This window comes from Alnus glutinosa, chromosome 8, assembly GCF_958979055.1.
Source record: "Alnus glutinosa chromosome 8, dhAlnGlut1.1, whole genome shotgun sequence".
Lineage (NCBI taxonomy): Eukaryota > Viridiplantae > Streptophyta > Magnoliopsida > Fagales > Betulaceae > Alnus > Alnus glutinosa.
In genome coordinates this window covers 7,216,836-7,333,656 of record NC_084893.1, presented here as the reverse complement: position 1 = coordinate 7,333,656, position 116,821 = coordinate 7,216,836, and the positions used below count along the sequence as shown (strand labels likewise).

At 36.2% G+C, this 116,821-nt stretch overlaps 10 protein-coding genes, 1 non-coding gene and 2 pseudogenes across 12 annotated transcripts in view; 4 read left to right on the top strand and 9 right to left on the bottom strand.

Annotated features, from left to right (window-relative positions):
- Positions 1-3,555: 3,555 nt before the first annotated feature.
- Positions 3,556-7,605, bottom strand: LOC133874701 (autophagy-related protein 16). The gene is made up of 5 exons (XM_062312580.1): positions 7,451-7,605; positions 6,973-7,099; positions 6,513-6,694; positions 6,186-6,381; positions 3,556-4,734 (listed from the first exon to the last, which is right to left on the bottom strand). Coding segments are annotated over exons 1-5 (1,530 nt in total). The 5' UTR covers positions 7,453-7,605; the 3' UTR covers positions 3,556-3,711.
- Positions 7,606-9,919: 2,314 nt separating this feature from the next.
- On the bottom strand, positions 9,920-15,027 carry LOC133875463 (uncharacterized). The gene is made up of 5 exons (XM_062313608.1): positions 14,527-15,027; positions 12,513-12,549; positions 12,171-12,407; positions 12,015-12,062; positions 9,920-10,634 (listed from the first exon to the last, which is right to left on the bottom strand). The coding sequence occupies exons 1-5, from the start codon at positions 14,826-14,828 to the stop codon at positions 10,143-10,145; spliced, it is 1,116 nt and encodes a 371-aa protein (XP_062169592.1). The 5' UTR covers positions 14,829-15,027; the 3' UTR covers positions 9,920-10,142.
- Positions 15,028-36,588: 21,561 nt separating this feature from the next.
- LOC133875999 (phenylacetaldehyde oxime monooxygenase CYP71AN24-like) lies at positions 36,589-39,068 on the top strand. Its single transcript, XM_062314295.1, has 2 exons — positions 36,589-37,521; positions 38,382-39,068. Exons 1-2 carry the CDS (start codon positions 36,634-36,636, stop codon positions 38,991-38,993), a joined length of 1,500 nt encoding a protein of 499 aa, XP_062170279.1. The 5' UTR covers positions 36,589-36,633; the 3' UTR covers positions 38,994-39,068.
- A 6,646-nt stretch (positions 39,069-45,714) lies between these two features.
- On the bottom strand, positions 45,715-46,477 carry LOC133875595 (uncharacterized). Its single transcript, XM_062313770.1, has one exon. It carries the CDS (start codon positions 46,375-46,377, stop codon positions 45,943-45,945), a length of 435 nt encoding a protein of 144 aa, XP_062169754.1. The 5' UTR covers positions 46,378-46,477; the 3' UTR covers positions 45,715-45,942.
- A 35-nt stretch (positions 46,478-46,512) lies between these two features.
- TRNAT-UGU (transfer RNA threonine (anticodon UGU)) lies at positions 46,513-46,584 on the bottom strand. The gene has a single exon. It is a non-coding gene; the product is annotated as a tRNA-Thr (tRNA).
- A 5,270-nt stretch (positions 46,585-51,854) lies between these two features.
- LOC133875708 (protein MHF2 homolog) lies at positions 51,855-53,843 on the top strand. The gene is made up of 6 exons (XM_062313915.1): positions 51,855-52,028; positions 52,145-52,193; positions 52,282-52,322; positions 53,050-53,089; positions 53,243-53,296; positions 53,407-53,843. Exons 1-6 carry the CDS (start codon positions 52,002-52,004, stop codon positions 53,508-53,510), a joined length of 315 nt encoding a protein of 104 aa, XP_062169899.1. The 5' UTR covers positions 51,855-52,001; the 3' UTR covers positions 53,511-53,843.
- A 7,516-nt stretch (positions 53,844-61,359) lies between these two features.
- Positions 61,360-63,500, bottom strand: LOC133874822 (leucine-rich repeat receptor-like serine/threonine/tyrosine-protein kinase SOBIR1). The gene has a single exon (XM_062312683.1). It carries the CDS (start codon positions 63,444-63,446, stop codon positions 61,572-61,574), a length of 1,875 nt encoding a protein of 624 aa, XP_062168667.1. The 5' UTR covers positions 63,447-63,500; the 3' UTR covers positions 61,360-61,571.
- Positions 63,501-76,973: 13,473 nt separating this feature from the next.
- LOC133875417 (protein SIEVE ELEMENT OCCLUSION B-like) lies at positions 76,974-82,750 on the bottom strand. Its single transcript, XM_062313549.1, has 7 exons — positions 82,468-82,750; positions 82,181-82,291; positions 80,604-81,052; positions 80,392-80,501; positions 78,844-78,977; positions 78,284-78,766; positions 76,974-77,761 (listed from the first exon to the last, which is right to left on the bottom strand). The coding sequence occupies exons 1-7, from the start codon at positions 82,690-82,692 to the stop codon at positions 77,141-77,143; spliced, it is 2,133 nt and encodes a 710-aa protein (XP_062169533.1). The 5' UTR covers positions 82,693-82,750; the 3' UTR covers positions 76,974-77,140.
- A 5,883-nt stretch (positions 82,751-88,633) lies between these two features.
- Positions 88,634-90,339, top strand: LOC133876067 (protein-L-isoaspartate O-methyltransferase-like; annotated as a pseudogene).
- A 5,009-nt stretch (positions 90,340-95,348) lies between these two features.
- Positions 95,349-98,271, top strand: LOC133875418 (protein-L-isoaspartate O-methyltransferase 1-like). 2 transcript variants are annotated; one of them, XM_062313551.1, is made up of 4 exons: positions 95,349-95,586; positions 96,746-97,016; positions 97,594-97,758; positions 97,864-98,271. In XM_062313551.1, exons 1-4 carry the CDS (start codon positions 95,365-95,367, stop codon positions 98,112-98,114), a joined length of 909 nt encoding a protein of 302 aa, XP_062169535.1. In that variant the 5' UTR covers positions 95,349-95,364; the 3' UTR covers positions 98,115-98,271. The 2 variants fall into 2 exon arrangements, with proteins under 2 accessions (XP_062169535.1, XP_062169534.1); XM_062313550.1 differs by having other exon boundaries at positions 95,350-95,586; positions 96,734-97,016.
- Positions 98,272-105,345: 7,074 nt separating this feature from the next.
- Positions 105,346-109,918, bottom strand: LOC133875399 (28 kDa ribonucleoprotein, chloroplastic-like). The gene is made up of 4 exons (XM_062313524.1): positions 109,251-109,918; positions 109,047-109,148; positions 105,960-106,241; positions 105,346-105,585 (listed from the first exon to the last, which is right to left on the bottom strand). Exons 1-4 carry the CDS (start codon positions 109,821-109,823, stop codon positions 105,523-105,525), a joined length of 1,020 nt encoding a protein of 339 aa, XP_062169508.1. The 5' UTR covers positions 109,824-109,918; the 3' UTR covers positions 105,346-105,522.
- Positions 109,919-111,106: 1,188 nt separating this feature from the next.
- Positions 111,107-115,995, bottom strand: LOC133876065 (probable galactinol--sucrose galactosyltransferase 2; annotated as a pseudogene).
- A 631-nt stretch (positions 115,996-116,626) lies between these two features.
- The window catches only part of LOC133875791 (probable galactinol--sucrose galactosyltransferase 2), a 4,526-nt gene continuing 4,331 nt past the window's right edge, over positions 116,627-116,821 (bottom strand). Inside the window, exon 14 of the mRNA XM_062314029.1 lies at positions 116,627-116,821. This exon is cut by the window's right edge and continues 259 nt beyond it. Coding sequence (XP_062170013.1) covers positions 116,799-116,821 — 23 coding nt within the window. The 3' untranslated portion in view covers positions 116,627-116,798.

The following is a 116,821-nucleotide window of genomic DNA, read 5'->3' as shown; positions in this document are numbered from 1 at the left end:
TCATATTTTTCTTATGAATAGACTATTATGTAACACAATTAATTCGAAGTCAACATAATTAAAATTTAGCCTATTGTTTCTCTTACATAATTAATTTATTTTATTCTCATCATTTTAACTGAACTGATGATAAAGGCCCTTAAAGTTCACACGAAAAGCAGTACCATAAGCAAATGGAATTACGTATATAATTCCTTTCCATTGCATCACATACATTAAGTCCTGCCCGAATGCCATCATTGGTGCACCTTTTGCATATCTGACGTGCTCCAAGAAAAAAAAGAAAAGATACTCCAAATTAATTGCATTACTCTTGTTTTTAACCTTTGAATTGAGAGTGGACGAAGGCTAGCTACCTAAGTAATGAAATATACCACAGTTTTATCTCACATTTATCCTATTTTGTTGATGTTGTCACTTCTAATCAACCTCTGCAATTTTTTTTTAGTAAGAGTTAATTGGCAGTATCACATCAACAAAGTGGAATAAGTGCAATTTCTAGCATTTTTAAAGTTAAAAATGAAGTAAAAATGGATTTTTTTTTTTTTTTTTAAAAAAAAAATAAAATAAAATTCTATTTACATGAATTATGTGTGACATATCAGAAAGTGAGAATTTTGTCGCATAGTAAATCATTTGCCTAATCCAATGTCTTTATTCGGCCGAAAGCCCCAAATTAATGGCAAGAATCTCAAATTCTACAAGGCCATCAAATGTTCTCTCCATTGGCGAAAGCAACCCATAGAGATAAGACCAGCTCGTAACGGCCAGCCCTAAGGTCCATTTGACTTGAGAGTTAAAGGCATTTGCTTGCAGGACACACTAGCGTGATGTGTTGGGCACCATTCAGTTTTTGGTATGTTATCCACCCAAAGACTCCAACATGAAATTAAAGCATGCTATTATTGCTACTCCATGTTTCGTTTTTGGTGTGTTTAGTGTTACCATGAACATGAAGTGGGTGCCGTGCCAATAAGTGCCATATCTGCCTTCATCTTCATTACCCCCTATTAATCTGTCTTTTATGTACGTGAGAATCACATACTCTGTTAATTCTATTAAAAGTGCATGCGAGAATTACGTACTTTGAAGAAATTTATTAGTCTGAGTTAAAAGGAATTTCTTCCGACTCAGTTTGGAAGAAACTTTGTCCAAAACATAATGTAGTTGCTTATTGAATAAAAACATAGATTATGTGGAGGAATGACAGTGTCTTAAGAAAAGAAAGCTAAAAAAAATGTAAACACTTGTGAGATGAGGAACAACAGCTTTACAAGATAACCAAGTAAGCAGCTTAAGCAATAGAATCCTTTTGTTTGGCTTACTGTAGTAACTCTTCTCTGACCCTCTTGATCTCAATTTTCCTATACAGTCTTTCTTTCTGTGAAAATGACAGAAGCGACGTGCCAATTTATAAAAATTAGAAAAAACATAAAAGAAATAAATAAATAAATTTGAAGTACATTTCCATAGCACACTAATTATTTTGGGCCATGCATATACAGGCAGCAGAGGTTGAATACAATACCAATGACTTCAAAATTCTGGTAATTAGGACTAAACTTCATTCACAGCAGGGTTGCAGTTCAATCATGAATGTTTATACAAGTAAATTGAAGTTCAATCATGAATGCATATAAAAATTTTATTTTTTGCCTCATCAGTTTTCATTTTTTTTTTTTTATAGGAGGTACTTGTGTTATAGGAAAAGACGGAAATAGTACCTTTGTCCATTTTTTTTTATCTAAAACTAACAATTTTCCATTTCAGAGACACGTGATACCATTAAAATTGCAACACGTGGCCCCCATTTTTTTTTTTTTTTGATAATTTTTAAAAATAAAAAATTTGTAGGGGTGGCTTAACCACCCCCAATGCCAATTTTGGGGGTGGCTAGGCTAATTTTGGGGAAGGCCGAACCACCCTCGCGGCCCATGAGGGTGGTCGAGCTACTCCCAAGCCAAATGGATGTGGTTTCGGCCACCCTCATTTTGGCTCTTGGGGGTGACCGAACCACCTCTAGAATTTTTTTTTTTTTTAAAAAAAAAAAAATATGGGGGTCACATGTTGCAATTATAATGGTGCCACATGTCCATGACGTGAAAATCCGTCAATTTTGGATGGAAAAATAGATGGAGGTACCATTTCCGCCTTTTCCCATAATATAGGTACCACTTATGAAAAAATAAAAATTGAGGGGGCAAAAAATAAAGTAGTTATTACCAAGAATAAAATAGAGTGGAATGAAACGGTTATTCCTAATTGTTAATTTGGTAACAATTCATATACTTTAATGGGAATCCAATCAAAATTACAAAAAAAACCCATATTAATTTTTTTTTTTTAAATAAAACTCAAATAAAAATAATAATAATAATTTGAAAACTAGTGGGCGGCCACCCACCAAAGAGCCGGGTGTGGCCTGTGCCACCCCAAATGCTCTCGGGGTGGTCGCACCACCCCCGGTGCCATATGTGGCTGGCTGACCACCGCAATAGGTGGTCGACCAGCCATTGTAAAGGGGGGTTAGGGTTTTCTTTTTCTTTTTTTGAAAAAAAAAAATTGACAGAAAATAAAAAACAATTGTCATTTTTTTTTGGAAAATGTAATCTATTCCCATTGGAATAGCTAATTCTCTCAATTTTTAGAAGAATGGATATTCATCTTCGTAAGAGAATAGTTGTTCCCATTATTTCAAGGAATAGACCCTTACCAAACAAATGAATAACTATTCTTATGGAATAGTCATTCAATTCCAGATGTTTATTCCGCGAACCAAACGAGACTATTCTTATGGAATAATCATTCATTTGTTTAGTAGTGGTCTGTTCCTTGGAATAGTTATTCCAATGGAAATAACTATTTCCTTACGAAGAGGAATACCTATTCCTCTAAAAACATGAGAGGAATAGGAATAGACTACATTTTCTGAAGAAAAAAAAAAACTACTCATTATTTTCTATTGTTTCTCATTTTTTTTATTTAAAAAAAAAAAAAAAAAAAAAAAAAAAAAAAAAAAACCTAGTTTTACGGTGGGGTGGTCGGCCACCCACTGGTTTTCAATAAAAAATAATGTGAAGGTTTTTTTTGTAATTTTGATTCAATTCTAATTAAAGCATGTGTTGTCACCAAACTAAGGAATAAGAATACTTATTCCATTTCTCTCTTTTATTCCTGATAATAACTATTATCTTTCCTAATAGAATACTCATTCCGCAAACCAAACGAGACCGTATTATTTTCATAATTTTTTTTTTAATTCTTTTTCCATTTTGTTCCTTGCAAATGGTTTATTTTCAAATATAAAGGCAGGAATTACGAGGCATATATATATATATATATATATATATATATATAATTTCTTTCTTTTCCTTCTCCATTCTGTTCTTTCTTTCTTTTTTTCTTTCATATGTTAAGGGGCGGGGCAGGCAAGCCACAACCTCAGGCTACTCGTTAGAGGGAAGGTTAGAGGGGGCTGATAATATAGTGATTTATTATTGCCCACCTTAACAACATTAACTGATTATAGAATTTATAGGCATTGAAACCCTGAAAAGCTCAAACATCAATTGACACGCTTTTATTCTCAGTTTGGCACTATTCACAACAATCCCACAACTAGTGCAGCTTTTGTACAGTATGCGTATATGTATCTTATGAACATAAAGAGAAAAGAACGTGGGCTGATTTTTCTTATTGACACCATATCCATCATGTCCAGGTACAAATAATCCCATTCTTGTCCGCCGAGGCTAGAGGTTTTCCAAGCCCGCTCCACGAACAACACAGCACAGGAGAGGTGTGTTCCCCAAGAGTGCCCACTATATCAGCTTTAGATATGGACCAAATATACACAGATCCATCAGCGGATCCAGCAGCAACATAGTTGTCATCCGGACTGATACAGGATCGGCTCCAATTCGATGCCACTCTGTTTCCAGTCGCTCTGAATGTGCCACAAACTTCTAGAGATCGCATATCAAACAAATTATGCAAGTTGTCTCTCCCACTAGTCAATACCACATTTCCATTTCGTGACAAAGAGATGGATGTAACAGCAAGTGAATGTGCAGCTACTTCACTAAGTAGTTTTCCTGTATGAATATCCCATAATCGAAGATTTCCATCAACGTGGCCAGAACAAATGGTTTGTCCATCCATGCTGAAGGAAAGAGCATTGCAGTTGCTATAAAAAATGATTGTGTTGATGCAGTAACCCTTATTCAAGTCCCAAACTTTTATGGTACGATCATAAGCTGCGCTCACAACATAACGACTTGAAATTTTGCTTACATCTACGGCACAAACTTTATCTGTGTGGCCAGTAAGAGTATGACGAATGCGGCTGGAGTTGACGTCCCATACATACAAGTTGTTCGAGCTGCTAGCTGCAATGACAGATCTATTATCATGGGTAATAGTAAGATCAAGAACAGAGCCAAGGCAACCATACAGAGTATGACTTAGTGATCCACTGTTTGTATCCCATATCTTGATCGACCTGTCCTGTCCCCCACTAATCAGTTTGCCAGAATTGTACTCAAACAGTATGGACGCACAGCCACCTTCATGGGCATGGATCCTGTGCTTGCATACAGATGGAACGGATGACTCCAAAAAGAATTCAGCACCATCTTCAGTTCGGCGGACCACGCCGTCCACCTGCTGCCGAGCAAGATTTTCTAAACCACTAGCCTTGAGCCGATCAACCATTTCTTCATAAATTGCATTTGCCTAAATAGATCAAAGAAAAGTCAAGTGAGGCAAATCAGTCAGTGCTACAAAGGGTGGAAAATAAATAAACCTCAACTCCTTTACGATTAAGGGAAAAAACTCAAAACAATCGCGTAGATAATCCATGTCCTCACATCATATCAAATCCAAATCTAGCTTAGTATTGTTTTAAAGAATGGTTTTCAACATTTTTCATATGGTACCATAGCTCTTGAATTGTTGTATCAAATTAAAGCATGATAAATCATCTTAAATGACAAAACTACTCGTTCCATTTCCTCTGCAAATCACAAAATATTTTTCTCTACTAAAATATAAGATATAAATGCTATAATTTATATTAACAAATGAAAGGGCAAACCCCATGCATATAATATATATGTATATATATATACACAAGGCGGAGGAACAAATAAATAAGCAAGAGCAGAAAAATGCTTGCCACAAAACATTGGCAGAACAAACCGAAGGACCAGCCAAAAAAAGAAGAAGACAATTTTCCCTATCCTAAAACTGAAATACAAGAATACAACATTTTCTCCAACTCTCATTCAACTCTCTTGCACACAGTTTTTTCTCCAATTCTTTGTGTGTGTGTGTGTGTGAGGGTGATGTTATATTTTGTCAATAGTTCAGACCCCACAAAACATACCTACCAAACACATGAAATGAATATGGTGATAATACATCTTCATCTTACTGTTTCCTAGGCACAAGTAGAGCCATAAATCACACAAATAGGTCTAAATGAATTAAATAAACATTTCTATTAATAGGAGGCTTGATATAATTTCTAGGCGTGCTTGCTTACACACACAAATATCTTTTCTTAATATTTTCAAGCAAAAAAAATCCTTTTGACGGCAATTCCTTTAGATCCTAGTCAATCTTCCTTTAAGTGTGATTCTTAATAACTAAGAAGAGTTTTCTTCTGCTGTCAAAGCTAAAAGGAATAATAAAAAAACAATTTTTTCCACTAGACCGGATTGGAGGAATTCCTCCAATCTAATCTATTAAACTGACATGTGTCCAAAATGCATGTGAATCACATGTTCCATTAAAAATACATCAAAAATCACATGCATTTTAAACATATGCCCGTTTAATAGATTGAGTTTGAGGAAATTAGAGGAAAATTTTTTCCTTAATGAAACTCCTTTAACTAAAATAAATGAGGACAGCACAATTATAACAGTACTAACTAAAATAAATCAGAACAATACAATCTTAACAGCATTACTTGCATCACCAGTAGCCACAGCTAGACCAGTTTTTAAAACATTAGCCGCCTGGGGGTCAAGACACCATTTCTCCTTTTCTTTTTGTTCTTCTTAAAGTATAACACCACGCGTCCAGTTCCAGTTCACAACCTAAAGCAAACACTATGTATCACCATAAAACTACTCCTGATTCCATGCTTTGATTGCAACTATGAGAATAGTATAAAGTACCTCATTGAGCTGTTCAGCATCCTGCATCTTCTGCAGCATCCAGCGATCAACTAACATCTTATTTTCGGCCTCAGCATTCTTAGCTTTAATTATCATCTCTTCTAGTTGTGCTCTAAGTTCCTGGTTCTCACTCAGAACCAATTCTAAAGCTTTAATCTTTTCTTCTAAGTCCACCTTCAGTTGAGAGCATTCATCCCTGCAGTATGCACCTAAGTTGAAGTCATTCATTCACCCAACAAACTGAAAATCGAGTATCAATCTAATGGTTTATTTATCTTTCTGTTTTGGGGAAGTGTCTAGTTGGCTAAAACATGAGTCACAAATAACCTTGTTTGAGTCAACTCTGTCTGCAGATTCGAGATTGCATCTTCTTTCTCTTGAGCTAAAGCTTTTGAAACTCTGGATTCAGCTACTTCCACCACGAGTTGCTCAGACAAGCGTGATTGAGCTTTGTAACATTGCTGAAGTTCCAACTCCAGATTTTCTGCTTTCTCTTTCCATTCTGATCCCTTAATGGACACACACAAGAAATCTCAATCACAATATTCATAATCATCAAACGGAACATCATAAGGGGCACAAAAATTAAGACTCTGCATCTAAATGGAATTCAACTTTACATCTCATAACATTATTTAGCAAGTCATATATATTACTATTTTCAATTCAATTTCCAATTTAACAAACACTTCGAAGTGTGTTTTCAAGTAACTTGCAAGTTCACAAGCAGAAGAAAATCAAAACCCTGAAAATCATAACTTTTGAAAGGCACATAGCGAGAGAAGACCTGAGAGAGGATGGGCCTCGAAAGAGCGATGAAAGCCGGACCATGAGCCCCTTCTTCGAGCAAATGGCGCTTACGCAGAGCCTTCAAAGCGTGCTTTATCGCTTCCCTTGCTATCTCGTCCTGTGACCTGCAAAGATTTCAGCACCATTTTTCATCAAAATGCAAAAAATAATAACAATAAAAATAAAAACGAAACTCCATTTGTTTGGTTGCTGAAAAAATGTAGGAAAACAAAATTTCACTTCTTTCCAAAACAAAATCACCACTCAACTGTTCATAAAAAAAAAAAAAAAAAACAAAATCACCACTCAACTCAACTCAGAGTAAAAAATTGATTCATTTTGGGGTTGGGATATAACCAAACTAGCTGAGTTTTTTTTTCCTTGTATTTTCTCGGCAACCAAACGGAATATAAAAACAAGAAGCAAATAAAACGTTTCGTTTTCGGAGAATAATTAAAACATACACATACACTTACATATTGATGGAATTGGATTATATCCGAGTATTAGGGTTTGTGGAGGAGGAGATGGAGAGCAATTGTATTCTTCACCGGGGGATTAAGGGAAAAGATTTGACGTACAGGGGGGTACTTCAGGAATATCAAATTTTTGGATAGCAAAAAAGGGAAAAGAAAAAAAGATAAACGACGATCGTTGTCCTCGCATGAAACGACTACGCGGCCTACGCCTTTTCGACATGGTCGACAACTCGACATGACGACATGCAACAGACATCTCAAATATTTTTTTTTTTAAGTAAATCTAAGATAAAAGATGTTGGAATTTTACTATTATTTTTAACTAAAAAATTTTAAATTTTGATTACTGCAATAATATTTATTATTTTTAAAATATCTTTAACTTTTTAAAAATATCATATTTTAATTCACAAAATATAAACCTCGAACACTTGAGAGACCCCCCACCGAAGTAAAACACCTATAGAAATAGGAGATAAATTGTAGAATTAAGGTTCAAACTTAAAACTTTAGCTCAAATATCATATTAAATTATTACTTATACAAAAAAATTTAACCTGATAAAAAATGATGAATTAATTTATATTATTACACTTACCAACTCAACTAGCATCATAGGACGACTTAAATTCTATTTATATAACAAAATGGTTTGAGTTTCTTTATCTTTATAATAAAATTTATTTGATATTTAAGCTTCATTTGTTTCGACGTAAAATATTTTTAATAAAAAAATAAACCAAATAATGAGAACCGAAATCATTTGTCATTTGTGACAACAAAGGTTCTAAAAAGTTCAAAATATAAACCATTTGGCGTACTCTATTTACAAAGTTGATAGAACATGTCATATGTGACATGTACCCACTCTTGGACATTGGCTTCTATAAATTGTATTAAGAATATTATATCATTCTCTATGTTTATTGTCTTTTCTATTATGGTTTATTCTATACCTTATGTAGTTTAAGATTTCTTACTCGCTACTCATTGTTTTTCTATAAATAAAGACATATGTAATATTGTTACATATATTACTTCAATACAATGTAGTCTACTATATACTTTCGCTTTTTCTCTTCCGCTCTCTCTTTCATATATTTTCCTAATATATTTAGCATGGTATCAAAACCACTTTCTTGTGGCCTTTAATAAATGTCTTTGACGTTTCTAGGCGTCCTTCTTGTGCTCTTCAACTGTCTTATAATTTCAGTCATCCACATGCCGCCTCATGCCTTTAAAATTGCTGCTAGTCTCTTCCACACCTTCATCCCCACTCCATCTGGAAAAATAATATCAGAATCAAGTCTGCAAGGTGCATATCTACCGATCTATGGAAGCCCTATTGCCCCCAGCCATCGCACATGCCACCACGCACAACCGACAGTATCTCCACGAGCACCACGTGTTGCCACCGAAACTCCTTTCGGCCAAACAAGCACCAAAACTGGTGTCTCAGGCCCAGATCGGTGGATTTGTGTATTTTGAGACTCTTCTAGCCATGCAAGCACTACCACGTGCCTCCAAGACATCTGCTAGAATTCCTATGCTCATCCACACGCTCCACACGGAGGGAAGATCTTGTCACTTGTTGGACTTGCCAGCAGCACCTCCCATGCACCAATACGCACCTCTTACTTCCTCAGCGCGTCCTTCATGCACGATTCTGCGCATCAAATTCACGCGTTCCAACCTGGTGCAAAACCGGTTTCTAACCGGGTCACCGATTTTAAGCCCAGTTGTCCTCCTTCGGCCCATCTGTCCAAGTCGATCGTCAACTCGGATTCAAACCAATCAACCCGCTCTAGTGGGTTAGACCTGAGTAATTTATTTTCGAGCCAGATGGACCCATGAAACGGTCCACGAGTTTTGGGCCAAATTCCCCCATTAAACTGGCTCAATTCAACTTGGTCAACCAGGTTCATAGACTCCAGTCCATACATAGGCCCAGGGCTATCACAGCCCAGATGTTCCTTCAGATCAGGCACTACCACCAAAAGCCATAGCTAACCTCCTTTGCCTCCGCCAGCCGCCAATCTCTGACCACTGTCTGCCACCGCCGCTAGGATTTCTAGTAGCCTATTCTGGCCATCTCCAGTGACTTTCTTGGCAACAAAAAAATATTTTTTCCTTTCTTTTTTCCAAGCTCAAGCTTATACCTTAAATTTGAGAAGAGATGTTAAGAATATATATTATTCTCTAAATTTATTGTCTTTCTTATTAGGATCTATTCCTTACCTTATGTAATTTAAAATTTCTTGCTCACTACTCATTGTATCTCTATAAATAAAGACGTATGTAATATTGTTACATATACTACTTCAATACAATGTAATTCATTATATATTTCTGCTCTCCTTTCATATATTTCTCCGATATATTTAACAGATGCAAGCATGCTATAACTTGAAGATGCTATTGCTTTCTAAACATGTTAACTACAATCCTCGATTTCTTTCAACAATGAAAAATAAAAGAGGTTAGAGTTCTTCCATTGACAAGTGACAACCAAGGTAACGATCCCAATATATCAAACTCCACAATCCATGACACACTTACTGGTACTTGAAGATACAAATTTTGAAACCATAATTGAAACGCAAAATAATTTTCCTATCCTTCCCTTGTTGCAGTTTTTCTCATCTTCCCCAATAACAGATTTAGTGCACAAATTTCACCAAGAATAGGACTACCCAGCTCGGATCCGATCCAACCAGTCGACGCTCTTTCGTGCTCTTTCTAGTTGGTTGTCAATGTTTCTCCGAGATTTCTCATGGTAATCCACACTCTTCCGTGACCTTTCCACTTGGTCGAATGGGATTCTTAACTTTTCTAACTTGTCAATGTTATGAAACTTGTAGTCATGAATTTTCAGTTTTTCAGGCCTGTCGGTGCTTTTCCTGGGTTTTTCTCTCCAGTCACTACTCTTCCTAGGAGCCTCGAAACAGTCAGTACCTTGTCTGGACTGTTCAATTCGGTCAATGCTGCTCCTTGGACCATTCCTAAATGAACGTGACTTTTCAACTGTCGATATGAATTTCTTTAGATGCCTAATGTATTCAGGATAAAGCTCCAAATTACAGTGGTTTCCTCCTTTGAGCCATAAAGGTTCATACTTCTCCTGACACAGTTGCCAAAGCTGCTTGCCATGAGAACAGTCAACAACCTCGTCAGCAGTTCCCTGGAGAACAATAAGGGCAAGACACCGAATCAGATAATTTGATACTTAATTCAGAGATTGTGCAAAGTATGACTGGGAAAAACAGAGAGAAACAGGGAAGTCCAGAAAATGATAATGCTTAAAGTTGAATGAGCATTTATAAATGGCAATAGCATGTAAAAATCAAAGTTCCAAGCCCACCCACAAGAAGAACTTGTCATTAAGATAATATCCACAGCGACAGCAGACTTTTCTTTTTTATTTTCCAAAAAAAAATGTTATTTGTTTATCATTTGTCATGATAGTGAAATGCCATAAAATTTTGCAAGTCATGCTGACTGTAGACTCCACAGTAGAAATTAAGTAAAGATTTTTCATTATTCTAAGTTCTACTCTCTACAGATTTCCTTTTCCATTTCGCTTTGTTTCATTTTGATTTTCTTCATTATTAGATGGACCAAGACAAAAGTTGCCAAAAAGCAGATGCGAGATATCCATAGCAGTGCCACAAAAACAAAAACAAAAACTCTACTCGATCTTTAACTTTTGTTGAAAGATTTCTCCTAGAGTTATTATTGTATTTTATATGCCAATGTTGGCAAAGAACTCAATTTTTTAGTCATACATATCTACCAGGCCACTTCTTTCATCCATTTATTACTTGATCAATAACATGATCTCAAAAACCACTTCTTTCTGAACATTTAGCTCCATCCAAAACCATATCCTCATTAATTGATAAACCATCATATCATCTTCCATTTGCATATACCCTAAACCCATGATTCTAGCCTTCCTCTTTCCCTAAGAGGCCTCCTATTTAATAAAAATTTAACCTCTTTGCTAGGATACAAATAAATCTGTGTTGCACATCATCAAACCGTAGTAGAGTACTTTACTTATTTATTGTCATAATTGCTGCCTCCTCTTCCTCTTTTTTAGGCTACCGTTCCGGTTGAAGTCGTTCTACAACTATAAACTTTTAGTCTGTCTCTTCTCACAGAAAGCAGAATGCAGATATTAAGATTAAAGACTCCACAACATCCTATACTATAAATTTTCACTCCCGTGTACTAGAGCTAGTTGATGTCATCAGCAACCATGAACATCACATTTAAAAAGGTGTAGGACCATAACCAAATTCATCATTCTGAAGGTAACAACTTGCATCATTAAAATCTTGTGACCATAGGAAGATGGCAGAAGGGAATAAAAGGAACTCTGTTTCTGAGAGACGTAGTGGATTTTATTTTTTTATTTCTATGTAAGTCCAACTGTCCCCAAGAATGAGTTTGCATGGATTGTTTTAATCGCATGATACTGCATTAATGTAGTCAACTACAAGAAGCATGTCACAAAAAACTGATAACAGTAACACTGTAATAATCGCGTAAAACTTACATGAATTACCAGCACAGGACTTTTTACCAATGGAATTTTGTCAATGTTCTGCACAAAATCAAAGTAAAATAATATTCAGAGACAGAACATGCTATATATATTATTTAGATGTAACAGTTAAGGACAGAGATATAGATCAATAAAGAAGAATTCGACCTTATAGATGTCAAACCAATATGAGCGCTTCACAGGATACATGACCCTTAACCCTGATAGTATGGGACTATGCAGGACAACAGCTCTTAGTCTAGGCAAACGGGCAGAGAGATCCAAGGTGGGGCCACTTCCGACAGATTGGCCATAAAGGATTATGTCTTCCTGCTTAGCACCATAGTTCTCTTCAAGACACTTGTATACTGCTTCAATGTCTGCATAAGTATTCTGCTCACTTGGCTGCAAAAAGATTCACATATGAGCTTCAGAGTGCTAATGTGTACCATTTTCAAAACATAGAACTAGAAGGAAATTCGTATTGCCTCTTTCTTTCACTGTGGTTACCTTTCCTGATGACTGCCCATAGCCAGAGTAGTCATACCTGCATAATTTCATAAGATGAATGAGAGTATGTCCAATATCTGAAGCTTAAGTGGAAAGTCAATTGCCTCCTATCTAGACAAATTCTATTTAAGACAGCCATCATATAATAAAAATGGACACTGTAACTATGACTTAATGCTACCAAGGTATAACTTCTGATTTTAGGCCTTAGAACATATAGTCAAACATTATGAAAATCAAATAGTTGACCCATGTTGTCTTTGTAACTATTGATCATCTTCTCATCCATTGTGAGTATACCACTAAGATCTGACACTTAGTTCTTAAGAGCTTCGGGGTCTCTTGGGTCATGCCTAGTAACATCCTTCAGCTTCTCCATTGCCGGAAATTTCTAGGGCAGGGACATCCCAAAGAGGCTATATGAAAAGTTATTTCCGCTCTTTTAATGTGAAGCATTTGGAGAGAAATAAATCGTCGACTCTTTGACGATAGCGAGACCAATGTTTTCCTTAAATCCTCATTTTTTAGATCTCTTTTATATTGGGTTATTGGATACGTTCCCAATTTTCGCTCAGGGAATCTGGTAGATCTTATTTGTTTTCTAGATTGTAGTAGCAGCTAAGGCCTCAGCTCTCTTGTATATTCTTCGTGTACAAGGGATTTGGCTTTTTTTTTTTTTTTTTTCAATAAAATCATTATTATTCATAAAAAATAAATAAATAAATAAAATCAAATTGAAAATCAAATATACTACTAATAATAATTTTAAACGAAACTAGAAGGCATTTCTCTATAATCATGGTGAGTGGTGATCTTTCAGGCTAGTTTTTGCTACTTTGAAAATACCTTGCCTTTGTGTAATACAGTTTTCTTTACCGCACAAAACCAACAGATATTCTTTTCTTCTGCATCCAAATGAATCCTACTCAACTAGGAGACAAAAAGGAAAGTAATTCTGTATTAGAATTAGAACCTAAATCTGCAATCACTGTAACAAATTAATTAATTAAACGGGGTGGTGGGTGAAAGGTCGTGGGTCTAATCAGCAGAGTGCATAAGCTAAATGACCAAGCAAAATACTAATACTACTACTACTACTACTACTAATAATAATAATAATCAAATAAGAAAACTTGAAGAAGTTGGCCCCCATTTGGCATTATATCACCGGGAATAAATTATACCGGTCTCAACCATGCATGGGTGCATTCACCAACCTCTTTAAATTCATTTATGAACTTCCTTTTTGCTCATTAAACCCTGGACCAGAAGTAATCCATAAAAGAAACACGAAAGCTAAAATTGCGACTTTCTCTTAATGGCAGACTTACTGTAAGTGTAAGGTGTCCCAACTTTCCAACTTTATTCGTTGGATCAATTCATTAAGCTTAAAAATCTAAGCAGGTTAATAGAAATTCAAAAGATTTTTCGGTTCCGCTACTAATCTCCATTTCCCAATAGCGCCAAGAACAAAAAACAACCTACGAATAACATCAGACGCCAATCTTATGAACAAATTAAACGTACTCAGAGAACAACGAAAAAGCAAAATCTGTTCCTTTTCCCCCCTTTTGGATCAAGATTCGGACACAAGACCTAACCCAATCCCAGCCCACCCCGACATGGAAACACCTTCAACATCCCATTCTACTTCAATTCCTTACTCCTTTTGATCTATCACCGAGCTTTCAAACCCCGCGCAACTCAAACTCAATATTGAAAAAACAGATGTCACTTCCTTTCACCCAGTAAACAACTCTGCTTAATTAAAACCACTCGAAATCTACACCATCCCACACTCCCCATAAGCCACTCTCACTATCTCCCATTCCTTTTCCAGGAAAAGAAACTCGAATCCCACAGAACCACGAAATGGGTATACTTAATTCATCTTAATTTCATCAACTCGCCCTCCATAAACACAGAACACCAATCCCACAAGCAATTTACATGCGTGAAAAAATAAAAAATAAAACTTCCAAATTGGACAAAAGGGTAGAGAGAACATTCGCACCCCATGAGATTGAGCCGCAAATGGACGCTGAGTTCGACGAAAAGCTCGTACATTTGGCCAATATCGGCCGCGTTTCCATGAGAGTAGAGGATGGTGGAGGTGGCCATGGGGTACCGGACGTACACGGCCACGATCTCGGTGCCGCGGCGCGTGGGCAGCCTCAGGACCTCGACGTTCTCGCGGTGAGGAAAGGGGTCCAGGAGCAAGAGCCCGGTGGCATCGTCCGTAATCAGCTTGTAGGACGGTGGGTTCGGTGGAAAGAATGCAAATTTGGCAGCCATGGACGAAGTCACCCCACCCATTATCTCGCGTTGAGTCTGAGGCTTTGGAAAGAGACTCAGTGGCAAACTGACATTCCTTCAAATTTGTTTAGCTTCTTGTGCTTGGTGCTAAGCTCAGTAGCTAGCTCAGTGAAAGAGAGGGTGAGAGACGGAGAGTCGCAGAGATGTGTGTGAGAAACACAGAGATTTGGGCATGGGGGGTCAATAATTCCTATCCATTAGTTTTTTCCTTTAGGGGAGGCAATGATATTGTCACCACTAGTCTTGTGCAGTTCCACAGCCCATGCTCCACGTGTTATGTTAATGCCCATTTGTTTTTTTTTTTTTTTTTAATAAATATATTTAAGCTCCATGAAATCTCAATCGTTTTCAATTTAACCACACTAAATGATATATCTGACATTTTAATATATCAAATTATTATTTTGTGTCAAAAAAGTCTCTCTATTAGCATCGTCCCTTACGTCGGATGGAAAAAGTGGTCACCTGCCTGACACATGACCTATTTGACCATAAATTTTCTAAAATAACCTCACTTTAATCAATAAAATACCATTTTGGCTCTTAAAAAAACTCAACTGAAAAAAGAAAAAAGAAATCTGAACATAGGGGTGGCTGGTGATGGCCAGAGGCGGATGAGATTTTTTTTTTTTTTTTTTAAAAAAATAATAATAAAAATAGAGATTTTTATTGATTTTTATTTTAGTTTTTTCTATTTTTATATATATATAAAAAAAAATGGTCTTTTAGAAAGTTCCTCATAAAAAAAAGTCACTTGCAAGACATGTTGCCATTTTTTCATCCAACGTAACAGACGGCATTGATGGATGAGCTTTGGATGAGCTTTTCTACACATTGTAATTTGATGAATTCAAACGTAACACATGTCAATTCGTAAGGCTAATTTGAAAATGAGTATTAGTTAAGAGGACTTAAATATATTTACTATTTTTTTATTTTTTATTGAGGTTTGTTTAATTTCCTCTCCCTTTACTTGCATATCTATCTACTTTATTGGTGGCAATTCTTGTTCGTGTGTCGGGTTTGAGTCGTGTTAAGATACGAGTATAAAATTATATAGGTCGTGATTTTGGAGGCCAAATGCCATTCTTTTTTTTTTTTTAACAAAATTGCAACAACAACAACAAAAAAAATCCCATTTGGCTTTGAGAAAACCGGCAATTTCAAAATATGGAAAGATTCACGCTTTCAAATTGCAGACATGGGTACGTTTGTAAGGATGCACAATTTTACCAAATGTTGAACTTCGTTTTTAAAATTCATGTTTTTATTAACTTTGTTTTGAAATCATTATTTTTTTTCTTCAAACCACAAGTTTTGAAACTGCTAAATCAAATAAACACTATACTTGAACTTAACTAAAGATTTATGCTTGATTATTATTATTTTTAGATTTTTTTAATTCCTTGTAACTTGTCAACATATGAACATAATTAAGCTCAAGGAAAATGCTTAATTGGTTACTATAACTTTTACTGTATTTTTCTTACAAACTCACATGTAGTAGTATCTTAATGTTTAAAAAATTAAACAACAAAATTTAATTGGTAAATTTAATTGTTTAATGGCACATAACACTTACCATGTTAATTTGCAAGGGACTTATAAGGAATTTTAAATTAGTTATAGGATAATTTAAATTCTTAAAAGGAATTTGGACTTCACAATGTAAGTATTGATTTTGATTAATTATTCTATTCCTTTATTTAATTATAACAATGATAACATAATAGTCTTTATATAGATAAACTATTACAACGTTCTCAAGAAAAATTAGAGCTAAGTCATCAATCAAACGACGGTTATAGAAATACTTTTACAGAAATACATATGTAATATTTTGTACTTAATATAATTAGAATTGACTTCTTCTACTTAACGTGAAAACAATGACTAACAATAAAATAAAGAAAATAACAATAAAATTCAATTCAAGCAACCAGATAAGCTCACCTCACCTCAGCTTTTTTTTTTTTTTTTCTCCTTTTTCAAAGGCCCACATTCCACACATCTTGGTCTAAACTACAGGTCATTTTCACACAGTAGCTAGGCTTCGCCCTAATTAAACTATAGGTCGTTTAGTCCCTCCTTCAAGAAGTAGGAAATGGTGCTTTAATTTCATTCCATCATTCACAATTAATGTCCAAAACCACCTCTTCCATTGATGATCCCAATCATTATGTATACCTCCACCAATCCGATCATCGATGCAGAATGGTGTTAGTGTCCCAAATTCTCATCGAAGAAAATCACTAGAATCATTAGAATTTTAAATATTCTGTTATAATGCCCATTTAGCTTTTACATTGTTAAGTAAAGTGTAAGTAATAACGCAGTCTATAATGCCTGAGTTTCAATAAGTGCAATGGTTAAATGTTAGGAGAAACTTCATTTATACCTTTCACAGTATAAGCGATTTTGTAATCATGATCTCTAAGTTCAAAAATTTACAATGTCGGTATGTCATGATTTATTTCCTTTTAATTTTACCTTTTTTTTTTTTTTTTTTTTTAAAGAGAAAAAAAAAAAAAAAAAAAAAAAAAACAAAATTCTGGTGACCCATGACTGGCCGTGGGTGAGTCCAATGCATTTTTTTAAATTTTCACTTTTTTTTTTTAATAAAAAAGGGGTCATTTTAACCAAAAAAAAAAAAAAATTGTGAAATTAAAAGGGACTAAAACATAGGATACCAAAATTGTAATTTTTTAAATTTCAAAATTAAGATTGCAAAGCCACTTATAGTACTTAAGAATGTGTAAATGAATTTCTCCTAAATATTATTATTGTACCATAGTAATGCCCGTATAAGTTCATATGTGAAAATGCTATATTTTGGTTATAATGCTCAAGTAGCATATAATATTTAAATATGAGTAATTACGCTATAAAATATAGTGTTAGTATTGTGATAACCACGATGTGGCTATACTATTATCTTGAGTTGTGGTAAGATAGGTTTTAGAGTTTCATTTATAAAACTATGTAAAAATGGCATGCATGCGATTTAGTTGCACAAGTAAATACGTTGTTGTGCTGCCCAAATCTTCTTCTTTTCCCTTTTTTTATATAAAAAAAAAAGAAAAAAAAGAAAAAAAAAGAATATGGAAATGAAGAGTTTTTGGAGAAACTATGGTTTCTCTAGAATTTAGTAAAGGTAGTTCGTATTTTTAATATTTTATGTCATTACGTGCATGGGTGTTCATAAACATTACAAGGAACTGAGGAGGGATTTTGAGTGTTTCTAGGATGTGTTCATGGCCTCATGGGAGTTTTGGAGAAGGACCGTCCGAACGGGCTGTGTTCATAATGTCTTGTTTGGGGTTCCGTCCGGACGAGCTATTGGTAAAATAATAGAAACAAAATTTAAATGGGAAAATAAGTTTAAAGAGTAATATAAGAGAAAAATATATATATATATATATATATATATATAGAGAGAGAGAGAGAGAGAGAGAGAGAGAGAGAGAGAGAGAGAGAGAGAGAGAGAGAGAGACTAATGTTTAGATATAATATCAATGTAGAGTGAGTACAAAGTCAAAGGACTCATTTCAAAATTTTAAGCTCTCGTTGTAAGTATAAACTTATTGGCCTAGTTCATTTAAAGAGTTTTACAAAAGTTTGATGTATATATGATTTCATTTAGCCATGTTATTTTTCCTAGAAATATGATTATGGTTTGGATGATTTTGATGTGTTTAAAAAAAAAAAAGAAGAAGAAGAAGAAGATGTTTTAGGAAAATGTCTATGAAGAGTCAAGGTTTGGAAGGAAAAAACAAATTTGCAAAAATTTCATTTTATTGCATGTGAAAAGGATAATGTGTAAAATGAACAAAGGATGATAAAGTATGTGAAATGTTTGCATGCAGGTACCCAGTGGTTAAGTGAGGTTATACACTTGGCACCTTAAAGTCAAGCGGGATAAATTTGTAGCAACGCAGCAGTTAAGTAGGAGTATTTATTTAGCAAACTCCAGCGATCAAGTGGAAGTATTGATTCACTTGTCAATATGAAAAGAAAAGTATAAGCATGTGAAAAGATAAAAGTATGTAATAATAATGTAACACCTTAGTCTCATATTGAGAAGATGAGTAGTTCATATAGAGAGCGAGTGTTACGTGTCTAATAACTCAAACATGTAACACTGTCGAGCCATATCATACCATTGTCGAGCCCTCCCAAACCACCACCAAGGTCCAAGATAGACTCAGACCACCACCGAGACATTCATGTACCACCCTCAAACCACCACAAAGTAATTATTTTATATTCATATTTTTTGTCTTATTAAAAAAAAAATTAGGGTTATTTTTGTCTTTTTATTGGTCTTATGAGGGACATTTGACATTTTTTGATAGTTTGAGGGGAGAATTAGGGGTGTACAACCGGTTGCGGTAGCGGCTATTTGCTCATAACCATTACCATAACTGGGGTCCCCGGTTATTCATATTTTAGCAGCCTACCGATTGCAGTTTTTACCAATTACCGGTTATTTTAAACCGGTTTTATTTTATTGTTGAAATATTATTATTTTTTTTTAAAAAAAAAAAAAAATCAATATTTGGCAGGGTAACATAAGTAAAAATCCAATATTTGGTTGAATAAGTTTGTGAAGCATTTCAATATTTCAAGGACCAAAAAACCACCATGAGCAATTGATCTTCACCAACAGTTATCCGATAAATATCATTTCTTTTTCCCCTTTTTATACAAGAAATTAAGCACAATTTCCCTGGGAATCTTTCTCTAACAAAAACAGAACGTGTATAATAAAACCATCGGCAACAATTAACCAATCAACGTAAACAATTAGAATACAAAACAGGAAAATAACAAAAACAATTAAGTACAATTCCCTGAGAATCTTTCTCTAACAAAAACAGAACGTGAAGTAACCAATCAAAATCACCGCTAATACTCGGATCCAAGTATCAATAACCCATTACCTAACAACGTAAACAGCTACATACAAAACACCAACACATGGAAAACAAAGTACCGCTTCGACGCAGAATACTTTGACAATTCAACGACTTGGCATGGGCACTGGGCTTATGCGTGGATAGATTAATGGTTATTGTCAGTTATTAGTGGTTACCAGTTATTTTTCAGTTAATAACCTCATCGCTTGTACACCCCTAGGAAATATTGACACAATTAGTACTTTGGGGGAGACATTGACAATTGAATTGTGACGACCCTTTTTTTTTATTTTTTATTTTATACATTTCATAAACATTAATCTCTTAGAATGCAAATAGATCCTCACAGTGGCACGACGATGTGTCATGAAGCAAACATATGGTACATACCTCATAATATGTACATGGTAAATCAGAGTACAACATCTAACTACTATGCAGTAGAAAACATAAACCTAATAACGGAAATCACATCTTAAACATCTATCATAAATTAATAACAAGAAGAGCAATTTAACATCTATGTGTTTAAGTCTTTCCTCAATATAAATACATAACCGAAATGGCTTTATACAATAACAAGTGACACAGGTGTCACAAGCCATCAACAAAACTTATAAAATAGAGGACACCCATGGTCCAGCAATTACGACCGTCGTAGCGAGCTTCGGTCATAATATCCCACGTGCACATCTATAGCACCATCACTACAACTAGAGTACCTGCAGTCAGAGGAACATCATCTATACGATTATGGGAGTTTGCTACATCCGTATAGGTGAAAGTGAGTTCACCATCTCAGTACATAATACTGAGACCCCAGTGATATTAAACTAACTGAATTTTCGCAATGAACCAACTTTTTCTTTTTAGTCTCGCGTACACTATAACAGCTACCAATTTATAAACCTTTGTTTTGAAAACCCCCATAGCTAATATAGCAAACACCGACTATTATAAAACATTTAAAACATACTATGTAGTCGGACCTATACGTAGAAGTTTCATTGCCTTGGAAGCAACTACGTATGCACCTATCTACAATAATACTTTTATGTTGGTAGCTCAAATGCACAGAGATCTAACGTTATTAACTGTGATATCACCGTGCCTCAGAGCATTATAACTTCATGTCAAGGCACATAGATGTCCATGCGGTTACTAGAGTAACACTCTGATATCCAGTCACTTCTTATTGATGTACCATGACAATCCATACCTACTCCCAAGTCACACTGATATCACAACCAATAACGTCACATCCAAGTACACCAAGCTTAAAACATGCCATCTCGCTCTTTAGTACGAGTTTATTATCATTTCCCGAATATGGTTAATACTGAATCCTAGGGCATTACAACTTCATGTCAAGGCACATAGTTGTCCATGCGGTTACTGGAGTAAAACTCTTATATTCAAGAACTTCTTACTGATGTGCCAGGACAATCCTTCTACCTACTCCCAGAATACTGTATTACTCATACCGAACAATGATAATACTCTTGTACCTCCAAGCTCAATGTTCTAAAATCATGCAACTAGACGATAGAAGTATACATAAGTTCTTTGCCAATAAAACTTAGGCATACAAATACGTCTAGCATAAAAACTACAATATTTTATATCTTGAAAACATTACACAATTTAAACAATGATATGCATGCTCATGATTGTCCTTTCATTTCCTTGTGAGGCTTACCCTCCCTTTCATTTTTATGCTCATGCTTTATACTTTACAATTCATACTCTATACTCATATTCTTTACAAATCATGTTTTTTTCAAATACGATAAACCAATCAACATGTAATTTTTATCATTCAAACTCTATACTCTTATTATTTACAAATCATGCTTTCTTCAAATACGATAAACTAATCAACATGTAATTTTATTATTCTACTTTGCATAATTTAAATCTCAACTACAACTCATATTCAAAACACTTTAAACCAATTCAACACATTTCATCCATACATCATTTCATAACATCATTGATATTATTTGAACATAATTGAAACTACTTAAATCAACCAAAACAGATATACTCAACATATAATTGGTTTGAATTTATGAAACACATATACTTTGCAATTCTAATAAACATAAAAATAATAGTTTCTCAGTGAGTAAAATATCACATGGCTGCATTGAGCTCACGACTCCAACTCTACATTGAAGAACCCATTGAAGTCTCCAATTATGACACGGCCCTGCAAATATTTATAACGTTAGACTATGTTATGGAACTCTGTACTCTATGAGTCGTAGACTACCCGCATGCTCACACGTCTCATTACCCGCTTCTAAGTCTAGTTAAGTATCCTAAACTATTATTGAGTTATCATTTAGGTTTATGTTCATATGATCTTTGTTTATTAATACAAAGATGTATTTACTATTTTAATTGGTTTATATATTATTGTTGTATCATGTAATTATTGTTGACCCTTTTATAGCTTGTCATTTACTAGCTAAGTTCACAATATATATTTAACTAGTGTATATGTATATGTGTGTATGTGTGTATATATATACACACATATACATATATGACACTTAAACCTAATCCGATGGTACACATAAATACTATATGCACATGGATAGATTAATTAGATACTAGGTCATCCAATTACTAATTGACTTTAGAGTCTATTTAGGTATTTCCATAATATCACTATTTTATATTTGTTGTCAATATATATATAGTAGAGTTTATTTTAGCCTTTTACTATTCGCACACTTGCTACTCATCTTAAACCTTTACTTCGTTACCTTGTCTCCAATCACCCAAATTGTACAAGACTAAGACCTTCGCATCCACTACCATAACCTAATACAATCTCATAACATTCCATTTTCTAATTCAATCGCATTAGCCATTTACACCAAATGATTTAAATACATTTGCTTCTCACTCTACAATTCCTATATAACAACCCCAATCTACACATAAACAATATTCATCAATTCATCACCATCATACTCATCAATTTTCATCCCATAATCTCATAACAATAATCATCCTCAAATAACACTTAGAAACCATTAAACCATTAACATTCCATATTCAACACTTAAAGGAACACAACTAAAAAAAAAAAATCAACTCTAATTTCGGATTTTTTAACAAGAATCCAATCCATAATCTCAACCAACATCATCAACCAAATTATGCTACTCAAAGCTACAACCCACCAAGAAAACAACCAAACACTAACACTTTCCAAAATCATCAATTTTACATGCATATATTCAATCATTTCCAAAAGAGAATTCAATAACCATGGACTTCTCTACAAACATCATTCCACCAACACCCTTAACACCATAGAGAACCATTCTATCAATAGGCATCCCAAATCAGCCCCCATTCGGTTGAGCTAAGGAAATACCCATAAACAATATTACGAATTAAGATAAGAGGATCATACCCAAAAATTAACTCCAATCAATTATCCATACAAGTAAAATAAGGAATCCAACATTTAATCACAGCCTTCAATCTTCCAAAGTAGGGAAGAAAATCGAGCATCGAAAACCCAAAAACCCACTCGACCAACATGGCAATTTAGAAATCAAAGAGACCAACTCCAACAAGCATTCCCATCAAGGATCAAACTTCATCAAAGAATCACAATTTAACTTAAAATCAAACCCAAGAAATGCCTTAATAATATCAAATTTCAGCTACCGAAAATCAACCCAACTAAAACTCCAAAAATCCACACAACTAAAACATGGGAAATAACTCAAGCTTCAAAATTCCACACCGATTTAGCCAAGAACAGTAAATCACAACACCCATTTGGCCAACACAATGACTCATCACTAATCTCATTTATCGACCACGATTCTTACTCAAAATCAACTCATAATAGAGCATGAATCATAGATTAAAACTACAAAACATCAACTAAATCCTCTAAAAACCTAAACCCAAAGAGGTTTGTACCATTTGGTTCACAAACCAAATTCAAAGGAACCCAAAGGTGAGTTGAACACCCATTCGGTTTACCCATTGAGGAAGCCTACCCAAAATTTCAACAATCAACTCTAGAACCTTAAACACCACCAAAACCGAAACCCACAAAAGAATACCCATAGTTTCCAACTCAAAGAAACCCATTTGGAAATCAAACCGAAAGCTAGAGGAAGAGGATTTTACTTGATTTCGTGGTTTCTCTCTCGATCTGGAACATCACGGGTTTTTGCAAAAAGAGGTTGTCATGGTTCTCTCCCAAATTTTCATAATATATGAGGATAAATGGAATGGGTAGCTAATAGTTTTACTTAGAATGAGTTATTCATCTCATGGGTAATAAAGTTTTCTAGTGGGTATCAAAGAAGAAAACATTTTAGAACAAAAAAAATAACCCTTACACGTTAGTTGTAGCAAATTACCAAGTTCTCTAAAATACCACAAAACAAACCCAAAGATTTCACTATACCCAAATGAAATCAACGATTTCCGACAGAAATTAATATCCAAAACATTCTATTTTCTGAGGAAATTCTCCACAACATAACCCAAAATAATTTTCACAGTATCCATTCGGCTATCACTCCAAAGTCCCAAAATTTTCTTAAAAATCATAACGCCCACTCTATTTTTCTCTACCGAAAACTTTTTTAAAAAAATCAAACCCAAAAATTTATTCAAAAGAATCCAACAATATCCAAGGCCATTACCCTACAGAAAATCCAACCGAAACTTTTCACAAACCCAAAACTTGAATTTTTTTTTTTCCCAATAGGTTTTGCATTCTTTCGGCCATCACTCCAAACACCAACTATTCTATCATCAAAATAACCCATAAATTTCTACATAAAATCAATCTACTAAAGTTCACAGAAATCAACACTCACACAGCTACAATGGAAGACACAAGAAATCAACCCATCATTAAAATTTAAGCTTCAAACAACAACAGCTCATTTGATTTCATTCAGAAAATTCTCAGAACCACAATACCCCGAATCACCCAAATACAATCACAAAAGCTATTACACTCATAAAGAAAACAGAGAAGAAGGGATACCTGCTGGGTTGAGATTTCAAAAGTGAGCTGAGTATTTTCTAAGGATTTGAATTTCTTCCGATACCTTGAAGCATGGCAAGAAGGGTGATTAAATAGGGGAAGAAGGAAGCTATAGTGGCTTAAAGGGCGATGCATGAGTTCAATGTGAAATTGTTTGGATTGAAATGTGGCGAGAGGAGTCAGATGGCTTCAGCAAAGTGTCAATGGTTTTTCAGCCTTGTAAACAAAAAAAATGGAAAAGTGGCAAGGCCTTCTCTGCAACGTGTAAGGGAGTCTGCGAGAAAGATATGAGGTTTTTTTTATAAAAAAAAACGACGTCGTCCAATTGATCCCTTATATATATAAAGATCCCAAAGCAATAAATACCTACTCTTTTATTTATTTAATTATATATGTTTATCATGTAAAAATTATTCTCTTGGGTCAAAAAATATTGTTAAATTTTTTGGGGCGTCATACTCCATCTCTACATGGATCTTTCGCTGCAACATCCCTTTCAAAATCTCTCGGGCTAATCTCACACGGCCATGTGTGTGTGTGAGTGAAGAAGAAATGAGGAAGAGAGGAAATGGGAAGGAGTGCGGGTTGTGCGTGAAAGGGAGAAGCAAAAATGAAGCTACTGCCGTCGGGTGGAACCAAGAGGAAGAAGAAAAGAGAAGGAGAAGAGAGAACGTGTGGCAGGGAGGAAGAAAAGAAAGAAAAGAGAGAGAGAGAGAGAGAGAGAGAGAGAGGATTCGGATAGGGGAAAAGAAAGAGAGAAGAGGGGAAAAAGAGATTGGGTGCCATGTGTCATCATGGGGTTGGTTGAGAGAGGATAATGCAATCTTCAATTAACCAATCCGGTAGTGACATGTGGCAAGTTAAGATTTCATTTTATTAAAACCTCTCAACAATAAAAATTATAGTAGGACCCCATCTTATTTTAGTTCTATCTTTTAACAATTAAAATTTAACCCCACATTTATTCAAACCACACTTTTATTAACGTAATTATTTATTTATTCAACTAAGACCCACTATAATAATTATTACCTAACATATAATTATAAATCTCATTCATTTAATGAACACCATTTATTAATTGATAAATCTCCTATTTAATTTCTTAGGCCTCGTTTGGTTTGCGGAATGACTATTCCATTAGGAAACGGAATAGCTATTCCTAGGAATATAAGTTGATGGAATGGAATGATTATTCTTAATCTTAGTTTGGTAACAACTAATATACATTAATTGGAATACAATCAAAATTACTAAAAAAACCCCACATTATATAAATTTTAAAAATAATAAAAAATAAAAACAAAAACTTAAATTATAAAATAAAATTAAAAAAAATTGAAAACTATAGGGTGGCCGACCACCACAATTGGTGGTCGGCCACCCACAAAATATACAGGGGGTGGCCGCGGTCACCCTCGAAGTGGTCGCCCAGGGTGACTCTGGGGGTGGCCTATGCCACCCCCAAATCGCCCCGGGGGTGGTCGCACCACCCCTGGAGCCATTTGTGGCTAGCTGACCACCCATTGGGGTGGTCGGCCAGCCACTGTTAAGGGGGTGGGGTTTCGATTTTTCACCCTTTTATTTTATTTTTTTTGAGAAAAAAAAAAAAAAAAGAAATTGAAAGAGAATAAAAAATAATTAATTGTGTTTTTTTGGAAAATCTAGTCTATTCCCATTGGAATAGCTATTCCTCTCATTTTTTAGAGGAATAGGTATTCCTCTTCGTAAGGGAATGGGTATTCCAATGGGAATAGGTATTCCAAGGAATAGACTCATACCAAACATAAGAATGACTATTCCATAGGAATAGTCATTCCATTCCTAGGGTCTATTCTGCAAACCATTTATTAATTGATAAATCTCCTATTTAATTTCTTAGTCTTTACATGAATGGTAGTTTGAGGGGATATGTGTAGTTTTCCCTTTAAATAACTTCCCCTTATTTTGATATTAGTAGTACTAATTAAGATTTGTCAGCAATGATAAATATTTGTGTTACTGCATGTTAAGGATAAAATCCCATGAAGCAAAACTTGTATGGTCCACCGATATCGCAAAAGTAGATGCAAACTTCATCCCTCCCAATCAAACTCTACGTTTTTGGTTGTGCAAAGTTGGAGTTTACGTAACAATAGAATGGTTTTTTTTTGTTTTTTTTTTTTAAAAAAAAAAAATTGATAATTTTGTGATATAATTTTTTTTTTTGTTTTTGTTTTGTTTTTTTTAACAGGATAATCATCTCAAATTTCATAACTCAAAAGGACAAAAATTGATCCTAACAGATAGGATCTAGGGACGTAAAACGTTCCCTAAGAACAATGTTACTAACACTCAAAGGAGTCTCTTCCAACCAGCATAGATCAACATTATTATTAGAGACCTCATTTGCGAAAATATGGGTTGCAGAGTTGCAATCATGTGGAATATAAGCAAAACTCACCGACCTGAAGCAGCCCATCTCTAGATGAATATTCTCTATAAAATGGCTAACCCATGAAACATATGGAGGCTCTGAATTAATGTCTTTAACCACTTGAGCTGTATTGCTTTCAAAAATAACATTAAGGAAGCCAACTTCTTTGTTGAACTGCATTGCAAATAAAGCTGCCATAACTTCAGCAGTTTTGGGGTCTACATTCACCTGCTTCGACACACTTCTAGCCCCCAGGCAAAACCTGTTACTGCCCCTAGCAATCATTCCCAGCCCAATCCATCCTTTTTTCATGTTCAGGGAGGCATCCCAATTTACTTTAATAGTTCCACTAGGAGGAGGAATCCAAGTGGTGTGTTTGTTTCCTCTATTCGTGCCCCATATATGTTGAGTATCAAGTTCCTTCCCATTACACTGTTCAAACTCAATCAAAGAGTTGGCCCCTTCTTTGAACACTATAACAGGGTGGACAAAATACCATAAAAAACCAATGCATTCCTGCAAAGCCATATCCTTCAGGCAATCACTGCCATTAGATCAAATTCTTCCCTACTCATTCTTCCCATGCAATACTCAAACAACATCCTGAAAGTTGTGCCCTCATAACAGCATTTTTGAAAACAGGAATGGTGACCTCCCCAAACGTCCCTTGCAGTTAGGAAGGATCAAAGAGCATGGAGGATAGTCTATTCCTTTATGGTACAGCAAGGGCAGTTTTTTGCATCTACTACCCTTTTACTAAAAAAGGTTAACCCTGGTTGAAAGTAAGTTATTACACACCTTCCAAATAAAAAGCTTCACAGAGTTGAGAACTTCCAATGCCCAAGTTGCTTTCCATACATCCCACCCCTTTTTCCACTTGACATTGTCCCCCTTCTTGGTCATGTATCTCTATCCCCAAGTGATACACACTTCTTACTATGAAATCTCCATGTAAAGTGCGCCTCCAAATCAACCGATCTCGTGGCAACATCGGACTAAGAGGAATGTTGTGATGACCTTGGCTTCTTCCTCCGAAAAAAAATTGTATTTATTAAATCAACATTTCAGCCCTGCAACTCAGCATCAATTAGGTCAACTACTAAAGCAGTATCATCATTTATTCTAGGAGGGGTTTGGACCGCATATGTGGTTGGTGTGGGAAACCATCTTTCACCCCACACCCTAATTGTTTTGCCATCACCCACTCTCTATAATAACCCATGACTCAACAGTGCTCTTGCGTTGAAAATGCTCCTCCATGAGAATGAAGGCCTATACCCCAAGAATGCCTCCAGAAAAGAAGCCTTTGGGAAATACTTTGCTTTTTGTATTTGTGCTGTCAAAGAAGAAGGTTCCTGCAATATTCTCAATCCTTGCTTTGCTAGCATGCCTTTGTTAAAAATAATTAAGTCCCCCAATAGGTTTTGCTCTTCCTATTTTTCCCCAACTCATCCAATGAATTTTGGAGGTTTGTGACATGTGGTTTTATAAAAAATTCTGCATCATTTGATTCAACTCTCTTCAGAGAGAAAGAGGAAGCTGAAACACCCCCATGCAATAGGTTGGAATGGCCTGAACCACCGTCTTCAAAAAAACCTCCTTCCCCGCTTGGGATAAAAATTTCACCTTCGAATTTCCAAGCCTTTGTGCAACTTTTTCTATAATGTTATTGAAATTCAAAGTTTTGGATTTTCCCACAAACGATGGCAGCCCCAAGTATTTGTCAATGCAATGAGCCTCTGTCAAATTTGAGAGCGAAAGAATCTCATGTTTTCTCTCTTGGCTTGTATTTCGGCTGAAGAAGATAGATGTCTTGTTGAAGTCTTCTGCCTCCAACCCACCTTATAAATACCCAAAATTCTTATTAATCTTCTTCACTCCACAAAATTGGACTTACTAAACAACATGCTATCATCGGCAAAAAAAAAAAAGAGGGTGGCTTAACCAAGGGCCCTTAGGAGAAGTAGGGACCTCGTTATGACTCCCTTTTGTTCCGCCTTGTTGAGGAGTGCACTAAGGGTCTTGACACATATAAGAAAGAGGTAGGGGGAGATAGGATCCCTTGCCTAATTCTCTTGAAGGCCGAATATGCCCCACAGGATTGCCATTTGCCACCACCGAATAGGTCACTACCCGGATGCATGTCATCACCAGGTTCACTCATTTTTCATAAAAGCCTAACCGAACCCATAACTGCCTCCAAGAACAACCATTCTACTCGATCATAAGCCTTGCTCATGTCGAGTTTAATACCCATGTAGCCAACCTTGCTCCACATCCTTGTCTGCATAGTGTTCATTGTTTCATAGGCATGAAGGATATTATTTGTAATCAACCGACTTGGGATGAAAGCACTCTATGTAGGAGAAATAATATCGGGCAATACTACCTTCAATCTATTAGCCAGAACTTTAGATATCACCTTATAAATAACATTACATAAGCTAATAGGACGGAATTCTATAACAGTGCCATGTGACAGTTTTAGGTAAAAGGGCTATATGAGTAGCATTGATCCTAGCATCCATATCACCAGTGTTAAGGAAATGTAGGATAGTGGAACATACCTTAAGGTGCACTGTAGCCCAATTATATTGGTAAAACCATGCTGAAAAATCGTCAGGCCCTAGGGCCTTGAGAGGGGGCATCTGGTTTAAAGCCGATGAGATCTCTTCCATAGTAAAAATAGCCGCCAGTTTCTAGTTCATAGACCCAGTCACCTTGTTGTTAAGAGCCTCAATGCAAGCTTCCACCTCCAAGTTTTCTCCAAAAGTGAATAATTCTTGGAAATGAGACACAAAGGCTGCTTCAATCTCTTCTTTGGAACTACACAACCAGCCCTCCTTATCCTTGATAGCCAAAATCCTACCTCGGCTATGTTTTTATTTAGCACATGCATGGAAGAACTTTGAGTTGCGATCCCCGAACCTCAGCCAATTTTCTTTGGCTCGTTGCTTCCACTTCAGCTCCTGCTGCTGCAGCAGGGTATGCAATTCTTCTTTGAGTGGGCCTTTTGACACAGGGAACTCCACATGCTCTTGCTCCCGAAGATGATGAAGCTCCTATTCTATTTTTTTGAATCTTCTCCTCCACTATGCTAGCTTGCTTTCTCACCCAGTGTTACAGGGATCTTCTACAACCAGTCAGTTTCAGGGATCTTCTACAACCAATCAGTTTGCTTTGGATATTAATCCACGGATAAGTGATTTTCTGTTTAACCCGCCATACTTGTTTAATTACTTCCTGATGTTCCTTATATTTCGTCCAACTAGCTTCATATTTGAAAAATCTACTCTTGTTCCACCTAACATCTCTGGTATGAGAAAAATTCACCAAAATAGGATGGTGATTCAAGCTACTCCTAGCCAACACATTGACATCCACCACATCAAACATCAGAGTCCAACTCACATTCGCCACTGCCCTGTCTAGCCTTTCCTGTGTATAAGCACTACCACTTCTCCCATTGCACCAAGTGAACTTAGGCCCAGAGAAGCCTAAATCAGCTAAGTGGCTATCCTCCAGGGCCAGTTTGAAAATGTACATTTAGTTAGGAGGCCGAACTGATGAACTAGATTTTTCCGAGGCGGAAGTGATTTCATTGAAATCCCCTACGCATAGCCACGGTTCAAGGGCCATTCAAGATAAGTACCAGAGTAGAGCCCACGAATTCGGTCTCTTGGCCACTTCTAGGTGGCCATAAAAAACAGTAAATTTCCATTCCTTTCCCGTACTTCCAGACTGAATTACAGCATTGATATGCCGCATGTTGTAGTTTTCTATGCAAACTTGAATATCCAAATTCCACAACAAAGCTAATCCACCACTACGGCCATGGCAATCAACCACAAACAAACCATCAAACCTCAGTTTAGATTTTACTGCTTCCATCTTACTAATACTATGTAACAGCTTGGTTGGGGGGGGGGGGGGGGGGGGGGCTAGGGTCCCCCTAGCCCCTATATAGGTCCACCCCTAACCCCCAAGCCCCCGACAGTTCCAACTCAGGGCAATCATTGAGTTGGGTGGAGCTATACCACAGCCACCGTCGGTTTAGAGATGATTCGAGAATGTAAATCCACAGATTTCCTACCTTTCTTAGGTTGAGAGTCATCGTCCTCCTCAGCTCTCTTCTCCACCTTTCGTTTACCATCAAACTCGCCCTTCTTACCATTAGATTGTGGAGAGACTGCTCCTTGCCAAGCTATCTTCTTTCAGGTGGATGCCGAACCAAGAGATGCCTTGGATTGTACTTTATGAATTCTTGTCTGATGCTTACCTTCTAGAGACTTCATCCACACCTACTTGTTGGAGCAACTAAGGTTGACTTCTGGAGACTTCCTCTCGAGACTGAGGTTGTCTGTATTAGAGTTGGAGACAACCGGACATTGCTCATTACTTCTAAGCACGACACATGGGTGGGGTATGTGTTATCTCTAGGATCTCTTTCCGCCATGAGGTCACTAGAGGCTTATTCCAGACATTCGTAAATCATCTGGCCTAAGGCTGAATCCCAATGGCCCAAATATTGTTTTTACTTTTCAGTCGTAGGCCCACCCATTTCCTTATTTAAAACTCCAGCTACCCCTCCTTCCAGCAAATTCTTTCCTTTTGAAGACGCCCATTCTTTCCTTATTGGTCCTTCCTCAAAATCGCGAGATACATGCCCTTCATTCATAAGCGTGTCATTCGCAGCAATTTTCACCTGTGATCTTTGTTCACCTTCCATACCAGGAACCACTTGCAACAAGCTCGGGTTTCTTATGGGAGACACCCCGCCGCCTTCTGACCACTACCCTGCTGCTAGAGGACTCATCATTGGAGGGGTGTCAAGGCAGGTATCAATCGCTTTTCTGATTTTGTGATCCACCTGATTCTCCTTCAAATCGATTTCTGCCGAATTGAGGCTCGCCTCCTATGCCCCTTTTAGGGGGAAACTAGGGCTACCAAAACGGGTACCCGACACGACCCGTTTACGACCCGTTTAGCCTAGACCCAAACACGACACGAACACGGTAATTTCACGGGTCACTCGGCACGACCCGTGAAACCCGTTTAACATAATGGGTTGAATCGGGTCAACACGACCCGTTTTTTTTTTTTTTTTTTTTTTTTTTTTTTTTTTTCCGTTTAAAATTTTTTAAAAAAAAAAAAAAAATAAAAAAATAAAAAAACTGCAAACATATATTACGGAAAAAGAAAAAAAATATCACCCTACTTAAAGTCTTAAACTTAGCCTCTTCCAAAGTCAATACAACAATCGAATGCAGTCAGAATAAAAATAAGCTATAAGTTTGTCATTGAAAGTTAAAGAACCATGTCATCCAATTACTCAGAAAAACAGCAGGCAGAGTATTGTCAAGATTTAAGTGAAAATCATCAAGCTCGAATATTTGACTAAGAATTAGGTTATTAGCTGAATAAAAAAAAAATAGCAAAAAATAATAATTTTCTTTGATTTTTACCAAGAAATTCAAGATTATATACCATGCATGATCAACTGAATTTCAGCTGTGTTGTATATATGGTTGAATTTATCTTTAGTAAAATGGCGTAAAATATTATTATACACTCATTATTAGCACCATACAGAGACCTAATTCATTGCCAAAATCATAAATGCTTCTGAATTTTCTGGGAAAAAAAAAAAGAAAAAAGAAAAACCCAATGTATGAGAAGTAAACTTTTTTCCCATGGGAATGAAAAGCAAGTAAATTCTAAAGCAGAGAGATTAAACCATCAACAAACCTGGTAGAGAATTGCAGCGTCTTGGTTCACTCATTTGCTCCCTTGCTTAGAGCAAAGAGAGCTAAGGCCCAAGACCAAGATTTCCATTGGAAAAATTACTTCCTTCTAAGAACATCACTTTTTCACGGCGAGTCTCCTGCGACGCAACTGATGCCTAGATTCCCATTGCAGATGAAAAATATTTGCTCTGTTTTCTTTCCACTTATGGCAAAATTAACATGTAGATTGCTGAAAAAGAAGAGGCGGCGTTGAAGGAGACCAAAGAGAGAGAGCGTCTCTACATCGAGTGGGTCTAGCGAGAGGAAGAAGAAGAGGGGGTGGCGGCCGTGGTGGCGCGGCGTTGAAGAAGAAGAAAGTGGAAGAAGAGGGGGCGGGGCGGCGTGGTGTGAAGGAGAAAGAGAAGAAAACCGAAGAAGTGAAGAAGTTAGGGCAACCTAATCAGACTAATCCCATTTCCTTTTTCTTTTTCTTTTTTTTAATAAAATATATATATATATATATATATATATAATTAAAAAGAAAAGGAAAAAAAGAAAAGAAAAAGGTAATCGTGTCTGGTGGGTCACCCGTGACTCGACCCGCCAAATTGAGATAAACGGGTCTACCCGTTTAAGATAGACCCAAACCCGCTAATTTCGTGTCGTGTTCGTGTCGTGTCAAAATTGCCGGCCCTAGGGGAAACTGAACGTGAAGCCACAGTCTATACTGTTGCACCTCTCATCTCCTGCCTTTGGGCAATTTCTGAGTCTAGTACAACCCATGCGACCATTTTTGGTAACTTTTCATATTTGAAAGCCACCCAAGTAGAGCTATCCTGGATATGGAGCATTCTCCCCCTGGCCAGAGGTTTGGACAAATCTATCACGATCTTCAACCTCAGATATTCTCCCCAACCGGTCTCCTCCTCATGCACATCTACCTCCTCCACAAACCCTACCAAAGAGTCAATCTTATGGCCAATAGCCTTTCCATGCAAGCAAGAGGTAAATTATACGTTCTTATCCAAAAAGATGCTTGTGCAAAGTTGGAGTTTACGCAACAATAGTATGATTTTATTTTATTTTTTTTAAAAAAAAATTGATAATTTTGTGCTATGAGTTATATATACGTGCGCGCGCTCGCGCAATTAATAAAATGATTATCTCAAGACAATAATTTTTAAAACAAGTTGTTAGGTTTAAGTTGTTGGGAAAAATGTTGAGAAAGAAATATAAACAAGCCAACCTAGACCAATCCTAATTAATTTGATTTAATGCGGGTGAATTGTACTCTAGCGTGAGGGGCTATCATTTTTGGTCACCGATAAGCAACCTTAATCATTTAAGTTTTGGCTTGACTTGACTTGTCCGTAGTCCCATAGGGTGGTTGCTAGTGGCAGCGGGAATTTATCATTTACTGTTGAAATATATGGACCTTGGCAACTTAGATAAGTACATACACCTAACCATGAATGGTGGCCTATCAAATAAAGGTTTAGTTTGGTATGAGGATGAATATTTTATTAAGAAAATAAATATTTATTATTAGGAATAGAAAAAAATGGAATAAAATAGCTATTTTTATTCATTTATTTGGTTATAACATTGAAATAGAATTTGAATTGTAATCAAATTTATTAAAACACTCAATAATACAATTCTAAATTATAATTTTCTCGGTATGGTCATGTTTTGCTTATTGAAACAAGAGAAGTGATACAAATACATCTCATACACATCTTATTTTCAAATCCATCATTGAATTCTCACATGAATTTAAAATTTAGTTATAGGGAGACGTGTAGGAGATATATATGTGTTATTTGTTTTGAAACAAAATTTTATTTATCGAACATGGCCTCCCACTTCTTTTATTCTTCATTTTTTGAAAAAGAAGGAACAACTCAAAGCCCCACTCAAATGCCCACTTCGAACCTCCTTCACCGGCCATTCTCTGATTCTCTCACTGACGACAATCTCAGTCCTTCCGTTCACCCGGCCACCTCGTAATCTTATCGATCATTCCCTTTCTTCTTCTTCTCTCTCCTTTTGAACTTGGTTTACAATTAGGACCCAAACACACGGGCACGATCCGACTAGATCCGGATCTCCTCATGCCTCGAAAACCCGTCTTCCTAGGGTTTCTTTTGAGCCTCCATCTATATTTCTTAAATGCAAAATTAATTTGAATAAATTTAAAAGCAAGGATGGCTTGTGTGAGTGGTACTTGTAGCCTGTAGGAGACGAAAAATATCTGCAAGGTATAAAATATCTAGAACTAGCTAGTTGGTATAAAATTATAGTTTGAGCCTTTGATGCCCCCACCCAAATTATAACGTGCTTGTTTGAGACCATGTTTTTTTAGCAGAGTTTAAAAACAAAATTATTAATAAATAACTCAACAAATAAAATTGTTTTCACATTTATATTATATCACAATTAAAAAAAAAAAAAAATGTCTTCTAGAAAGTTTTTCCGCATTTGTATCATATCACAGTCAAAAGAAAAAACATCTTCTAAAAAGTTTTACCAGATGAACAACGTAACTCTGCGTTTGATATTCGTGATTTTTGTTTGAATGCCTAGCGTTGACATTTATTTGAACTTTTTCTGAGCATTTTTTATTTCCTAATTTTTTTTATGGGACATAGTTTTCATTCAAATTGGGTTGGAGGAACTAGTTTATAAAAATGCGGACAAAATTTTTCTCCAAATTGGATTGTATAAAAATGTAATGTGTCCCTTTTATATATGAGAAGCACATGCTTTCTAAATAGGAATGGTAAAGTTGAAAGAAATTGTTTCTTCAAATTTGTCCTTATTATTTAAAAAGCATGTGCTTCTTACGTGCAAAATAGACACATGACATCTTTATAAATTGGGTTGGACAAGTTCCCAATGGATAGCTCAATCGGCTGGGGACCACGCTTCATGAAGCGGAGGTTACTAGTTCGAATCTCACATCCCCCTCTTGTGTGGACATGTCCAAAAAAAAAAAAAAAAAAAGAGGGTAAAAATACCATTTGTCCATTTGCATGTGAAAACACACTTTTTTCAATTGCAAAGACAAAGTTGGAAGAGCAAATTAAATGCATTTTTAATAAAATTTATTCCAAATTTGTTCTTGCAATTGAAAAAATCATGTGTTTTTCACATGAAATGGACACATGACATTTTTATAGACTTGGTTAGAGGAAGTTCTTCTAACCTAGTTCGGAGGAAATCTTTGTATATAATTTTTTTTTTGGGCAGTTTTTTTTTTTTTTTTATGCACTTGTGAGGTATAATCGTCTCTCCGATATTGGTTTTGTTCACTATATATTGGTTTTATTCCCTAATCTCTCTCTCCCATATTGGATATGCCTCCCCTCCTAATCACTTCCTACATATTGGTTTTATTTCCTAATTACCGGTAAGTTTTATAGAGGAATAATTAAGTATTTTTACTTTCTAGGGAGGGTAGGGGAGGGGAGAGGACACACAATGGATGGTCCAAGCATTTGTTACTCTTTATGAAATTGGTGTACAAAGTTGAAAGAATTAATTATGAGTAATTAGGCTGTACATTGCTACATGCCATATATATAGATGGTAATCGAGAGACCAATTAAGTAATCAACAACCCCATATATATATATATGTTCTTCATGAGCAGGCTTGTTAGTTAATTTCATGCGTAGAAGTAGCTGCAGCAAGAGCAAAAATGTCTCTGCACCCAATATTGCTCGTTTTCCTTCTTTTCCTCTCTTTCGCCCTTATATTGCGTAAGCGCGCTAGAGGTGGCAATCTCCGTTTACCTCCATCCCCACCAAAGCTACCGATAATTGGCAACCTGCATCAGATAGGGACACTCCCCCACCGTTCTTTCCAAGCACTCTCCAAAAAGTATGGTCCCATAATGCTCTTACATTTGGGCAGTGTTCCAAGTCTTGTGGTTTCTTCACCAGAAATAGTGAAAGAAATGCTCAAGACCCATGATATCATCTTCTCAAATCGCGCAAGACCAATGTCTGTAGACATCATCCTCAACGGACAAGAAGACTTGGCATTTTCACCATACGGTGAGTACTGGAGACAGCTGAGGAAGCTTTGCGTTCAAGAGCTTCTTAGCCTTCACAGAGTGCAGTCGCTTCAGTTCCAGAGGGACGAAGAAGTTGACAGGTTGGTGAAGAAGATACGCCGTTCAAGTCTACAAGGGGAAACGGTTAATTTAAGTGAGTTGCTGCTTGATGTCACAAACGACATGGTGTGCAGAGCTGTTATTGGAGAAAGGTGCGAAGGAGAAGATGGTAAGAGCAAATGGGGGGAGATGTCGAGGAAGATACTGTTGGCATTTCCAGCTTTTAGTTTTAGAGACTATTTTCCCAATCTTGGATGGATGGATAACCTTACAGGCTTCACGGGGACACTGACTAGGACTTCCAAAGAGGTAGATGCGTTTTTTGAACAGGTGATTGAGAAGCGCAGAGTGTTGTTAACAGATGGTAGCCTCTCTAGTAAGAGAAATTTTATAGATATTCTCCTCCACCTTAAAGAAACTGGCCTCCATGGCTTTGATCTCAGTTACGGCAGGATCAAAGCAATCCTACTGGTCTCTCTCTCTCTCTCCCTCTCTCTCTCTCTCTCCCTCTACTTAACACATACATATTTAAACGCATGCGTGCACAGTAGGGTGTACTTACGGATGCGGATTCAATTATTTACAATATTTTCAACCGCATCCGTAAAATGCAGATATCACTTTTACACACGTTTTTTTTGCATCCATATCCGCACCATGTTTTTACTACTGCACCTGTGCAATTATTAAATGTACTTATTATCCACTATTCGCATATTAGGTAATGAGCTTATTTTAGTCTTTTAGGCCTTCTTTTGGTTTATATTAAGGCCTATTTTAAATGATTTTGAAAATAATTCAGGTCTGTTTTTAGTGTTTTAGGCTTCTTTTTTTTTTTTTTTTTTTTTTTTTTTTTTTTTTTTTAACCATAATCTTTTGAAAATATATTAATTTCACATTACTTTTGTCTTTTTTCTCAAGTGTTATGCGAGAAAGCAACATATATATCTAACCAAATTAATGTAAACATAATCTATATAATTCAAAACGTTATTTTGGTATTAAACATCAAAACAATTATATATATATATATATATATATACATATATAAGGTATGCGGATAGTGACTTTTGTTAACCGCATCTGCATGTGCGAATATATCTAACCAAACTAATGTAAACATAATCTATACTTAATCCAAAACAACGTCATTTTGGTAAATATATATATATATATATATATAAGGTATATGGATAGTAGCTTTTGTTAATCACATTTACATGTGCGGATAATGGATGCGGACAAATAGTATTTGGCCGCATGTACACCCTTAATGCACAGGGTACACAAAATATTCGGTAAATGAAGCAATCTTTTTGTATCTATCTCAGGACATGTTTGTGGGATCAACGGATACTTCTGTAACAACAATGGATTGGGTAATGACAGAGCTCATGAAAAACCCAAAAGTCATGAAGAAAGTGCAAAAAGAGGTGAGACAAGTGGTGGGAAAGAAATCAAAGGTAGATGTGAATGACGTGAATAAAATGGGCTACTTAAAATGTGTGATTAAGGAGACGCTTAGACTACATGCTCCTGTGCCTCTCTTGATTCCCCGAGAAACATCTGCAACTGCTACACTAGGAGGCTATGATATTCCTCACAAAGCAAGGGTATACATCAACGTATGGGGCATTCAAAGGGACCCCAAAGTTTGGCCAAATGCGGAGGATTTTATCCCGGAGAGATTCGAGAATGACAACGCAGTAGATTCTCTAGACCAAGACTTCCATTTTTTTCCGTTCGGCGGTGGGAGAAGGATCTGCGCCGGCATGTCATTTGCACAAGCAACAATTGAATATGTGACGGCCAATCTCTTGTACTGGTTCAATTGGGAGTTGCCTACCGGAGTAACTGGGAAGGACTTGGACATGAGCGAGGCCTTTGGGCTAACTATTCTCAAGGAAGCTCCTCTCTGTCTTTTGCCAATTGAATATATATAGCAGTCGAATAAACGCCGCCTTGTGCCCGGTGAGGGATAGAAGTACTCATAAATAAAAAATAAATATTTCATTTTATTCTCTTTTATTCATCTCCGTATAGGAGATGTGTAAATTCATCATTGAAATAGTAAAACCTACATGTAGGCCAGTTTCACAGATTCAATGATAGATTTGCAAGAAATGTAAAAAAAGGTGATACCAAATTACATTTCTAAATTATATTATATATATATATATATATGGCTTATAGTATTACTCTTTTTTTCTTTTTTGTAATGGGTGTGATTTTCCGTAGAGGATTTTGAACCCCCATGTACTTCTTGAACATATGCATGTGATGCATTTCTCTTTCTTTTATTTTTTTTCGCACCTTCAATTGGCATATGCAATGAGTTTTATTTTTGGAGAAATAAATATATATAAATAAGATATTATAAGAACTAATTACTTCTGCTAACTTTAAGAGTAATATTTCGTACGCACACTTTATATACAAAGTCCTACGTGTCACTTTGTTTTGAAAAAATAAAAAAATTAAAACAAAATGCCACATAGAGCACTCCCATCAGACTCCCTAAAATGGTTCCCTTCCCTATATTTAGGGAAAATTTTATAAGAAAAAAAAAAAAAAAAAAAAAAAAAAAAAAAAAAACCTCCAACAAACACCCTAAATTTACATGATCTTCTTGAGAATCTACAGTAACCATGTAAATATACATGGTTACTGTAGATTCTCAACCTAATATTTTAATAAATAAGAAAACCATCTTTCTCTCCTCTCTCCTTCCACCTTCCTCGTGCTCCATCATCTCCACCCCGCCAAAGCTCAAACTCGATCAAAATAAAAAATTTCTTCAAACCCGGTAAAGCCCCAAGCCTCATGATCACCAGAAATTTCATAGTTCAAAATTCCACCGAAATTTCACAGTTTGAAATGTCCAAAATTCCACCAGAAATTTCCTCTTGTTTTACTAGAAGTTCGCACCTCAAGCCACCAAAATCGCGCCCTCAACTTCAACGGCGTCGACCCAAATTCACGCATCGGAGATCAGACCTTCCTCTCACTGCGTTTCTTTCTGATTTGATCTCTCTCCCTCAAGCTCTCTCTCTCTCTCTCTCTCTCAATCTCTCTCCCGAGTTCTCTCACTCTACTTGTTTTGAGTCATAGAGAAGAGAGGAAGGAAAGATCGAGAAGATGAAGAAAGGGAAAAGAAAAGATGAGAAGAGGAAAAGAAGAGGGGTGGTGGTGGGTTTTGAGAGAGATAGGACGGAGATAACAAGAGAGGAGGGAAGAAAAAAATGAATAAAAAAATAAAAGTAGGAAAAAGAAAAAAATAATAATAAAATAAGAGCAAAAACTAGTACTTAATTGATATAGGAAAAATTAAGGGAATCTATTGTGGGGTGTTTTTTTTATAGGGAAGCAAAAAATAGTTTTGTTCCCTAAATATAGGAAAAATAGTTGGGAAACTGATGGTAGTGCTCTAAGACTTTGTATACAAAGTGTATGTAAGAAACATTACTCTAACTTTAAACTTCATTACTCGAGTACAAATTATTAAAATGTTTCTCTTTCTTCTTTTTTTTTTTTAAATAAATAACTAATAATAATTGCGCTTCAACACTCGAGCCCATATATAAAAAACGGGTATCAACCGTCAATTATAGCTTTTAATAACCGTTAAATGCTGTTTATAAAATAACTACTAACTGCCTAAGCAGAATAGTTGCAATTGTTTAAATCTAAACCGCCTTAGGCAGTTGCGGTTAACGGTTAGAGCCAATAACTTCTAACCGTAACCACTTGTACAGGCCTAAAAAAAACATAATGGAGTTCAAAAAAACACCCATTTTACTTTTAAATTTTTATTTTATTGCATCTAACAATGTAGATGATTCTACGTTATTTAAAACTTTAAATGGCGTGATAAAATATACATTCTTAGATCCGTAAAATCTAATATAGACCATACTCGAATTGACAGACCCAATTTTGATGCAATCTGAACAACAAAACCACTCTTGAGCACACAAATGCAAATTTCCTCCTCTAGACCCACGGACGATTAAGGTCCAAGCTATTTTATCCTTATGCTTAGGTCACACTCGACATGTTTCTTAGGTCCAAGCTGTTCATCTAGGCTAAAAGGTTATCATAAATTTTATCTCATTGTCACATCTGCCTTTAGATCAACCATTGTTAAAAAAAGAAAAGAAAATAAAAAATATAAAGGTTGTAGAATTTAGAGTTACTCTTTATATAGTTAGCAAAGTACTGAAAGATTCACTTACATAAGCGAGCTAGGTTAATCAACAAAGGCAACTAAAAAATATGTGCGGATAGTGGATGCGGACAGTTAGTATTTGGCCACATGTACACCCTTAATGCACAGGGTACACAAAATATTTGCTAAATGAAGCTATCTTTTTGAATCTATCTCAGGACATGTTTGTGGGATCAACGTATACTTCTGTAACAGCAATGGATTGGGTAATGACAGAGATCATGAAAAACCCAAAAGTCATGAAGAAAGTGCAAAAAGTGGTGAGACAAGTGGTGGGAAAGAAATCAAAGGTAGATGTGAATGACGTGAATAAAATGGGCTACTTAAAATGTGTGATTAAGGAGACGCTTAGACTACATGCTCCTATGCCTCTCTTGATTCCCCGAGAAACATCTGCAACTGCTACACTAGGAGGCTATGATATTCCTCACAAAGCAAGGCAACTAAAATACATTATAGTTACCTGTCACTAAATTTAAGGTGAAAACTAAAGATAGTGACTATGAATCCGAAAGCCCAGTGGTTCCATTTCCATGACAATTTTTAGCTGTTGATTATTTTTTTTTTCCCACATGCCTTTTCTTACCAACCACACAAAAAGATTTCAACGTTTCCTTATTTCCCTCTCTCTCTTTCTTTTCTTCCCCAAGTAGAAGAAGACGGGAAAAAAAATAAAAGAAAATAAAAGAAAAGGTGTTCACAAAGTGTGTATATAATTATTTTTCCTAGAATTTCAACTCTTTTTCTCTGTTTTCTAAACAACCAAAAAGAATATTTTTGAACAACAAAGATGTGATAAGTGAAAATAACAGTGAAAAATAGAGCTAGATCAGAACGCCAAAAAAAAAAAAACAACAAAAACAAAAACAAGAATATCCAAAATTGAAAACCATAAAAATATAGAGGCTCAGGTTTTGGCTAGTCTGAGACAAGGAAAAGAGGAGGAATTGCCATGGCTGCGACGAAGCGCTGGAGGTACAAGTGGAAAAAGGACAAACAATCACTTTTTCACCTAGAGCCACTGAGTCGAGTCGCCATGCCAAGAAACGTACCGTCCTTTTCTCTCAGTCTGATTTCACAAACTAAAAGCATCATCGCCGGCTCATTACATTAGGTTTTGAAGAATAAGATGATGATGATGATGATGAAGATGAAGAAGAAGAAGAAGAAGAGTGATGGATAGAATCATGGCTCCGCAGGGCATTCAGAGAAATGAGGGGTCTCTTTCTCTGAGAGCAGAGCCTCATTCCTAACCCAATTTACTCTTAAATGTAGTAAATGTCCCATTACTCAAAAGAGAGATAGAGGCTCAGATTTGCCTTTTCTCAGACAAAAGAGAAAGGGCACTCGCCATGGCTGCAACAAGGAACCGCCTGTGAAAAAGGGCTTAGCAGTCATTGTTTACACAGGAGGCTCAGAGTCGCCCCGCCAAGAAACGGTGCCGTCTCCCAGCATCTGGTTTACATGCTGAAAACATCATCACCGCCTCGTGGCCATTCCATCTAACCTAAGAACTATTCCTACGACCCTCCTGATATTTTACTACTGAGTTTAGTTAAAGCCAACCAATACAATAACAGAAGAAACTTGCATGGTATAAAAACCAGAGACAGGAAGGAAATCAAAGTTCAACTTCTCTCTCAGCTGACCCGAGACTAACCATAGTCAAAGCAAGTTCTCTCTCCTACTAAGCTTCCACATAGTCCATATAAGCTGGCCCAGCTGGGAGTGGCTCACCTCCCATTAGAACGCCTCCCATATCCTCTCATTATAACATGGATGTAAATAAAACATGTGTCTAAAATCACATCAAATTATGTTTTGCTGCATCCCTCCCGCAAAATAAAGCCAAACTAACAACTGTGTATCGTCTCAATGATTTTAGGAGTACAACTGCCATACCCATTGCCTCTGACCCCCCAAAAAAAAAACTTTCTCTTCCTTTTTTAATTCAACATTTGCTATTTGACTTTTTTGCAATCAAAAACTTGGGTCTCCTCAGTCCTCTGTCACTGAAGACAGAATTTTCTTTTCAACATTATCAAATCCCATGAAAACTGGGGTAGTCTCTCAGCAAGCAACAGGCAATGAAGTCTCAGAACTCTCTGGATGCCGTGGGTGGGGCCACCGCTGGCTCTGACATACAAATGGTGGACATCAACTAGCCCAGTAGAACTCCAAGATGCTATCTTGTTAATGTCGTTAGTTTGGCTTTATTTAGTGGAGAAGATGTGGCAAAGAAATGATCATCACATCTAGTCTTGGACAAGTGCTCTATATCCCCATATATAACCAGAGGATATGGGAGGCTTTCTAATGGGAGGTGAGCCGTTCCCATATAAGGTGAGTAGAAAACACAAAAGAACTTCTTGTGCATTTGTAAATGTAATCCAGACTAGATTCAGAAGCAGTCCTTTGTGATGCATCAATGAAGCATAGAAACCAGAAATGCAAAAGGTCTACAGTGAACTCAAAGGTGGCGGTACATACTTCTGCTATAAACATACATTTCAAATTTGGTTTCACCAACCTTTATGAAACGAGCAAGTTATTTCATACCAACAAATGAATTTTTATTTATTTATTTTTTTTTTATAAGTAATAAGCCAATCTCATTAAAAAGCGTGAAAACAAATTAAAAAACTACACAATGTAAATGTGATTTTGGAAGCAAAAATAGCATGGTTACTAAAGAACAAAGCTAAAGAAGAGAAGGAAGAGAGAAGCTCACAATATGGGAGTTTCATATACAAGGAAACCAAATTGACTCCGTTCAGACACGAATTTCAAAAGGTCAAGTATTCCCTTTACCCTGCCAAACCCTTTCTTGGAATGCATGAAAAACACGACTGCAAAAAAATCATTCCAGTTCCACCCATGTTAAAGAAAAGTTATGACTGATAGCATTCCAGTCTGAAAACCATGCATGCTGAAATTAAGGCAATGCAATATAACAATACTTTGTCGAACAGTCTTAAAATGCCGAAGAACTCTGCACATGAGATCGCCAAAAGTAATTCTTATAAAGGTTCTAAGACAGGTACTCCCCCCCACCCCCCCCCCCCCCCCCCCCCCAAAAAAAAAAAAAAACAACAACAACACAGACATTCTATCACAGGTAACAGATATGGAAACAACAAGATCTAGTGGAATAGTCTGGCTCAAGACACAATTGCCAACAAGCTAAATATTGATATATGATGAGATTTAAAATAATAATAATTTGAACAAGCCCAAACTAAAGCACAAATCTTTGAGGCAAGAAAATAGCCTGGGAAGTCACAAAAATTTTAAACTAACAAACAAAATTCAAAGTCCATGACACACCCCAAGTAAAAAGTTGTCACAAGCACGCAATCAACCTCATTATAGATTAATTTTGTAACTACATTTCCCTTTTAAGTGGCAAAACATAAAGCCAAACCATATATAACTTACCCATTTGGGTGCATGTAACCAGAACTGTCTATCACCTCTTATCTAAAACTGCACATTCAAGACTTTCAAGCTAGCATTTTCTTCCATTGCTACCTCAAGTCGCTTCCATTTAGATGTTCCACCCATCCATACAACTCTTCCCATCAGAATTATATCAATACTCCTCAGTGAAGTAAGTAGTCTTGGTTGCAAATGGCAAACACATCTCAACTAATTCTTTCTCATTGTGCCCGAGACTGGTGCAACATCTACTATATCACAAATGCATATATATATATATATATATATATATATATATATATATATATATATATATATATATATATATATATATATTCTAAAACTAAGAATACCTTTCTCGTCCTGTCAATTGTCCTCACAACACCCTTATTTAGTTATGTGCATTAGATTGACAAGTTGTTCAGCAATGTGCACACATATATTCTCTTACAGGAAACATGGCTGCCAACAATTTGTAGGAGATATTAGAGAACCATATAATAACAAATATTAAGTAGGACAAAATATGCAAAAGAGGGAATTCTAATTCAGTTTTTTCGTTATTGGCTCAAGAAAAAAAAAAAAAAAAAAAAAAAAAAAAGGTGATCTTTCCAAAAAAGAGTTTGTATTGTGTTCAGCCGTTGCTCATTGGTCATTTGAGCTATTATAATTTAAAAATCATATGAAATAGTAGCTCTTAAAAATCTGCTAAGCTAAATGACATGCATTGATGCTGACATACAGTCATACACAATACAAACAGTACTTTAAACGGCCAGTCTCAAGCTGGGTTGAAGGACAAGGTTTGTGGCACATAGATGACCAACCTATAGCAGGTCACACCCTGTGAACATTACATGTAACAAGGAATTACCTGCATACAAATTTACGCTGCCCATTAGTAAAAAGGCTCAAAATCATATTCAAACTCAAACCGATGCGTTGTTTGAGGTAGACTACAATTTTATCAGCAATGATAATTATTTGAATTCGTAGACTTCCATACGAATATACCAAAAACATTAAATTAAACAAAGAAAGTGAAAAAGCAAGCAACTTTTGGATGGCAACACAAAAATGTTAGCTCCCAATTCTAAATTCAGTGATTCCCAAATGAAAAAAAAAAAAAACCCAAAAGAAAAATAAAGAATTATTAACAACTCCATTCCAAATCTCTACAGAGAGTGCACAATATATCTCAAAAATCCATCCTCATTCCTCACCGATCAGGCCCTAGCCTTGCGACGAAGGCGCTTCCTGAGCTTCTTGTACTTATGCTTGTTCATCTTCTTCTTCCTCTTCTTCTTCACACTGTCAGCCCAAATCCTCCTCGCATCACCATCATCCGGTTCGACCTCCTGGGCCTCGAGCACCCCAAAACGCTCAAACCCAGTTGAGGAAACGAGGTTTAAGCAATACCCGAATGGGAAACTGGGGAAGAATCGTATTGTTTGAACGGCTTCCACCTTTGCTTCGCTATTGGGACCCAAAAGAGGAACTGGGTCGTTCGCATATTCTTCTGGTTGTTTCGTTGTGGCGAGATGGGTTTGGTGGGGGATAAATGAGGGTGTGGGTTTTGGAAATAGTGGAGTGTTGAGGGTTGTGATGATGGTTCTTATAGAAGAAGTGTTTTTAGTCAGTTTGTGTACCAGGCTCGCCATTTTTGGGCGCTGAGGATGCAAAATGCGATTCTGGCCTCTGGGACTCTCGTTTGGAATTCGAACAAGAACAAGCTAAACGCTATGACAGTTACAACGGCGTCGTTTCAGTTGGAGAAAAACAAAGAAAAAATTAACTGCCCCCATGCAGGATCGAACTACAGACCTTCAGTTTACAAGACTGACGCTCTACCACTGAGCTATAGGGGCCGACTTGTGATGCTATTATATATTTATATATATATATACAAAACATATACATATAAATATAATATTATTTCAGATATACTAATTGCTTTAGGTATAATACACCTAATTGCCCTTGTTGGTTAACTGAATTCTCTGTTTGCTAACTTTTCTTGGAAAATAATCTCTATTTTGTTCTAGAAGATGGGCCGAAGATTTGTTGATTTGTTGCAAATTTTAAAAACTTTTAACTATGTTTAGTTAACTTAAGCTAAATTTGATGTGAGAAGAGTGATTTATAATTTGCCTTTTTGTATTCCTCTCAATATATATTCTGAATATAATTGTATAATTGAGTGAAAGAACAATGACTTGGAAGGTGTTGAATGAAGAGGAGAATGATCTATTAAAAATAAGGGTTAAATACCTTATTGGTACTTGAGTTTTATGTGTTTTTACATTTAGTACCTCAGTTTTGTTTTGTATCATAGGTGGTACATGAATTAAAGGTAAAAACCTATTTGGTACCTCTATTAGATTTTCTGTCCAAATTTTAACGACTCACCACGTGTCAACCGCACTACATAAAAAAAAAAAAATTAAAATCTTAAAAAAATGATTTAAAAATAATAAAATTAAAAAAAAAAAAAAAAGAGGGGCGGCTAAGCCACCCCCCTGGTAGGAAAAAAAAAATTATGGGTTTTGGCCCAAACCACCCCCAAAGGCAAACCCTCAATTTTCTTTTGAAGGATTTTGGCCCTTGGGGTGGCCGAACCACCCCCTAGGGTCACGAGAGTGGTTCGGCCACCCCCAAGGGCAAACCCTCAATTTTTTTTTGATGGGTTTTGGCCCTTGGGGGTGGCCGAACCACCTCCTAGCGAGGGGGTGACTTAGCCACCCCTCCTCTTCTTTTTTTTCTTTTTTTTTTTTAACTTTTTTCAATTTTTTTTAAAATTTTATTATTTTTAATCATTTTTTTAAGATTTTAATTTTTAATTTTTAATTTTTAAGGTTGACAAGTGGCGAATCGTTAAAATTTGGACGGAAAATGTAACAGAAGTACCAAATAGGTTTTTACCCCTAATTCAGGTACTACTAGGGCTGGCAATTTTGACACGACCCGATAATCCGACACGAACACGACACGAAATTAGCGGGTTTGGATTTATCTTAAACGGGTTTGGGTCTTAAACGGGTCGACCCGTTTATGACACGTTTATCTTGGCTTGGCGGGTCGTGTCGCGGGTCACCCGCGGGTGACCCGCCAGACACGATTAGGTTTTTAAATTTTATTTTATTTTATTTTATTTTATTTTATTTAAGAGAGTCAAAATTCCAAGTCAATACTTAAAATCTTGTATTATTAATATTTTAGTAAACGACTAATAATTCTCCGAGCTTGACTTGATATATATTTATAGTAAAAATTTAGCATCTCTAAATCTACTCAATATTTTATCTTATTCCTCTAAATAAAAAGTGTATGAATTATATGCTAAAGAAGAATAAAGCTTCATATTAATACAATGATTAAGCATCTAGATACTTAGATACAATGGTAATGTATGATTTACGATTCTAAGTATCTAACAATTATTAGTCTTACTTATATACAATAATTAGGTATATAGATTACATACGTAAGTATGAATTCACATTAATCATATGATATAATTACAATTCCGACACATAATCATATTATTCATATAAAATGATAATGTGGTTCATATAATCAAAAAAAATAAATCATAATTAATATAAGACCATATGATTATATAATAATTATAATTGTTAATGTTATTGAACTTAATATATGTTAGTTAATATTTATATTGACTATTGTTATATTTTTCATCATTATATACTTAAGAATCGTTAGATCACATTTTAAGATTTAAGATCAAATGATAATACATTTTTGTTTGAGATCATATAATAATACTTAGATAATATAAAACAATTATTAAATCTATATTAAGTATGTAAGTATCTAAATTATTAATTGTTGTATCATAATTCATAAATATATAATTAGAAAATAAGCTATAAGTTTGAGTTCACACAATCACATTAATATAAGTATGTGTCACATAATCACAAATTAAGCTATGGACATTAAACAATTAAGTATGTGCTCAAAGTCCTAAACTATTAGTTGCATTATCTCTTTATGACTTTAAGTCTTGAATTTTTAAAATTTCAAGACAAAACTATAAGGGAACAAAAATATCCTTTAATGAAACAATTTAAGATTAATTTTCAAAATTCAAACTTTGCATTAAATTCCACCTAAATTTCTATAAGTTTCCTATAATTATTATTAAGCATATAATTATGTAAACAAAGTTTTTCTCTCTCTCTCTCTCTTTTTTTTTTTCAAAAAAAAAAAAGAGTTTCAACCGGTTTTTTATTTTTTATTTTGTTAGCTTTAGCTTTGAAACGGTTCGTTTTAGGAGTCATGAGTGTTTTTTTTTTGTTTTAATTAAATTATATATCTATTAATTCAATGTTATAGATTTTTTTTTTTTTTTTTTTAAATTTTTTCTACGCATTATTGGAAAGTTCTCAACTGTGTGATTATTTTCTATTCAATCGCAGTTGTTTAATTTTTATGGTGGGTTATAGTTGTAACGCACAGTTCAGACAAGAATTTTTATGGTGTTTCTCACACACAAGTCATTCATCTGATCCAAATTTATTATATTGAGTGCTAGTAATGGTACTATAACTTTAACTATAAGTTTTTAATAAATTGATGCAGTAGTCATCATAGCATTTACTACTTCAACCACTAAAAAATTATATAAAAAATGTTTGAGTTACTATAAATTTTAATACAAAGTCATTTACAAATGAATATGACAATTTGTAATTAGTAAAATAATTAAGAATGTATGATTAACAAATTAATGGCTATAATTATTTCAAACTATATAAGAAAATAAATCAGTATCTAATATTGTGTATAACAAATGGCAAGAAATTTCAATAGAAAATTTTGATATCAGACTAATAAGTCAAATATCTAAAATATATTATTCTAACATTATTCTAACTGTGCTTATTTAGTTTAGTAGTCTTGTTGAGTTGGTTAATTAATCGTGCTAAAGCATGAAGAGAAATTGACCCATTTTAGTTAATTATAATTTATAGCGGCAGAATCAGAGAATCTATTCAAATAGAATTGCCTTGGTTTAGTTATATAACTTATATCCCAATTAGTTATTTTTTTCCTAGTTTTGAAAATGCATCGGTTACAGTGTTACAACTTACACCCTATCAGTGGCTCAGTGCTATCACGCGTGGTTTACTGAATTCGCCCCCGGTTTTGCTTCTTTTTTTTGTGTCTTTTGAGAACTCGGCAGAGGCACAGTCCCAATGCACGCACGTCGCACGACGTCTGCTGCTCCAAAAATAACGTTTCATTCCTTAATTTTCTAGGCCGTGCGATCTTCTGTTGGTGAATCTGAACCGTTGATTTCGAGATTAATTGCATACAGCTGTAACCAACTATCCGGTTTGTCCTACCCCGAGAAAACATACGGTGTAACTGGTGCTTAAATTAATTGTGTACTCACTCTCACTAAATTTGATCCAACTTTAATTTCTATATATCATGAAATTGATTATATAATTAACGGTTATGATCATAAGTAGCTCTGATTTCAGCTGTATATTGGCGTAGAGAATTATTCTCAGCCATCAACCACAACTCTTAGCAGTTAGCAGTCACTTCCCCTCATTTACGCAAACACGAAACCACTCATCAGCCATGCGCCCCAAACATTCAGAGACTCACAACCTATCAATAATTCAATATCTTCTCCAACTCTGAACTCTCCAATCCACTCCAGAAAAACAATTTTCCTCTCCCCTTGTGCTTCTAAATCTAATATTCCATTTAGACAAACACCCTATGAATTTCTCCTTACTCATAACTCCTTGGCCCTTGCGTAGCTATTAAGTTCTCCATTGCCGAAGGCCACCATGGATTCATTATAGAAGTGAGTGCCGGTGACGAAGATAAAAGTCATTGGAGCATATCTACCTCCACTCGCTGCCCATCAAGGAGTGCCACATCGTGCACCAGATCAGCAGATCGTGATTTCACGGGTCGTGTCGGGTGACCCGTGAAATAAACGTGTTCGTGTCGTATCTGGAGCCCCGACCCGTTAACATAAACGAGTCGTGTTTGGGTCTAGTTTAAACGGGTCACGGGTCTTAACGGGTCGTAAACGGGTCGTGTCGGGTACCCGTTTTGCCGGCCCTAGGTACTACCTATGATACAAAACAAAACTGAGGTACTAAATTTAAAAACACGTAAAACTTAGGTACTAATAGAGTATTTAACCCTAAAAATAAAAAAGAAAGAGGAGAATACTCACTGTATGGGACTATCACTATGGTACATTAGGAATATGCTCACCCAAAAATACATTTTATGTTGTTTTCATTCTTTTGAAAAAAAATCGAGTCGTTCGGATCGTGTCAACCTAGCATGACCCGTTAGCTTAATGGGTCAATTGTGTCATGTCGTGTGATTCGGCTTAGAAACGTGTCGTGTTTGAGTTTCATGCGCTAACCTATTTAACTAATCGTGTCGGGTTCAGGTTGGTATAAACGAGTTGGTGGGTTAAACCAAACCCGACACACTAACCCTTGCCAACCCTTAAACAATTACTAAGAAGTGATATGCACACTTTGAAGAACATCTTCTTAACTACTTCAATAATAAGACCAAACTTTTCCTGATGTTAAAATAAATAAAATTTTGTCATATTATAATTAGGATTGTAAATAAGCAAGTTCATTCGACAATTTATTCGTATAAATTTAACTTGAATTTTGTTCATGAAAGTAGAAATCCACTCAATTATTAAATGAAACATATCTGAATAAGTTTAACTTGACTCGATAAACGCTCGCGAGCCTTGGCCTTTACTCGTATAAAGTTTGGGTCTACTCGTTAACTCGACTAGTGATTGGGCTAGCTTGTATAAAGTTTGGCTCGACTTGTTAGCCCGACTCGATTAACTTTTGAGAATTTAGTTCGTATAAAGTTTGGCTTGATTCAATTAATATTTGTAAATATAACTCGTGAAAAGTTAGAATAGTTATCTCATTCATATATTAATGTATATAAACAAATATATATTTATATATTAATAAAAATTGGTCATATAAATTTAAGTATGTATATTAGTAATTATGTAATAGATGTTATAGGGGTAGTTTAATATTTTATGTTGTATGATTGAATGGGACATGGTAGATTACTTAGATTAGATGTTTCATCAACTTTTTTTTACCTTAAGTTCGCGCGCGGATTGGAACGAAAGACGAAAGCGTAAAAGCCTAGAGCCTAGAGCCCAGAGGTCGAGTCCCAGTGACATTTTTCAATAATATCTTCCTCTCGTCTTTGTAGCTCGTTCTAGCTTCTAATGGAGGACGAGACCACCTTCGATCATGTACAAACCCTAATTGTTCCACCTATTATTTCATTTCCATATTTGAATTTCAGTACAAATTTGTGTATCTGAGTCGACTCTTTTCGTCTGGTTAATAAATTTTGGTGTACGCTCAGGATCTGATTCATGCCATTTTCAAGCTCGTGTGGACCAGAAGAGCCCTCGGTTTCCGACTCTCTCTCTCCCATTTCTCCCTTCTCCATTTTTTTTTTCTCTCTTTGAATCTTATTCGGCTCTTCGTGTCCATTTGCAGAGCGACAAAGAAATGAAGGCGCCGATGCTTTGGATTTCCAGGTATATTATTCCTTCTCAGTTTCTCACAATGTTTTTTAGTCTTTCAACTTGATTTCGAATTCCAATTATTTCTATGGCAATTAAGATTCGCAGCTGAAAATTGCATTTTCTCTCTCAATGTTCAATGTCTTTTTATGCAAATTTTCCGGTTAAGAATTGTGTCATTATCTGGGAGATTCACTTTGGGGAGTCTTGTAATGGGACTATGATATAACATAATGGAATACGATTCAACTCACGAAGCTTGAGCTAACGGGTTTGAATCCAATTATATTATATTACCCATTAACCACGTATACTTATACATGTTTCCAATTTGAGACTTGATCTTTGTTTCACGCACTTGTATATATTCAACAGTCACTTTCATTCGAATCTCATTTACGGCTACGGTTATTTTTTTTTTCTAAAAAAAAAGTATTTGGAAATTATGTATTGAGAGGAAAAAGAAGAGGAAAATATGTGTTAAAGACAAACCAATCGGTTGCGAGAATGAGTCAGGTTGACACTTGTGTCAAAAATGGTAGGTAAAAGTTTAATTCTAATTAGAAGTTATTTTGGTGCCTTAGAGAGAAATAATGTTAAATATAAAGCTCTACTATCTTCTCTAATTGAAGCACCTAATAGTTAATCTAAAGTACATTATTTAGCTTATCAGCTAAGTTCTTGCACCTTAAGCTCTTGATTTGCTGCTGAATTTTGAAGTTGTGTCTGTTTCGTTGGTCAGGTAGGAGCTGGAACATCCAAGAAGAATCGGCCGACTTATGGTATCTTACATCATTAATTACTTCATTCTATTTGTGGTTTTTTGCACTTTTAATGGATACAGCTTGTTGTTCATTGTGCATTAAGGTATAGGTTTAATTGTTACTGACATCATTTAAATTCTAGTTCTTTTCTCTTCAACTTTCTTCGTGCAGCCAATGCAAATGCACTAAAGCTGAGTTGTGAACTTCTCCGTGTCTTTATCACAGGTGTATCAAACTGAAATGAGAACTTAATGCTTAGTTAAGACTATGGATGTGGTTTAGTTTGAATTTCTATGTTCCAATATTTTCTCACAAAATCCTTCACCTTGATGCAGAGGCCGTGCAGCGTGCTGCTACAATTGCTGAAGCTGAGGGTGTTAGTAAAATTGAAGCAACTCATTTGGAGAGGATTCTCCCCCAGTTACTTCTGGATTTTTAATGTATTCCAGGGTATATAGCGGCTTCTGTCATTTTCACTTAAATGTTGGGCTCATACTTGAGCAAGGGTTCCTAGCGGTGTCCTGGCTGGCTGTGACTCATAGGTCCAGACAACGGCTATTGATTCCTATACATCCATATGGGTTTTATTCTGTTCGCTGCTTTCTAACCTCTTCAGATATTGCTGACTATAACCAGTGACTTTGTAAAAGACAATTCAATTTGAGACTGAAATGTAATACTTGAATACTAAATAAAGCACCTGATGCACTCCGTTTGTCGCATGGAAATAGATGGAGAACTGGCTTAATATCAAATCTAATTTTTTAGAGTATCATTATATTCAATTTGATATACTTTGTAGTCTACATTGATTCATCATCCACCAAACAAATTATGGTATGTGCACCTTCAATATTTTCATCCAGGAGTCATGATTGTTCCCCACTGTTCATGAGTTTGAGTTATAGTAGATTATTCCTTGACTACTGGTACAGATATATGTATCGCCATCAGTGGTATTAGCAACACTGCACCATACTTTGTGGAGTTAAAATGGTCCTCTGAGTTGGCATTACTTTGTCAGGTAAAAGACCGGCAGTTTTGTCTACTATCCGACAGGTTAATGCAGTTTGGATGCCCAGCTAAAAGAAAAAAAGAAAAAATGAAATGCTGGCCAGATTGGACTAACGCTGGTCAAGTTGAGCCTGGTTTTGAGCAATATATATCTGTACAGTACATATTTTATGATTAATATATCTGTACAGTAAATATAGGTTGTAAGATTCTTTTTGGGTGGTTTCTTTGAGATAATATCGCTTCCTTGAAGATAGCTTCCCTTGAGTTTGATTGTGCTCTTGTACAGAGTTAGTTTGATAGTACAAACAAAACTTTCCTATTCAATATAGCACTCGGTTTGGTATGTCTTGAGTTATGCCTAGAAGAGTTATCAATTTATTTGCCTGTTGGTAGAAGGATGGGAGGCCAAAGAGTGCTGCGGTTTGGAAGATAATGCCAATTTGCATTCTTTGGTGTGTTTGGAAGGAGAGAAATATTAGGTGTTTCGAAGACATGGAGAATTCCTTGGAAGATATTGTTGCTTCGTTCCTTCATATGCTGTATCTTTGAATGGTGGCCTTTTTGTCACCTTTGTCGATTAGCTATTCTGATTTTCTTGTTCGTTTTTCTTTGCCTTCTTAGGCGTTTCTTTCTGTATACTTCCAGGGTACTTAGGGGCGCCTTACGCTTTCAATAAAACTTTATTTACTTATCAAAAAAAAAAAATATAGCACTCAGTCCACATGAATGAAGAGAGGAAGTGTCTGAAATTACTTGAGGATATGAATTGAAATCTGGAAGCTGAGTATTAGCGCAAACAACTCTTCAACTGAGGACTCTTCTAAAGATGTAGAGTTAGTTTGTGATTCTAAAGATATAGAGTTAGATAAGAGTTAGATCTCTTCTATCTAGAGTTAGTTTGTGATAGAGTTAGAGATAGATATAAGTTAGATCTCTTCTATCTTATCAGAAGAGTGATGTGTTTAAATTATACTACTCGAGTCTCTAGAGTACACGGCTGTGTGGTTCAGTCCTAGTTGATGTATACTTGTATTCTCTCAGATTGTTCTATATATATTCAAGCTACTGCACTACAGAAAGGTAGGCAGCATTATACAAAATATTCTTAAATTGTATATGGTATCAGAGCCAATTTAAAGACCCGCGTCTGTGGCTACTCCAGTAAATTCCGGTTCTGAGGATAGTACCCAAACTTCCCCCCCGGTTTCCAACTCCACTGTCTCTCCCGCACCACCGGCTATTCAGAATGTTCATCATCATGTATCTCAGAAGTCAGTCAGGACAACTACCTCCTCTGGCAGTTTCTGATGGTCCCCTTTCTTGAGGGACAAAACCTCTATGGTTATGTCGATGGGACAAATCCCCGACCTCCCCAGCTCGTGGCCGACCCAACGTCTGGTCTGCTGGTTGCCAACCCCGGCTATCAAGCCTGGTATCATCAAGATCGGATGATCTTTAGTGCGATTATCTCCACGCTATCCGTCGAAGCTCTGCCGCACGTCATCGGTCTCTCCACTTCACGTGAAGTTTGGCTCACCTTGGAGACTCTTTTCTCCGCTCAATCACAATCAAGAATTATGCAGATCAAACTGCAATTGGCGACCCTCAAGAAAGGCGACAAACCCATCTCAGCCTACTTCCAAAAGGTGCAAGGTTTATCTCACCTTCTCGCGGCAATTGGCAAGCCCATTGAGGCTTCCGAATTGTCACTCACATCCTTGCTGGGCTCGGTGTCGAGTACAATCCTCTAGTCACATCTGTGACCACAAGGCAAGATTCCATATCCTTAAATGATTTATATGGTTATCTCTTATCCTTTGAGCTGTGTTTAGACCTCCATAAGTCTGCTGTGGATGTCAATATATCAACTGCCAATACTGCACAACGCCAGACTACTCCATCTCAAAGGAACACCCGTGGCAACCGCAACAATTTTTCACGCTGCAGAGGCCGAGGCCGTGGCCGTGGCCGAGGACCTCCTCAACAATTCTCCTCACAGCGTCCCACTTGCCAAGTTTGTCAAAAACAGGGTCATACCGCTACTTCATGCTGGTACTGCTTTGATCAAGACTACACGGCTGATTCTGCTCCTCTGAATGCCAATTTGGCATCTACTAATTCTGCTTCAGACTCTCAATGGTACCCTGATACTGGTGCAAATGTTCACCTCACCAATGACCTCTCCAACCTCAATTTACAGGCCGACAACTACACTGGACCTGATCAAATTCGAGTGGGCAATGGTCAAGGTTTGAAAATTTTACATTCTGGTCATGGCATTTTACCTACACCTTGAACTGCTTTCAAATTACTTTCTCTATTTCATGTTCCTCAAATACAAAAGAATTTGATTTCTGTCAATCAATTCACTCGTGATAACCAGGTTTTTATTGAGTTTTATCCGTCTTATTTCTGTGTTAAGGACCTTCTATCTCGCAACTCCTCCTCCAAGGCCCGAGTAAGTCCGGACTTTATCCATGGCCCACCTATCAAGCTTCCTCCAAGTCTCCTGTTGCTTTCATTGGTGAAAAAGTTTCTTTGGACCAGTGGCATCTTCGATTGGGCCATCCCGCGTCTCCTATCACTAGTCAAGTTATCAAGTCAAATAAATTGCCCGTGACCTCCTCCAAGCTCTCTTCCATCTGCTCTCCATGTCAGCAGGGAAAAAGCCATCGTCTTCATTTTAGTAGCACTCCTTCTATTTCCAGCATTCCTTTACAATTGTTATTTCTTGATGTATGGGGCCCAGCTCCACAAACCTCTGTAAATAACAATCGTTTTTATTTAAGTATTGTCGATGATTTCAGTAAATACACATGGTTATATCCTCTTGAATCAAAATCTGCTATTTATCCTACTTTTCTTCGGTTCAAACAACTTGTTGAAACCTATTTTGGTACTAAAATTATCTTGGTCCAAAGTGACAATGGTGGTGAATTCAAACCTCTTCAAACTTCTCTAAATTCTATGGGAGTTTCCTACCGTCTCAGCTGCCCCTACACCCATCATCAAATGGGCTCTGTGGAACGCAAATATCGACACATTGTTGAGACTAGACTCTCCCTCCTCGCCACTGCAGCTGTTCCTTTTTCCCTATGGGACTCGACCTTTGAAACTGCCACCTATCTCATTAACAGGCTTCCATCCAAAGTCACACATCACAAATCTCCCTATGAATGCCTGTTCAACATATCACCCGATTATAAATTTCTCAAAATATTTGGATGTGAATGTTGGCCCTTCCTTCGTCCTTATAATTCCAACAAACTTGCCTTTCGATCCACCTCATGTGTCTTCATTGGTTATAGTAAAAATCACCTAGGGTACAAATGTCTTCATATTCCCTCTGGTAAAGTCTATATTGCTCGCCATGTTGTGTTCAATGAAATTAATTTTCCCTTCAAAATTTCCACTCCTATCATCTCCTTCTCAACTCCACCTGAGCCTCCAATTGTGTCTGTTCCTTTAATTCCTCCATCACCTCTTCCCGCTTCACATCATCATAATGAAGCTCCTCACAATCATTCCTTAGAGTTGTCTCCAAATATCTCAAATTCCCCAAATATTGACAATATCCAAGCTCTAATACCCTTAAACTCTCCCATTGATTCCGAGCCATCACATCCTCCCCGTGTTCATGCCATGACCACAAGATCTCAAAATAATATTTTCAAACCTTCGATCCTTACGGATGGTCGAATCAAGTATCCCACTCCTAAGGCTCTCACGGCCTCCCTAGCACTACATGAAGTTGAACCTACTTGCTTCACTCAAGCAAGTAAACATGCAGAATGGCGTACCGCAATGAATGAGGAATTTGATGCTCTACTTAAGAATGGAACTTGGTCTCTTGTCTCCCCTTCCCCAAACATGAATATAGTTGGCTGCAAATGGGTGTTCAAAATTAAAAGAAAGGCAAATGGGACAATTGAAAGGTACAAGGCACGTCTCGTGGCAAAGGGTTTTCATCAACAACCTGGAATTGATTTTGCTGAAACATATAGCCCTGTAGTTAAACCTATAACTATTAGAACTGTATTGGCACTTGCTGTCTCTGCAGGTTGGGCAATACATCAAGTTGATGTTAGCAATGCGTTTCTACATGGTCTTCTTCAAGAAACTGTTTATATGGCTCAGCCACGCGGTTTTCAGCATCCATTTTATCCCACGGTAGTTTGCAAGCTGCACAAGGCCTTATATGGCTTAAAACAAGCCCCACGTGCATGGTTTTCGCGCCTCAGTGCTAAACTTCTTGAACTCAAATTCCAAAGCTCCAAGGCTGACTCTTCATTGTTCACTTACAAAGCAACTGGTATTATCATTTTTGTGCTTATCTATGTAGACGATATCATCATCATCAGTTCCAACACAGCAGCTATTTCTCAACTTATAAGTGCTCTACACTCCTCCTTTGCTCTCAAAGACCTTGGACCTCTACATTACTTCTTGGGAGTTGAAGCTACTTGGCATAATGATGGTTTACATCTTTCTCAACAGCGCTACATTCATGATATTCTCACTAAGACAAATATGCTTCTTATCAAGTCTGTCTCTACTCCAATGTCCGCCTCTACAACTCTTAGTCGATTTGATGGTTCGACAATTACGGATACTACTCTATACCGCAGCACAGTCGGCTCTCTTCAGTATTTATCTCTTACTCGACCTGATATTGCTTTTGCGGTCAACAAAGTCTCACAGTTCATGCAAGATCCAAGGGATTCTCACTGGTCTGCAGTCATATGCATCCTGCGCTATTCGGAGTCTACAATTGATCATACCTTTTGCATTCACAAGCATTCTTCACGGCAGCTCACAGCCTACTCGGACTCTGACTGGGCTGGCTGTCCGGATGATCGACGTTCCACTTCTGGTTATTGTGTTCTTCTCGGCAAAAAATCCTCTCATGGAGTTCAAAGAAGCAACCAATGGTATCTCGCTCAAGCACTGAATCCGAATATAAAGCCCTTGCTAATACTTCAGCCGAGATAACATGGATTCATACTCTTCTTGGTGATCTTGGTGTACAATCTTCCCGACCACTAGTTTTGTATTGTGATAACATTGGAGCTACATATCTCACATCAAATCCTATCTATCATGCTCGCACTAAGCATATAGAAATTGACTATCATTTTGTACGGGACATGGTTGCCTCCCAAGCTCTTAATGTTCAGTTTATCTCCGGCAAAGACCAGCTTGCCGATATTCTCACAAAGCCTTTGGTTGCAGCCCTCCTCATTCTCAAGACCAACCTCAACGTTCGGTTGCCTACAACGTTGAGTTTGAGGGGGCGTATTAGCACAAACAACTCTTCAACTGAGGACTCTTCTAAAGATGTAGAGTTAGTTTGTGATTCTAAAGATATAGAGTTAGATAAGAGTTAGATCTCTTCTATCTAGAGTTAGTTTGTGATAGAGTTAGAGATAGATATAAGTTAGATCTCTTCTATCTTATCAGAAGAGTGATGTGTTTAAATTATACTACTTTATTCTCTAGAGTACACGGCTGTGTGGTACAGTCCTAGTTGATGTATACTTGTATTCTCTCAGATTGTTCTATACATATTCAAGCTACTGCACTACAGAAAGGTAGGCAGCATTATACAAAATATTCTTAAATTGTATACTGAGACATCAGAGATGTTGAGAATATTATATAGCATCTATTAATTCTAGAAGACTCTTGCAGTTCATGCTCACTTGCATAGAAATTGAGATCAACAGTTTTCTAAACCTTTTGGAGGTTTGCCTTAGTGAAATTCACCAATGTCTTGCGCCTTATTATCTCTTCTCATGAGCAACGTGCCTTGTATGATCATTTTTTATTGTCATCAAGATTGAATATACTGTATTATATTTCACTTCAATACCTATGTTTCTTTTATTCACTCTCTCTCCATGCAATAACCTACATACGCAAAACAATCTCTCAAATCAACTTTCCAGCTGGAGCTATTTGTTCTTTGCTAACTAAAAGTATATTGAAGAATCCCTTTCAATTAAATTGGTTCTCATCAATATCAATCAACCAAATAGGGTAGGGACTGTGCTATTTGTAGCATTCAATTGTCTGCCTAAACTCATTTCTAATGTATTAGTAACAAACGTGATGACTTGTCTTTCCTTTCTGTACTTGAGTATTTGACTAGTATTCCAGTGAAAGAGGTAATAGAAGTGGCCTGCTATGAACATACTGAATTATTGGTTTCTCATTCATCTTGATAAAGCTAGTAGCTCATCATATTGTTTTTTATGATCCTCCATTACAAATGAATTTGCAGTGCTAGATATTTCATATTTGTAAATGACCCTCAAAGCTTTGTAATTTGGCAATTAAGATATCATTCATGGGCCTAGAATGATTGTACCTGTAATACTTAGAAATAGAGTTATCGTAATAATCGATGCAGAAGTCAGAATTCAACAGGTCTGACGTTACTCAAGGAATCTGAATGAGGGGTAAGTTTACTTGGTCTATGTTTTTTTTTTTTTTCCAAGTCTGCAGGACCGAAAACGTTTATTTTCTAAACTGAATCATTAGGTCTTTTTCTATTCGGTTAAACAAGTGAACCTTCAGATAAATTCTATCATCTGCTTGCCTGATAAAAAAAAGAGGATCTTTTTTGTTTTGTTCACACAATGTTGGTGGATGACTAACTGAAGTGTTGACTTATGTTTTGTTCTGGTATCTCTGGTAATATGTGCCTAAATATATGTAGATTACTAAATACTGTCATGAGGAGTAGAAGCTAGGCCTTCCTTTACTGGTATTCATACTGCTTAGAATACTCCCTCCATGATTGAGAATGTTGGAAAGTGGAACCAGACTCTGAAATAAAAGGTTAAAGACTGAAAAGCAGGCAGTAATGTGAAACGTTATTGGTTGTTTCAAAGATAGCACTTTATTTGTTTCATTGAAAAAAAAAAAAAAAAGGCAGAGCACTTACATGGTACTTTCATTTTCTGCACATGTTTTGATTGCTTCTGGAAGGAATATTTTAGCTTTCCCTAAATGCCTTTTGCAAGAAGATCTTTTGTTGGTACCACCTTTGAGTGAACTTAGGGTTGGGAAAAACATAATTATCCTAAGACATGTGCATAATATTGGTATAAGACATGTTAAATGATTTTTTGTGGGAGTTTATGTTTGTAGCGGGCCTGCTGTTTATAACTTTTCCCGTTCGCATAAACAAGTGGAAGAATTGGAAGCTAAGATTTTTGAGAAAAAAAAAAATGTAAATATGATCCTTTAGTTTATGAGCATTAGACTTACCCAAGTGCAGGACATGGTATTCATAAAAAATTTGAAATTAATCATGTGAATCAACACGCTGCCATAAGGCGCATAAGCACATAACATAGAACGGTTTCCTTAATAATAACACATAATAGACATGTAATTGATCTACTAAAACAAATATTGCTGGTCACAAGCGTGATTATTTCGCTTCATTCTCTAACATATCCTTAATGCTGCCTAGCTAGTGCCTGATTTGAGTCAGCATACACCTAACGTCCTTGCTGTTAGGCCTTTGCTTTGGGTCATCCAAGGTACAGAAGCAAGCGATCTTCAAAACCAAGAGCATTTGCTCCTCAAACCCATTTCCCAAAAGCTTTGGATCAAGCGCTTGTCTAGGATTCTCCGATGTTAGGACATTCCTCATCCATTTCACCAAGCTCATCTCGGTGGTCTCCTGGAAAAAGTTATCAGATGGGAGCTTTCCCATCACCAGAACCCCCAGCAACACCCCAAAGCTGTAGATGTCACACTTGTCTGTGAACTTCAGTGTTTGGTGGTACTCCGGTGCTATATAACCCACAGTTCCGGCGAGGTTGGAAGTGGAGATATGCGTATTAGCATCAGGCATGGCTTTTGCAAGCCCAAAATCCGCAATTCGAGCTTCCATGTCATCGTCCAGAAGTACATTCCCAGGCTTGAGATCTCTGTGAATTATCCGCGGGGAGTGGTTCATGTGAAGATATTCAAGCCCTGCAGCCACTCCTATTGCAACCTTGAGCCGAGCAAACCAATCGAAATCTCTAGTGCTGCCGTCTGGGGCCGGATTCAACATGTCTTGTAAACTACCATTCTTCATGAATTCATACACAAGGTAATGGCAGTCAGGCCGACTCATATGGGCTAACAGAGGAAGAAGATTCCGGTGCCTAATTTGACCCACTGTATTAATCTCCGAACGAATTTGACGCATTTTCTTGGTTAGAAGCTTACTGTCTTCGTCAGTCAATTCTGCCGCATCCTTTGGAGGTTGAGTTATCTTCTTTATGGCAATCATTTTGCCATTGCTTCCAGGCAATTCAGCCTTGTAAACCTCACCACACCCACCTTTTCCTATGATTTGAAACGAAGCCAGTCCATCCTCTTTCTCCAAGAAAGCCAAGTCCTCTGCTTTTTTGATCAAAGGACTAAAGATTGAAGGGCCCGGTTCCCTCCCTCCACCTTTTACAACCGCCCAGATCAGTTTAAACAGCAAGGAAAAGATGAGCCCAGATATGGATCCTGCCAGTGCTCCAGCCAGGAATCCGAGAATCCACCCAGCTAGCTTCCTCTTGCTATTTTTTTTATGTTTGTGAGGTGGTTGCCCTGGAGAAGGAGCTGGAGCAGTAGATGGTGCTGTATTGTTGCTTCTTCCAGTTCCATTTGAATTCTCAGCTAAAATGTAACGTTTTGGGACATCGGATGCTGAGTTTGCCAGCCTGTCCATCAATGGGGCTGAACCTTCAAGAAATTGATTTCCAGAGAAGTTGAAGAATCTGAGATTACGGAAAGAACGAATGGATGGCGGAATTTTCCCAGTGAAGAGATTGTCTGCAAGAGAGAGATTTTCCAAGTTGGGAAAATACTTCAAGAAACCCAAGTCCCCGGAAAATCTATTGGAAGCAAGATCAAGGACTCGAAGGCGTATAAGTGAGGATAACTCGCTTGGGATTTCCCCTGAAAACTGGTTGCTTTGGAGGTTGAGAATTTCCAGTTTCCGGCAGTCAACGATTTGGGATGGTACTTGGTCAACGAGTTGGTTGTTAGGAACAGAGAGCTCTTTGAGCTCAGAGAGCCGTCCGATCGCCGGTGACAGGAACCCAGTGAGCCTTTGGGATTTAAAGACGAGTCTAGTTACTCTGAGCTCATAGGTGTTGTTGTTTGAGAGTCTCCTCTCACAGAATACGCCGGGGGTGATGCAAGGTTTGGTAGAGAGGTAAGGTTGGTGACCGTCGAGGCCCAAGTGTTTTTGGATGATGGAGAGGGCTTTGAGATCAGAAGGGTTGAGAATTAATCTCGCCTGAGTGAGGAGGAATAGGGAGAAGAAAGTGAGGAGGGAGAGGTGGGGAGAGGTCGCCATTTCCGTCAAGGTGTGTCGGTCGGTGTCTTGAGGAGTTCAATGGCTCAGGTTGGGTGGTGGTTTTGTTTACTTTATAGCGAAGTAGGCGGCCCCGCTTGTGGAATTTTTGGGACGGGGAGGCCCATTGGAAGGAGAAATTTCGGAGTAATCTCCATAATCCATATCACCATCCTGTCTCTACTTAATCTTTAAAATCGACGTTCGTTTTAAAATTACTATTAAATTTATGATGGGTTATTATTAAATTTTAATTTAATAATAATTTTAAAAATTACATTAATTTTAAGAAAACAAAATGAGGACAAAAATAATAAGTAGCATTACTTTTAATTTCGGACTTCTATGGTAAAATTTTGTAAAGAATTTTGGGTTTTGAGTTTGCAAAGTGTTTCAAAAAAGGTTAAAGTTAAAAGAATTAATTTGGTAAATTTTTGAAAGACTTTTGTAAAGATTACAAAAATTTAAAATATTTTTATAAAATAAAAAACAAACAAATAAATAAAATAATTTAAAATGTTATTAATTGCCCGGCCTCCAGAACTAACTAGCGGCCACCACACAAGACCGAAGAGGTTTATTTATCTACTTTTAGAAAGTTTTGAGTTTTGAGAAGAGTTTTGTAATTTGTTTTAAAAATTATGTTAGTGGTGGCGCCACAAATGAAAATTTGTTTGGTAAACTAGTTTTGAGAAACGTTTTTCGGTGTTTAAGAAGTGAACAGAGTTTTGTAAATATTTACCAAATGGCACTTTACTTTTTAGCTGCTTGGCGATATTGCCCCTTTACACTAATGCTCCGTTTGTTTCGACGTAAAATGGTTTCCGTCGTAAAATGGTTTCAGGGAAGTCATTTTTCAGGAAACCATTTTCCGTCGAAAGCATTTTCCGGTGTTTGGCGCGTACGGAAAATCGCAAATATTTTTTTATATTTTTATTCAATCATATTAAGTTATAAAAATCAATTTTTATTTACAACATAAAAATATTAATGTAAAATAATATAAAAATCATCGATGACGAGATTTCGTCACTGACCGACTAGATTCTGACTATTTTCACCTGATTCCGGCTAATATAACTAGAATTCGAGATATAGGCCGGAATCCGGACAGTTTCGTCGAAATATGGGATAGCCGGATTCCGGCCATCTGGCCGGATTTGGCCAGAGAGGTCGGATCCCGGCAGGCTGGCCGGATCTGGCTGGATCCGTAAAGGCCGGAATCCGGACAGTTTCGTCGAATTATGGGATAGCCGGATTCCGGCCATCTGGCCGGATCTGGCCAGATCCGTCCGGCCAGCTGGCCGTTCTGGCCAGAGCCGGCCGGGAACCGGCCTCCCTGGCCAGGGCCGGCCGGGATCCGGCCGGGAACCGGCCTCCCTGGCCAGGGCCGGCCGGAATCCGGCTCTCTGGCCAGATCCGGCCAGATGGCCGGATTCCGGTCAGATTGGTCGCCGGAATCTGGCTGACCGGATTCCGGCGAAGGTGGCCGGATTCCGTCGCCAGATTCCGGCGACATTAACGGATGTTGGATTCCGATACCGGCAATATTTCGATGGTGGTCGGCTGCTTGAACGTGAAGGTCGACTGTGCCGTTTAAAATAGATCGACTGCGTTTGGCGTCTTCGGAAAATGATTTACGCTTTTAAAAAGCGTAAATCATTTTCCGAAATTTACTAAGCATTTTTGGTCAAACAGAAATCATTTTCCGGTTGACAATTATTTTTGCCCCTACCAAACACCGGAAAATGCCGAAATCATTTTTCAGAAATCATTTTACGCCGAAACAAACGGAGCATAATTTGCAAATTGATTTCAATCCAATTCTCCATGTTAAAAAAATTAAAATAAAATAGAGAAAACTTTACTGAACATTTTGAACTTTCATCACTTTAATAATTTTCCTTAAAAAAAAAAATTTTAAAAACTCTTAATTTAATGCAATGAACTTTCAAAAATTTGTAATCTCATCATTTCGTTAGAAGTTTGTAAACGTAATTTAAGTTTGTAGGAGTTAAGTGAAAAATTTCCAATAAAATAAAAAATGTGTAGGAAGAGGGAAGAAAACTTGACTATTCTAGTAATACTAACCATTGAATGAGTAGTTTAATTTTGATAGTTTAGGTGTGAGATTGACACAATTGATAATTTGAAAAAATATTCACAATAATGTGATAGTTTACCGGGGATATTTATATTTTTTCAAAAAAGAAAAAAAGAAAAAAAAAAAAAAAAAGGGGGGGGGGATTTTTGGCACGACCCCTTCAACACGCACAAGGTTAAAAAATAAAATAAATAAATAAAAAACGCGTAGTCAAACCCGTTAAGAGGACGCGTTATTTAGTGCATATTGAACCTTCTGAAATGTCTTTGAGTCAACACCCGAGTCAAGTCTACAAAAACTGTACAAGTCTTTGAGCGATTTTGGACCGTTGGATCATTTGATTCATATCATAATTGAATGGCTTGATATTGACATAAAGTGAGAGGCCCCATCCAACTAATTGATTGCCTGCTGCTATTTTCTAAATGTCAGATACCACACTGAAATAACAATTGCAATGGAAATTCCGACTTTTTCAAATAATTAAGATTAATTTTAAATGTTATATTTATGTCTCTTTAATAATCACATAATTTTTAAAATTATTATTAAATTTATGATTAATTATTATTAAATTTTGATCAAATAATAATTTTAAAATAATCACCTAATTATTAAAAGGATAAAAAAAAAAAAAAAAAACATAGATATAACATCTTGATTTACTTAATAATTGATTCATTGAATATTCCATTTTTAGATGGATTCCGCTTGTTTGGAATCAGGCGAAGGCGTCCTTCATCCTTGACTCCACTATCAAAGAACATCCCCTGAAACCAGCACCAAATCTGTCGGAGTTGGAAAAAAGCTAAAAAAAAAAAAAAAAGAAGAAGATAGGAATGGGCCTACTGGGTGAATAAAAAAAAAAAAAAAGTGTTTGAAATAACGTGTCAGGGTAATGATAAGAAGTGCCTTCAAATATATATATATAAAATAGAAAAGAAAAGATAAAAAACGCACAGGTGATCAAGCTATTTTCTTTGGCGAAATGAGGGTTGCCGGCCACTCTTAATGTTTTTTTTTTTTTTTTTAATATATATTTTATGCATAGTTTTTAATTCTGTTAATCAAGTTTTGGGTATTTTTATTGTAAATGGCACGTGTCATACTGTGATTGTTGTTTAGACGATAAATTTACGGATTCTTTTAAATTTTCAAACGGCTAGGACTCATTTGTTTTTTTTATTTATTTTTTGATAAATGCAAATCAGTTCATGTGATTGGCTTAAATTTTCAAATCGTTCATTACGGTATAAAAAATAATTCTTAGGTCATCGAAGTATGCCAAAATAATAATTTAATTCCTGCAGTCAAATTTCGTCAAAACACTTAACGAATTCTGTTCAGCACCAATATAATAATGACATGTGTCGCTCTTAGTAAAAAAAAAAAATTATATATTAAAAATACAAATATATAAAACTTAAAAATTATTTTTTTAAAAAAAGGAAATTATTAAAACGTGTCACGCTATAATCTCAACCCTCAATTATATATAATAACACATTGTTAATTTGTTCCTTTAAACAATACTATATAATATTCCTTATTTTATAGGTACATATTATAATATTTTAGTTATATTTCTAGCTTAATATATATTCACCAAGACTTTAAAGCGTTGCCTTTCCATTTAAACTCGGTCCCACTCCCAGCATGATTTGGACGGATTTTCTCCGTCCATGTTGCCGTCTAAAGGAAGGAGAGTATACAAGCTACAGATAATTAAGTTCGTGGAAATGTGAGACGGCAAGCTTTCAACGACACGGACTGTGGTGATCTGACTAATGACTTCCTAAGTGGAGCGTGAAGGACTGGGCAAAACCACGTTTATTTATTGGCTGCACCCTTTCTAACGTCACACCAACCCATCCGTTTACTTTGACTTACAAAAAATTGTTTAAAAAAATCGGTAAAAGTAGTTTTTATTTTATTTTATTTTATTGTTTTGGGTTTTTAATTGTTTGTTTGATGTTTTTGTTTTGAAAAAAAAAAATAAAAGAGAGAAGAAAAAAGTGTTCTCAAACAAAAGGGGAAGGAAAAATTTGAGAACAATATATCATTTTGCTCAAAACTATGGAGTATTTAACGTAATAGATATAAGGAAAAAATATATATAAAAAAAAGCCTTCAACTAACGGTCGATTTTAAAATAGTTTTGTAAATTTTTAAATGTGCTAAAGTGACCCATTAAATTATGACCATTTGGAATGGGGATTTCTTGAGGCGGTAATGAGAAAGATGGGATTTGCAGCCGATTGGATCCACCTTACGATGATGACATGTGTCCAGGTGGTTTTTTACTCGATCCTTACTATTGGCTAACCTCATGGCAATATAACTCCTACACGTGGCATTAAACAAGGTGATCCACTCTCACCTTACTTTTTCATCCTTTGTGCAGAGGCTGTGAGCTCCATGCTACATCAAGTTAAGTGAGATGGAGGACTTACAGGTGTTCCTACATCTAGGGGAAGTACTTCTATAAACCATATTCTTTTTGTAGATGACATTCTCCTTTTTTGTTGAGCTAACATCCAAGAGTGGGAACATGTTCAAAACTTATTGAGTTGCTATGAGGTGGCTTCGGGGCAAATGATCAACCGAGAGAAGACTTCTGTGTTCTTTAGCCGTGATACCAAGATGAAAGTCCGAACCCAAATTCTAAACATAGCCGAGGTATCTTCCACCCAACAATATGAAAAATACTTGGGTCTCCTCGCTATTATGGGACGATCCAAAATCAGCACCTTCAATAGTATGGAAGGGAGAATCTGAAGTCACATTAATGGGTGGACGGAGAAGTTTCTTTCTCTTGCAGGTAAATAAATTCTCCAAAAGGCGGTCCCACATATATTATGAGTGTCTTCCAACTTCCTAAGGCACTCAATAGGGATATCAACTCAATTATATCAAAGTTTTGGTGGGGACACCAAGAAAATATGGATAAAATTGCATGGATGAGTTGGCACAGGATGGGGAAGTCGAAAGACCAGGGTTGACTAGGATACCGTGACCTAGAATGTATCAATTTAACACTCTTGGCAAAGCAAGGATGGCGTTTGGTGCAACAACAAGACTCCTTGGCAACAAGGGTTCTCTGTGAAATATACTACCCTGGAGGTGAAAAATACTACCATGGGGAAGCGCCCTTGATGCAGTAACTCTATGAGATCACACAATTGAATAGCACAAACTCCCTAACTTTTAACACACAAGTAGAACTTTGAAAAGTCTCATCTCAAGAAGAAAGTGGCCGCTGGGCAATTTTATTCAATAATCAATGTTTAACCTGCTTACAAAATAACCTTATTTAGGAGCCACCAAAGGATTAACAACTCCTTTTGCTCTACATAATTCCTAGGGCCAAGCTCATTATTGAACAAAACATAATATGACTAACATAACAAAATAAAGAACTTTACGTGTTTCTCATTGAAAAAGGCAATGGGGTGGCCCTGCTGACTAAGAACACCCCCAATACCGGAATGAGAGGCATCACAAGCCACTTCGAAGGGGAGAGTGAAGTCGGTCATACGTAGAACGGGAGCTTGATAGCGGACCATTGGGCTGCATGGGTTGAAGTGGGTTGATTTGTTTTAATTTCAGATTACTTGGGTAACACGTAAAGTACTTTATTTTGTTATGTTAGTCATATTATGTTTTGTTCAATAATGGGCTTGGCCCTAGGAATTACGTAGAGCAAAATGAGTTGTTAATCCTTTGGTGGCTCTTATATAAGGTTATTTTGTAAGCAGGTTAAACATTGATTATTGAATAAAATTGCCCAGCGGCCACTTTCTTCTTGAGATGAGACTTCTCAAAGTTCTACTTGTGTGTTTGTGTGTTAAAAGTTAGAGTTTATGCTATTCAATTGTGTGATCTCATAGAGTTGCTGCATCAGCCCTTGTAACGACCCACCCCCAATGACACAATATTGTCCGCTTTTGGCTCCCCAAACCAGACTTTTCAGGAGGTCACCCATCCTGGGATTGCTCTCGCAGAAGCACGCTTAACTGCGGAGTTCTGATAGGTTCATGACCATCACGGCTTTAAAACGCGTTGTGTCATAAATTGTGCATTTATACATATAAGCACATCCTCATTTCCAGGCGATGTGGGACGTCACAGCTCTTCTTATGCTTGGTGCATCATATGGAATACTAAGGGGCTATTAAAAGAGGGGTTGATATGCAAGGTGGGTAATGGGGAACATATCAGAATCTGGGAGGATAAATGGGTACCATCAACAATCATCCCATTAAGCCAGTCCTCTAATTATTTCATGTGCAGGGAAGCTAGATTAAATGAATTAATTGATTCAGGTATGAAAACTGGTGGAATATACCTCTAGTGGATAGCATTTTCCTAGATAATGTGGCAGCACAGATTTGTGGTATGACCATTTGCCCCTGACAGCAAGTTGACACACTCGTATGGGCAAGTACACAAACTGGGAACTTCTCAGTTCGAAGTGCATATTACCTTGAAATGGAGAGACGGGAGCGCAACCAAGGAAGTCGTTCAAGAAACCTGGAGTCCAACTCTACATGGAAATGCATATGGCAGTTAAGAGTACCATGCAATGTCAAACTGTTTCTATGGAAGGGATATAATGAAATCTTACCTAAAAAAAAAGCTTTTCAAGCGCAAAGTGGTGGATGACCTGTTATGCCCATTGTGCGGGAGGAAGAATGAAACCAATGGCCATGTATTATGGAGTTGTGAAGCATTGACAGCGGTTTGGGCGGAATGTACTCGAGGAATCCAGAAGTGCGTGATCGAAAGAGGGGGAATTCCTTCATATTTTTGAGCAACTTTTCGCTCGGCTAGAGACCCAGGATCTTAAACTCCTAGCGGTGGTGGCACAGAAGTTGTGGATGGGACGAAACCGAATTGTATTTGGTGGAACAATCTTGCCTCCAACCTCCCAGGTAGAAAGCGCCAAAGAAGTGATTAGAGAATTCCAAATGGTTCAAGATCAATAAAACCCCTCTCGCCGAGGCCAAGCAACCCAACCCTCCAATTGGAACAAACCACCCCATGGGTGGACAAAAATGAACTGGGATGTGGCAATCAACCGAAATAACAAATACATGGAGGTGGGTATCATCGTGAGAAATCATATCAGTTAGGTGCTAGCTTCCATGTGTTCTTATAAGCCACACCTCACCAACCCAGCTATGGCCGAAGCATATGCAGCACGAGAAAGGGTAAAACTCTGCTGAGATAAGGGTTTCCACACGCTCATGTTAGAAGGAGATGCCCAGGCCATTGTGATAGCATTGTGTTCTACTGATAGAGGACAGGGAAGATATGGAAGCTTGATCAGTGACTCTTGGAACGTGCTGGACCACTTCAACAATTGGAAAGTCAACTATGTTAGTAGAAAGTGCAATGTATCAACCCATACTCTTGCAAAATGGGCTGCAACCCACCACACACAACATATCTGGGTCGGGTCATACTCAAATTTTATTGGGTTAAATACGTTTTTGGTCATTGAATTTTAAAAATTTTATTTTTTAGTACCTGAGTGATAAGCATCGAATGTTGCACATTCAAGCCCCTTAACTTATATATGCTAATTCCTTAGCATTGTTATTTGTTTGATTTTGTGTTGTTTTATTGTTTTCAGGTTTTAAATAAAGATGCAATTAATTTCATTGATTTTGGGCTTAAAGCACACTTTGAGAAGACCTAGAAGATATGTTTAAGCTTAACCAATCATAATAGAATACCTATATAATGTGGTTAAGTTTAATCAAATCAAGTGAATGATTAAATCGGAATTTCTCCACTAAGAGTCAAAATCGGATTGGATTCAAATTTGGATTTTGCATATGTCTCAGTGTTTGGATCATAACTTTTGGGTCAGATATCGGATTGCAATGAAATTGATGACGTTGGAAAGCTAATAAAATATTTAACAAATATGTCAGAAATAGCTTTTCTCTAATTCGAATGTTTACTATGTTAAAATAGCTCCGCAATAAAATACCGCAATTCTGGCCGAATTTGGAATCCTTTTCCTACTTGGATTGAAGTTTCAATCTCCTACTTGGACAACAAGACTCAAGAGCAATTTTTCTGGAATTCCAAGGGCTTCTAGGACTTGTGTGCTCCCTAAAAATAGACCCCTAAGCTTCAAGAGAAGGTGTGTTGGGTGCTTGGGCTTGTGCTTAGATTTAGACAGAAAATTCTTCTCGGAGGCGTAACAAGTTGAAGAGGAGAAGAACATGGCAGGAGGCCATCCCAGCACCACGATGAGCGATTAAATTCCTAATAGGGTGTTGATGTAGCCCTTTCCAAGTAACAATGGTTTAATTGTATTTTAGTTTGGGATTTTCTCTATGCATGATGGTTGTATAACTGTGAGAATTGATTTTAATGTTTATATTCAATCATTATGAATTTCTTATCTTCTCTTAGAAAGTCTTTTATATTGATTGAACTCAATCCTTCATATTTTCTGTGATTATGTGAATGATTGTTATACAACGGTTTTAATTGATATATGATCAAGAGGATTAGATAGACTATGCCTAGGGAAGACGGATTGTACTACACCCTAGTTTAGTGTAATTTAGGTAGACAGTCCGTGCCAACTGAAGATGGGTTATACTATTCCATTGATTGTGTGTATATCCTATTAAAGACGTAGCTAGTCCATGCCTAGGAAAGACGGGTCGTACCGCATCTTAGTGGTTAGGTGGACGGTCCGTGCCAACCGAAGATGGATTATACTTATTCTTTAGAGGTAATTTCTTGACTACTCGAGTGAGACGAGCCCTATATCATGTTTAGTATGAATTTTCCTTTTAATTTATGATTGACCATTGTTATGTGGTGAGTGGTAAAATCAATCCCCTATTCTTTATCTCATCCCTACTATCTTTAAATTTATGTCTTTTACTTTTATGCATTTATTTTAAGAAAACAAAAATCAAACATATTTTTAATTAAGTTATCTCGATAAGCTTGATAATAATACCTACGCAGTCCTTGAGGTTTGACACCCTCAACATAACCCTATCCTATAAGGATTCGTACTATTGCGAGTGGTAATTTTATTATTGATATATTTTGGTAAACAAAAGACCACATCACTGAGTTTCAATTAACATCACAGATGGTATCTCCATTTTGGAAAAAGACCAAATTAGTACCTCAATTAAGTTTTTCGTCAAAAAACTAACAACCCGCCAGATGTCAACTCCTGAGGGTTGACACATATTTTAGTATTAAAAAAATAAAAAATAATTTTTTTTAAAAAAATTAATTAAAATATTAAAAACTTAAAAAAAAAATTGAAAAAAGAAAAAGAAAAAGAAGAGGGGTGGCCGACCCTTTTGACCGGTCTCGGGTGGCCGAACCACCCCATAAGGGATAGTTCGGCCACCCCATGACAAAAAAAAAAAAATTTGGTCAAGGGTTTTGGCCCGGACCACCCCTAGGATTGGCCGGTTTGGGGGTGGCTACGGGGGTGGTTCAGCCACCTCCATGGGCAAACCTTCAAATTTTTATGATGGGTTTTGGCTATTGGGGATGGTTCACCCCATGGGCCAAAATCCTTGACCAATTTTTTTTTTTTTACCATGAGGTGGATCGGCTACCCCAGACACCCCTCTTCTTTTTCTATTTTTTTTAAAGTTTTTAATATTTTTTTAATTAATTTTTAATTTTTAATTTTTAATTTTTAATTTTTAATTTTTAATTTTTAATTTTTTTTTTTTTGTTAATACTAAAACACGTGTCAACCCTTAGAGGTTGACACCTGGCGGGCCGTTAGTTTTTAGATGGAAGACTTGACTAAGGTACTAATTTGGTTTTTTCCTAAAACGGAGGTATCATTTGTGATGCGAATTAAAACTCAGGTATTAAAAAATAAAGTTTTTAAAACTTAGGGACCAAAAACGTATTAAACCCAATTTTATTTCCAGTACTGGAATTGATGAACAAGAGTTTATCTCCCATTGAAATGAATATTAAGATAGACTTCAAAAAAAAAAGGTGTGCCAAAAAGGTGGCCACTTTTTTGATAATACCCTTATTCTCTTAAAAACTAAAATAAAAAACCTATAAAAAAACGAAGGGGTAGATTTATTAAAAAAAAAAACTTTTTTTTGGGGGATAAATGCGAAATTAATCCATGTAATTGGCCTAAATTACAAATCGCTAATTGTGGTATAAAAATAAAGAAAAAAAAAATGCAAAATCAGTCCATATGATTGGCCTAATTTACAAATCGCTCACTGTGGTACCAAAGTGAATTCAGAGATTCATATGGTTGGCCTAATTTATAAATTGCTCTTTAGAGTCAAATTTCGTTAAAAAATTGACAGATTCCGTTACTTCCCAGTTGCTACATCATCTCTAATAAAATGACAACATATGGCATTCTTAATAAAAAGTAGAAATATATTAAACATAAAAATATAAAAACTAAACAAATATTTTTTTAAAAACAAAAAATTGAGAAAACAAAAGAGGTCGCTTCTGGTTGAGCAACCACCCCCAACCAATATGGGTGGCCAAACGCTACCCCCAGAGGTGGCCGGGGATTGGCCACTCCCAAAGGAATCTAGGGGTGGCCCCGCGCCACCCCCGACTATATCTGTGAAGGCCACCCCTAGATCCCTTTGGGGGTGGCCCGCAACCACCCCCAGGGTTTGTTTAACCGACAGCCACCCCTTTTGTTTTTTCTAATTTTTTTTTTTAAATTAAGAAATTTTAATTTTTAAACTTTATTTAATTTATTTAACTTTTTAGATTTTTTTTTTTTAAATTTTGGTTTTTAAGATAAAATGGTATTATCGAAAAAGTTGCATTTTTGGCACATCTTAGTAGTTTGATGGGTCATAATAGCACACTTAGATATTTAGGGGGCTATTTTAAAATTGATTGTTAGTTTATGGGGCTTTTTTATATTTTTTCCTAAATATAATTTGAATTATTGTAATTGTGAATCTTGATATAGATATATGTATATGTGTGTAGCAGTGTATGTAATGAATATATATACATATTATAAGACAAAAATATAGAATTAATATTATATTGTTTAAGATTCAAGTTAATGTATCTAATTAACCTAAATAATAAAATTTTAACAATAGTTAATTAACTAATAACTAGTATGTATTTAAGGGAAAAAAAAACAATCACAACATTTACTTAAAGAGTAGTGATATATACCACATTTGTATTCCACAAATATCCACAATGATGACGGGACAATCCTATCTAACAATTGGATTTTATTTTTTTAAAAAGAATTTATTCAAGGGTTTGTTGGGAATGTTATGTGAGTATTATGGGATAAAAATATAGTATTTAGCATTACACTTACTTTATATATACAATAAATAAGTTAATTGAGCAGTTTATGAACAAGTTTGAGTTTGTTCAAAGAATAAATGAACAGAGTTTGCACAAGTTATTAACTCAGTAATAGGCTCGAGCCCGACTTGTGTTCAAAAACAATTAAACGAACCCAACTTAAACATTCAATACTCAACTCAATTACACCATTTGCTCTTTCCGATCTTTATTCATTTGTAGTAGTGTAGCCCCCACAAATTTTGTTGTAACTTTTAGTTTCAAAATTTTTGTAATTTTTGGACAATTCGTGTCTACTTGTCTTTGAGAATTATGATCGAACTATAAGTAGTGCCAAATTGGCAACAATTGAAACCAAAGTCTTACCTTCTTTCAAAGGTATGACAATTTCTTCGAAATATGGTTGAAATTAATGGAAAATAAATTCTGTTCATTTCAAGTGAAATGGAGAGGAGTCGATCCCTTATTTTATAAAAGATAAAATTATCATTTCAGTACTTTGAACAATTTTATATATCCATTGTAAAATAAGGGATAGGTTCCTCTCCATTTCAATCATATTCCAAATTAATGTCCTGCCACCACCACATTAAACTTGACTTTGACATCTTATTATTATCTCTGGAAATAACATTAATAAATTTATAATTGAAGGGAAGGTTGATGGAACCTTACTTGGAGTTGCCAACTGGTGAGTGATCAAAGACCTGGAAATTAATAAATGTTTTAGAAAGGACTCTTTAAGTAACACCAGTTTTTAAATATTGTTTCCTTGGGGATTGGCCGGCAGAATATGATTAATTAAGACTTAAGAGATTATAGGGCAAACGGAAAGCTCTTTCATCTACTCATAGGAAAATGTTTATTTATTTATTTTTATTTTTTTAAGGGTTAAATCAAAAAAATTTCTATCATTTTTATTTTTTATGTTTATCAAGATACTCTTTGGATTTTAGAAATTCCTGTCAGGCCCATTTTCCACATTAAAAAAAAGAAAAAAGAAAAAAAAAAGTAAATATCCCCATTAAACTACCATTCAATTATTAATATTCACACCTCAAACTACTAAAAAATGTCAATATCTCTCATAAAACCAATAAAAAGACAAAAATGACCCTAATTTCTTTTTTAATAAGACATAAATGTCCTTATAAATTTGAAAAAAAGGAAAAAAAAAAGAAGAAAATTAAGAAAACCAAATTTATAAAAAAAACGAAAAAAATAACTGAAAATTATAAAAACATTTTTTTTTTAAAAAAAAAAAGAGAAGAAAAATCAGTTTTTGTTTTTTGTTTTTTTTTGTTTTTTATATTTTTTTAATAATTTTATAGTTTTTTTTTTTGAGATATAATAATTTTATGAAGTGTATCTTTGTCATTAGGGGGGACATTGACATGTTTTGGTAGCTAGTTTATGAGAGACATTGATATAATTGGTAGTTTGGAGAGAATATTGACAATAAAATTGTAATTTGAGGGAGTTAGACGTACTTTTCCCAAAAAATAATTCACATAAAACTTATCAAACGTTGCTACATGTACATATATCTTTGTCAAATTAATATATCCCTAAAAAAAGAAAAAAAAAAAAAGAGAAAAGAATAAAGAAAAAGAATGAATGGTAGTGGAAAAAACCCTCTCGGGAGGGACGATTGATCCATGAAAGAGACACCAAATTTTGTAACTATCGAGTAATGTCACAAACATCTTATTTTCATACTATTACTCTCACTCTCTCTAATTTGGCTTTAAAATCGTTATTAAATCAAAATTCAATAATCATCAATCTCAAATCTAACATAATTTTAAAAGTCAAGTCAAAGAATGTGAAAATGAAAGTACGCGTACGTAGCGGTACTCTTTATACACAGGATGGCCTTCAAGCACCATTACATGTTTTATAAGGTCATTTATTTATTTGAGAAAGTGTTGTAACATGAAATAAATGGGAAAACAGGTTGTCTTTTAAAGAGTAGAAGATAGAAATTAATACAGGAAAAACGAAATCAAAAGCCCATAAGACATGCAGATGACAAATTTTTACAGCACACTTAATTTATTAGTCACAGACTCAACATCCAGACATTTCACACAAACATCATTAATTAATATAATACGAATCCTAGTTGTAATAGTTTTTCCATAACCAACCAAAATATCAAAATGCCTAGGCTTGTCTTTCACAACAGACAAGCCATAATATAGATATATATGTATATCATGCATGCTCAATAAATAAAGCTTAATGCGACTTAGTCCTCGACGCAGCAGCGGTACATGAAGTACTTCTCCATCGGACGGCCACACTCTGCACACACCACAGTCTCCAGGATTCCGCCATTGACACCGGGGAGGATGAGGCGGTTGCAATGATGCGGGAGGTGAAGAAGTTTCATGCGATTCTTGAGTGCTGGCACAAAGCCATTGCTCTCAGCATCGTCTTTCCACTGCTCGAACTGTTGCAGGCACGTCAGAGCAATGTCTCCTTTGGCTCTGGCAATCTCAGCCGGTCCTCCGTACACTAGTGCCCATCCTTGATCTCCGCCGTCGAAGCTAAGCATAGTCATGACCTCCCTCATTATGTGATCGTTCTCGACACTGCTGCCATGCTGCAATTTTGAATACAACATACTCTCCAGCCGTTTCCAAAAGAACCATATGGATGTGAGTTGTGGCCAGTGCCGACTGAGAAGTTCTTTTCTGATTATTTCATTGTTTTTGCTCACCCTCTCCTTTGCATTGTTCTTCCCCACGTAAAATATTTCTAACGTCACCTTAGCAGCCTTGGCAACAGCTTGTGCTGTGGATGTGAATTTCCGGATCCACTCAATGTCCTCACCTCCATATAAGCATACGATTCTCCCGTTTGCTATCTGATAATGAGGCAAATTCTCAAGTTATATATTAAACCTTATCAGGATAGCAGTAGAGAACAAGAGGTCTGATCTCTTCGAGAGAGACCGGCCGGTAAGTGAAGTTTTTCCTATTTAAAGAGAAATGCTCCACATTTCAAATTTTTTGGCCAAAAGTTAATTCTCAAATGATGTGTCACAATCTCATGAAATCTATTGTTTTGGAAAACATGAGATGGTGACACATCACTTAGCTTTGGAACCAACTTTTGGAGAAAAAATTTGGGATGATGAGCATTTTCCTTTAATTAAATAAAGTACTCTCTTGCTGAACAATTATCTATGTCAGTGGTAGGGCATTTGTATTTTCTATAATACAGTTTATTGTGTTTTGAAGATCATGGCTTTTTCAAAATAGCTGGATATGTCTTTTCCTATGTTTTGTAGTAGTTGATTCGCATCAAACTAATGAGTTAATCAAAACAAGTGCATGTGTATGTATATATGAGTATCATGAGTAGAAGGTTTCAAAGATGGAGATACCGAATTAAACACTTCTGGATCAATGGTATCAACGAGTAGCTCAATTCTCCAAGTTTCTGACTTCCATAAGGCTTCCTCTTTCTCACTATTGAAAGGGAAAGCCGAATTCTCCCAAATCCACAGCATGTGGAGTGCATTTTGGGAGACCACCCTTCCCTGTTGATCTAATGAAACTAGAATTGATATCTTTGCAAAATGCCACACTTCCTTGATGTACTTGATGACTGCCGGTTCTATGATCCATGGATCAAGCACAGTGTACCATGGCATCATTGATTGCAGGTGCTTGAATTTAGCTGTATTCTTTTCATTTGAAACGGTCATCCTATCCAGAATTGGGAGCCATATCACTTCATATTGGGCCTCTGCTGGCCTTCGTGATTTTTGGGTCATGTGACTAAGAATCAAAATTTCGTCCTCGGAGATGTCAAGATCCGATATCAGCAGTAACACATGTTTTCTCTTTAGTACTTCAATACTTGCCTGCTTGGCCAAAAGAATATTAAGTCAAAATTTGAGCTTAATTAGGTAATTAAAACGGGATTTAAGAGAAAATTAACCTTTGCCTTGGTAGTACCAATCTGCAGTTCTTCCATGGGGTATATCACTGCCTTGAGAGTCTTCATATTGTCAATTTGTAGTGTTTCAAAAAGCCGGACGAGATTATGGTAGCGTTCTAGATGTATCTTCTCATCTGCATCGATCCCACGGTGAACACATTTATAGATTAGCTAGCCCTTAATTTGGTGTGACTTTCATAATGTTAATTCTAAATACATTATATATGAAGGGGATCAAGTTCATTGTGTAATATTCTGTAGATCGACAGGTAACGCACGCTTTCAGATTCTCATGAAGGATGCTTTAACAACAGGGAAAAAGTAATTGAGATTGGGATATAAAGGGGAAGTTCATTGTGTATTCGATCGATCTGCACGTACACATGGAATAGCTAGAAGATCATGATCACCTGTTTTATGTGGTTATAGCAGGAGAATTTGAAAAGAAATTATGAGAATGTGTGATATGGTAAATCCATCAACGAGTTGGGAACATATATCCTTTAGGAGAAACCCCACTAATTAACTCCTCTAAACTTCGATCACTTTTGCAATCTCCCCCTCCCAAGGTTCAAAAACTCTCAATTTAGTGTATCGAACTTAAAAAAATTTACAACCTCACCATTCTGTTAGGATTTTTTCATTTTTTTTTTTGGAAAAATTACACTTTCACTTTCCCAAAGTTTCATCCAAATTACAATTTTGCCTCCAAATTAAAGTGAAAAAAGTTACATTGGATCTCAACCAAGTTTCCTAATTCTGCAATTTAGCCGGTTCTTTCGAAAATACCCCTAAAAAAATTATTATTATTTTTTTTTCTCAAAAAAAGGACTAAAAAATATCCCCAAATGCTCAATGGCCACCCCCAGTTTTTTTATTTTTTAAAAAAATTTATTTTTTTTACGAGTATTTTAGAAAGAATTGGCTACATTGCAAAATTAGGAAACTTAGTTGGAGTCGATTGCAACTTTTTTCATTTTGGAGGCAAAATTGAAATTTGGATAAAACTTTAGAGAGGGTAAAGTGTGGTTTTCTTTTTCGTTTTTTTTTTTAAAAAAAAAAGAAGGAAAAAAATTTGTTAAGTTACAGGGATTTAACCCCAAACCTCAAAGTGAAAGGTGAGATTGTAAAAAATTAAAAGCTCGATACACTAAATCGAGAGTTTTTGAGCTTTTGAAAGACGAATGCAAAAGTAATAAAAGTTTAGAGAAATTAATTGAAGTTTTATCTATTCATTATTATGGTTTGGAACTATAGAAAAAGAAAAGTTTAAAAGCAAATATCTGCATTTTCTCTATTCCTTACTTGGAGAAAGAAAAGTTTAAAAGCAAATGTCTGCATACTGGGATATGACTCAACTGTGTGTAGTATTTACTTACCCAAAAAAAAAAACTGTGTATAGTATTTGGAGAAATAAGAATGAAACTAAACATGGTAGCCAACCTAAGACAGAGGAGCAAGTTAAGCAGAAAATCAATTGGCCGGGAAGTAAGAGCTCGGATTTTTTTTTTACTGTGTATAGTGAAAAATGGAATGTCAGTGGCCAACCTATATGTTGATTGCAGACAGCGAGTTGGTTCTTGAGATGCTCGTGTATATTGCTGACCTTATGAGCCAAGCTTGACAGTTCCCACGCCTCCGTGGCTGATGCAGTGTACCTAAAATCAGCGTGAAGGGAGGAGGGGCTGTTATAATTATATATATATACAATGGATCATGACTCACTGAACGAGGTTGATGGGTCGCCATGGATGACTCACTCATGTCTCAAACCTATAAAGCTTGCAATCTGTGAGGCGCAAGCCACTATACTTCGAACTGTCCAGTAGGCGGCAATGGGGATATGAGCCGTGGCAGTTGACATCGGTGGCGTGTCATATGAAATGTACTGTGACGGAAGCTCCTTGAACTCAATGATGCACTTTGTTACGTCTATGATGGCCTTGACGAGTTTCTTTAGTGCGTCAAACTGGGGTTTCAGAGAGTTTACATTCTGTAAGATGTCCGGCAGCTGCTTCAGGAAAGCCACCGACTTGGCGAGAGGATTTGTCGTCCAAAGCTGAGCAACGAGCCAGAACTCCCCACAATTCACAGCAAGAGCTGCAAGAGCTATGACAACTTTTGTATCCCATGAAAAGCTCGAAAGGGTGTTGAATAGCGCCATAGTTGTTGCATGTGCGTCGCTACCACCTGAGCACTTGCATGATAACTGTAATAATATAAATTATGTTCATATCAATCATCGATCAGCTAGCTGATTTGATTATATATAAACTGTTTACCGCGTGTGTGTATATGCGCCTGTTTGTTCTCAGTGTGATATATAGCAAGGTGTGCTATGTACTACTTTGTTTGTGGATAGAAGTACCTCTCTTCTTCTTCTTCTTCTTTCTTTCTTTCTTTCTTTCTTTTTTTTTTTTTTTTTTTTTTTTTTTTTTTTCCTGTAAAAAAGAGAGGGAAAAAAAAGATTTGTTCTACTTTTTGCAGATAAATTGTTAGATGACTAAGGGATCGTTTTGGTTTGCGATTTGAAAAAATGATTTTTTTTTTTTAAAATCGTAGTCTAACCTTTAAAATCGCAGTTTAATATTTCAAAATTTTGCGTTTTAAAAAAAGTACTCATTTGCTTACAATTTAGGGTGTGCTTAGTATTACGATTTCGTAAATAAAAAGTGATATTTTAAACCAAATCCTAGAAAATGAATCGTTCGCATGTGAATTGCATTTTTAAAAATTGCGATTTGAAAACGCATAAAATTTATTTTTTCAAATCGCAGACAATGTGTGCTTTTTTGAAAAACGCATAATTTTAAAGATCAACTGTGATTTTACCAAACGCTTAATTGCATTTAATAAATCATTTTTTCAAATCACACTTTTTGAAATCGTAAACGCAAACGGACCCTTAAAAAAGCAAACAATTTGTGACTTGCGTTTTTTAAAAATTGCGATTTGAAAACGCAGAAAATTTACTTTTTCAAATTACAAACAATGTGTTTTTTTTGAAAAATGCATAATTTTAAAGGTCAATTGCGATTTTGCCAAACGCTTAACAATGTTTTATAAATCATTTTTTCAAATTGCATTTTTTGAAATCACAAACTGAAACGGACTCTTAAAAAAGCAGATTTTCTACGTTTTCAAATCACAATTTTTTTAGAAACGCAATTCCAAACAACTAATTTTTTATGATTTGGTTTAAAATTGCACTTTTTATCTACGAAATCAATCGCAATCTCAATTGCACCTTAAAGAATGACAATTAAGTATTTGTTCTAATTAGCAGAGGAAATAATATAAGATTGAGAAGGTGTTTGACTCAGGTCTCAAAAGTAACCTCGCAGGAAATTTTATGTATGAGGTAAGCCAATGCTTCAAGAACGCCAAGAAAATCAGCCAGCTGACTAGTACTCTTGTCTTCCGCCGTATCCACTTGTTCTTGCTTACCCTACACAAAAATACAGAACATATATCAGTGACTAATATTTAAAAATACCATTAATAATCATGAATATTGAATGTTCTTCATATATTGTTTTTAATATATTTACTAGGCAATAACATAATCATAATTAATAATATAATTAAGATGGCAAATTAAAGAGAAAATGAAATGAGAAATACATTAATAAGAACACCATCAATGGTAGGAATGGCACGACGCAAGATGTCCTCAATGATATTCAGAATGGGCTTGACATCAACTTCACGACCATCAGGGGAATGCGTTGCCTGAATCTGCTTCATCATTGCACCGTCATCAGATGATGAGAACGTCCGTCGACGGTCACTCTTGATCAGCTGCTGCATCTTAAGAGCTGGCTGTGTGTTGCCGTTGCTGCTGGCCATGTTAAATAATTAGGGGGTGGTTAATTTCAGTGGGCAGGAGAGTACGTGATATTAAAATTTCGCAATCTTAGGCTTATATAATGAGAAGAAGGGAATAAAGAGCTTGTTGAACATGGTACCTTGCTTGCGATGGGGGTCTAAACAAAGCTAAAAGCCACGTATGAAAGGATAATATAATTTTATTTAATTGCATGTGGTGGCCCCTATATATGTTGGCAGTAGACCTGCCCACCTCAGATACGTACAGTTTCACTTTCTGACATCATCAAGGTCACGTCACCTGCCCACCTGGCTACTTTAGTTACTTTGAGTAAATATTCTCTCCCACTCCCAAGCCATATTCTTCCACCTAATTATCTTTTTACGTGGTTCATAATAGTTTTACTTTATTTTTTCAGCAAATCTTTTAAAATAGAGTATTTTCATCTATTTTGCTACAGTGTAATCTTTTATTATTATTATTATTATTTTATCAGTTTAAAATATAGCAGTTTGCTAATTAAATAGCATTTCTCATAAATGTAAGGCGGCATTCCAAGTTAGGAGTAAAACATGTGGAAGGAATGTTGGGGTTGGGGGCCGGCATTATATTAATTTATATATCTTACCATTTTCTTATTTAGAAGGGAAAAGGAAAAAGCGAAAAGAAAAATAAAGAATCAGTACTAAAGCAGTAGCTAGCATTCTTACACTTGTCGATTGTTTTTCTTTTGCCCCTCATCCATGTTTGCGTGTGTCCAACTCTTTTTCGATCATTGTACTTTTTTTTTTTCTTTTCCTTTTTGGATGCCAATCAATGAATCAAATATCGATTAGGGCATTATCCATGGCCACAATACAACGTGCCTGTCGCTAAAAAAAATGGTTAATTAGTCAGGATCACCATTTAATCCATCTTTTACTTTGCCTTAAGGCCGGATCATTAATCTTTATAGCCTTCAACTTTTGAAGCTTAAGAGGAAGCTAAGGTGTTGTGCTTAGTGGATTCATAAAGACAAACAAAACAAGAGTTACAACTCTTTTCAAAACCAATTGAGAATAAATTAGTTAAGGATTCGAGGTAGCTAGGATAAAAAAGAAAAGTAGTTTCATGGTGTTTTTAATTGATAATCAATCAAAAAAACATTAAAATTGCATTCTTACGTCACCCATAACATGTCTTTATAGTAAATTGAAAAATATAAACTAGACTCTAACCAACACCTAGAATGGAGGGTTAAAGATGTGTTCTCAATGTAATGTGGAATTTAAAAATTATCAATCACACAAATTATCATCAAATATATTTAAATCAATAAATAAATCAATACGAGTAATTTGATGATGAATTGGGAACCTTTTAAATAACTCTTCAAAATTAAAATTACTCCGAGTCAGCCAAATCCCAAAAATCAATCCATTATAAAAGAATGAGAAATTACAAGTCGTTGTTCACACTTACAAAACATTTGTAGTTGACACACCATTAATTGTACTAGACAAGTGACCCGCTTGCCCACTACTGCAGTAGATCTCCTAGAACTTCTGAAAAATTCTTCTACTTGATTTCCTTTATCCAAACTCCAATAGTACTCTTCAGTTGTTATTGATGAATGGTTGTGGTTTACAACAAAAACCCCTAAAAGAGGCACTTGATAACACAAAAACCTAAACTTTTTTTTTTTACAACATGAAGGAAAAGACCCATTTTTTTTTTTTTTTTTTTTTTTTTTTTTTTTTTTTTCCTCTAGAAATATTGCCCCCAATCCTTACAAAATTCATTCTCCGAAAGTCCTTAAATAGACTTGAGAAAGTAGCCTAAAATCATAAACTTGATTCCGGCCTAAAACGTGCAGATTTTTTGTCCTCAACTCACAACCCATTTTGACCCAAAAAAAAAAAAAATGTAATTGGAAAAGTTTTATGCAATACAAAGTTGTAGCATTTGAATCATATTTATAACGTCATCAAGTTTGCTTCAATAGAAGCTCGGAATCAAAAGTTAAGACAATTTTAGTCCGACTAAGTCGATGTTGACAACATATACAAACTTGAATAATTATGACTTTGATCAACTTTTTTACTAACTTACACCCAACACATGTTTTGGCATTGAATTTGCCAAAATTAAAAATCTAACAAACTCTTTCTTTAACAATCGGTGACAAACCCAAATTACAACAAAATGATAAAGTAAAAAACTAAAAACTAAAAACCCAACATAAACCTATTAAACTACAAACTAAGCTTAGATAAAGTTTTGAGTCTAACCTGTTCTTTGAAACATGAACAAATCATTAAACACATAGAGAATTTGAATAATAAACTCAGATCAACATATAGATGAATAATTAAATAAATATCTAATAAACACGTTAGTATATCTATGTTAATCAATCACATCATTAAAAAAATATTACTCCCCCTATCTGGCCTATCAAATACATAAATACCAAAAATAAAACCAAAACTCTATCCTTTTTTGTCACGAAATGAGGATTTCAAAAGAGAGATTCAGCACGTACAATGTCTAGCAATAAGTAATTCAAATAAGCCAAATCAATCACTCATGTAAATTGAAGAGATGAACACTAGTGGATGCATGATGCACAGAAACAATGGACCTATTTAAGAAGTAGACAATATCAAATCTAGAACTCTAACTAGGTTTCATGAATGAGAAACTCAAACAATATTCTTTAATCTCAATCATGATCATGAGCAATGCACCGAATGCAGAATGAGTGAAATGCAAAACCATGAACAGTAATGCACATGACATGCAGAATTGAAAATTTTGCAAAAAAGAAAAAAAGAAAAAACCTACCACGAACCAAAAAAAAATGTAGCAAAGAGTTTTCTCTCACTTAACAAATTGGCTTTTCGACCTGAATCCGACCCACCAACTCAAATTAGGAATGACATTAAGCAAAAATCTCAAGCTTCCACATAATTTAGGGGAGAAAATGCGAATGCGAATATGGTTATTAGTAATATCTACATTCGCATAATGGAGTCATTACTTTTTTTAAGTATCCGTATCCGCATCATGCGATTACTAAGATTTCACTTGTTATACAATTCACGATTATAACCATAGATGATCATTATTTCTTAGAGTAATCGAGATTTGGATTACCCAAAAAAAAGTAGAGTAAATATAGTGTGGTATGACTTTGAGATGATAGTGAAAAAAACCTAATATAACCTAAATGTCTTAAACTTACAAATTAAAAATGACTCTATTTAGTGAATATATATATATATATATATATATATATATATATATATATATATATATATATATATATATATATATATATATATATAATGTAGAGGCAATTATTAATCACATCTGTATATCTTAAAACTGTTATCCACATATTTATGCAAATAGCAAATTGTGACCGCATGCATTTCCATCACTACCGCATATTTATAAATCCCTCACTCGCTATCCACTTAGACTCAATTTCAAGCCCATGAAGCCCATGACACTCAACTACTTAGTCCCTGCATTCCCAGAAGAAACATTAAACATCAAGAAGGCCCAACAGACCACTCACTCACACATGCGAGGTATATGAGTCGGTGGAGGAACACAAAATACTTGTAGAAAGTGCGAGAGATGCGTCTAGTCTATCCCCAACTTTAGCGTATGGTTGCCGCTATCGCGCGCCTCCTCTTTTGAACACCTCTTAACCTTCACCCTCCTCCCCATCGTCATCACCATCATCATCATCGTCGTCTCAGCTCCCTTATCACCCACCACTCTCTTGCTCTCTTCTCAGCTCCCAAATCCTAATTTCTTCACGGGCAGTTTCTTCTTTCGTATGGAAGTATATACAGCTTTTCTTTGTCTCTCTTTTTCTGTACTCTACAATTCAAACACATAAGTGCATGTATGTACGTGTTAATAGTTTGGGAGTGATTTTTGTGAAATGATTGCGAAAGAGATTGATTTAACTATGAAAGTTTGGCTTTTCGATCGTGGCCTCGTGGGTACTCATTAATTGTGCTGTTACATTCTGTTTGGTTGCTGAGAAAATCTGGGAGAGGAAGTCAGATGGGGTTAGATTTTTTGATATGTTTTGTTTGTTTTGGTTTTGGAAAGATGGTGTTGAGAAACCCATGAGTTCAGAATGCTAATTTCATTTCTTTTTGGCGCTTTGTGTGTCAGTTCGTCCAAAGATATCAACTAGATGGTGTTCGCCCTTGAATTGATTTCATTACCCAAGTAAACTAAATCTGGGTAATGAAATCATCCATTCTAGGCTTTCTAGCATTTGATGCCCATGGGGATTATATAATGTATATGCAAAAGTACGAGATGTTTTATAATCGTGGCGGTGGTGATTAATTGTTGAAAGAAATTATAATATAAAAGAAAATTAGAGGGAAATAATAAATAGAGGCAACAGTTTTTACGTGGTTCGGTCATTTATAAAGAAAATTAAAACGGAATAATAAAATAGAGACAAGAGTTTTTGTGTGGTTCGGTCTATGACTTACGTCTATAGGATAAAGGTCAAAGGGATACATTATACTCTTATTCACTTGATGAATTCACTATACATGATGCTTCTATTTATAGAAGAATTGGAGAGAGTTTGGTTAGAAAAGTATGGTAATCAAATTAATGATTACCATTAAATCTAATTACAATCAAATCAATCAGATTTGATTACTTTCAAATCTGATGTATAGGAGGTAACAATAATTACAATAAATTTCTTAAATCAAATCTCTTAATATACTCTAGCTAACATCCCCCTCAAATTCAATATGGAACAATCTGCAAGCTTGAGTTTGCAATAAATTTTTCTTCTTCTCCCCTTGATGGATGGTCGACGATGATGACTGGAGGCGTTGCTGATTAGATATGTGCCTTAAATTAATTTCAATACACTAACTATAAGCCAAAATTAAAACCAATTATGGACTAAATTGGACATAAGTTTTAAAAATACCACAAATGCAAAAAAAAAAAAAAAAAGGGTCAATTATAAATAAGAACCAACTACGGAGTTGAAATGAGAGTCAACTATGGCTATAAGAGGCTTACGTTTTAAATAATAGGGTTAAATGCCCTATTGCTACCTAGGTTTTAAACTTTTTTAAATTTAGTAAATAAATTTTCATTTGTTTCATAGGTGGACCTGAGTTTATGAGTAAAAATCACTTTGGTACTTCTGTTACATTTTTCGTCCAAATATTAACGGTCTGCCATGTGTCAACCGCTGAGGTTGATACGTGACACAATATTAAAAAAATTAAAAATTAAAAAATCCAGGAGCATTGAGGATGCGTGAATAGATTTGCTCCAAGAGTGGCTGGCTGCGATGGCCAGATCTGGTCAGAGACAGTGGCTAGAGTGGTGGCGGCTGGACTGAGGAGAGACAGTGGATCTCAGCGCCTGGGCTGAAGTCCACGAGATGTGGTTGATCTGAGAAGGTAGGCTGAAGGCCATACATATATGCTTAACAGTGATGAAGAAATTGAGGACCAAATGACTGCAGGGATTCGTATTGTAGCGCTCTCTCACTCGCCGATCACTTCATTCACGCAGCAACGTACTTATGTAGGATTTTGATCATAAATGAAAAGAAATATGGCTAGAATGGATTTCCTGGCCTTTGAACTTTGGAGAACCAAATTAAGGAATTGAACACACCTTGCATCTGGACAGCTAGAGGAAAGCTCTTATTTTATTTTATTTTTTTCATCCGGCGAGATGTGACGAGTATGCAAATTCTATGATGAGAAGATTTGCAAATAAAATAGAATCACAAAAAAATTCATAAGACCATTGAATGAAAGAACATTAATGTTAGCTTATAGCTCTGATTACATTCAAAGGAGATAACAATAATTACAATAAATCTCTTAAATTGAATTCCCTAATATACTCTAACAATTGTTACCCTGCAGGTTCTTTTGATTGTAATATGGTTCTTCTTAAATGGGTTTGAAATTTTCCACGAAGTGGTGCAACGAAGTTTTACTTGAGATGATTGGTGAATATGGTTCTGTGCGGACTGTTTATTTCGTGTATTTGCAGGGCAATTTCTACCGAGTACTGTGGACATGTTATTTAAAATTGACCTCTTTTGTTGGGGCTCATTGCACCTTTTATAATGTTGGTATTGTATACACGTCCGAAAGCCTTGGAAACGCAAAACTCGGCCCATAGCTGCCACTAGCGACTTGACGAGGTATCTGCATCAGTGAGATTGAGTTAGAATTTGCTAACTACGGGTGTTGCGAATTTTTTTTTGTTGTGTGTGAGACTTGTTAGTAAAGTTTCTTATGAGCATTCCCATGTTTTTTTTTTTTTTTTTTAAGGGATTCCCATGTTTGAAAGTGGTGGCAATTGTACCTATTGTTCTTTGTTTAGTATGTTTTTAGGTTTTACGCGTTTGCTGCACCCATCTCATATACTCAATTTTTTTTTCTCTTTTAGTTCAATAGTAAAGGAATATCGAACTAAAGCTTTTTTATTTTTTTAGGGTTATTTGCGGCGATTGTGGAGTGGAAGTAGCATTAATAAGAACGAAGAATTGGTGGAGCATTTGAAGGCATCAAAGAAAGTAGCTGAAGTATTGGAGAGTATTGATAGGGCTTTGTTTGTACCTGATGGGAATGCGCCTTATTATGATACTCCCATTCCGATAGGTTACAATGCTACTATTTCTGCCCCTCATATGCATGCCACAAGCCTTCAGTTGTTGGAGGAGAATTTGCAGCCCGGCATGCATGCTTTGGATGTTGGCTCAGGTGTTGTTCTTAAACCATCTGGTTTAATTTATAGTAATATTCACGTCCTAATTTTGCCAATGTCTTTCTTATTAAGTTCAATTGTTTTACAGTCATATATTATCTAAATAATTTATTTTGAATTAATAAATATGCTCAAGTGTTTTTTGATCCCATTATCTACGGGGCAGCTGCATAATCTAAAGTAGTTGACTTAAATTAACTGCTAGATGCCATTTTTTTTGGTTTTCCAAGTTTAATCCGACTTGATAATAATATAACTTAACTGCAGTTTGGATATTTTTGACCTTTTTTTTTTTTTCTTTAAACCTGAACATGATTCTTTTTGCAGGAACCGGGTATTTGACAGCTTGTTTTGCACTGATGGTTGGACCACAAGGTCGTGCTGTTGGTGTGGAACATATTCCTGAGTTGGTATCTTCCTCAATTAATCCAGAATTTTCAAAAAAGTGCAGCGGCTCCATTATTGAAAGAAGGTTCCCTTTCGGTGCACGTTGGTGTTATGTTTTTGAGAACGCACGTAATTTGAAATTTAGATGATTTAGCTTAAGAAGAGATCGAGAGTATGCATGCATGCTAATATATATATTGTTCCATTCATTTGACAGATGGAAGGCTGGGTTGGCCGGAGCATGCACCTGGCCTTATGATGCATGCTACATGTTGGGGCAGCAGCTACAGAAATACTCCCGCAGGCACTTATTGACCAGTTGAAGCCTGGAGGAAGACGGGTGATTCCTGTTGGAAGTGTATTTCAAGATTTGAAGGTGATTGACAAGAAAAAAGATGGTTGGTTGAGAGTCCGGAGTGATCGAGACCTCTGTTCGTTTCGTACCTCTCACTAGTCGAGATCGATGCTCAGTTGCGAGGCGCCTGAAGGTGGGCGGATAGATTTCTTTCCTGGAGGTGTGTGTTTGTAGTTGAAGTTGGGGACCTGGGTTTGGGGTTGCGCTACTACTACTACTTTGGGTTTGTTTTGTTTTTCTCTGTTTCTTCTTTTATATATGATGTCGTTGATCTTCTATGCACAATATATAATACGTGATTTAGTACAGTCTGAATGCCTTGTCGATCTAAATACATGTTTATAGAAATCTGTAGTGATCAGAGTTTTGTTTGTAGGTGCTTGTAAAGAACCCAAATGTGACAACTTAGTATGCTACGATATGACGACAAACGTCACTACTGAAATGCTGACAAAACGAGTTCACGTGTCGGACTCGTTATATAATAAAGTTTATAAAAATAAAAACTTAAATTTAAACTAAAAAAAATTATATTGTTTGAATAATTATATTAGTCCTTGGTTGAAAGTATGAATCATTGAGTTGTTTTATTGATTACTCGTTTTGGTTTTACTTTAAGTTCTAAAACTTGAAGAAGAAAAAAACTCTGGCTAATTATTTTTAGTCTTTGCCTTTTTTGGTTCAAGTTCTAACTCAATAAAAAAAAAGATTTGTTTTGTATTTTTGTGAGATTTTTTTAGTTTAATCTTTACTTTTTGGACAATGAGAGAAAGAAAAAGGTAACATAATTGTTTAGATTTACTTTTTAATGTGAAAAAAAATGTTTAAATATACCGGTAAAAGGGGTTGACCCGGGTCAAATGAGTTAACCCGATAATGACCCATTTATTAAACAAGTCTAACAGGTAAATTCTTTTATAATCTGAACCCTTTTAAGCTTAACCCTAATCCTTTAACTTTGTGTCGAATTCGTATCAAATTCACAAGTTGTATAAAAAATTACCAACCTTACTAAAATCCACCAAAGCGCCTAGCTCAGATGGTATGATATATAGTTCTCTTTTACAAACACGACACAAAGAGGAGCTACCTCAATCCTGTTGGCGATGGATATTTGGTATATTTATTAGAAATGGTTGGGGCAGAGAGTTAATAGAAACAAGTCAATGGTTCACTTCAGTAAAATTTAGGAGTCAAGCCTCAAATACTATTGCCTCTTTCACATTTTGTTAAAATGAGAGCATAATTGTACTTTCGCATTTTATTAAATAATTATTTAGTTATCATAAGAATGAGAGTATAGTTGTCCTTTTACATTTTATTAAACAATTATATTCTCACTTTTTTAATAACTGATAAAGGCAGAGCTAGTCATCCGCATTTTATAGAAGATAAATTATTTTTTCACAATTTTCACACAACTTCTTTCACATAGAGTGGAGTCGTGTAGAAATTGCATACAAAAATTGTGTTTGTATCATTCATCTTTATAGAAGCCTGAGGTGGGAGCCTCTGTTTCTTTTCTCGATGTGGGACAAGCAAGCTTTATATATTATTTAGGGATAATTGCATCGTTGGTCTTTATGGTATGTCATAATTATTTTTCATTCCCTATGGTTTAAAAAGTGCATGTGAGGTCCCTGTGATATGCAATAATTACGTTTTACTCCCTGGGTCGATTTTCCGTTCACCATTTTGACGGAATCTGTTAGCCCTACACGTCAGCGCCACGTGTCGCCAATAAGATGGCGACACGTGTCCATCTTCATAAAAAATATAAATTTGTTAATAAATAAATAAATAAATTTATTTTAAAAACAAAAAAGAAAAAAAGAAAAAAAAAACTGGCAGGCAAGGGGTGGCCGCGCGCCACCCCCAGAGGCCGCCTGGAGTGGCCTAGCCACCTTTTTCCTTTTTTTTTTGTTTTTTTTTTTAATTTGAATTTGAATTTTTTCAAAAAAAAAAAGTATTTTTATTTATTTTTTAATAAATTTATATTATTTTATTAAGTTGGACATGTCAGCGCCACGTGTTGCCAATAAGATGATGACACGTGGCGCTGACGTGGCATTTGATGGAATCTGTTAAAATTTTTAACGGAATTTGACTGTAGGGATCGATTTGTAATTATTACATATCACAGGGACCTTCCATGTACTTTTTAAACCATAGGGAGTGAAAAATAATTATGGCATATCACATGGACCAACGGTACAATTATCCATATTATTTATAAGCCTCCCAAACTGATGCCTCTGCCTTCAACGTGGGGGCATCCTCTCCTATTTTCACATCCGTTTTTTCTTTACATTATCCCACATCCGTTTTATTAGTTTAACAAAAAAGTGAACAATTATTTACAACCAAATTAAACAACATCAAATGCATAGTAAAAAAAAATTAAATCAAAAGTTTAACATAAAAGTTATTTAAACCATAGTGTTTTTAATTGATAATCAATCAAAATACGTACACTAAAATTGCGTTGTTATGGGTGGCAGATTCTAAATAACACCTAGAAGGGAGGGGGGGGGGAGGGGGTTAAAAATGTGTTTTCAATATAATGCGGAATTTAAAAATTATCAACCACACAAATAATCACCAAATATATTTAAACCAATAAATAAATCAACACAAGTAATTTGATGATGAAATGAGAATCTTTTGAAAAACTCTTCAAAAGTAAAACTATTATGGGATAGTCAAACCCAATAAATCAATCCTCTATAGAAGAATACAAAATTACAAGTCATTCACACTTATAAAACCTTTATAGTAGGCACACCATTGTACTAGACAAATGACCCGCTTGCCCACTACTGCAGTAGGTCTCCAAGAACTTCTAAAAAATTCTTCTGTTTGATCTCCTTTACCGAAACTCCGATAGTTTTCAATTGTTGTTGATGAATGGTTCTGGTTTACAACAAAGACCCTAAGAGAGGTGAACTTGAGATTATAAAAACCTAAACTTTCTCTCTTAGAACATGAAGGAAAAGACTTTTTTCTTTTTTTTTTTTTTCTTTTTTTTTTTCTCTCTCTATAAATATTGCCTCCAATCCTTACAAAATTTGTTCTCTGAAAGTCCTTAAATAGACTTGAGAAAGTAGCCTAAAATCATAAAGTCGATTCCGGCCTAAAACGTGCAGATTTTTTTATCCTCTACTCACGACCCATTTTGACCATGAAAAAAATGTAATTGGAAAAGTTTTATGCAATACAAAGTTGTAGCATTTTGAGTCACATTTATAACGCCATCAAGTTTGCTTCAATTGAAGCTCGAAATCAAAAGTTATGACAATTTTAGTCTGATTAGGTCAATGTTGACAATATACACAAACTTGAATAATTATGACTTCAATCAACTTTTTTACCAACTTAAACCTAGAATTAAAACTTAGACCCAAACATGTTTTGACATTGAATTTGCCAAAACTAAAAATCTAACAAACTCCTTCTTTGGCAATTCGGTGACAAACCCAAATTACAACAAAATGATCAAGTGAAAAACTAAATACCCAAAACCCAACATAAACATATTAAACCACAAACTAGGCTTAGATAAAGTTTTGAGCCTAACATGTTCTTTGAAACATGAAATAAACCATTAAACACCTAGAGAATTGAAACAATAAACTCAGATCAACATATAGATGAAAAATTGGATAATTATCCAATAAACACGTTAGTACATCTACGTTAATCAATCACATCATTAAAAAAATTTATTACTCCCCCTATCAAATACATAAATACCAAAAATAAAACCAAAACTTTCTCTCCATTTTTGTCACAAAATGAGGATTTCAAAAGAAAGATTCAGCACATACATTGTCTAGCAATAAGTAATTCAAATAAGCCAAATCAATCACCCATGTAAATTGAAGAGATGAACATTAGTGGATGAGACACAAAAACAATGGACCTATATCTAAGAACTAGACGGTATTACATCTAGAACTCTAACTGGGCTTCATGAATGAGAAACTCAAACAATATTATCTAATCTCAATCATGATCATGAACAATGCACCGAATGCTGAATGAGTAAAATGCAAAACCATGAACAGGCAAATAATATGCAGAATTGAAAAATTTGCAAAAAAAAAAGAAGGAAATTTGCCCCCTCAATGTCTGATCAAATATCTAAATACTCCTTGCTTTTTGGCACAAATGAAAAGGCAAAGCCAAAAAAAAAAAACCCTATTATGACCCAAAAAAGAAAAAAAATGCAGCAAAGAGTTTTCTCTAACTTAACAAATTGGTTGATCGACCTCAATCTGACCCACCAACTCGAATTAGGAATGACATTAAGTGATCTCAAGCTTCCGCACAATTTAGGAGAGAAAATGCAAATGTGAATATGATTATTAACAATATCTATATCTGCATAATGAAGTTATCATTTTTTTAAATATCCGCACTATGCGCTTATTATTCGCATCTACGAGGTTATTATTCGCTATCCGCATAAGAGGTATTGGACGTTTTGGATAAATCTATATGCAAGATTATATAATTTGGTTATTACTATATGAAAGCTTAAATAAATTAAGATTTCATTTGTTATACAATTTACGATTATCAACCACAGATGATCATTGTTTCATAGAGTAATCTGGATTTGGATTATCAAAAAAAAAAATTAAATAAATAAATGTAGGAAGGTATGACTTTGAGATGATTGTGAAAAAACCCTAACATAACTTAAAGGTCCTAAACTTACCAAATTCAAAATGACTTTATTTTAGTGAATATATATATATATATATATATATATATATATATATATATATATATATATATATATATATATATATATATATATATATATAAAGGAAATGCAAATACAGTTGTTAATCGTATTCGAATACTCTAAAATTGTTATCTATATATGCATATACATATATTTAATTTTGATAATCGCATTCACATCCAAATATGCAGATAATGAATATTTAGATGGAGATGGTTTTTATTCGCCCACATTTCCATTACTACCGCGTATGATTACAATACAACCTTTACAAATCCATCAATCACTGTTCACTGAGACTCAATGACAAGCCCATGACCCTCAAGAAGGCCCAACAGATCATCCACCGATTCACTCACACGTGTGTGGTATATGAGTCGGTGGAGGAACACAAAATACTTGTAGAAAGTGCGAAAGATGCGTCTATCTCTATCCCCACCTTTAGCGTATGGTTGCCGCTATCGTGCGCCTTCTCTTAAACACCTCTTAACCTTCACCCTCCTCCCTCAACCCCATCGTCATCACCATCATCATCGTCTCACAGTCTCAGCTCCCTTATTACCCACCCCTCTCTCGCTCTCTTCTCAGCCCCCAAATCCTAATTTCTTCACGGGCAACACTCTCTTCTTTCGCATGGAGGTATATACAGCTTTTCTCTGTCTCTCATTTTCTATACTCTACAATTCAGAAACATAAGTGTATGTATGTACGTGTTAATGGTTTGGGAGTGATTTTAGTGAAATGATTGCGAAAGAGATTGATTTAACTATGAAAGTTTGGTTTTTCGATCGTGGCCTCGTGGGTACTCATTAATTGTGCTGTTACGTTCTGTTTGGTTGCTGAGAAAATCTGGGAGAGGAAGTCAGATGGGGTTTAGATTTTTTGATATGTTTTGTTTGTTTTGGTTTTGGAAAGATGGTGTTGAGAAACCCATGAGTTTAGAATTCTAATTTCATTTCTTTTTGGCGTTTTATGTGTTTGTTCAACCAAAGAGATCAATTAGATGGTGTTACGCCCTTGAATTGATTTCATTACCCAAGTAAACCAAATCTAGGTAATGAAATCATCCATTATAGCATTTGATGCCCTTGGGGATTATATAATGTATATGCAAAAGTACGGGATGTTTTATCATCGTGGCGGTGGTTATTAATTGTTACCCTGGTTCTTATGATTGTAATATGGTTCTTCTTAAATGGGTTTGTAATTTCCCACGAAGTGGTGCAACTAAGTTTTACTTGAGGTGATTGGTGAATATGGTTCTGTGCGGACTGTTTGATTCCTGTATTTTCAGGGCAATTTCTACCGAGTACTATGGACATGTTATTTAAAATTGACCTCTTTTGTGGGGGCTCATTGCACCCTTTATAATGTTGGTATTGTATACATGTCTGAAAGCCTTGGAAACGCAAACTCGGCCCATAGCTGCCACTAGTGGGGAAGCTGTGCGACTTGATGAGGTATCTGCATCAGTGAGATTGAGTTAGAGTTTTCTAACTACGGGTGTTGCGAATTTTTTTTGTTGTGTTTGTGATTTGTTAGTAAAGTTTCTTTTGAGCATTCCCATGTTTGAAAGTGGTGGCAGTTGTAGTTATTGTTCTTTGTTTAGTGTTTTTAGGTTTTAAGCGTTTGCTGCATCCATCTCATATACTCAATTTTGTTGCCTGGTTTTCTGTGCACCTTCTAAGAGATGGGCTTCAATTTTTTCTTTTAGTTCAATAGTAAAGGAATAGTGAACTAAAGCTTTTTTCTTTTTTGTCTTCTTCTTTTTTTTCTTTTTTTTGAGGGTGATTTGCAGCGATTCTGGAGTGGAAGTAGCATTAATAAGAACAAAGCAATGGTGGAGCATTTGAAGACTTATGGAGTGATCTCATCAAAGAAAGTATCTGAAGTAATGGAGAGTATTGATAGGGTTTTGTTTGTACCTGATGGGAATGCGCCTTATTATGATAGTCCCATGCCGATAGGTTACAATGCTACTATTTCTGCCCCTCATATGCATGCCACATGCCTTCAGTTGTTGGAGGAGAAATTGCAGCCTGGCATGCATGCTTTGGATGTTGGCTCAGGTGTTGTTCTTAAACCATCTGGTGTAATTTATAGTACTATTCACGTCATCATGCCCAAAGATTTTGCTATCCTATCATTACATCTCAAGCGGAGCATTCTAATTGACATATAACCATATGAGTACTTGCCCCCCCCCCCCCTCCCCCCAACACGCCCACACACACCCCACACCCAGCCCCGTGCGTACCCCTTCTCTCATTTTCCCCCTTTTCCCTCATTGTATTCTCTTGGGTTGGCGAGCTTCTCCTTAAGGGCATGACAGAAGGGGGAAGAACGAGCTAATTGCTAATGTCTTTCTTAATAAGTTCAATTGTTTTACAATCATGTATTATCTAAATAATTTATTTTGAATTAATAAATATGCTCAAGTTTTTTTGATCCCATTATATGAGGGGCAGCTGTATAATCTAAAGTAGTTGCCATAAATTAACTGCTAAATGCCATTTTCTTGGTTTCCAAGTTTAATCCCACTTGATAATAATCTAACTTAACTGTGGTTTGGATATTTTTTTACCTTTTTTTTTTTTTTTTTTTTTTTTTTTTTTCCTTTAAACCTTAACGTGATTCTTTTTGCAGGAACCGGGTATTTGACAGCTTGTTTTGCACTGATGGTTGGACCACAAGGTCGTGCTGTTGGTGTGGAACATATTCCTGAGTTGCTATCTTCCTCGATCCAGAATATTCAAAAAAGTGCAGCGGCTCCATTATTGAAAGAAGGTTCCCTTTCGGTGCATGTTGGTGGTATGTTTTTGAGAACGCACGTAATTTGAAATTTAGATGATTTAGCTTATGAAGAGAATGTATGCTAATATATTGTTCCATTCATTTGAACCATTCATTTGACAGATGGAAGGCTGGGTTGGCCGGAGCATGCACCTTATGATGCTATTCATGTTGGGGCAGCAGCTCCAGAAATCCCGCAGGCACTTATTGACCAGTTGAAGCCTGGAGGAAGACTGGTGATTCCTGTTGGAAGTATATTTCAAGATTTAAAGGTGATTGACAAGAACAAGGATGGTTCGTTGAGCATCCGGAGTGAGACCTCTGTTCGTTACGTACCTCTCACTAGTCGAGATGCTCAGTTGCGAGGTGCCTGACGGTTGGGATAGATTTCTTTCCTGGAGTTGTGTGTTTGTAGTTGAAGTTGGGGTTGCGCAACTACTACTTCTTTGGGTTTGTTTTGTTTTTCTCTGTTACTTCTTGTATATATGATGTCGTTGATCTTCTATGCACAATAATACGTGATTTGGTACAGTCTGAATGCCTTGTCTAAATACATGCCTATAGAAATCTGTAGTGATCAGAGTTTTATTTGTAGGTACTTGTAAAGAACCCAAATGTGACAACGTAGTATGATGACAAACACTACTGGGGATCCACCAAATCGCCTAGCTCAGATGGTATTATAGTTCTCTTTTACAAACACCACACAAAGAGGAGCTACTTCTATCCTATCCTGTTGGCGATGGATATTTTTGAGAAATGGTTGGGGCAGAGAGCCAGAGAGCCAGAGAGCCAATAGAAACAAGTCAATGGGTCACTTGAGTAAAATTTAGGAGTTCAAGCCTCAAATACTATTGCATCTACTTATTCCTTAAAAGTAAATAAATAAATTTCTAGTAATACCAAATACCTAGGGCTTCCTATCAATGTTTGCCAACTACAAAAAAATGTCTCCAAAAATTTCGCAGTTTCTCAAGAAAGTTACAATTTTTGGGATGAGAAGCAAAGTTGTTATTCTAGGCAAGCGGAATGGATCGAAATTGGATAGATCCTTCCTTTTATCTCTGTCCTCTACTCTTTGGGCAAGGGTGTGTGAGAAGGATTTTTTTTTTATCCGGGCAGGGTATTCTTACCCTCTTACAGTCCCTTATTATTATCCTTGCTTCAACCTCTTCTCTTTGGGCAGGGAATAATAGGGGATCCAAATCGGTTGGAATCATGCTAATCAAATTGGTAGCATCAATCATTTCATTCAACTACATGTTTACATTTCGAAAAATGATTTGCGGGGACAGACCGTCCTCCAGCACCCACTTTTTTAGGGTTTTAATGAAAAAATAGACAACTTTTTAATTAAAATTTAATTTTTTTTAATAAAAAGTGGGTGCGATGGGATGGTTTCATCCCTTTGTGTATCACTGCTCTTACCTTTCATCTTCCAAAGTCTTTCTACTGTTCTCTCACTATCTTGAAAATTTTTTGGGGGTATTTAGTGAAGACAAAAACAGGAATTTTTTTACTCCGAATGACGGCATGGGCATCAAGAGAATGTATGATATAAATGAGGTCCTTATTGCGAAGCTAGGCTTGACATATCAAATTCTAACTGTATTTGGGTGCAAGTGGTCAAAGGAGAGTACCTTTTGACAATTCGTCTCTGCAAAAAGAGTAAATGTAAGCAGTACTCAGGATTTGGCAATGAATTCTAATTTCTAAGCCCTTCTTGAGAAAAATACTAGCCATATGCTTATATTTGGGTCAATGATGGCAACAATGTCTATGTTAGGAAAGTCGAATTTATTGCACTTAGCCATCCGAAATTTCAAATTGCTAACAATTTAAACAATTTTATAAAGTAAGAGATTGTGGGGCTCATCTGCTTGAATTCCTATCCCGAGCAGGCGTGGACTGTTCGGGACAAGTGGGTTTCGTAACCCCTCTCTTTATGAGTTTGCTCAATTTACTAGTAAATCAAGAAACCCTAAATATAGGAGATTCGGAACCAAGACACTGGGACTCAAACACAATGAATTTTAAACCTAGAACAAGCGAAGGAATCTCGATCTAAAAGTTAAGAACTTGTTTAGACCATATTTTAGGCGTTGGAGTTGGAATAAAATAAAAAAATAAATAAACAGATTTTTAATCAAGACCCAATTGACAACATCCTCACCATACACTTTGAAACAACATTGAGCTATTTGCAAATTAGGCCAATCATCGAAAGTAATTTTGCATTTTTTTCTAAAGTACACATATACTGTAGGAGCATTTTCAACAGAATAGGCAAATAGCTCATAATTGTCAAATTTGACTATTATAAGCCATATTTAGTCTCCACAGAATAGACTATAATTTTCCATCTTAGAACCTATTCACTATTGACACTACAAACAGTTTTTTTTTTTATTCTCTCTCTCCCTCTCCCTCTCCCTCTTTCTTTCACTCTCTTCACACAAAATAATATTTAAAAAAAAATAAAGAGTATATTGGATCACAAGACTTATCTTCTAGTGATAAAGCTAAAGTAGTTGAGTTAGACTAAGTGTCTTCCTATTTTAGATAAATGTTAAGTTGTTGAGTTGTAATTATATGAGGTCTCTATGTTAAGAGACACGGTTGATAGGTGAGATAAAAGTTGTTTTGATGTAAATCACTTCTAAAGATTATCTAGATATTTCGGTTCTATACATATCAAGGTACTGCTATACAATTCAGTAAGCAGATTATCAACAAATACTCTAAATCCTATATGGTATCAGAGCCTCTCAAGACCTACGTCAATGGCAACCTACGTCAATGGCTATTCATTCTTCTGAAACTGATTCCAACGTAACTTCTCCCCCTCTCTCAACTATTCTCTCCCCTTCCGTCCTACCACCACAAATCCAGAATGTCCATGCTCATATCTCCGAGAAACTGACACAAGACAACTATATTCTCTGGCAGTTTCTCATAGTCCCTTTCCTAGAAGGCCAAAATCTGTTCGGGTATATCGATGGCACAACTCCACGACCTCCTCAGCTCCTGCCCGACTCCACATCCGGACTTCTTGTTGCAAATCCGAGCTACTACTCATGGTACCATCAGGATCGGATGATATTCAGTGCTATCATCTCCACTCTCTCCGTAGAAACTCTCCCTCATGTCATTGGACTCACAACTTCCCGTGAAGTCTGGATCACATTGGAAACTCTCTTCTCTGCCCAATCTCAGTCTCGGATCATGCAGCTCAAACAGCAAGTGTCCAACATGAAGAAAGGATCTCAAACCATCTCCGCTTACTTCCAGAAAGCGCAGGGATTATCTCATCTCCTAATAGCGGTTGGCAAACCGATTGAAGCCTCTGAACTTGTCTCTCACATACTCGCTGGACTTGGCGCCGAGTATGACCCTCTTGTCACATCCATAACTACAAGGCAAGATTTTATATCTCTAAATGATCTCTATGGTGCTGTCCTATGAACTGCGTTTAGAGCAACACAAATCTGCTCTTGAGATAAACATATCCACTACTAACACGGCTCAACGCCAAAGTCCTGTCTACTCCCGCAACAACCGGGGCCACAATAATGGATATCGCAACACCAACTTTCATCGAGGAAGGGGTCGTGGACCACCCCAGCAGTTTTACACATCCATCAACAATATGTCCCAGCGCCCAGTTTGTCAAGTCTGCCACAAACTCGGGCATACAGCAGCCACATGCTGGTTCAGGTACGAGCAAGGCAACCAGGCTGACTCCTTTCCTATGCAAGTCAACATGACTTCAGCAACATCTGCTTCTGACCCTTCATGGTATCCGGTCACAGGAGCCAACGTTCATCTCACAAATGATCTCTCAAATCTCAATTTGAATGCTGAGGAATACACAAGCACATATCAAATTCGTGTAGGCAATGGACAAGGTTTGCAAATTTCACATTCTGGCCGCGGTCTCTTACCAACACCCTCACGTAATTTCAATTTATTCTCCCTGTTTCATGTTCCTCAGATTCAGAAAAATCTTATTTTTGTAAACCAATTTACTAGAGATAACCATGTTTTCATTGAATTTCATCCCAATTTTTTTTATGTTAAGGATATTCCAACTCGGCAGCTCCTCCTCCAAGGCCCGAGTAAGTTCGGCCTTTATCCATGGCCATCCTCAAATGCTTCCTTTTCCAAGTCTCTTGTTTCTTTCGTTGGTGAAAAAGTATCCTTGGACAAATGGCATCTCGGGCTCGGCCATCCTGCTACTCCCATCGTCAACCAAGTTATTCAATTCAATAAGCTGCCCGTGTCTTCTTCCAAGACTCCTTCCTTCTGCTTCCCATGTCAGCAAGGAAAAATCCATCGTTTACATTTCAGTATTTCTCCTTCCACCTCCAGCAAACCTTTACAGTTGCTGTTTCTTGATGTATGGGGCCCTGCTCCTCAAAATTATGTACACAATAAGAGATTTTATCTAATTGTGGTTGATGATTTTAGCAAGTATACATGGCTTTATCCTCTTGAAACCAAATCTGAAGTTTGTGCTACCTTTCTTAGGTTTAAACAATTAGTTGAAACCTATTTCACTACCAAAATTGTTTCTGTCCAGAGCGATAATGGAGGTGAATTTAGTCATCTTAAGACCTTTCTCACCTCTATGGGAATTTCATATATACTAAGTTGTCCCCATACACATCATCAAATAAGAATGGTAGAAAGAAAACATAGACATATTGTTGAAACTGGGCTATCTCTCCTAGCTACTGCCAGTATACCCTTAAATTTTTGGGACTCGGCTTTTGAAACCGCCACTTATCTCATAAATCGACTTCCCTCTAAAGTCACACAGAAAAAGTCTCCCTTTGAGTTACTTTTTCATCAAACCCCTGATTACAAACTCTTAAAGATATTTGGTTGTGAATGCTGGCCATTCCTTCGTCCATATAATTCAACTAAGTTTTCTTTCCTTTCTACATCATGTGTGTTCATTGGATATAGTAAAAATCATCTTGGTTAGAAATGTCTCCACATCCCTTCTGGTAGAGTCTATATTGCCCGACATGTTGTTTTCAATGAAACAAATTTCCCCTTTTCCAAATCCGAAGTTCCTAGTACCTCATCTCTCTCCAAATCCCATCCTTCCATGACTCTCCCTTTGGTTCTTCCTTCATCCCTTCCTCTGTCTAGCTCCAGGCATGACTCTCTTAACATTCCATCATCAAATCCACCTTCTCTTGTCTCAGTCTCCACAGAAACTGACCCTGTCTCTCCAATAAATTTTCCCATAGTTCCCTTTGAGTCATCTACTGAAATTGAGTCTCCTCCTCCAATCCGGGTTCATGGTATGACCACACGGTCTCAGAATTTGATCTTCAAACCTTCAAAGTTTACTGATGGCAGAATCAAATATCTCATTCCTCAAGCCCTCACGGCTTCAATTGCTCTCCATGAAGAAGAACCAACCTGTTTTTCTCAAGCCAACAAAAGTGCAGAGTGGCGCTCAGCAATGAATACCGAGTTTGATGCTCTCCTAAAAAATGGCACTTGGTCTCTTGTTCCATCCTCTCCAAACATGAATATAGTTGGTTCAAAATGGGTATTCCGTATTAAAAGGAAAGCTGATGGGCAAATAGAAAGGTACAAGGCTCGTTTGGTGGCAATAGGGTTTCATCAACAACCTGGGATTGATTTTGCTAAAACCTATAGTCCCGTGGTTAAACCAATCACCATTAGAACTGTTTTAGCTATTGCTGTCTCTGTAGGCTGGGCTATACGACAGGTGGATGTCAGCAACGCCTTTCTACATGGACATCTACAAGAAACAGTTTATATGGCTCAACCGCTTGGTTTTCATCATCCAAATCTTCCCACAGCAGTTTGCAAGCTTCACAAAGCTATTTATGGTTTGAAGCAACCCCCCCGCGCATGGTTCTCGCGCTTAAGTGCCCGGTTACTTGAACTGCAGTGTCATAGCTCCAAATCAGATTCTTCATTGTTTATTTACAGATCTTTTGGTGTTACTATTTTCGCGTTGATATACGTTGACGACATAATTATCACTAGCTCTCATTCATCAGCTATTTCTCAACTCATAGATGATCTTCACTCCTCTTTTGCACTCAAAGATCTTGGGCCTCTACATTTCTTTCTTGGTGTTGAAGCTACATGGCACTCGGATGGTTTGCATTTATCTCAACAAAGGTATGTTAATGATATTCTAACAAAGACTAACATGGTTCTTGTGAAGCCTGTTTCTACTCCTATGGCGGCTTCTACAATCCTTAGTCGGTTTGAAGGATCCACTATGACGGACACAACTTTGTACCGCAACACTGTAGGCTCTCTTCAATACTTATCGCTTACCCGACCTGACATAGCCTTTGCGGTTAATAAAGTCTCTCAGTTCATGCAAGAACCCTGTGACACTCATTGGTCTGCTATGAAGCGTATCTTCCGCTACTTAAGTCCACCATCACACATACTTTCTGCATTCACAGGAACTCCTCCACGCTAGTTGCCCTGATGATAGAAGATCAACTTCCGGCTATTGTGTTCTACTTGGTAAAAATCTACTATCGTGGAGCTCTAAGAAACAGCCAACGGTATCTCGCTCTAGTACCGAATCTGAATACAAAGCCATCGCAAATGCATCAGCCGAGTTAGTATGGATTCAAACTTTACTCAGTGAACTTGGTATTATTTCTCCTCGCCCACCGGTCTTGCGCTGTGACAACATTGGCGCCACCTATCTCACTGCAAATCCACTCTATCATGCTCGTACGAAGCATATAAAGATCGACTATCACTTTGTCCAGGACATGGTTGCTAAGAAAACTCTTGATGTTCGGTTTATTTCAGGCCAAGATCAGCTAGCCAATATCCTCACTAAACCGTTAGCTACTGCCAGATTTATCCTACTCAAATCCAACCTCAACGTTTAGCTTCCCACGTCGAGTTTGAGGAGGCGCATTGGATCACAAGACTTATCTTCTAGTGATAAAGCTAAAGTAGTTGAGTTAGACTAAGTGTCTTCCTATTTTAGATAAATGTTAAGTTGTTGAGTTGTAATTATATTAGATCTCTATGTTAAGAGATACAGTTGATAGGTGAGATAGAAGTTGTTTTGATGTAAATCACTTCTAGAGATTATCTAGATATTTCAGTACTATATATATATATCAAGGTACTGCTATACAATTCAGTAAGCAGATTATCAACAAATACTCTAAATCCTATAGAGTAGAATAGAAAATCTGTTAGAGAGAATATATATATATATATATAAATAAAGTAGAGAGTTGTACTTTTTTATTAAGTATTTTCGCTATTATTGCTGGAGATGCTCAAACACTTGGAAAAGTCATTCCCATGGCCAAAGAGAGAATGATTATTCCTTAAATTCAAGAATAGTTATTCCTATGAGTCCTCTCAATTTGGGAGGAGCACATATTCTTCAATTTAAAGAATAGTCATTGTCTCATACTAGAATGGCTATTCTAAAGTTATTTTATTCCACTTTCTTTTATTTTTCAATAGAACCTATTCCCTTTTCTTAATAAATAGTCGCTCACCATACCAAACCAAACATAACCTAAGGGAGCTCTGGACCTAGAGCAGTAATAACAACTATAATTAGCCAAAAAAAAATTGGACTTCATTGTAAATTTTATATCATTTCCAACTGCAACCAAAAAAAAATAAAAAATCAGACCATTACATTCTCAATTAAAACTAGCTGACAGGAAAAACCTCACTATAGAATAATAAGAAACCAACACCAGTTTGCCTTGAGATCCACATTATCTCAACTCAGAATGTACGCCTTGGTCTTTCTTCAGCAACATTCACTCGTAGCGCCCTCCCGTCCAAACTCTGCAGCACCAGGAAACCCGAATGAGATCAGGCATACATGTTTTTGTTCAGATATGAGAAATGCTACGTGCATTTTCAAGTGGACGTGGTAGTGAAATTTCAATAATAATTTTTACTGTCATGTCATGAAGTGTGCACTTGACAGCATCCACTTGGAAGTGCGTGTGACATTTCTCTTTCCGAGATATGCCACCTTAATAGTTCTCACTTCTCATGAACTATTTCCTTTTGGTCTTTTATTAACCAAAATCTGTAAGGCTATATCAGATGAAGCTTACAGCGTATGACAACTTAATGAGATGAAGTTCTGCATTTAGAGCCCAATATTGGATGAAACAGCTTACTGTTATCAAAGAAGGGAAAAAGGTGTATACCTGTCCATCAAGGGCAGCAATGGCATCATTCATTTCAGTCTCGCTCGACATTTTTACAAAGCCAAAACCACGAGAACGGCCAGTTTCTCTGTCATAAACCACCCGAGCTTCCAACACCTTACCATGCTCGCTGAAAACCTGCTCCAGGCGCTCATTATCCACATCCCATGGCAGGTTACCAGCATAAATTCTGAAGGCAGGTTCAAATGTGCGAGGGGAGCGTTCTGGTTGAGTTCCTCTTGGAGCAGCCTTGTTAACAGTCAACAACCTCCCATTTACATCCTAATAAAAAAGATTGAAAAAAAAAAAAAAAACAGAAAGACAAGATCTGAGACAGCTCAGCACAGACATTAAGGAATGTAAACGGGAAAAAAGCATGTGGCTTTTGTGTATATGTGATCGAAGAACAGTAAAAATTTGGGGAAATGCAGTGTGCAGTGTGCAGTGTGCAGTGTGCAGTGTACTTGTATAGATTCACATCACTCAGAGAATCTCCTGTAAGGTGTTCAAAAAGAAGGCTTATTTTATTTTATTTTAACTTCGTAGATTAAAAGATTAATTGAAAAAGAGTGCAAGAGGGATCCCATCAAAAAATGGAAGTACAATATACAGAAAAGAGCAAGCCACAAGCAACAGCTATCTAGTTTTCCTCTTTATGATTGATAAAGCAAATGCAGTGACTACTGGTATGAGGTTTTGCATGCTTCAAGGGTCTGTATAATTTTCCTATGAGATGGAAAGATTGGCGGTCCCCTCCTAAAGGGTGAAGCGTGAAGAAATCCCCTCTTTAGAGGGATGTGACTTCAAATGTATAGGAATGCAGTTGCAGGGTTCCACATCACCAAAATGTGTATCTAAAAAAGAAAGCAGGTTCTAGTAAATAATATGCAAATCCTTTTTGACACTGCACAGTCGATTCCAGTACTGGAAGAAATTTGTTCCATAAATGCATTTGGTTACTCACAGATTAGAATTTAAAAATTAAGCAAAAGAAATTGAATTTATTAAAAAGCAAGCATAACCTGGCATTTGCAATAAACTTTTTAAAGAAGGAAAATTCCAGCTAAGCAAATAGGACTCCACCATGTGATAGATAATAATTTTGCTAGAGAGATTACAACTTAAATGGCCACAATTTCTTCCCCCTGAAATTGTCACACCTTTGAGAACTGAAAAAGAACAACAAAGAGACGAGCACTAGGAAAAACAACGAGAAGAAATTTGGGATCCTAACAAACACTTGAGCGGTATGTATAAATAGTCACAATAGAGCTAATGGTAGTGCCAACAGATTAGCACACCACACCAAAATAAAAGGAAACAACAAACTTTACCACAAGATCAGTGGAGGTGACCCTCCCAAAAATTTGAAAACCCGTCACTCCGTAAAAATATGAACATGACCCCCCAAAATCTTCCAAAATTAAGAAAATTTCCACACTCACTAGAAACCTAAAAAACTTCTTTAATCTCTTCAAAAATTTGAAAAAGAACCCCTTGACATGCCATGAACCTCCCAAAAATTTGAAAAACACCCCTTGCCCTTCTCTACAGATACAAAAAAACCCCTATTTGACTTTCCAAAAAATTTAAGAAAAACTCTTTCGTCCCTCCTAAAAATCTAAAAAACCCTTCAATAATCTCTTCAAAATTTGCAAAAAAGGAAACCTTTAACCTTTCTATAAAATTTGCGTAAAAATATATTTGGGATATTTGGGTAAAGTCTAAAAGTTCTTCCCTAAAAAGTATGAAATAAAATATTTAAACTTTTTTGGAAAAAAGAAGAAATAATCCCTAAAAGCTTTTATGAACTAAAATTCCAAATCCAAAAACATGCGACTTTCCTCCATCCTTCACCACAACTCCCTGCTTTCCTTATTCTCTACAACTTTCACATTGTCTTCCAAGTCTCTTCCCTCCTCTTCGCAACAATTTCTTGGTTCCACCACTGCACAAGATGCACACAAAAGACATATCCAGTCCACTACCACAAGAGTAAGTGAAATCCTTCTGGCATGCCATTCACTGTGCCAAATAGAGTGTCTGATGTACGTGTTATCGGCATTGTTAAGGACAACTTTGCACCTTCAACTTGCACGCTCATTAAGATTATGGCAAGTTTAGAAAAATGTCTAAATATATAAATAAAATTAAAGAAAAAGATCGTTCAAACATTATTAGGTCAAACAAGCCACAGGAAAGGATTAAAGTAGACCCCTTAGGTTTTGTTCCTCCAAACAAGTCCATGACCAGATAAACCAATCCCTTTCTAAATTATGAGATGGTGTTACCCAAGTCCACCTAAGGCCTAACACTAAAAAGAGCCTCACAAAAGAGTAGTTCAACTGTAGGATCTGTTTAAACTTGCTTCTAATCACCATAAACATATTTACTTATTAAAAAAAAAAAAAAAAAAAAAAAAAAAAAAAAAAAAAAAAAAAAATCACCATAAACACCAATCTTTGCTTCTACTTTATTGCTATCAGCAAATCACCAATTAACATCATAACACTCATACCGCCTGTAAACATCCAGACTGTGATACCCAGGCAAAGCCACTCAAAAATTTCCTATACTGGTTGCTGAAATTTGGCTGCATATGCACATATTCTCTTCATCGCTAGGAACTTTGTCAACTTGTGACAAAGAACCATCAAAGATACCATCACCCTTCCTCCCTCTCTCTCCAATTTTAAGTAAAAGAAGTGAAGGCTCATGGATTTCAATAGGAGTTCAATCCAACTGTTTCCGTCAATGAGAGATAATTTTGGCTAGTTTGGGCTACTTGGCGCTACCACCCTCGAATGATCAAAGTCTCTCATCCTCCTCGTCATTGCTATATTATGACTACCTTCCCTCTATGGTTGACAACCTTGTAAATAATTTTTAGATTTTCTTTCCTTAATTTCTTCAGTTGTTTCTCATCGTTTATTTGTTCATTTCCCCTCTTAATTGTTTCAACTCTAATCCAATTTTGGGTATAGACATGCTGCAATATGTAGACACTGACAAATTACTAAGAGATCACTGAAAAACAGCTGCATAAAAATAGTCTAAAAAATAAGAACACAAGTAGAAGCAACTTACATAGCGGTTGAGCGTCTCTACCGCCTTCTCAGCTTCCTCAACAGTACTCATCGTTACGAACCCGAACCCACGACTCTGATCAGTATCCCTATTGAAAATAACCTACAACCACAAAAACTAATCAAAATCACACCCACATATCATAACCTCCTAAAACTCCTTAAAAACACAACTTTGCAAGAATTAAAAGCCATAAACCATCACCTCAGCGATCTCCACCGTCCCGGCCTGCTCGAAAAGCAAAGCCAATTTCTGACTATCAACATCATAAGGCAAATTCCCAACAAAAAGCTTAGCCTCTTCTGGCGGTTCCACAAACTGCTCTTCCTCTTCTTCTCCTTCCTTGAAGACCCCATCTTCACCACTCTCTCCCTCTGCTTCAACGCCTTCCTTAAAAGAATCCTCGCCATCAGCTTCCCAATCCGAAACACGTGCCTCGGTCCCATCGACCCCTTCGTTTCCCCAGATGGGTTCTGCTTCTTGTTCTTGCTGGTCAATGGTGATGGTGTTGATGTCTTCTTCTTGTTGAGCCCAGCCTGAGGTCTGGGCTGCAAAGGTGGCTATGGAGGAAGAGTGGGTTTTGTTTCTCAGGGAGAGAGGTGGGGAAAAGAGTGAAGAGTGAGAGCACGAGAGGTGGAGTTTGAAGGGTATGGATGGGATAGAGAGAATTGGATATGGGTTTTTCGTGCTGGTAGCGAAGAGTGGCGGCATAGTGAGTAAGCATGATGAGTCTGCCATTGACAAGGACTTGAAGACTGGCGTGGTTGCAGAAGCCATTTCCGGGGAGAGAGAGAGAGAGAGGTTTTAGAGGAAGGGTGAGGAACTGAGGATAAGGGGTGGAGGAGAGAAGGGTTTATTGGGAAAAAGAAAAAGGAGAGGTAGTGTCCTACAAATACAAACTTGTAGATTATTGTTTTTTTCTTTTTTCTTTTTTTGGGTAGGATGGGCCGATGTGGAGGGTCCAAAGGGGCCGGACAATTATGGCCTTTGAGATAATTTTATGGAGGCCCATTAAGAAAGATGTGTTGTTTGGCATGAATGGATGGTTTCGTTCCAAGAAAGGGAAAATTGTACTATTGATCTTTGTGGTTGACCTAAATTACAAATTTTTCCATCTACTATTGATCTTTGTAGTTGACCTAAATTACAAATTCTTCCATCTAGTATCAAAATTAATTCAGAGATCCTTGTGGTTGGTTTAATTTACAAATTATTTCCTGGAGTCAAATTCCGTTATAAATTTTGACAAATTCTGTTAGGCGCCAGCTCAGCTCCAATAAGACGACGACTCATGCCGATCATAATAAAAAAAAAATGAATATATTAAAAATAAATATAAATAAAACTTATTATTACTTTTTTTTTTTTTAAAAAAAAAAAGAAAATTAAAAATAGATTTTTTTTTTTAAAATAATTTTTTAAGTATTATTTATTTATATTTTTTTATATATTTATATTTTTTTTATTATGATTGACACGTGTCACCATTATATTGGCGCTAACATGACGCCTAAGGGAATCTGTAAAATTTTTAACGGAATTTGAATTTAAGGAGGGATTTGTAAATTAAGCCAACCATAAGGATATTTGAATTAATTTTGATACCAAATGGAGCGATTTGTAATTTAGGCCAACCACATGGACTAATGGTGCAATTTTTTCCGCAAGAAAATGCTATTCTTAATCTTTCATTTTCCTCCATATTTTTTAAAAATTCAGCATTGGATTTGTATGACCTATATGTGAGTCCTATAGATGCAATAATAAATTTGAAAAAGAGATCGATCATATTGGTTGTACAAATCAAATGATGAATTTGAAAAAGAGCTAGATGGGAGATAGAAAAATAGCATACCTCTTTAGACATAAGGACAACACCAAAACCATCGTAAAATTAATAATTATTTTATTTTCTTTCCCTTTTTCTTTCTTCTATTAATTTTTTTCTTTCTTCTACTATTTTTCCCTCCTTTGGGTGGCATTACTTGCGGATCAAGACCTTTTGTTATTAAGCTACCAAAATAACACAAAAATTTGGAAAGAGATGCTGCGGAATTCACCTATCTCAGATAATCTAAGATGTGAGACCCATTTAACCAAGAAAGATAAGTCCCGTAACACCCCAATCTTAAACTGTCCAAATTTCTACTTATTTGGTCGCCTAATAACAAGGATGCACCCACTTTTATACGAGTTTTTATAAAAATTTCCAATTCTTGGCACTCAAAAAGTGAGCAAGCAAATCCAATTGTGAAGGGCAATCAACCCTGCCACATTCACATTTTCATATATATATATATATATATATATATATATATATGCAGAATCACCAGCATTACAGTCTAAAGCTTCAATGGCTCCTCCAGAGTCGTACATATCAAGCAATCCAATAGGAGCAAATTGAATATCTTGACCAAAGACCTGTTGAGTTAGCACTCTTTTAGTCTATGTAAAAGGCCGGAAACATAAACCCAAACAAAAAAGAAAGTGGCTAACCAAGTTTAACTCACCCTAATAGGAGAGATAGTGAAGATTTCACACTTCAGAACTCCCAAGGAAACTTCAAAGCTTCCGTTCTTTGGCATTGTAGAAAGAGATCCTGCAGCATGATATATATAGATTTTAAGGTTATGCTTGAGCTAAATGTATTGTGTACAGACATAACATTCAAACAAGGTGGCTCTAAAAGGTATAGGACTTAACCGGAATTGAATGCATATACTGCACAGTCGCCACTCAAACTTTCACATGCAGCCTCCTCTAGAAATTCAACATCCAGGGGGCTGACACGCCCTGCAAGTGAAGGTGGAGATCCTGGGGGTCGTTGTACGTATTGAGAGCCTGCTACAGGTGGCCACTTTCCTGATCTTTGGCAATTGAAAACACCAATAACTCCCGATAACTTATTCAAATTCCGAATCTTGAGTAGATTGCAATTAGCCAATGTGGACAGTAATAGCAACGGGAGTGTTAACTATTTATCCTCAAAGAGTTCAAACCAAAATTCTTTTGTTTAGGAGTGACCATCTCACCTCTTCCCATCCATGACTGGGTCGTCGAATAAACAGTCACGAGTAGGCCGGCCTGCATATCTAGCTCTAAGGATAGAGCCATCAGGCAGAACAAGCTTTCTGATGATATAAAAATTGTGACTGCCTGGCTTGTCACTGTATATGCCACAAGTAAAGAAACTCATAAACCAACAGATATTCTTAATGGCAACTATCTTCTAAAAGAGAAGAGCATAATTTGTAGCTTTCTTGGCTGACCCTACATATATTGCACATCCACTTAATGCTCTTGCTGAGCCGTGGAACTCGATTGGGTAATGGTCACCCTAAAATGACCCAATCTGGTACAACTCTGTCCCCAAAAAGAAGACTGTTAAGTGCTACTGCAGCAATATGTAGGGTCTGAAATGCTGGCATGAAATCCTCAGATACTCTAGCAGATGCATTCCTCTTTGAGTTGAAAAATCACAACCTTGCTGATCATTCAAAAATCATCAATGACACATGTCCCCCATAACCAGCACCAAGGGTTTCCACTATATTCTGAACATCCACCTTGACTCCATCAAGACCATAGCTCGCTAGGCAGCCATGCAGATCATTGTAAAATTCGTAAATCTTTGAGGGAAGAATGAATTCAATTCCACTTCTCTCCTTCCGGTCTATGGTAATACAAATAATATGGCTTAGGTTAGCAGGTGACTGAACAGGATATCCAATCCTGGGGTTGTATTTTTGCAATGCATTTGATGTTGGAAATAACCCTCCCCAATAACCAGTTAAAGCGTGCCATATATATACCAATATGCATAGTTACTAATTCTCTTTAGTAAATTCCTGCATACATAGAGATCATGAAATACTCAATTCAAATGCTTAAAATTAGGAACTATACTTTATCCCATATCTCTCTTTGATGGATTTGACAAATTGACGGAGATTAAGGCATGAATTTTCTCCCTTGAACTTGGCATTCTCTTCGAAATTTACTAATCTGAGCATGAACCTACAAGTTTGGATAAAGTAGAATGATTACTGAAATGCAATGTGATGCGAAAGCTCACAAGATATCATCAAAGAGGAATTGTTTTATGAAAAACAAGTCTCACTTTGTTGTTTTCATTAAATGGTTCATCATCTTCAAATGATGTGTTCTGCCGTCAATCATCAATGAACACACACTTTGGTAGGCAGCCTCTTTCTGGAAAAGTGCATAAAAATGGGAAAAGATATCGATGTGTAAATTTGCCTAGATGGTTCAAGTTAGACCAATGCACCTCCTTTATTTCCATTGTACCTTTTCAGACCCTCTTCAATTCCTTGTGCACTGACATTACTATAAAATGCATCCGAGGTGTTCCATCCTATTAGAAAATAAAGAGAAGGCAAAACAGAGAAGGAAGAGGAAGAAGGGAATAACACAGATAACTTTAAGGACTACATTGTTGCTGATTATACTTCATGTTCTGATTACAGAATAGTCTAATATATAAACTTGAGAAAGGGTTAAGAACCAGAGGATAAAGGGAAAAACTAAATGAGAAATACAAAAAGGTATGGGTGGAAGATTTGAGGAGTGGTCTTGAGACTGGCGTGGATGACTTGCTGCTGCAGAGGAGTGGGCTTGCTGCAGAGATGCTTGACTTACTGTGGATGACTTCCTGCAGATATGGCTTGCAGCTCTTGGATGACTTGCTGCAGAGGTTAATCCTCTAATACATCCAAACCAGTCCAAATGTGGAGGGAGCTAACAATTGAAACCACAATTAGTGTTAGTGCCTAGTTTACTTGAAAGCATAAAGAATCACCACATGCCACTTGAAACTAACAGAAAATACATATGGGCTAGTTTGGCAACCCATTGTCATTCCCCCCTTATTTTTTTTCACTTCTTTCAAAAATATCAAATCAAAAACATTATAACGTTTTTACACTTTTTATATCACATCAATCATTTTTTATTGTTATTCAAATAAAAAAATTCACTACAAAACAAAAAATTTCACTTTTCTATAAAACATTCCTAAATTTTATATCACATCAATCACTTTTTATTACACAACACATAAATATTCCACAACCCAATCACTTATCAAACAAGCCCATAGTAATCTAACCATACTTTATAGAATCCTTGATTAGCGTAAAAGGGTTGTCTCCGGAATTTACAAAAATTGCTTCTATTACTTGGGAGGTTTGAACATCAGGATCACCTAAGGTACGAACAGTCACGAAAATGAAAAATCAAACAAAGTATTAGCAATAAAATCATGTGCTATTCAAGATGGGAAACAAAAAAAACTATAAAAAATAATGAAAGAGTTCCTTTAAAAAAAAAAAATTCCAAACCAACCGCTTTCAACCTAAAGCTCGAGCTCTTTTGTACTTGTCCCTTGCAAAGTAGCCCGAAAATTGTCCATCCAACATACGTAAAAACAAAATACAGAAGTTATTCATAGCTGTTAGCTCATAAGCTTCATCATGGATGCTAGTCTCATTTCTTGCTTCCAATAGAAGGAACTGAGTTTCTATTTCAACATCGCAGCTTGACATTCCAAAAGTTGGGATCATCCACCAGATTTTGTATCTGAAGAGACAGGTTAACCTATATCATCTGTAGTTGTCACACTACATCGGATCAAAAGGTGATACAAATAAACAAACTACATAAGTAAAAAAAAAAAAAATCGAAATTCTCTAATTTAGAATGCTTTGAGTTTTTGTAGAAGTTGTATTGAAGGAAGGAATCGCCTATTTTTTGAGTGTGGTTTCTCTAAAAGAATCTGGTTGGAAAATGATGTGAAATATTTAATTGTTGATCCTCCAATTTAGTGGGAAGTTATTGTTGATAGAGGGGTGAAAGATTGGAAAGGAAGGGATTTGAGAGCTGTCCTGTTCAGATTGTGCTTGAGTGCCTCTGTTTACAGTTTGTGGAAGGAGAGAAATAACATTATGCATGGAAATCATTTGCAAACTGAGTAGAGGTTAATTTAGAAAACCAGTTGAGAAGTTCGAATGAGGATCATGTCCAGTAGAAAATTTCTATGAAGTAGAGAAAATGAGGAGCTATGTAATAGTTGGGGCTTGTCGGATAGATTGCTTGGAGGTTGATGCAGATTTCTGTTCTGGTTTGGGGTGTTTTTGCAGTTGCAGATGTATTGCCTATTTCTGCAGTAGCAAATGTTTATACAGTAACAGACTTCTGTTTTATTTCTGCAGTAGCAAACTGAGGAGTAGTATGCTGTACTAATTGGAGTTGTTGCAGGATGTCTTGTTAAGGATCTTAAGTGTGTTCTGTTTGTACTGATTTTTGGGGTTGTTTTGTGGATACTGTATTCTACAGTTGTTAGGATTTTGGGTGTATGAGTGTATCTATTCTGTTTTAGGTGTTGATTTATAGGTGGTTGTATAGCTGTATACAGTATAGTTGTTTGTTCAGGAGGTTGTCGGTGCTTCCTGGAGTTTCTAGCTAATTTGCTAGAGGAAAGTGTATTCTTGGTTGGTTTAATGAAATCCTCATTCATCCAAAAAAAAAAAAAAACAAGTTGTCATTAACAGAAGGATGTCCTTTAATACAGACGGTACAACTTTCAATGTTTTTGCTTCCAATTTCCTAGTTCCTGGACTAAATAGCCACTGAAAGGAAAACCGACGAGGGGATACTGAAACTGAATTATATGCATTCAAAGATCATATTACAAATAGTGCTCAACTAGAAGATACTCACTCAAGAACTCTGAGAAAGAAAACATGAAGGGAGCTTGACTTCGCTGAAATCGATCCAATGAAAGCGGCTGTTTCACTTGGTGCCGGTTTAAGGATTACATTAGATGGAACGTCGGTCAGTACAACCTTTTCACGCACCATGAGGCAGCCATTTCTGACGCTGGGTGTCAAGGTAATATTCATCTTTATTCTACTTCCAATGCTTTCCTCTTGTTACTGTACACAATTCTTGGATGATCAAGATTCAAGTGCATGGTATCTAAAAGGATTTTAGTACCATATATATATATATATATATATATATATATATATATATATATATATATATATATATATATATATATATACTTTTTATGCACTAACTCAGACAAAAGAATGAGCACAACTAGATGGACACCGCACCGAGTGAGCATGTTTCCTATTTGATTACGAGGTTTTCATCTAGTAACTGAGATTCAGATTTGACACTTAAAAAGAAATCCAAAAACATCGACGATTTGTGGGTGGAAACTGTGAGAAAGAACAAGATAACATGTACGTACTTGTCCCTCTTAAACCTTTAACTAAGAGCCCTGAAGCATCATGTGGCAAGGCCTCTAAAATTTTGCAGAGATTGGTAGGAATCTTCAAGTGTAGTAGGGCACTCGGCCCTTTTCCCTTTTTTTTTTTTGGGTACTTTTGTCGGAAGGCATCACATGTCCTTGTGCGAGCCCAAGTTAGAACCAGCAATAATGTAAGCATAATGGGCGGTATATTTAGACAAATACATGGACATACATTTGATTCAAATTAAAGTATATGTTCTTACAGACAGACAAAGATAAATTTTTTTTGGGGGGGAAAAACAAAAAACGGACTTATCATTAATCATAAAAAGTTATATTCAAGTAAACCAGTTGTTTACATGATACTTTCTACCTAAACCTGTTTACAATTCTCATGAACCAAATCGTGTTGATCCCGTGCAACAGTATTAACTCCCTCGTCTACTGCATAATTCCTCAAGACACGCATCTCAATAGACAAATTCAATGTCCT

Bases quoted from the DNA above. Each gene is read 5' to 3' on its own strand.
- LOC133874701 (XM_062312580.1), bottom strand. The intron at 6,695-6,972 runs GTCTTCTCTCGC...GTGTCCATTAAG, and splicing joins CGAGGCCCATCCTCTCTCAG to GGATCAGAATGGAAAGAGAA. The intron at 4,735-6,185 runs GTACTTTATACT...TGATCTATTTAG, and splicing joins ATGCTGAACAGCTCAATGAG to GCAAATGCAATTTATGAAGA.
- LOC133875463 (XM_062313608.1), bottom strand. From the start codon at position 14,828: ATGGGTGGGGTGACTTCGTCCATGGCTGCCAAATTTGCATTCTTTCCA. The intron at 12,550-14,526 runs GTGCGAATGTTC...GAAATTATGCAG, and splicing joins TTGCGGCTCAATCTCATGGG to GTATGACTACTCTGGCTATG. The intron at 12,063-12,170 runs GTCGAATTCTTC...GATTTTGTGCAG, and splicing joins ATTGGTTTGACATCTATAAG to AACATTGACAAAATTCCATT.
- LOC133875999 (XM_062314295.1), top strand. From the start codon at position 36,634: ATGTCTCTGCACCCAATATTGCTCGTTTTCCTTCTTTTCCTCTCTTTC. The intron at 37,522-38,381 runs GTCTCTCTCTCT...TATCTATCTCAG, and splicing joins GGATCAAAGCAATCCTACTG to GACATGTTTGTGGGATCAAC.
- LOC133875595 (XM_062313770.1), bottom strand. From the start codon at position 46,377: ATGGCGAGCCTGGTACACAAACTGACTAAAAACACTTCTTCTATAAGA.
- LOC133875708 (XM_062313915.1), top strand. From the start codon at position 52,002: ATGGAGGACGAGACCACCTTCGATCAT. The intron at 52,323-53,049 runs GTATATTATTCC...TTCGTTGGTCAG, and splicing joins CCGATGCTTTGGATTTCCAG to GTAGGAGCTGGAACATCCAA. The intron at 53,090-53,242 runs GTATCTTACATC...TTCTTCGTGCAG, and splicing joins GAAGAATCGGCCGACTTATG to CCAATGCAAATGCACTAAAG.
- LOC133874822 (XM_062312683.1), bottom strand. From the start codon at position 63,446: ATGGCGACCTCTCCCCACCTCTCCCTCCTCACTTTCTTCTCCCTATTC.
- LOC133875417 (XM_062313549.1), bottom strand. From the start codon at position 82,692: ATGGCCAGCAGCAACGGCAACACACAGCCAGCTCTTAAGATGCAGCAG. The intron at 78,978-80,391 runs GTTGGCCACTGA...GGATCGATGCAG, and splicing joins TGTCTGCAATCAACATATAG to ATGAGAAGATACATCTAGAA. The intron at 77,762-78,283 runs GTATCTCCATCT...CCTCATTATCAG, and splicing joins ATCCAGAAGTGTTTAATTCG to ATAGCAAACGGGAGAATCGT.
- LOC133875418 (XM_062313550.1), top strand. From the start codon at position 95,365: ATGCGTCTATCTCTATCCCCACCTTTAGCGTATGGTTGCCGCTATCGT. The intron at 95,587-96,733 runs GTATATACAGCT...CTTTTTTTTGAG, and splicing joins CTCTCTTCTTTCGCATGGAG to GGTGATTTGCAGCGATTCTG. The intron at 97,017-97,593 runs GTGTTGTTCTTA...TTCTTTTTGCAG, and splicing joins TGCTTTGGATGTTGGCTCAG to GAACCGGGTATTTGACAGCT.
- LOC133875399 (XM_062313524.1), bottom strand. From the start codon at position 109,823: ATGGCTTCTGCAACCACGCCAGTCTTCAAGTCCTTGTCAATGGCAGAC. The intron at 109,149-109,250 runs GTGATGGTTTAT...TTGTGGTTGTAG, and splicing joins GGACGGTGGAGATCGCTGAG to GTTATTTTCAATAGGGATAC. The intron at 105,586-105,959 runs GTATACACCTTT...CTGGTGCTGCAG, and splicing joins TTGCTGCCCTTGATGGACAG to AGTTTGGACGGGAGGGCGCT.